Source organism: Alligator mississippiensis, chromosome 11 (genome assembly GCF_030867095.1).
Source record: "Alligator mississippiensis isolate rAllMis1 chromosome 11, rAllMis1, whole genome shotgun sequence".
Taxonomy (NCBI): Eukaryota; Metazoa; Chordata; order Crocodylia; family Alligatoridae; genus Alligator; species Alligator mississippiensis.
Window position 1 is genome coordinate 53,017,112 of NC_081834.1, and position 140,337 is coordinate 53,157,448.

Genomic DNA, 140,337 nt, shown 5'->3' on the forward strand with positions numbered 1-140,337 from the left:
ATCTAGGGAACCAGTCTCATGCTGGTGTACTGCAGCAACAGTTCACCCTTCATTCAGCCTTGCTAGGGCACTGCAAAACCCAAAGGACACAGAGGCTTGCCTCCCAGGTTTGATGTGGGTGAGATGTTAAAAGGAACCACCTCAGGCAGAAGCCAGCCCAGATACTGGGGGAACCTGTGAGAAGGTGGTCTTAGCATCAGTCTCGGAGCCTGTGCCATCTCAGTCATTCTCTAAAAGCAGCCAGTGCTCCCAGGAGGAGAAGAAGTGCCTTCACAATAGATGCCCTCTCCAAGACAGCTGGCTCCAAATGACACCTAGGGACTGTCTTTGGCTGACTCCCAGCTTCAACTTCTCTCCTGGGCCCAGGGCTCTTGAATGTGAGGCTCTAGAATTGCAGAAAGGAGGATATTTAGTGCTGGAGAAGCATTGCCTGATCTCCATCATGACCATGCCTTTCCTCCCCACCGCTTCAACCCTCTCCCAGGCCTGCACATGCCCGCTGTGGTCGTAAAAAATGGCTACTGCCACCCCATTAGCTCAGTTTGGCGGGCTTTGCTTCTCAGCCTCTTGTCAGAACTCTGCACCACCGGGTGCAAGCTGTCTCCCCCTCCTCCCCCCCCCCCCCCCACCCTCCTTCCCTTCATGCCATTCTCTATAACAGATTCCTTGGTAATCAACAGGGATCCAGGTTTTCTGTCTCCCACAGAAAAACGGAGAAAACACAAATTTTTCCTTTTAGCAGAGAAACCCATGGATTCCCTGCTTTTGCAAAGAGCTCTGCAGGTTGGCTGAGCCCCAGCCTGCAAGAGCTAACTGCAAAACAGGTGGGAAAACCCCAGCTCAGCTCAGGCTCACTCTTTCCTCCTGGAGCCTGTGTGGTAAGTGGGGCTTGCAGGGGGTTGGGGGCTGCCTCTGGCAGGGCTGGGGGTTTGTGGGTCATAGCTGGGGCATTGGCAGGGCTAGGCAGCTAGGGGGCCCCTCCAGCAGGGCTGTGGGTGGGGTCAAGAAGCACAAACAGGGTTGGGGGGGCTTTGGGGGTGAGTGAGGGGCACCAGGAAGGTGGGGGGGGGCTTTAATTTTAATCATGGATTTGGGGGGGGTTTATCAGAGAATTTGTGTTTTGGGGGGGGGGTTTGTTTTTTTTTAATCAGGGAAAACCAGGATCCCTGGTAATCAAACCCCACAGCTTAACGTGATACCCCTATGGTTGGTCTCTATGTCCTGTCCCAAGCTGTGAAATGGCAACAGACTGTGAAGAATCCCCCTCTGCCTCCCCTGAAGGGGGACAGCCCACCCCCTTCTGTTTGTTTGGCTGCATGGTTCAGGTCACCCTGGTCAGTGAGGCACCCAGGCCTGGTCACCAAGGTGACTGGGCTGTAAACATTCCTAAGAGATGGGGGAGCTCGCACTTCCTCTTCCTGCAGGAGGTATTTTGGGAAAGGGAAGCAGTTGTTTTGGAGACTTAAACAAGCATGGACGTCTCTAGAGAGGCTCTCTGGATGATTTCTGGGAGTAATAAACCTGCAAACTTGATAGGAGATTAGAAGTAAGTAAATTCAGATGTGTATTAAAAGGGCCACTGAGCCCGGTTTTTTGTACGACTATTACAACTTGCTCAAGGTGTTTTTCTAACTTCCTTTATTCTACACCCTCCCCCATTCTCTCCCTCTCTTATCAATAAAGCTATCTCTTATAGTGTGCTTGGCTGCAAATTCCTGAGGGGAGATGGAAGAGACAAGTCTCTATTGCTCCCTTTGCTCAGCTGGCTAAGGTGGGCTTGGCTATTTTCTTTCGTCCAGTATAGGAGGCTACCTTTGGATACTTCAGGCTGAAAGAAGCACCCCAAAATACCATGGTAGGCAAAGCACCCCCAAGGCTTGCAGGGTCTGTGTACCTCGGGCTACACAGAGTCATAAGAGACCAGTGCCCAGGTGGTAGTAGCATTATCCCAGGCTTTCCATGGAAGATCTCACTGTGATTTCTTAGCCCCTTCCTTTCCCAGGGATTCACCACAATTCAGAAGCTTTTGCTAAGCCTCAGAAGCAGGTGTTGGTCACATTTGTGACATCACACCCATGTCCTACTGTGCAGCCAAGTGCCCTGCTCAAGTGGTGACGTGTAGGGGGTGCACATGCACCCCCTGAGAGTACCTGTACACCCCGTGTCAGGCCGCACTCCCTGTTTAGGCAATGGGCAGGGGGGCAGCTGGGAACACCGGTGCGCCGCCCCCCCGCAAGCGCCGGCCAGGGAGCGGGGTCTCCAGCAAAAGCAGCCGTGCCACTTCTGGAAGTGGCTGCGGGACTTCTGCAGCCCATGCCCTGCCCTTTTGAAAGAACCTCTGGCCAGGGGGAAGTAGAGCTTCTTTTCTGGGTTAAATGTGATAGTAGAGGTAAAGGAGGTGCAGCTAGTGACAGAAGGTGCAGCCTCTTCTTTGGAAGGGCGGGGAAAGAATGAAGGCATCCTCTGGGTGAAATGCAGCATGTTGTAATCTCCCATTGGGAATACTGAGGTTTCCCTCCTACTGCCGAAGCCATTTGGCTCCATGAATGTCCCATAGGAGCTACTCCGAAAGGTTAATAACCCATCCTGCAGGAAAGGCCCTGGGGGTTACAGTGGACTATGAACTGACTGAGCCAACAGTGTGCCTTTGTTGCCAAGAAGGCTAGCAGCATCCTGGGCTGCATTGGTAGATGTGTTGCTAGTAGGTCAAGGGAAGTGATTATTACTCTCTAGTACTGGGGAGCCCAAATCTGGAGTATTGTGTCTAATTTTACCCTCCCCCCACCCCAAAAGGATGTGGACAAATTAGAGAAAATCCAGTGGAGGGCAACAGGAATGGTGAAGGGGCTGCAGGACATGACTTATCAGCATAGGCTGAGGAAACTGGGCTTATTTAGTCTAGAGAAGAGAAGACAGAGGGGGGATTTAACAGCAGCCTTCATCTACCTGAAGACTGATTCCAAAGAGAATGGAGCTAGACTGTTCTCAGTGATGGCGATTGAGAGAACCAAGGAGCAGCCATCTGACGTTGCTACAAGGGAAGTTTAGGTTAGATACTAGGATGATTTTTCTCACTTGGAGAGTAGTGAAGCGCTGGAACAGGTTCCCCAGAGAGGTGGTGGTACATCCATCCTTGGAGGTTTTTAAGACCTGGCTAGACAAAGTTTGCCTGGGATGATCTAGTTGGATCTGGTCTTGCTTTGAGCAGGAAGTTGGACTAGGTGGCCTCCTGAGGTCCCTTCCAACCCTCGTTTTCTATGATCCTGGAGCACACTCTCATCTCCATAATTGTCCTTTTGGCTGATACCACCCCCTACCCCCACCCCGGTGTATAAATCTGCCTCCTCCCTTTCCCTGTATTACAGCATTTAAGAAAAGAAGCTTGTGACTTACGAATGAGCCTCAGCTTTTTGGCAGGAGGGCTGGTTCATTTTGTTGGAGGCAGACACAGAAAGAAGCGGGGGAATGTGGGTTTTCAAGGTGCCCATTTCTTGTTGAATTTCTAAAGGGTGGTGGAGGTTGGAGGCAATGTGTGGAGGTAAGGGAGCGTGGGTCAAAGGAACTGAAATCCGAACCATCCCATTCCAAGGGGAGAGCATGAGTGCAGATCAGTTAAGGTCCCTTGATGTCTGTTCAGAAGGCCTGACTTCAAAGCCTGCTTCCCAAATGCAGTTCTCACTGTTTTCTTGTGACATAGTCCTATGGAGAAGAGTGGTGTGTTACTAAAAAAAAAAAAAAAAAAAAAAAAAAAAAAAAAAAAAAAAGTAGATACCTAAGCATTTGTTGTCCAGGCCCTGAGCAGGAGTGAATAAAAGCACAGGGGAGCACCAAAGTCCACTAAGGCCCCCACTATCCAAAATGGGCCATGCCCTACATGGGGATGCAGCCAGCCTTATTTGCTGCAAAGAGAAAGGCCAAATGAGGTCAGGCCTCCATTTACACCCATGGACCATGTTATACTCCAGTTCCTATTTGGTAGTAGCATTCCCCCCGGGGGGATAAAGCCATTAGATCTTCCCTTTTGATTTCTCTCTCCTTGGTTCAGATTTTAGAGGCCCAAAGGGCTGCTAAGCAAGGTGAAGTTGGAGGTGATGATTTAGAGCTCAGCTGCACTTTCCACATCTGGCAGACTCAGGTTTACTGCTGTCTATTACTAGCCCTCTCCCCACCTACTAAGTAAAAGTCTCCAGTTTTACTGGCCTCTGGAAGCCCAGTGCTCCTTTGAATATCTGAAAGGGTCCTTCACCCCTGCCCCTTTACTAGCTCATCCAGACCCAACCCTGTCGTTTGTGATAGAAATAGATGCATTCAACACTCTAATAGGTGTGGTGCTCTCATAATGGCAGGGCCTGAACCAAATCCTGCATCCATGAAAGATGTGTGACCCTGGCAGCTGGGGTGGGGGGAGAGTATGGCAGTGGTAAGCTGCGGAGCTCCTGCAGATGACGCCAGCGCTGTCGGCAGTGGGGGCGGGGGGGCAGGCGAGCACCGACCAAGGGTCAACGACCATTCGCAGCCACCGCCAACAGCCTTTTTGTAGGGGGTGCACACGCACATGCAACCACCCACTATGCGTTGCCCCTGCCTGCATCTTCTTTTCCTGTAAACTCAGCCCAGAAGAAAAGAAATCTTGAGATCCTGACCTGTCAACTCATGGGCATCAGAGTGGCTTTTGGGAAGTGGTAGCAATACTCTGAAGAGTCATGCCACAAAGTGCAGGTTCTTACAGATTGCAACCTAGTTGCCAACCTGTATCCCCAGAAACAGGCACAAAAAGCAAGGGGGAGTTCCCACTTGTACATAGAAAATCACAGGGGTTAAGGTCACAAATCAACTGGCCAAAGGTAAAGTAAAGGTAAAGAAACAGCAACATTGTGGTAATATACGCTCTGCCCTTTAATTACCTGTCACCCCCCAGACACCACCAGAAGCCTTCCCCAAACAAGCTTTTAGTCCCAAGAGCATTCAAACAGGTGCAGCTGCCCCCAAGTCTGAATCCAGCTCCTTCAGTCCACGGGTCTGACTGACGGAGCCAGTGAGATCTCCAGATACACTGCAGCTCCTCTGGGTAGGGCTGGTCAGGCTCCACGCCATACTGCTCCCTTTCCCCCTTACTCCAGCTTTCAATTTCCTCTTCTACTTTCCCTTCCCCACAGCCCCAGGGGATTCTGGGAGTTGCAGTCCAAACTCCCACCAAGCACAGCTCTGCAGACTGCTCCTGGTTCCTCCTACTGTTACACACATTACATTCACATTGGGGGTGTGCGAAGCGGGCCCTATTCAATTCAGATTCGGATTCAGCCCAAATCTCTTTCCCTTATTCGATTCATTGATTCAGATCACTGTCCCTGATTCGATGTGGCTGAGTCTAAGTCTGAAGATTCAATGCTGATTTGGAGAATCAGCGATTCAGGCAGACACAGCTTTAAAAGTTTGTTCTACATACCTTGAGGTAGCAGGCGTGGCTTGTGATTGCTGTGATGCTGGGGCACATGGAGCATCCCACAGGAGTGCGGGGCAGGGGCTCTAGTCTGCATTGGAGGGGTGTCTTGTTTAGAGGATGTAATCAGGGCAGTGAGGTAATGACTAGACTGGGTGATACTGGGTGTTTTGTCTGGAGGGTGGTGTCTCCAAGGTCAAGATCTATAGGGTTTGAGAGAAGAGCCTTGGCTACTTTTGGCTGTCAGGGTGAGGTCTGCCTGGGTTGGGAGCTGCCTAAGGATTCAGGATGGGTTCTGGATTGTTTAGTTAGGTTTGGAGGCTCAGGTTAGGGTGTGACTTGATTGGTTGGGTACCCACCTGGGGCTGGAGCCTTATTCTTATGTAATCTGGTGACCATGGAGCAGGGGCAGCTGAGATGTCTGTGTCCTGGGGCTTGGGTTAGGAATGCAGTCCTCACTCAGTTGGGTTCAAGTTTTGATCTTTAGGGAGACTTTTGGGGAGGAGGGGTCCTAGGAAAAGGGGACCTAGGTGTGGGTGGGAAGTGGCTGAATTAAGAATGCCTTGATTGGCTGGGTGCAGGTAGTGTGTTGGGTTCAGTGTTTGGGTTTGGGCAGGGGTGTTTGGGTTTGGGCAAATCTCTGATTTGAGTTTGGCCCTATCATGGTAGTAAGAGTGAAGGCTGGCTGGACTGGCTGGTGGTGTTGGGGACAGAGGTGTGGTGTGGCTGGGATGCAAGGATAGGTTGGCTGCATCCCAGAGCATCAATGACACTGCCAGGAATGAAACTGAACAGATCAAAAGTGACCATGACGCTCAAGGCAGGAGGATTAAGGAACTTGGAGCACAGTTGGGTTTTATTATCAATTTCTTCCCATAGAAGGCCAGGGTGCAGGCAGGGACTATCATATCTTGGAAGTGAATGTGTGGCTGAGATGATGTTGACATGAAGGCTTTGGCTTCTTTGACAGTGGGTGGATATTCTTGGGAGGAGGACTGGTGTCAAGAGATCCATCTGATAAGGCCTGGAAAGAGCATCTTCGGGCATTGTCTGACCAACCTAGTAAGGAAGACTTTAAGCTACGTTCCATGGGAGCAAGTTATCAAAACCCTCCAGCAAGAGCGTACAGAGTCCAGAGGTGAAAAAATGCAAAGATGCAACTGACTTCCAGGATTGCACCAAGGGGTACAAAAAAGAAGCAAATACAACAAAGTACAAAATACATCTGAATGCATACAAATGTGTGAAGTGTGGGGAATAAACAAGATGAGCCAAACAAAATGTCAAGCCAGTTCCCAGGATGTGTGGAGGACCACTTTGTGCTACAGAAGGGGGAGGATACCACTAGGGGATCGTCTACCTTGGAACTTGTCCTGACAAATAGGAAAGAACTGGTGGAGGACATGAAGGTGATGGGCATCTTGGGGGTAGCAATCATGATATGATAGAATCCCAGGTCCTGAGTCAGGGAAAGCATATGGTCAGCAAAATTAGGATGTCAGATGTCAAAAGAAGGTGGATTTCATCTGAGTCAAGGAGTTAATAGGCATGGTACCATGGGAGGATAAACTGAAGGATGAAGGTGCCAAGGAGAGCTGGAAGCTTCCAAGGGGCACAGTAGTGGGAGCCCAACAAGAAACTGTCTGGACACAATGGAAGCACAAGACAAAAGGCAAGAGACCAATATGACTGCTGCTGAAATGTCTCAAATACAAAAAGAAAGCTTACAGACAATGGAAGAATGGGCAGGCCACCAAGGATGTGTCCCAGGAAACAGCAAGGACCTGCAGGGACAAAATCAGAAGATAAAGATGAAGAAGGATCTACTTCTGGCCAGGGAGGCTGAAGACAAGAAGTAGTTCCATGAATGGGTTGGCCAGAAAAAAAAGAACAAGGAAGCTGGGCTCTTCTGTTAACTAGGCAAGGGGAACTCCTAACAAACGATGCTTAGAAGGTGGAGCTACTCAACAGCTACTTTGCCTCAGTCCTCACAAAGTATTAAGCTGCAGCCAAACACCTATTTGGATAAGGAAGAGGGCAAGCTGGGGGGTGGGATACCAGGAGACAGTCAGAGCTTTTGATAGGTCTGAATTAATTCACATCAGCAGCACCGTCCCAGGGTACTGAAGGAGCTGGCAGAGGCGATCTTGGAGCCCTTGGCAATGCTATTTGTGAAATCATGGAAGATGGGTCAGGTACCAGAGGACTGGAAAAGGGCCATTGTAGTTCCCCTTTTTAAAAGGGACAAGCAGGAAGAACCAGGGAGCAACAGACTGCTTAGCCTTACCTCAATAACTGACAAGTTACTGGAGGAAATCTTAAGGAAGGCTATCTGTAAAGATCAGCCTTTCCTCTTCCTGATGCTTACGTGTGACCAGCATGGATTTAGGAGGAACAAATAATGTCAAAGGACCTTGAACTTCTTTGACAAAGTAACTACTTGGGTGGAAGAAGGGAATGCTGTGGATACAGTGTATCTGGACTTCAGCAAGGCTTTTGTCAAGGTCCTGCATGGCCTTTTAAATAAATTGGAGAAATGTGGGCTGGACAAAACTAGTGTAAGGTGGATAGATAACTGTCTAAATAGCTGGAAGCAAAGGATACTTATTAACAGGTCCAAGTCAGAATGGCAGGAGGAGTCAAGTGCAGTCCCACAGGGGTCTGTCCTGGACCTGGTGCTGTTCAGTGTGTTTGTTAATGATTTGGGTGCTGGCATAGAAAGCTTCTTGAGCTAGTCTGCAGATGACACAAAATTCGGAAGGATTGTGAATGGGGAGAAGGGGAGGGCAATTCTTAATGATCGCAACAGTTTGAAAAGCTGAGTTTAAGCTAAGGGGATGAAGTTCAATGTTGACACATGTGAGGTGCTACACCCCGGGGGGGGAATAATCAAAAACACAGATAAAAAATGGATGAAGGCTGGCTGGCAGCACTACAGAGAAGGATCTGGTAGTCTTGGTAGATCACAGACTTGATATTAGGCTGCAGTGTGATGCGGAAAACATGTATGTGGTTTTTGGGTTGAATCCATAGCAGAACTAAGTGCAAGATTGGAGCAGTGATTGTGCCTCTACTCAGCTCTGGTTAGAGTACTGTGTACACTCTGAGCTCCATGCTTTATAAATGGACATAGAGAAGTTAAATAGGGTCTGGGCAACAGACATAAAAAATGGCATGTAAAGCAAGTACTATGGGGGGCTGAAGGAGAGCTAGGCATGTTCCTCTTGCAGAGGTGGTTAATGGGGGATGTGATAGCAGTCTTCATGTACTTAAAGGGGTGCCAGAGAGGAGAGGGAAAGCACCTTTTCTCTCTTGCTCCAGAGAGTAGGACACAGACCAGTAGCTTAAAGTTGCAGCCAAATAGGTTTAAGTTGGGTATCAGGAAAAAATCTTCTCATGGTTAGAATAATGAGGCAATGGAAATAGCCTGCCTAAGGAAGGTGTGGAGACTCCATCGCTGGAGGTGTTCAAGAAGAGGCTGGATAGCAACTGGATGTGGAAGATCTAGGCATAGCTATGCCTATGTTCTACTGTGGATATTTCCTATGTTGCTGGGCTTTGCTGGTTGTCCCCCCTCCACCCCTCCTTCCCTTTTTTCTGCTATACCCTTTGTCAGAACATTCAGAAATACATAAACCCCTGCGCAGCTTGTGCTCGCACCAAGGTCTCACATGCCAAGCCCCTAGGCCTCCTCCAACCACTACTGACACCAAGCCAGCCTTAGCACAAGGTGTTTGCTAACTTTATTATTGATTTGCCTCTTGTCCCAGGGCACTCAAGTATCCTGGTGGCAGTGGATCTCCTTGTGGCAGGCTAGTAGGGGGAGCTCCTGCATTGAGTCTCCCACCTTACTACACCCATCCACCTTCTGGACTCCACGTGTCTCTCCAGGGGTGCCTAAGCCCTGGCCCACCCCCTTTCAAGCCCCACCGCAGAGTCTGGGGGTAACGTGCTGCCACCACCCTGAGAAGGATGGTGTTTCCTCGGGGAAACACAGGCCTAATAGTCCTATGGGTACTCAACCCAATACAAGAACTTGGTGCACTTCCCCAAGTCGGGGGCCAAAAAGGATAGTCTCCCTTAGTCCGCAGATCCAAGGGCTCTTCTAGGCATAATTAAACCCACCCCTCAATAAGTCTCCTACACCAGTCACAAAGGAGAACTTTATTGGTTACAGAGGGTAGGATTAGAATAGGGTCCAGGGTAGAGCAATATCAGAGAAATCCCATAGAGCAAACTCCTGGCTGGGGTAGCCTTTGATCTCGCATCTGAGTTACTGCAAGCTATAGATCTAGTTGGATCTCAGTTAGCTAACTCACAAGTATCATCCAGAGGCAGTTGGAGAATCCCTCTGGAGGAAAGCAGTTCCTTGATCATGAGTCTTGAGAGAGAGAGCAAGTTTCAGATGGTCCAGCTCTTCTTTGTTCCTGAGTATCCCTCATGGCTGCTGCCCCCACCTCCCGGGCAGTCCTTAACATATATAGCCCTTGTGACCTCATTTACCTGGTCCAATGGAGGCCAGCACCTGTTGGCTGTGAGCCAACCAATTTGAAATACATCACTAGTTGCTAAGCAGACTCTAGCCCACCAGGTAGGAAGCCCCTCACCCAGGGATGTGATGCCAGTCACGTAGGCAGGGGGAGTAGGTTCCCCCCTCCCTCAGGAATGTATCCAGCTCAGGTTACCCAAAGAGATAGGGTAAGGTGTGTATCCTCTGCTGGGCCCATCCTTATCAAATTGTCACAGAGCAGAGTTTTTGGGGGAGAAACAAAGGTGGCTTTCTGCCACACTCCTCACCAGGACAGCCCATTTCGTCCCCTGTTCTCAGACCACCACAGACCCAGAGATGGCCCAACTATTCCTAGAAAATGTCTTTCAGCTGCATCATTGGCGATGTGTAGGGGGTGTGCGCAGGTTCATGTGCACCCCCTGAGATTGGCAGTACACCCCCTGACAGAAGTACTGCCAACACTGCCAGGGGCACCTGTGGGAAGTTGCCACTCATCCCACCCCCTTGCCACCAATAACCACCGGCGGTGTCTGTGAGCAGTTGCCAATCACTCCTGGCTGCTGCCGACTGCTGTTCGCCACCCTGCCACACTGCCACCACTGTAGTCATCTGCAGGAGCTCCCCACTCACCACTGCTATGCCCCTGCCACTGCCACCTGCAGGCGGCTGCCATGCCTCCCCCCTCCCCACCCCCAACTTCCAGTGGCATGTATATCATTCATGAGCTGCGTGGTCTTCCCAGGGGCATCATCTGGGTCTGTGGCCCTCAATTCATTTCCCACTTCTGGAAAGAGCCCTTAAAATGGATAGAAATCAACCCTCTTGCCACATCTGTCCATCGCCCATAAACAGACGAACAAACAGAACAGATCAATCAGATGCTCAAACAAGATCTCTGATGCTTTTGGAATTATCACCAGGACACTTGGGTCTCCCTCCTCCCACTTTCAGTATTCCCATATAATAACTCCCAATATACCTCCACCAAATAGTCTCCTTAATTTTGAACTATGGTTTCCACCCCTATGTTCATCTCTTGCCCTCCCAGTCCTCTCACACACCAGCTGCAGCTGATCTGGTGAATAGCATCCACCAGGCCCAACAAGAACTAAGGAACACGTGGAAGCTGCCAAGGAGACTTACAAGACATTTGCAGATAAGAATCATCGGGAAGCACCAACTTTCTCAGTGGGAGATAAGCTTGGTTACCCACCTGCTGTCTGTGTGTCTGCCCACCAGACTGGACTATCACTACTCGGGACCCTTCCCAATCACTGCAAAGGTCAACCAGTCACCTACAAATTAAGCCTCCCCAGGACCATGAAAATGCACCTGGTCTCTCATGCCTCCCTGGTGAAACCTCCTAAGGAGAACCTAAACCCTGCCCAGGTCGAGCACCCAACCTTGCACCTCCCACATAGATCCAAAGGCAAGAGGATGTCTTCGTTCACCAGATTCTGGCTCCAGGATGACTGGGGGGAAATAGCACTCTCTAGTGGACTGGGAGGGCTATGGCCCTTAAGAAGGCTTCTGGTACCAGCAAGCAATGTCCATGTGCCAGACTTCATAAACAACATCCATCAGTCTCCCTCTAATAAACCAGGCTCCAAGACATCTGGAAGACACCCATGAGAAGTTGGGGGATAGTATAAGGCTCCTGTGCTGCAGCCTCTGTAAGACTCAGGCAGGCTCCTACCCTGCAGCCCTTGGTAAGTGAATTTACCCAGAGTCAGGGGGAGAGGATACTTGCTGGTGGTAGCACCACATGGGCTTGAATGATTGAGATCTGCTCAGTAGAATTTGGAACGGATTTGGCCCAAGATGCTTCCTTTTTTTTCATTTTAATTTTATAAAGGAAATCCCAAAAGTGCCGCCTAGCACTGTGTTTATGGAGTCCCTGCGCTCAGGGAGAGTAGGGTCTGATAGTAAAGGGGGGAGAATGGGGTGCAGGGGGAGAAAGATGGGGGTGGGCAGAGGGGCTCTCACCTCCCCGCTCCCCCTCAATTTATTTTCCCAGATGTGGCAGTAGGTGGTAGGCAGATTGAAGGCAAACCTCCAATAATTAGATTCTATACCTGGAAAACTATATAACAATTTTTTTTCCATATATCCAATTTAATTATTGGGGGTTCATCTTATATTCAGGATCATCTTGTACTTGAGTAAATATGGCAGTAGCTCAGCTCAGATGCTGATGGGTCCAAGGACAAGAATTCTGACTCCCATGAGAGAAGGGTGGCTGCAACCTGGTGGAGGGAAAGCAGAAAACACTGGAGGCTGCTAACAAAATCAAGCCAGGCAGGCAGCATGTTACAGTAGAGAAGCAGAAACCTGAGGCCTGCCCACATCGGGGGAAGAGTCTGGGTTCAATCATCTGGCAGCAGCAGCACATAAAAAAGAGTGGCAACAGCCCACAGTCTAAGTTGTTGGCAGACCAAAATCCTATGAATTCATTGTAACTGCAAGTCAGTGGATAAAAAGAGACTGAAGAGGGCTGCAGAGCAGAAACCCAGAGCCCAGCACCCAACACAGAAGAGACCAGTGCCCAGATAACTCTCACCAAGTCTCCACCATCAGTTGACAAGAGGTCAGAGTCAGACACAAAAAAGCATAGAGGTGGCACCCTGAAAGCCATCACCAGCAGGAAGACTGAGGAGGCTAGAACAAATCCTGCTCCCTCAGCTGTGTCAAATAAGCAGTGGGAGACTGGCCCCCAAGCAGCGAACTGCAATGGCCATGAGACTTAGGAGACTTCATATGTACTGGGCTGAAGGAGGAGACCTGCCCCCTCTCCCTTCCCATTGTGAGCCATTGTGCTTGCAACCTTTGACCCCCCAAGTTGTGCATCCCTCTCCACCCCTACATTCCCACTCCTTTTCCTTTAGCTTGCTACATTTCCTTATACTAAAGGGCAACTGGGGCCTGGCACTCCCTGGTTTCCCACCAGACCTCTTCAGACAGGTGTGATCGGGTCGCAATCAGACATGTGGGAATGGTTCAGTTGTGTGTGTCCAGACCCACAGAAGCAGCCTCCCTGCTTCACTTTTTGGAAATAGAAGGATGTGATCACCCTGTGCTCCTCACACACCACGTCTCCTCTGGTCCCCATAGCTGACGGCACGCTCGGGTGCTTGCCTATTTCTGCAACATTTGTCAGCTGCCTGGGGAAAGGACTGTTTGCAGTGAGGGCACTTACTGGTCTCCCAGCCCCATCCTGCCACTGAGTGATGGAGGCTGGGCAGAAGTTGTGCCTACAGCCCACGGTCATCACCGGATCCTTGAAGAACTCCACAGATGGAGCAAGTCCCTTCAATGGGGCAGTTTTCCACAGCGCTCTCAGTGGCCATGGCTGTGAGACAGGAGGAGTCAAGGTTAGTCTCACTTTCCTGAGCTCAGAGCTGGGCTCAGACTTGAGCAAGAGCTAGATGTTTCCTTTCTTTAAATGGCTCTGGCTGTCTGTTAACCTCTGGGAATCCCTGAGTGAAACCCTTTGATTCCTGGTAAAAAAAGGCTGTTAATCCTTTGTGCGGAGCTGTTCAGGACAAATGCACTGGAAACAAAATTGGAAGCTTCTTGATAGACTACCCAATGACTGGGAACACAGCGTACTTCTGGTAAGCCTAATGTAATTCAAAAGCTTTCCAGCATAAAACTCTCCTGTTGGGCTAAGAATTGCCTAAAAACTGGTTTGAAGAAAATAAAAACAGCAAATGCTTTCACCCTTAGTCCTGATTTACCTCCAATCCCAGTTTGTGGGGTCAATAGGGCTGTGTGAAATTTCACCAGCTGTTTCGTTTCAATGCTGTTTCAAGCTTGAAAGAGCGAAATTGAAACAAAACAAAACAAAAGGCTTCAAAGCAGCCTCAAAACGAAACAAGGGCAGTCGAAATGTTTCAAAACATTTCGAGTTTCAAAGCTCAGCTTGCTTGTAGCTAGAGAGAAAACTAAGGAGAGGGAGGGGGAAAGGACTGCTCTGATATTGACTGTGTAGCTGGCCGGTGATGGTGATCCTGCCCTGAGGCCCCTTCCAATCCCAGTGTTCTGGGGGAGGGATGGAAAAACAGCATAAAAAGCACTGTTTGAACTGAAGACATACAAAAAACTAGAACTCTTGTTTGAACTGAGCTTTCTCTGTGCCTTCACACTTACAAGTGACACAAGTTTTGTTCTGAACAGTTTGAGGTGCAGTTTCCCAGAAACCCCTGCACCTATCTCCTTGAAATTTGGCAGACTTTGTGGCCTTAGAAGGGGCTACTACTCCTGCATGTTTCATCCAAATCAGGCAAGAAATGACAAAGTTATATGCAGTTTCATGCTTCCCCATTATAGCCTATGGGCGAAATGTTGAAACAGCGTCGAAACAGCAAAACAGTTTCGACAAAACGAAACAGAACAGTGCTTTGGAAGTGAAATAAAAATCAAAATGAAACACTTTCCCAGCAAAACGGAAGTTGAAATGAAACAGTGTTGTTTCACACAGTGGTCAATATCTAGAGGCGGAAAACACCTAACATGAAGGTTAGTGCAGTTGCTGCCCCACTCAGCGCCATGCGGCTTTCACAAGGGAGGGAGGAGGCTTTTGAGTAAATATAAGCTTGGCCCAGCTTGAGTGGCCTCCTGGTGAAGAAACCCAAGATCCAAGACCAGCCCAAAGAAAAGCAGTGTCCATCCCACAGGGGACGTCCTGCTGTATGAGCCCAAGCAAGAAGAACCAATACAGGGGAGACGTAGGGAGAGAAAAGGGGGAGTGAAGGCCCAAGAGACACAGCCATTGCAAACCCCAGTTGAGATGTTTATTGAGATCTCTGTGGATGTGAAGCCACGAGAGGCCCAGGGCCAGGCAGTACAAGGAAACTGTCCATGTCAGAGGGACGTGCCGGCCCTGAGTGAAACTTTTCCAGCTCTGGGAAGCCCCCAGCCCAGGGGCCTTTGCTGCACAGGAAAAAACAGCTCAAACACAGACCAGCTCAGCAGCTTCCCACAGGCAGCGCCTGGTAGGGCTCAGGCTCCAGCCCAAGCGGCCCCCCAGCCCCAGCCCCAGCAGGGCTCTGGGCAAAGGGCACTGAGAGGCACATGGCCCTGAGCCCCAGCCCTGGGCTGCTGGCACTGCAGGGGGTGGAGGCCCCAAAACTGGTGGTGTCCCCAAGGGTCCATTCTGGTGGCCATGCACAAGTCCTCCAGGGCTACCGAGTGCCAGGACAGACCGTCCTGGTGCCACCTGCTGCAATGGGATGGGCTTGTCGGTGCAGATGGCACCTTTCACCTGGGCAGCTTTCACCTGGGCAGCTTAAATACAAACTTAATTGCAGGGAGGTGCAATATGATACCAATTCCGATGTTTTTTTTATTATGTTATTTGCAATGTTATATTATCCTTTTGTGAGGCCTCTGTTGGGGGTCGTTTTGAGCCTTTTCTTATGGTCTGTTTTTTTAATAAAATGTTTTAAAGATTAAAAAAAAGTGCTCGCCACCACACTGTCTGGCTGTCATGTCCACATGTGCCTGTGCACATACACGTGGTGCCTCCGCATCACCCTCCTCCCACTCCCCCAGCCCCAAGCAGGCTGCAACTCTGCCAGCATGCAAGGGGGAGCCAGCTGTTTCCAATGTTTTCCTCCTTTAAAGGAGAAAATCCACATTTTTGCTTTACAAACAACAAACAGAAAACCCGGATCTCTGCTTATCACTGATGAGTGGGTTTACAAGGCCTGGACCTGCCACCACACACTCCAACACAGGTACGAAATGACACAGTCACTGATCCCAGAAATAACCAGAGTGGGAGACATCCCTTCCTTCCTCGCCCATGTCAGCCTGACCCCAGCTGCACCCACCTGGTATTCCTGGTGTTTCTGACTTTCACTCCCTCGCAGTGCTTCAAGTCCCTCCCTCTCTCGCCTTAGCAGCTGCAGCTGAGTCTGAATTTGTTCCTGAGGGAATGAAAACTCCTTGGGTCAGTTCTCCTTGGAGGGGAGAAGCTGGAGTCTCTTCCCCGCACCATAACCGAGAGGGCTGCTTGAGGGTGCGCTGTGAGCGTGACACCAGGGAAGTCCATGTGCTCAGGCTGGACCAGCAGCTCCCAGTACAGCGCATCCCTTGCCTGGAAGCAGAACTCAATAATGTGCGCTTAATACAGCTGGAGGAGCGAGCAGCACTTATTACAGAGACTTCCCCACCGTCATCGGCAAACACTGCTGACTTGGGAAGTCACTGCTAGTGGCCGATCCTGTGAGCAGGGCCTGCCTTCCACAGCATGCCACATGGGAAGGATCCAGCACTAAAAGGGAGGTGTATGTCCCACCAGATGCACAGCCAGACTGGGCCCATGCCCCCGTACCTTGCACTGCTGTGCAGCCTCCTGGATGGGAGCCGCAGGGTGAGCTTGGTGCGCCCGGGACTCCCAGCAGATCACGCACATCAGGACCTGGTCTGTCTCGCAGAAGAGATTCAGAGCCTCCCTGTGCTGCTCGCACACCGTCTTGCCCCCGGCTCCCCTCATGCTCAGGCCCTTGACTAGTTCTACAACATTTGCCAGCTGCCTGTTTGGGCCCAGGAGCCTCTGGGCAAAGGTCTGTCTGCATTGAGGGCAGGTGACGTCTGTCTCGGCCCCCTCCCAGCACTGGGCAATGCAGGCTTGGCAGAAGTTGTGCCCGCAGCCCATGATCATCACCGGGTCCCTGAAGAACTCCAGGCAGACGGAGCATGTCACCTCATCCTGGAGGCTTTGTACAGAGCTCTCAGTGGCCATGGCTGCAAGCAGGGAAGAGACAGAGCTAGTTTCACTTCCCTAAGCTCAGAGCTGGGCTCATCCTGGGGCAGCTCACCCTGGGGTGTTTCCTTCCTGCCAAATGACTCCAATTGTTCCTAGCCTAGCAGGAGCTCCAGGGTCAAGATCCAGCCCTTGGATTCCTGGGGAATCTGGTAACCCTTGTGGAGAGGCAGCTGAGCACAACTGCAATGGAAAGAACAGGAAAAATCCTTCAAGTCACAACCCAATAACTTAACACCGGCAACACTTCTCAGGACACCTTAGGAGAGAGTCAGTGCACCTGCTGGAGTAGCCAAGAGCATCTCAGGGCTGTTGGGACTTATTTGGTGCTGAACAGCCTAAAAACTCACTCAGATTCCCCTAACACGATCGGTTTTCCTTGGGAAAATAAAATTTAAAAATTCCTGCATTTGCCCCAACGAACCGTTTCATTTCCAAGGCTTTCAGTGGCACAGGCCCCCGTGGACCTGCCATTGCACCTGCTGGGACCCCTGGTGCCTCCCTGAAGGCAACAACAAGCTTCTCCCCTGGGGCAGGGCCAGCATCCCCTGAGGAGCCCTGCACAGGGGTCAGGGGGACCTGAGCCTCCACCTCTCACTGAGGGGACCCAGAAAGTTACACCCCGCCTTCAGTGCTGCAGGTTATTCAGTCTCTGCCCGGGACTCTGCCAGCTCCCAAAGCCCCTGCCCCTGCTCGTTTCCTTCCCCTGGCCAGGTCCTGCTCTGGAGCAGGGGCAGGCAACTTCGGAGTACCGCAGGGTCTACCTTGTACCGTGCCAAGTGCGGGGTATGCACTAGGACGCACAGCAAACGGAAGCAGTAAATCACCATAACTGCTTTGCCTTTTTCTCCCCAGGTTTTCTAAAGACTCTGCACCCGGCGATAATCAACAGACTCGGTACAGACCCCCTGCTCTGGTTTGTTTGCTCCGTGAAGCGAGGTGTGATGACGGGAGAAGAAAGGCGGAGGCAGGCGGGACGGCGGGGGAGGGAGGACGGGGCGCGGGGACTCAGCCGGCTGGAGCGGGCCCGGGCAGCAGGCGCTCGGGCCGGAGCCGGCCGGGCCCGGGCCGGGGCAGGGGCAGGGGCAGGGGCAGGGGCGGGCCCCCGCAGTGCCGCCCCCGCCCCGCGCTCCGAGCCGGGCCGCCGGGCTGCGCCCCGCCTGTGCTGGAGGCGCCGGGGCCAAGTGGGGGAGGGCTCCCCCCGCCCCGCCCGGGGCTGCCAGGTGAGCCCGGAGCAGCAGCGGAGCGGTATGTTTTTGGAAACCTTTTCCTCCCGCAGGGAGTCGTCTCCTCCTGCCCCGGGCTCGGGCGGCTTGTGGGGCAGCCCGTGCCGGCTGTGCCGCGGGTGCTGGGGCGGACGCGGCGCTGTGCCGGCTCTGCGGGGCTGGGGTGCACGTGGTTGGGCAGAGAGCTGGGGCCACGACTGCACCTCGCAGGCCATCGCTTTCTTTTTATATATTTCTCTATATAAATGATTAGGTAGATATACATCTACCGGCATAAACTTTCCATCACACATCCTTTAACCATCCGAAGAAACGGCACTCACGTTACAAAAGGCGCAGCCATCCCGCCGCGCCCGCACGCGCCACCCCTTCCCTGACCCCATCTCAGTCTCGTAGTCCTAGTCCCAGTTGGGGTTCACATTCCCAGTCCTCATCGCGTGGCTTTCCCTGCTGCCGATCCCACCGCTGTCTTCCTCGCTGCCTCCAGGGCTGGGTGCCTCGCTGTGGTCTGCGTTCCCCCTGCCCCCTCCCCTCCCTTGCACACCCTGTCCCTTTTCCAAGTGCAGTTGCCTGCATCTTCTCCCTCCTCTCCCACCGCTTTCCAGTCCTGGGACTGGCGTTCGCTCAGAAACATTGTAAAAAGGCCTGTTTCCCCCGAGCTCCCTGTGCCTGTATACCAGGAGGGTCCTGCGTTGCCACCGGGCGCTCCTCATGCAGGACACAGACTGGTCCAAGTGAGTTGTCAGGGAGCCCTGACGTTTGGTCAAGTGTCCGTACAGCGCCACCTCCCTTGTCATCAGCCTGACTTCTGTCGCTTCCTCCAGGAGCCGGCTTACCTTTTCCACACTCCTTTGGTATAAGGGCAGAGCCTTAGGAGGTGGTTGATGGTCTGTGTTTCATTTTGGCAAGTGTCCCTGGGGCAATTGGGTTGAATCTCTCATCCCTCCCTGGGCCTCTGCGCCCTCACTGGGAGTGCACAGTAAATCATAAATACATCAGAATAACAGGGTGCTTTGCACAGGAATGCAAGCTCCTGATTGGGACCATTCAAGGCAACAGAGAGCAGATTTAGATTGGACATTAGGAAGAACTTCTTCACAGTTCGAGTGGCCAAGGTCTGGAACGGGCTCCCAAGGGAGGTGGTGCTCTCCCCTACCCTGGGGGTCTTCAAGAGGAGGTTGGATAGGCATCTAGCTGGGGTCATCTAAACCCAGCACTCTTTCCTGCCTATGCAGGGGGTCGGACTCGATGATCTATTGAGGTCCCATCCGAACCTAACATCTATGAATCTATGGTAAATCCCATCTCCAGCTTCAAGTACTGGACACACCTGGTATCTAACAACCCCAGATCTATTATGACTAGGTTTCCCATTCAAAGTAATCGCCTCCCCCTTGTTACCACAGTCCTCACCAATCTGGGTGCCTAGGCTGGGTAACACATGTTTTGGGATCCCCCCTGCTGTAACAGTGACCTCTAGAGTGCCCCACAACTCATGGTCTGAGGTGCTTGATTCAAGTAACTGCCGTTACTAAAATGGTAAACCTCGGGTTTAAGGAGTGAATCTCAAGTAACCAAGCCCTGTTCTAGTGAAGTAAATACTAAACATCCCAGTAATCAAGTGCTTTGTTGCTGGTGAAAACAAACATGCACAACCAGGAATGGATCTGAAAAGTTTAACATCTACAATGCAATCAAAGAACATGGCTCTCTTCCTATTGGCTTGCCAGTCTGTCAAGAAGGAGTATAAGAGAAGAGCACAGCTGCCCGCATAGCTCACTCATCCCAGCTGATGACATTTGGTGATAGATCCAGGCCTGGTAAAAGCTGCAAGGATCAGAACTGCTTCCTTGCCCGTCATTGATGAGAAAACACTATTAGAGCTAGACTGGACCTGATTGTAGCTCACTTTATTTCCCCCGAAACATGGCAAGCTGTGATGGGCTGCAGAAGTGATCAGACCAGTGCCAGGGCTGCCTGGCTGAAAGCTGCCTGCTTCACCATGGCATGCCCAAATCCTCTGATATCTCTTCTCTCCATAATGGATGGGACTGTTGATCAGGAGGCAATTGAGACAGACCCTGGTGGATGAAGGACCAGTCTGCAAAATGCACAATATTCCTGCATGTCATGAAGGGTTCTTGGTACCCTACACTTTGAGGTGACCTATAAGATGGTTGCCCTGCCCAGGCTTCCCATTTAGGTCACTGATATACTCCGTTTGCATAGCATCTTTCAGGAACCTCTCCAGCCAAGTCCCAACCCAGAAGTGAGGGTGATGAGATTGGGGCTGGGAAAATGACCTCTACCCTCCAGGTCCTGCTTTTCCTTTGTGTCCTGTCCCAGCCATCTTAGACACCATTTCCAAGGCTCTATATGGTATAGTGGACTCAGGTCCACAGTAATGGAAAGTCCCCAGGATCTTGCCTGACCTCATTCTGCAGCATACCTCAGAGTTGGAAAACATCTTGAGCAAAGGTCAATGGACTTCCTGCCCCACCCTCAGCCCCACCTGGGTGCCAGTGTGAACAGAGGAGGTTTCTGGCTAAATAAGAGCTTCACCTTGTTTTGTTCCATGAGTTGCATCCTTTGAAGAAGGCCAATGCCCATGACCAGGCTCAGGAAAAGCAGTGTCCACCCCACAGGGGAGGTCCTGCTATATGAGACCAAGCAAGGAGAGCCAGCACAGGGGAGATGTAGGCAGAGAACAGGGGGTATGAAGGCCCAAGCAACAAAGGCATTGCAAACCCCAGTTGAGGTGTTTATTAAGATCTCTATGGATGCGCAGCCACCAGGGGCCCAGGGCCAGGCCATACAAGGGAATCATTGGTGTTGGAAGAGCTGGAGGAAGGGAGGTACTTGTCCCCAGTGAAACTCTTCCAGCTCTGGGAAGCCCCCAGCCCAGGGGCCTTTGCTACACAGGAAAAGCTTGCTCAAGCACAAACCAGTCCAGCAGCTTCCCACAGGCAGTGCCTGGCAGGGCTCAGGCTCCGAACCTAGTTGGCCTCCCACTCCCAGCCCCAGCAGGGCTCTGGGCAAAGGGCACCCAGAGGCACTTGGCCCTGAGCCCAGTTCTGGGCTGCTGGCACTGAAGGGGGTGGTGGCCCCAAAGCTGGCAGCATCCCCATGGGTCCATTCTGGTGGCTGCGCTCGAGTTCTCCAGGGCCACCAAGTGCCAGGACAGACCGCCCTGGTCTCACCTGCTGCAACAGGACAGGCTCGTCAGTGCAGACAGCCCCTTTCACCTGGGCAGCTCCCAGGGGCATAGTGGAGGGGACAGGGGTGGGTAGAGGGTCATAGAGAATGGGAAGCCAGAGTGGCCCGTTTCCCCATGGTGGGGTGCACTCCCCGGTTGTTCATCCCCCCATCAAATCACTCAACAGCACAGTCTGAGGTTGGATCCAACCCCCCACACCCAGAACCAGGGCCGGATTTTGTCCCCAGCAAACGAGGCTGGCGGGAAGGTGAAGATCGGGGCCTCAGTGTCAGCATCAAGAAACAACACCAGTCCCGCTGCACAGTCCAGACAGATCTGCACCCTCCTGGGCACCAGGTGCAGGGACAGATGGGTGGGAGCAGGGGCTGTGAGAGCCCAGAGCTGATTTCGACAGCGCTGCACAGCCCAGATCCCCTCCTCAGGGCTAAATCTGATCCCTCCCTTCCTCCTCACAGACTCTCTGGCAACCCCCACGGCCCAGCCCCTTGCCCCCACCTCCACCTCTCAGCAGCGTCTACCCAAGGTGAACCCCTCACGGCCCAGCACACACAGCTCAGAGTCAAATCTCTCAGGACTGTTGGGCAGATACCACTGTGTGATTGCCCATCTCAAACTTCTCCGATCCGTAGACACGACGAGGTCATGATTTGCTGTGTCTGGATCCAGAGTCACCACCACTGGCAGAGAGAATCACAGCGTTAGGGCAGAGCTCAGCCCGGGGCAGACGGGGCTGTTCCTTGCCCTCCCTAGCAGCCCCGTCCTGCCTCAGACCATCCTGGGCCCCCGGAGCTGCCTCTGCCCTGGGCCCGGGGACGGCCCCGCAGCTCCTCAGCCTAGCACGAGGGAGAGACCCTGGCCAGGGGGAAAGCGAGACAGTGGCTGCAAATCCATAGGCAAGGACCAGAAAAACCCAGCCCAGTGTCCCAGGACGGGGGGGTTTCGGTGCTGGGCTGGGAAAGGATTTGACTGTTGTGAGAGGGGCGGCCGTGGCTTCTATGGGATCGTTGTTAATGCCGGGACCAGCTCCCCAGCACTTACCCCTTGTGTATGATCCCTGTGGTCCCCCTTTGCCCTTCTCCAGGTCACACAGCAGAGTCTCTGCAGGGGAAAGGGGCACAGATGTTAGACATTGGGTGTCTGGTTCATGGGATGGGATGGGACCTGCCTCAGTCCTGAGCCCCTGAGACAGAGCAGAGACCCCGGGGCAGCTCCTGCCCTGCTGCTGGGACTGTGGCTGCAGAAGCTGCCTCCACATCTCCCTGCTCCCCTGCAGTGCGGCCTCCTCTCCCAGGACAGGGTGGGAGGGAGCGGCAGGCGCAGGCAGAGGTGGGGGACAAATGTAACAGTCACAGACCCGGGGGAGCTCAGTTCCCAGCCCATCATGCCCCCTTATGCACTGGGGAGGACCAGGAACCACTCAGTGACAGAAAGGGACAAACAACAGGGCTGGAGGGGAAGCCTGTGGGAAGGGGATAAGCTTTGCAAACCTCTTGTTCACTGGCCAAGAGGACAGGCAAGGGTCAGCACTGGGTGGGGAAGTCCAGAGGTCCAGACAGAGTCACCCTCTGCACCCCCACAGGGGCCGCTGGAGCAGGATACCACAGGTGCAGCTTTATACAAGCCACCCCCCCACCTGCCTGCTCTGCTCCCTTCCTGCTCCTGTCCTGGCCCTTCAGGAACCCTCACCCCCTGCACCTCTGGGGCCAAGCCAGCAGACTCCAAACTGTCAGGTGCTGCCTCAAGCCCGCCTCACGTTTAATTTCAGCTCTTATCTTTGGTGGCTTGACATGAGGCGTTGATGCCTGGCAGGTGCCCGTGTTGAGCAGTGCTGGAGCAGCAGGAGCCCTGCAGCTCTGCAGCTTGGACAAAGGGGTCCCTGGAGAAGCCCTGGTTCATCAGTGATTTGCCCGAAGGCAGAGACAGGCCCTTGCCTCATTTCTTCACCCCTGCAACCTGTGATATAAACTGAAAGAGCTAGGTTGTTCTCCCAATTGAAAAAGATGATAGCTCCAAATTCAAACAAACTGCTTGTCCCCTCCCTGTCAACAGGGAAGTGTCCTTTTCACAGCCCCCATCTCAGTACCTTGAAACTTCTTCTAAGTCTCCTGTAGAGCTACACTTTTTCAGGACAAGATGCTGAGTCTCATATCCAGCTCTGGGCATATCCCCTCTGGTGGTTGGAACTGGTCCTCCTTGCACCTGGAAAAAACTCATCCATGTTATTTGATTTTTCCTTTGGGAATTCGGCTGCATGTTAAAAAACCATTGGGTTGATGGAGGGACCTGGAGACTGACTCTGGCCATATGCCTCAGCCACAGGGGCAGAGGCAGCACACATTGTGGCAGTGGCAGCTACCCCAACAGGGACCGATAAGCTTTCTTCAGCTTTGAAATGTCCAGGACATTTACTGGGATCAGGACGGAGCTGAGACTTCATGGGCAGTTGGCTCATGCTCTGCTGGCCAGGACTATTTTCCAGGGTCAAGAGGGGGCAAGCCCAGATTACACCTTATAGTCTTCAGGCCGCTAGTGCCTAAAGCCATCACTTCCCTGAGGACACGAGGGGGATGTTCATCCTTCCTGTTACCAAATTTGCCCATTACTTTGGGGTGTGCTCATTTATTAGGGATAGTTTCTAGGGTCTTGGTGATTCTGTCAATGTGCTGCTTGTGTTACTATACGGAGCTGTATTTCTCCCTTCTGCAAGCCCTCACCCCCAGTGGAGCTATCTTGCAGGACTCAATCTCAATGGGACTGGGTTCCTCCAGTCACCAAATCAGTCACACACACAAACACACACAAATTAACGTGACACGCCTGACCTGGCCGGGCTGATCAGCATGGACAGGCTGACACCCTCATATGCCAAGAATCAGTTCATAAGAGCAACAATAAAATGCAGTCAGACACAAGCACACAGGTGAACAGAATCCCTCTGAATCCAGCTGGGTGTCCAGCTGACACCCTCATGGGCCAGCATTCAGTTCATAAGGGCACATCTGAGTCAAACTGGGTCAATCAGCCTGTACAAGCTGATCCCCTTATGTGTTTCAAACTCAGCACATCCCAATCTTTGGCCTCTTGATGAGCAGACCCCACAATAATTTAGGCTTCACAGGGATCTTTAGCATAGGTAAAAGAAGCGTTGCTGCAGAGCACGGGAGGAAAGAGAAGCAGAGAAGGAAAAATATACCCAATTACTACCAGTTTGACCATAAAAGTTATTTATTGCTAAGCGTATGAAATATATAATAGTACTAGTAGTAATAGACATGCAAAAGAAAAACAAACACAAACAATGACAATACTACCCTGGTTTCACTAAGTATTTGGGGAAACTTAGCTCAAGCTTAACTGATACAGTTCAGGTTCAGAAGTTTATGCCTAGAGAGAAGAGAAAGAACTCTGGGGTCTCACCTAGTCCACGGTACGCAGGCTGCAAAGCTGACAGGCACAGTCCGTAGCACAGTCCTTGAAGAGAGAGATGATCTGTTCTTCCAGCGTCCCAAGAATGACAGGGGATGGTGTCAGCACAGGAGTTTTCTTCTTCTTTCCTTTTCTCCCTCTTTCCTCCTGCTTCTTCTTTTTCTTTCTTTCTCTTCTTAAGCACACACACTTACAGATTTTTATACCCTCAGTTCAGCTGCTTTGAAGCACCCTCAGTAGTGTAAATCATTGTCTTTTCTATTGACAAGGGGTTATCTGGTTTGGACCATCTCAGGAAACTGATTGATAATCAGGAAACACTTAAGATTAGGGAGTAACCCAAATACTTGGGAGCCAGCTTGAGATTCCTATGGATGGCAGATATACTGATGGGATATCTCATGGTTTCTTCAGGAAGAATAGATAGCTTGCAGCATCAGGATTTTGGATTTTTACTTGTTGTGCACAAGCCTCAGCTTAGCATGACTTTTCCAGATTTAAAGCAATTATTGGGGTGCTCATAACCTTTTGTGGAGAGGACTTCCACCAGTCGTCTCGGGAAAGATACGACAACACCTGGGATTAGGGCTCCAGCAGGCTGGATGCTGTGATGAACCCTTAACCATTGTTCAAATGTTGCCCATACCCCCTCGGACTCAGTCTCTTGCCTCAGCATTCCCTAACCCGGCAACCGAGTTTTAGTCAATCAAGTTTAAATAGGCCTCCCATAGTGGGACCGGGGAATGTACGGCCCGAGATGCCTATTAAACTTAGAGCTGTGTGTGGGTGTCTGGGGGGGGGGGAGTCCTTAGCAAATCCAGATGAGAACTGGTCTGATAAATCCTGAGCTGGGTGTGTGTGAACATGGGTTGATTAACATTGGAAGCACAGATTCCCCATCATGCAGTGCTCTCCTGCTTCTCTGGTCCCAGAATTCACTGCAGTCTCTGCTTCAGGCTTTCTGTTTTCCATCTCTCATGTAAATGAATGGTCATCTGGTTCCATCTCAGATGCAAATGAGACCGAGGGCAGTTGTTCACTCTTATCACCCTTATCTGGAGAGTTTCAGGTGCATCTCTCACTGCATCTTAAGCAGTTTCGTTTAGGTAGAGGAGGGGAGGGGGGTGGGGAGGGGGGAGTCCTTGCGAGTCAGACAGACTGCATCCTGTGCCAGGGTTGCCCAAGAATACAGAGCTGAGGCGTAACATTACCACCTCAGAGACAGTCCCAGCTCTTGCTCTGCTGTGGTGCCCTGCAGAGATGTGCCCATTGCATTGTCCCCAAGACCCTTCCCTCTATGGGAAGTGGGGTAGAGCCACGTACCTGCTCAGCATGCTCCTCATGTCCTAAAGGGAGAGACAAAGATGCAAGAGTGAGCTCAGTGCCATGTGCCACAACCAGGGACCCCCTGCCCAAGGGGACACACTTGTCCTCAGACTTTGAGTGCCACACACAGAAGGATCTGGGAAAAGTTCAGCCCCTTTACAAGCCCCGATTCAGTGACCCCCAAGAGGTGTAAAATAGAGCAGTTGTGCAACCTGGGTAGTGGACGCACACACCGCAGCAGCAGCTGGGGCTGATATTCTGCATCTCCCATCACTGCCACCATGTGCCTGTCTGGGGCCCTTGACCTTGTCACCCCTCCTCAGTTACACACCTGGTCCTCACATACCCAAGATTTAGCCCTTTTCCTCCCCTGCACTTGGACTGGAGACATTTAATGTGCTTCACCTTCAGGAGGTCACTGGCTGCCTGCTGGCACTTCCCCTCCAGCTCTTTGATCAGGTTGTTGAGATGGGAAATCTCCTTGGAGAGTTGGGTGACAGTCTCCCCCCCGACTCTTCTCAATCCCCCTCTCCACCTCGGCCAGAACGAATCGCTCTTGTTCCTCCAGAAACCGGCGCAGTCGCTCAAACACAGCCACAATCTTCTGCCTCTCGGCTGCTGCCTTTTGCTGCCATGAAGAGAGAGAAAATAGGTCAGGGAGGGCAGCTGCTTTGGGGAGAGAGTCAGGGAATGGTTCATAAGGCCCCATGGTCCTGGCTGTCTGCACATCTGGGACCCCCGACCTCCTACCATCTGGAACAGAGCTGGGGGTAGCTCAGGTCATGGGTCCTGCCTGGGATCTCTTCACTCTATTCATTTTGCAAACTCTCCCCACATCGCCTATGCCCCCTCATAGTCTTACCCACAGGGAGCTGGGGCAGCTGCTCTTCACCACACTGCCTGGCTGCCAAGTGCATGTGTGCCTGTGTGCACATGCATGTGGTGCCCCCTGCCCCTGATTGTCCTCCTCCCACTCCTCCCAGCCCCAAGCAGGCTGCAACTCTGCCAGCCTGCAAGGGGGAACTGGCCATTTCCCATGTTTTTCTCTTTTAAAGGAGAAAATCCACATTTTTCTGCTGCAAACTGAAAACCCAGATCCCCACTCATCATGGGTGGGTTTGCAAGGCCTGGCTGCATGCACCTGCCACAACACCCTGCAACACACGGTCACAAAATGCCATGGTCACTGTCCCACCAAACGTGCAATGCAGACATTCCTTCCTTCCTCCCCCATGTCAGCCTGACCCCAGCTGCACCCACCTGGTATTCCTGGTGTTTCTGACTTTCACTCCCTCGCAGTGTTTCAAGCCTCTTCCTCTCTCCCCTTAGCAGCTGCAGCTGAGTCTGAATTTGTTGCTGAGGAAAGGAAAATTCCTTGGGTCAGTTTTCCTTGGAGGGGGGAAGCTGGAGTCTCTTCCCCGCACCAGAACCAAGAGGGCTGCTCGAGGGTGCGCTGTGAGCGCGACACCAGGGAAGTCCATGTGCTCAGGCTGAACCAGCAGCTATCAGTACAGCGCACCCTTGCCTGGAAGCTGCACTGAATACTGTGCGCTTATCACAGCTGGAGCAGCAAGCAGCCCGTTTCCAGCTGTGTTGCAGAGCCAGCTCCTGCCCAGTAGTAAGAGCAGATTGAAGAACACAAGCAGTACCTGGGGACGTGCCACAAGGCAACACTACAACCAACAGGGGAAGTGCAGACTGTCAGCGACATGCACTGAACAGAAAATAATATGGCCATGAACCCAGACAGTACAGAGTATGAGCCACTCTTAGGCAGCCAAGCAGGATAAGACACAACTCTAGTCTCTATGTACAGAAATGAAAAAACTCAGAAGCAAGGCACCAGTCCTTTAGTATCACAGCCCAGCAGTACAGCTACAATGGGATGCCTCAAAAACAGCAGCATTACTCCAGAACCAGCATAGCACAACATTTGGTAGCCAGGCCTGGACAGAGATGGGAAAAAGAGGTGCTCAGATACAAGAGGAGCTCCTGGCTGTGCTCTCTGGAATGGGGCCTTTTCCACCACTTCACCTCTGGACCAAGCATCAGCCCACAAAGCCATCCCTGAGGGCACCAAATTTGCACATATTACGGAGGCTTCTGCACTGTTGTCAGCATCCACTGCTGGCCTGGGAAGTTTCTGCTAGTGGCCAATCCTGTGAGCAGGGCCTGTCTTCCAGAGCATGCCACATGGGAAGGATCAAGTGCTTAAAGGGAGGTGTACATCCCACCCAGCTGCACAGCCAGACCGGGTCCGCACCCCCATACCAGGAGGCTGCGCAGCAGTGCAAGGATGGGAGCCGCGGGGTGAGCTCGGTGCCCCCGGGACTCCCGGCAGATCAGGCACATCAGGACCTGGTCTGTCTCGCAGAAGAGCTTCAGAGCCTCCCCGTGCTGCTCGCACACCATCTTGCCCTCGGCTCCCTCCGCTGACCCCGCGCTCAGGCCCTTGACCACTTTGACTAGATTCGCCAGCTGCCTGTTTGGGCCCAGGAGCCTCTGGGCAAAGGTCTGTCTGCACTGGGGGCAGGTGACGTCCGTCTCGGCCCCCTCCCAGCACTGGGCGATGCAGGCTCAGCAGAAGTTGTGCCCGCAGCCCAGGATCATCACCGGGTCCCTGAACAACTCCAGGCAGACGGAGCAGGTCGCCTCGTCCCGGAGGCTTTGTACAGCGCTCGCCGTGGCCATGGGACAAAAATTGCTTTGCCTTTTTTTCTCCCCAGTAAACCCCAGGTTTTCTAAGGACTCTGCACCTGGCGATAATCAACAGACTCGGTACAGACCCCCTGCTCTGGTTTGTTTGCTCCGTAAAGCGAGGTGTGATGACGAGAAAAGAAAGGCGAAGGCAGACGGGACGCGGGGGCAGCGCTGGCCCCGCGCAGCAGGCGCTCGGGCCCCTCCGCGGAGCAGGTCGGGCTGGAGGCGGCCGGGGCCGGGAGCGGGGGAGAAGAGGCCCCCAGCACAGTGCTGCCCCCCGGGCTGCGCTCGGCGCGGATTGGCCGCGGGCGCCGGCCCGCCTGTGCTGGAGGCTTCGGTGCCAACGGGGGGGGATGTTGTCCCGGCCGGGCTCCCCCCGCCCCGCCCCGCCCGGGGCTGCCAGGTGAGCCCTGGTGTCTAACAACCCCAGATCTATTATGACTAGGTTTCCCATTCAAAGTAATCGCCTCCCCCTTGTTACCACAGTCCTCACCAATCTGGGTGCCTAGGCTGGGTAACACGTTTTGGGATCCCCTCTGCTGTAACAGTGACCTCTAGAGTGCCCCACAACTCATGGTCTGAGGTGCTTGATTCAAGTAACTGCCATTACTAAAATGGTAAACCTCGGGTTTAAGGAGTGAATCTCAAGTAACCAAGCCCTGTTCTAGTGAAGTAAATACTAAACCTCCCAGTAATCAAGAGCTTTGTGCATGTTTGTTTTCACCAGCAACAACCAGGGGTGGATCTGAAAGGTTTAACATCTACAATGCAATCAAAGAACATGGCTCTCTTCCTATTGGCTTGCCAGTCTGTCAAGAAGAAGGCGTATAAGAGAAGAGCACAGCTGCCAGCACAGCTGGCTCCTTCCAAAAGAGCCCTGTAAGCTGTGCCCAGCTGATGACGTTTGGTGATAGATCCAGCCCCAGTGAAAGCTGCAAGGATCACAACCGCGTCCTTCCCCGTGATTGGTGAGAAAATACTATTAGGGCTAGACTGGACCTGATTGTAGCTCACTTTATTTCCCCCCAAAACATGGCAAGCTGTGATAGGCTGCAGAAGTGATCAGACTAGTGCCAAGGCTCCCTGGCTGAAAGCTGCTGGCCACATCAGGCATTGATTTTTTTTTTCTTCTTTTTTTTTTTTTAAGCGGGGGTGGTGATTTCTATTTGTAGTTATGTGTGTGTTGTGCTGGTCTGGGCAGGAAGATCAGTAAGGGGCAGGAGCTGGACTTGCTGTGTAGGTCAGGCCCTTGGGTGCTGAGCTTGGCCTGGGAAGGTAGGGCATTCAAGTTTAGGGTGTGGACCTTGGTATTGGCCTAGAAATGGGGCATGTGAAAATATTTTTTGCACCCCAAAAAACAGCAAGCTGTGATGGGCTGAAGAACTGATCGGACCAGCGCCAGGGCTGTCTGGTTGAAAGCTGCCTGCCTCGCCACAGCATGCCCAAACCCTCTGGTATCTCTTCTCTCCATAATGGATGGGTCTGTTGATCAGGAGGCAACTGAGACAGACCCTGGTGGGTGAAGGACCTGTCTGCAAAATGCATGATATTCCTGTGTGGCACGAAGAGGTTGCTGGTGTCTTACTTTGAGGTGACCTATAAGATGTTGCCCTCCCCAGGTTTTGCTTTTAGGTCACTGATCTACTCAGCTGGTACAGCCTAGGGGCCTCTGGTGCTGCACAGGAAAATCCAGCTCAAGCACAAACCAGCCCAGCAGCTTCCCACAGGCAGCGTCTGGCCGGGCTCCAGTTCCAAACCCAGGCGACTTCCCACCCCCAGGTCCCAACCGGGCTCTGAGCAAAGGACACCCAGAGGCACTTGGCCCTGAGCCCCAGTCCTGGGCTCCTCGCACTGCAGGGGGTGGTGGCCCCAAGGCTGGTGGCATCCACAAGGGTCTGTTCTGGTGGCTGCCCTCAACTCCTCCAGGGCTACTGAGTGCTGGGACAGACCAGCCTGGTGCTGGCTGCTGCAACGGGACAGGCTTGTCGGTGCAGATGGCATCTTTCACCTGGGTAGCATCCGGGGGCATAGAGGAAGGGACGGGGGCAAGTAGAGGGTATTCCTTTGGGGTCATAGAGAATGGGAAGCCAGAGCGGCCCTTTTCCCCATGTGGGGGGTCAATTCCCCAGCTGTTCCCCCTCAATAGCACAGTCTGAGCATGGCTCCAGTCCCATACACCCTGAACCAGGGCCGGATTCTGTCCCCAGCGAATAAGGCTGGTGGGAAGGTGAAGATCAGGGCCTCGGTGTCAGCATCAAGAAAAAACACCCACCCCCCTGCGCGGTCCAGACAGACCTGCACCCTCCTGGGCGCCTGGCACAGGGACAGGGGGGTGGCAGCAGGGGCCGTGAGAGCCCAGACCTGATTCCCCCAGCACTGCACCACCCAGATCCCCTCCTCGGGGCTAAATCTGATCTGTTCCTTCCTCCTCACAGACTCTCTGGCAACCCCCACGGCCCAGGCCCCCTGCCCCACCTCCACCTCCCAGCAGTGTCTCCCAGAGGTGAATCCCTCATGGCCCAGCACACACGAGTCCGTATAAAATCTCTCAGGATTGTTGGGCACAGGATGCTGTGTGTCTTCCCATCTCACACTTCTCCGATCCGCAGACAGGACGAGGTGGGGATTTGCCGTGTCTGGATCCAGAGTCACCGTCGCTGGCAGAGAGAATGGCAGCGTCAGGACAGAGCTCAGCCCGGGGCAGACGGGCCGTTCCTTCCCCTCCCCACCAGCCCCGTCCTTCTCCAACTGTCCTGGGCCCCCGCAGCTGCCTCTGCCCTGGGCCCCAGAGGCTGAACATGGATGGCCCTGCAGCTCTTCAGCCTGGCACAGGGGAGAGCCCCTGGCCTGGGGGAAAGGGAAGAGCCAATCCATAGACAAGGGCAGGAGAATCCCAGCCCAGCACCCCCGGTCCCAGCACAGGGGGTTTGGTGCTGGGCTGGGAGAGGGTTTGACTCTTGTTCAGGGGTTCTGTGGGATCATTGTTAATGCTGGGACCAGCTCCCCAGCACTTACCCTTTGTGTATAATCCTTGTGGTCCCCCTTTGTCCTTCTCCAGGACAGACGTCAGATTCTCTGCAGGGAAAAGGGGCACAGATATTAGACCTCTGGTGTCTGGTTCATGCTTCAAGCTGAGACCTGCCTTGGTCCTGAGCCCCTGAGACTGAGCAGAGACACTGGGGCAGCTCCTGCCCTGCTGCTGGGACTGTGGCTGCAGAAGCTGCTCCACATCTCCCTGCTCCCCTGCAGCGCAGCCTCCTCATCCAGGACAGGGCGGGAGGGAGCTGCAGGTACAGGCAGAGGAGTAGGGGGAGAAATGTAATAGCCATGGACCTGGGGAGCTCAGCGCACATCCCATCCTGCACCACTTAGGCCCTGGGGACGAGCCACACAGCGACAGAAAGGGACAAGCAGGGGGGTTGGAGGGGGAGCCCATGGCAACGGGATAAGATTTGCAGAATCCTCATTTATTGATTGGCTGAGGGGACAGGCAAGGGCTTGCACTGGGTGGGGAAGTCCAGGGGTCCAGACCGAGTCACCCTCTGTTCCAGTGGCCCCTGTGGGGGTGCAGGATACTAGAGGTGCAGCTTCACCCGGGCCGCCCCCCACCTGCCTGCTCATAGATTTCATAGACAATAGGGCTGGAAGAGACTTCAGAAGATCATCGAGTCCAGACCCCTGCCCAAAGGGCTGGAAGTCAGCTGGGGTTATAGAATCCCAGGAACATAAGTATCCAATTTACTCTTGAAGGTGTTCAGTGTAGGTGAATGAACCACCTCCGATGGCAGGCTGTTCCAGACCTTGGGGGCTTGGACAGGAAAGAAATTCTTCCTTATGTCCAGCCTGAAACAGTCTTGCAGAAGCATGTAACTGTTCGACCTCATCATCCCTTGGGGCGCTCTGGTGAACAAACGTTCCCCCAAATATTGGTAGTCACCCCTGGTAAACTTATAGGTGGCCATCAGATCACCCCAAGCCTGCGCTTTTCCAGGCTAAAGAGTCCCATGGCTCTCAGCCTGTCGTCATAAGGTCTGTTTTCCTGACCTCTGATCATGCACGTGGCTCTTCTCTGGTCTCTCTTTACTCCCTCCTTCTTCCTCTCCTGGCCCTTGGGAGACCTCCCCACTGCACACCTGGGGCCAAGTCAGCAGGCTCCAAACCTGACAGCCTGCCTCAAGTTTAATTTTGGCTCTTAACTTCAGTGGCCTGACAAGAGACACTGGGGGCTTACTCTGAGTGTGGCAGGGCCCTGCAGCTCCCACCACCCCAGTTGCAGGTGCCCATGCTGATCAGTGCTGGAGCAGCAGGAGCCCTGCAGCTCTGCATCCGGGACAAAGGGGTGCCCAGAGGAGCTCTGGTTCATCAGTGATTTGCCCAAAGGCAGAGAGAGGCCTTTGCCTTGTGTATTCATTCCTGTGGCCTGTGATATCAGTCCAGCACGTTCAGTTTATCTTGCAATTAAAAAAGATGCTGGCTTCAAATTCGAACCAACTGTTCGTCTTCTCCTCAACAAGGACCCTTCCCTCTTTTCTTTAACAGCCCCTATCTCAGTACCTTCAAACTTCATCAAAGTCTCCTGTAGAGCTAGTGTTTGTCCAGAAAATATGCCAAGTCTCATTTCCAGCTCTGGGCAAATCCCCTCTGGCAGCTGGAACTGCTCCTTCTTGCACCTGGGAACAAACTAGTCTGTGTTATTTGATTTTCCTTTGGGAACTCAGTGTCATGGTAAAATCATTGGGTGGATGGAGGTACCTGGAGACTGCCTCTGGCCATGTGCCTCACCCATAGGGGCAGGGGCAGCACAGACAGTGGCAGTGACAACTCCCCAGCAGGGACTGATAAGTTTTCTTCAGATCCGAAATGTTCAGGACATTTCCTGACATCAGAAAGGAGCTGAGACTTCACAGGCAGTTGACACAAGCTCTGGTGACCAGGACTATTCCCCGGGGACAAGCGGGGAAAGCCCAGATTACACCTTATAGTCTTCAGGCTGTCAGTGCCCAAAGCCATCGCTTCCCCCAGGAGAAGAGGGGGACGTTTATGCTTCCCACCTCAGGGACAGTCCCAGTGCTTGCTGTGCTGTGGTGCCCTGCAGAGATGTGCCCATTGCATTGTCTCCAGGACCCTTCCCTCTATGGGGAGTCAGGTGGAGCCACGTACCTGCTCAGCATGCTCCTCATGTCCTAAAGGGAGAGAAAAAGATGCAAGAGTGAGCTCAGTGCACTGTGTCCCAACCAGGGACCCCCTACCCAAGGGGACACACTTTGTCTTCAGACTCTGAGTGCTGCACACAGAAGGATCTGGGGAAAGTTCAGCCCCTTTACAAGCCCCCATTCAGTGACCCCCAAGAAGTGTAAAATAGAGCAGTTGTGCACCTTGGGTAGTAGATGCACACAGGGCAGCAGCAGCTGGGGCTCATATTCTGCACCTCTCATCACTGCCACCACATGCCTGTCAGGGTCTCTTGACCTTGTCCATCCTCAGTTATGCACCTGGTCCTGACAGACCCAAAACTTAAGCCATTCCCTCCCCAGCACTTGGGTCGGAGACATTTCATGTGCCTCACCTGCAGGAGGTCACTGGCGGCCTGCTGGCACTTCCCCTCCAGCTCCCTGATCAGGTTGTTGAGACATGAAATCTCCTCGGAGAGTTGGGTGACAGTCTCCCCCTGATTCTTCTCAATCCCGCTCTCCAGCTCTCCCAGCTCAGCCAGCACGAGTCGCTCTTGTTCCTCCAGAAACCGGCGCAGTCGCTCAAACGCAGCCACAACCTTCTGCCTCTCGGCTGCTGCCTCTTGCTGCCATGAAGAGAGAGAAATCATGTCAGGGAGAGCAGCCGCTTTGGGGAGAGTCGGGAAATCGTTTGTAAGGCCCCGTGGTCCTGACTGTCCACATGGCTGGGACCCCCGACCTCCCACCGTCTAGAACAGAGCTGGGGGTAGCTCAGGTCTGGGACCCCGCCTGGGATCTCTTCACTCTGTTCATTTTGCAAAGGTTTTTTCTGTTTCCCTGAGAGGTAGGTCCTGATGGAGGGGAGAAGTCCATGGCTCTCAGCAAGAAAAGCTTTCTTCTCATCATCAGTGATCCTGGTTTTCTCTGTTTAAAAATCCCGGATCCTCTGATTATGGTTGCCGTCAGCATCAGGATGCCTGCGTCAGGGAATTCAACCTGAGGTGCTGGAGTTGGTGCCATGATGAGGGTTTTGGCTTCTACAGCCACAACCCGCACTTCCCTGAGAGAGGCATCCTGGTACAAGATGGTCTTCATCACTCTTCTAAAGGTAAGAGTCTGTTCTCTTACAGGTTGGCTGATCTCTGAAGGGCTTTAAACTAGGTTCGTCAGGGGACAGGGAAGCAGAGGATAAGGAAAACCTTATCAGCGAGCCATGAGCATTGCACTGGATCAGCCCAGGTAAGTATTTAAGCACTATGGGGCCTGATAGACATCAGGACAGAGGGAGGTACCAAGGGCACCCATTAGGGGGCTTAAATGTCTCTACACTGATGCTGGGGGAACATAGGGAACAAGCAGGAGGAACTTGCACTCCTGCTTGCAAGCAACAACTTTGACCTGGTTGGACTAACTGAAACCTGGTGGGACCGTTCTCATGACCGGGCAGTAGGCATTGAGGGTTACAGGTTGTGCAGACAGGATAGAGTGGGGATAAAAGGTGGAGAGGGGTGTTGCTCTCTATGTTAAGGAACAATATACATCCTCTATAATCAAGATGGGATCAGAGAAGGGCCAAACTGAGGTACTGTGGGCCAGGATACAAGGGGGTTGGAGGAAAAGGGACTTGGTAGCGGGGGTCTACTATAGACTGCCACACCAGGAGGATGAGCTAGACCTGCAGTTCTCCAGACAGCTCTCAGAGGCCATACGGTCGACAGATATGGTTGTCATGGGTGACCTAAACTACCCTGGCATGTGCTGGGAGGAGCAGTCAGCCAAATCTAACCATTCACCTAGGCTCTTTACCTGCATACAGGATCTCCACCTAACACAGGAGGTATACGATCCCACTAAGGGAAATGTCTTGCTGGACTTGGTGTTAGCTACAGGGGATGACCTGGGGCAGGATCTGCAAGTATAAGGTAACTAGGGGATAGTGACCATTGATTGATTGAATTCACTGTCTGGCAAAGGGCGGGTAAACGAACTAGCAGGACTGAAGTGCTAGACTTCAGAAAGGCTAACTTCAGTGTGCTCAGGAGATTAGTTAGTGAGGTGTTGCATTGGAGAAATGGGGGTCCAGGAAGGGTGGTCATTCCTCAGGGGAGCGATCCTACAGACGCAGAAGGAGACAATCCCATTGCGCATAAAAGGGGACAAAGGGGCCAAGAAGCTCTCTTGGCTAAACAGGGAAGTCCAGGAAAGCCTAAGGGCAAAGAAAGAGGTATACAGGCTGTGGAAACAGGGGGTAGCTACCAAGGAGGAATATACAACAAGTCCTTCTTCAGGTATATAGGGAGCAAAAGGAAGGCACAGGGTAGCATAGGACCCCTGCAGGACAAACTAGGGCAGTTGGTGACAGAGGAGGGACAAAGCCGAGCTCTTCAATGAGTTCTTTGCATCTGTATTCCTAGACGTAGACCAAGACAAATCTCCCAATTGGATAATAGATAGACACAGGATGGACACCAGCCCATCAACTGTTAGTGCAGACTTAATGAAGGGGCACTTGGAGGGGAGGGGATGGATGTGTTTAAATCAGCAGCCCTGGATGAACTTCATCCAAGGGTACTGAAGGAATTGGCCAGTGTCATAGAAGAGCCGCTGGTACGGCTGTTCAAGCACTCATGGTGCTCAGGTCAGGTCCCAGAGAACTGGAAAACGGCCAATGTGGTCCCCATTTTCAAGAAGGGGAGAAGGAAGGAACTGGGAAACTATAGGCTAGTTAGTCTAACCTCTATCCTTGGGAAAACTCTGGTACAAATCATTAAGGATCACATTTGTGGGAGCCCAGCAGGGGAAATAATGCTGAAAGAAAATCAGCATGAATTCATTGCAGGTAGATCCTGCCTGACTAACCTTGTTTCTTTTTATGATCAGGTCACAAAATGCCTAGATGCAGGAGTCGAGGTCAATGTCATCTACCTAGACTTTAAGAAGCCCTTCAATATGGTATCTCATTCTGTTCTCATAAATAAAATGACAGACTGTGATGTAGATGATTACATGGTCAGGTGGGGGGCAAATTGGCTGAGGAGGTGCACCCAGAGAGTGGTGGTGCACAGGCCGGTATCAACCTGGAAAGAGGTGGGCAGTGGAGTCCCGCAAGTCTCGATCCTTGGACCGGTGCTATTCAATGTCTTCATCAGTGACTTGGACAAGGGCATAGAGAACTCCCTGTCCAAGTTCTCATGTTACCAAAATATGGGGCAAATTTAACACACCAGAGGGTAGGAAAGGGATCCAGGCAGATCTGGACATGTTGGAAAAATGGGCAGAACGAAGTAGGATGCAGTTCAACAAAGACAAGTGCAAAGTGCTGCACCTGGGCAAAAAGAACCACCAACACACTTCCAGGTTGGGGGACGACCTTCTCAGGAGCACAGCAGCAGAAAGGGATCTTGGAGCTACAGTTGACTCCACAATGAACATGAGTCGTCAATGTGACAAAGTGATGAACAAGGCTAACTGCACTTTATCATACATTTTTCCTGGAGACCCTACTCCTCAGCCAGCGCCCGCAGGGGGGCATCGGTGCTCCCGCCCTCCCCCCCGCACATCAACTAATTGGGGAGCACTGGCTGTGAGGGGGTGCACCAGCATGCTCAGGGGGTGCACGTGCACCCCCCATGCACGCCCTACGCATCGCCACTGCCCCTTCCTACCCTAACATCTATGAATCTAATAAAACTATGATATAAACCCAAAATCCTCATTTATCCACAATTAAAGTGAAACACTGCTATATATATAGGTATCAGCTGAACACAATGTTTTATTGATATATTTATAATTTTAAAGCAATTTGGAAGACTACAATTGCCTTAATCATTATAAAAAAATCATTTCTAAATACCTATATATTTTGGGATTTAATTTTGTTTTTTTAATCATAGAAAATCAGAGATCCCTCTGCCCCCTTCACTCACCAGGATGCAGGTCCAGCCTCAGCTGTTCCTCCCCTGGTGCTGAGTAGCCCTGATGTGTTGATGCCCTTCATTCATAAGCCACAGACATCCCCCAGCCCTGACGGTACCCCTCAATCTCAACCTGCAGCCCCCTGGCCCTGCTGATGCCACTCACTCCCGACCTGTAGCCCACCTCCCCAACTGATGCCCCTCGCTCCACAGCTCCCTTTTACCAGTGATGCGTAAGAGGGGGAATGGGGTGGGGCATATAACCCCCCCCCCCATATTTATGCACCCATGGCAGGGCACGGGGCTGTAGCCTGGCCACACTAGCATGGGCAGGATCCACCTCCACGACCCAGCAGGTAGGACCTGCCATGGGAAGGCAGAGTGGAGCGGTGAGACTCTGCTCCCGCCAATGCTCCTGTATTGCCAGCAGCACAAGGAGTAACAGAGCTGTGGTAGGCTGCACTGCCCTCACCTCCCACTGTGAGCTGCTTGCACGCTGGGCTCTGGTTGTACTCTGGAGGGGAGGTAGAGTTGGGGGCAGCGCAGGTGGCCTGAGGGGAGTGGCAGTGGCGGCCAGGCCATGGTGGCAGGGTAGAGCTGTGACCGAGTGTGCGAGCGGTTGGGACAGGAGGAAGTGAGGATAGCATGGTCACCCCCCAGGTCTGTTACTCTTTTGCACTGCTAGCAGCATGGCTGGTGCTGGGGCAGCGGCGGCAGTAGCGACAAGTCTCACTGCCCCACTTCTCCCTCCAATGCTGGGTCCTGCCTGCTGGGCTGTGGAGGTGGCTTCTGCCCATGCCGATCTGGCCAGCTGCAGTCCCGTGCCCCACTGTGGGCATAGAGATCTGGAAGGGCCACATGCCACTGTAGCACATTGTCAATGGTGCCAGATCCCTCCCCGGGAGCGTGTGAACCAGTGGGGAGCCAGCTCCGTGATATCCCCTGCACCATCCCACCAAGCCACTCGTACATCCATCCCCAGCTGGGCCCTGCAGTCTTGCATTACTACTCTGGCCCCAGGTCGCATACACCATCTCAGGTGGGCAGCGCCCTCAGTCCCAGCAGCGAACCCTGCCCCACTCTCTCCCTCATTGTGGGGGCTTGCGAGAACTGCTGCTGCCACATCTATCTTCCCCCTCCAACTCTCCCCGCATCACCTATGCCTCCACATAGTCTTATCCACAGGGAGCTGGGGCAGCTGCTCTCCACCACACTGCCTGGCTGCCAAGTTCATGTGTGCCTGTGTGCACATGCACGTGGTGCCCCCTGCCCCTGATTGTCCTCCTCCCAGCCCCAAGCAGGCTGCAACTCTGCCAGCCTGCAAGGGGGAACTGGCCATTTCCCATGTTTTTCTCTTTTAAAGGAGAAAATCCACATTTTTCTGCTGCAAACAGAAAACCCAGATCCCCACTCATCATGAGTGGGTTTGCAAGGCCTGGCTGCATGCACCTGCCACAACACCCTGCAACACACAGTCACAAAATGCCATGGTCACTGTCCCACCAAACGTGCAATGCAGAAGACATCCCTTCCTTCCTCCCCACATCAGCTGGACCCCAGCAGCACCCACCTGGTATTCCTGGTGTTTATGACTTTCACTCTCTCGCAGTGCTTCAAGCCTCTTCCTCTCTCCCTTTAGCAGCTGCAGCTGAGTCTGAATTCGTTCCTGAGGGAAGGGAAATTCCTTGGGTCAGTTTTCCTTGGAGGGGAGAAGCTGGAGTCTCTTCCCTGCACCAAAACTGAGAGGGCTGCCTGAGGGTACGCTGTGAGCATGACACCAGGGAAGTCCATGTGCTCAGGCTGGACCAGCAGCTCCCAGTACAGCGCACCCCTTGCCTGGACGCAGCATCGAATAGTGTGCGCTTAACAAAGGGAGCCAGCTCCTGCCCAGCAGGAAGAGCACATAGAAAAATGGAGCCAGTTCTAGGGAGGTGCCACAAGGCAACACTGCAACCAGTGGGAAGTGCAGGCTGTCAGGGACATGCACTGAACAGAAAATAACACAGCCTTCAATCCACCGCGGTCGATAGTCCAGAGTGCCAGCCAGTCTTAGGCAGCTGGGCAGGACAAGACACAGGTCTGGTCTCTGGGCACTGAAATGAAGAAACTCAGAAATGAGGCACCAGTCCTGGAGTACCACAGCCCAGCAGTACAGCTACAGCTACAGCTACAGTGAGATGCCTCAGAAAGAGCAGCATTAATCCAGGACCAGCGCAGCACGGCATTTGGTAGCCAAGCCTGGACAGAGACAGGGATGGAGGTGCTCAGATACAAAAGGAGGTCCCGGCCATATTCCCTGGACTGGGGCGGTGCCACCAAGTCCCCTCTGGACCCAGCATTAGCCCTGAAGGCCCCGGCACCAATGCAATGCGCATTACTGAGACTTGTGCAACGTGCCAGGAGCATCGGCTGGGGGAAGCGGCTGCTCGTGGCAGATCCCGTGAGCAAGGCCTGCCCTCCAGAGCATGCCACGTGGGCTCTGTCCGAGGCGAACAGAGTCTGTCCACGAGCTACAATTCCCCCATCCCCAAGGAGTCCCCAGGCAGCTCCCAGGGAGGGTTGTAACAACTGAAGGGAAACCAGTGCCGGACACCCCTGGTTTCAAGACACAGCCCCGCACACAACCGTGGGTCAGTGACATTGGAGGAGGTTCACTGCTCTGCGTGTCCAGGGCCAGGGGAGCGGCTTTCCTGCTCCATCTGGTTTCAAAAGAAGGATTTGATGACAAGGGCATTCTGGTCTTTCTCGCCTCCCCCCAGCAGGATGGCTTGCACAGAGGCTACCACAAACCAGCCTCCATGGGCAGCAATGCCATTGTGCCATGGCCACGGGGCAGAAAGACTCAGCACCGAAGGGAGGTGTACGTCCCCCCCAGCTGCACAGCTGGACCGGGCCCACACGCCCGTACCTTGCATTGCTGCACAGCCTCCTGGATGGGAGCTGCAGGGTGAGCTCGGTGCGCCCAGGACTCCCGGCAGATCATGCACATCAAGACCTGGTCTGTCTCGCAGAAGAGCTTCAGAGCCTCCCCGTGCTGCTTGCACAACATCTTGCCCCCGGCTCTCTCTGCTGACCCCACGCTCAGGCCCTTGACTAGTTCTACTAAGTTGTCCAGCTGCCTGTTTGGGCCCAGGAGCCTCTGGGCAAAGGTCTGTCTGCACTGGGGGCAGGTGACGTCCGTCTCAGCCCCCTCCCAGCACTGGGCGATGCAGGCTCGGCAGAAGTTGTGCCCGCAGCCCACGATCATCACTGGGTCCGTGAACAACTCCAGGCAGACGGAGCAGGTCACCTCATCCCGGAGGCTTTGTACAGTGTTCGCCGTGGCCATGGCTGTGAGACAGGAGGGCTAGGTTTCACTTTCCTGAGCTCAGGGCTGGGCTCACCCTGGGGCGTTTCCTTTCTGGGAAATCACTGGATTGTTGCTTACCTGGCAGGAGCTCAGGGTTAAAGATCCAGTCTTCGGACTGGGAGGCAATCTGGTTACCCTTTGTGGAGAGGCAGCTGGGCACAACTCCAATGAAAAGAACAGGGAAAGTATTTGAAGCCAGTACCCATTAATTCAGCATACCCAGCATTTCTCATTGCACCTGCTGTCAGCCAAGAGCTTTTCATAGTTTCATAGAAAGGACCTTCCAGATCATTGGGCCCAGGCCCACTGCATTGAGCAGAAAAGACTGCTGGAGCCAGATGACACCACCAGTCTTCACTGCCACAGGTTATTCAGTCTCTGCCCAGGGACTGTGCCAGACCCTCAAAGTCCCAGGTCTTGCTGAATATCCTCAACCCCAGGATTTCATCAGGTGGTTGCTGGCACCTGATGAAACATTTGTTTCTCATTCCCTTGTGGCATCCCTAATTCCGCACACTTGGTCAGGATTTCACTGACCTGCAGGTTTTGCCCTTCCTCAAACTTAAATATGTTGTTGGTGCTCAGAGCCTCCTGCCCAACAGCTTGTAGAAATACAGATGACTTCCCACTGTGGGGTTTGATCTCTGCCCTGCTAGCCCCTCAATACCGTTCAAATCACTGTTCAAGCATTTCCCATTCTCCCCATTTTCCCTGACAGAAGCAGACCAGGCGGAGGCTACTCACACCCAGTTTAGTTTCCTGGTCCCCCTTAGGCCACCCAGGGACTCTCCTATGGCTGGAGCTGTGACCGCAGATCTGTATTGCCCTGCGTTGCTGTGCATGGATGGGCCTTTCTTTCCCTCCCTGCATTGCTCTCAGCACAAGACTGAACAGCAACATGACGACCGCTGCTCCTTCACTGCACACTTCCCACCCCACGACCTTCTTGTGGGATCAGGGGACAGCTGAAGTCAGGAAGAAACAGCCTTGTATTGACTGTCGGGGAGAGCGGCTTCACCTGCAGCCCAGCTCTCAGCCTCACAACAGCCCCCTTTTTAGAGACCGTCTCCAATGATAATCTTTGGCTTCTGTGTCACTACAACCCTGGCAGTTCCCATACTCCCCCCCACACTCCCCTCCCCTCCCCGGCCCCAGACTTTGCCCCATTCCTCCTGGCTGCTCCCTGGGCTCCTGCACCTGGGGCTTTGCCCTCCTTCCCTGAGTTGCCATCGCTGGGATTTCCACCTCCCCTGTGTGGGTGGGTCTGTCTGTCCCCGCAATGGCACCTACCCTGCCTGTGTCACCCCCTCCCACACCCAGCCCAGCCTCTCCAACCCTTCCCGCAGCAACAGACACGTCCCCAGCTCCCATTTCTCACCCTGTAACTGCTGGTGCCAGAGGACTGTGAATAACAACCTCACCCCGCATGCCATGCAGGGACCTGCTCCCAGTGTCCTCCTGGCTCTCCCACAGCCTCATCACACCCCAGAACATCCTGAGTCATGCCCCCTTTAAGCTCAGACCTGCTCAGCTCTCACAGACCACCAGGTCCTTCCAGTCTCAGGGGCCTGGGCAGCCTCCTCCCTAGGAGAGACAGCGTGAGGCCGGGAGAGAAGACACAGTGGATTTCTAGCTGCACTGAGACCCCCGCCTGCCCCAGCTTTGCTCAGGATCCTAGACCTCAGCACATCCCCAGCAGCAGGGTGGCTGCGTGCTATGGGACGCTGTGCAAGGAGAGAGGTGTAAGCAGTTTCGTGGCGTGTGGGATCGCCAAGTACCTGAGCCCACAGGGGTTCAGATCTGCCACTGGGGCTGCGCCAAAGGGGCCCAAACCAGGCAGTCAGAGTCATGTGTCTAATCCCAGGTGCTGTCTGTGCTCGTGGTCCAGGTCAGGCTGAAGGGCAGTAGTCAGGGAGCCCCGATGCACAACAGGGTAGGCAGGGGCAAGATGCTGGGCTCAGGGGCTGGGGCAAGGCTGAGGCCTGGAGGGACACTGAGCACATGGGAATATCCCCAAAGGGAAGCACTTGAGTCTGTGTCTCCGTGACAGTGGCTGAGCCCTAGGACCGAGAGCAGGGCTGGGCCATGGGGGTAGAAAGCTGCAGAGGCAGGGAGGGAAACCTGGCCTGGGCAGAGCTGGAGGAAAGGGCTCCCTGTGGGGAGCAGAGAGCAGTGTGGGGGAGCTGGAGCCTGCCGTGGCTGTGCCGGCTGAGGGAGCTCCGCGCGCGGAGCAGGGAAGCAATGCGGGAGACTGGGCACTGCCAGCAGGCCTGGGCGGGCCCAGCTGGGAGCAGGCAGCAGAGCTGAGGAGAAGTCTGGGGTTGGAGGGAGCTTCGAGGAAAGCTCCCCAGCTGCACCTGAGTGCGTCTGTGCCTAGCACTGCCTCTGGATGCCGCAGGGGGACAGAGCAGGGTGGGAGCCCTCTCCAGGCTCCTCCCACCAGGAGCAAATCTGCTCTGAAATCTGTGCACGTGTAGATGCCTGCCCAGGGTGGGTCTACTAGTAAACCCATCTAGCAACAATTGCACGTGTAGATGCACCCAGTGAAATTTCCCTCCAAACAGCCTCCCTGTAGCTGTGGGACATAAACATCTACCTGGCCGACCCCTGTCCTCAGTCTGACCTATCTGTGCTTTTAACTTTGCTTAAAGGGAGCCCAACCATCCCCAAGCATCAGCACACCCTGAAACATCCCCCTCCCTTAACATAGCGTTGAGAAGGTTTTTGAGAGGGGCTGCCAGTACATCGGGGCGTAGGCTTCATTCTGCCTTGTGCATTTCCTGCAGCCGGAGAACATAGAGCTCGGGTCTGGGAAGGGTTTGGAGGCTCCTCAAGCAGGGCTTTGGCTTTGAGTTGGGAGGGGGGGCTCCCTCCTGGAGCTGGGTTTGGGACTTCTGTAAGAAGCTGAAGTGCTGGTGTTCAGGAGCAGGAAGGATTAGGCTGTTTGAGTGTTGGGAGCAGCCAGGTCTCCCCAAGTCAAGGGAAGGTAAGAGGTCTAAATTGGCCAGGTGGTTTCTTATGTCCCACACTGCTGGGAAGGTTTTGGCCAAACCTGCTGCCAGAGGGTAGGCCCAGGGCAAGGGTCAAGGGGTGGTTTCAAGATCCCTCAAGCTTGGCTTTGGGATAGGAGATTTGTCTACTTTGGGGCTGGTTTTGGGGCTTCTGCAGGAAGCTGAAGTGCTAGTGTTCAGCAGCAGGAAGGATCAGGCCATTTGTGTAGTGGGAACAGGCAGACCTATTTGCTGCAGAGGGACCTGGGCCAGTGCCCACAAGGGAATACTATAAGCCTCCCTTAGAAAAGGAGACCACTACATAGGCAATAACAGAATGCTTGAGGCAATAAAAAGAAAAAAAAACAGGGATGGGAGCAAGGCTCAGAGGTTTCAAACTAGTGTGCCAGGGGGTGACACCAAGCAGAGCACACTGGACAGTGCCCTGGTCCTCAAACGATTCCAGGGATCCAGTGGACACTGCTCAGTGATACTCTGCCCACAGACAGGATCTTACAAGTGAAAGGACAGTGGCCCCACAGTCCCCTGGGACCCCTCTGGCCAGAGCCTCCTTCCTGGGAAGATACACCACCACCTTGGCCAGGGCCAGGAGGAGGTTGACCAGGAAGTCCCAGAACTTGGCCAGGGAGTGCCTAAATGAACAGGCAAGGGGATAGTGCAGCCAGCACCTGAAAAAGAGGTTCTGGAGGAGGTGGTGCAGGGGCTGCAGCCTGGAGCACTCCAGGTGCACGTGTGCCAGGGTCTCTGTCTGCTCTCAAAAGAGGCACGTATTGGGGGTGTCTATAAACCAGGCTAGATACACACCTGTGGCAACAGCTGCATGGAGTAGCTGCCAACTGAGGTCCCTGGTGGCTCACAGGATCAAGGTGGAATGCAGACTTGTCCACTAGGGACCCTCGCCCTTGACTTGTTGTGAGGGTGGGATACAAGGATGGGATGATGGACAGTGTAGAGCAGGAGTATGTAGAGCTGGCGTGGGCAGATTGACAGTGGACTGGTTTGGTGTCCACCAGCCTGCTTAGATGGTGGGGTGAGGAGTGCTGTGGGGCCTGCTGAGGGAGGGGTCCCATAACAAGCTCCAGGGGGCTGGGGGATATTGGGGGGTGGGGACTGCCCTTGCACAGGATCTGGTCTTAGTTGCTGAGGGCAGTGTCTGGCAAGGCAACCTTGACCTCCAGGAGTAGGTGGCAGGGTGCACAGAGCGTGAGCAGCTCCATGCACTGGGCCAGCACAATGGGATCTACCCACCCCTGCTTGACATAGCCCAGGAGGTCCCTGATACAGGTGATGTGGGCCAGGACCATCCTCCAGTGCACCCAGGGCACCTCCACTGCCAGCATCACCAGCTGCTGTGGGAACAGGCAGGTCCCTAGGCCAAGTGGAGATGAGATGTGGCCAAGCCTCTTATTGTCCCAGTGGATGGTTATGTTCAACAGTGTTGGGAAGGTTTCTGGTGTGGTGTTGCCAGGGTGTCATTAAAGGCTGTTAAATATGTTAATTATTAAAGGCTGATAAATATGTAAAGAACCAGAGGAAGAGATACAAATGTTCTAATATAATTGTAGCAGCATTAAAAATGGACCCACCTGAAGGAATAGGAAGGGCTGCCCTGCAGAGGAACAGAGTGTGAAGAGACAGAGTTTGTCTCAGCAGGGACACCATTTGCCCTGATGGCGAGTGAAGCTGCTTTGGAGGTAGCCAACTCTGAAGTGGGAGGGGTGATGTAAACCCAGCAGGGTTTAGATGAGAGACCTGGGAAGAGTCCTGGCCTGGGATTAGCTGAAAGCATGGGTGTCTGGTGCGTCTTGAGTTGGGGGGGCATGTGCCCCCCCTGACACCAGTCAGCAACCAGGGGGAGGTCCCCTGGTGGCCAATCCCACTGGCTGGGGTGGGGTACGGGGGCCCTGAGGCTGATCTCACTCACTGTAAAAGCGACCGTGCCACTTCTGGAATTCCTGTGGCCACTTCTGGAAGCCGCTTGGCCACTTTTGCAAGCCTGCAAGCCCCTGTGTGGCTGGGTGAGCACAGCAGTGGAGGGAGGGATGCAGGACCAGGGGGAGAGGCTGGAGACTACCCTGGTGTTTCCCCCCCCCCATGAGTGAGCAGGCCCTGTGGGGGCAGGGAGGCAGGCTCAGGGGTGGTGATTGGCTGCAGGGGAGGATGCGGACAGGATGGGGGAAGCAGCCGCTGTTGCCACCACCACTTCCTCAGGTGGAAGGAAGCTCCGCTGCTCTGCAGAAGGAGGCAGAGGCAGACAGGGGAGAGGGAGGGAGCCCCATGCCCCCGCCCCTGGTTCGGGTCCAACCTCATTCCTCCCCTCCCCCTTGCTTCAGATCTGACCATGATCCCCCCTCCCCCTGGTTCAGACCCAACTCCTCTCCCTGCAGTTGGAGGTCCAACCCCATTCCCCGCTCTTCGCCTCCCGCTTCAGGTGCAACCCTGCCCCCCTCATCCCCACTTCAGGTCTGACCCTGCTTCTCCCCCTCCCCCCCCAGTTCAGGTCTGACCCTGCCCCCCCGGTTCGAGTATGAGCCCATTCCCCCCTCTTTCCCCCTGCTTCGGGTCTGAACCTGCCTCCCCTACCCCCTGCCCCCCCCGACTTTGGGTTGGACCCCACTTCACTTCTTCCCCCTGGTTCGCGTCTGACCCCACTCCCCCCCATGCCTCTGCTTTGGGTCTGACCCTGCCCCTGCTCCTCCCAGCTTTGAGTCCAACCCTGTTCCCACCCTGCCCCTGGTTCAGGTCCACCCCCACTCCCCCCGTCCCCTGTTCAGGTCCGAGCCTGCTCCTCCCTGCTCCACCCCACCTCCTGCCCCGCCTTTTGGGTCCAATCCCGCTCCCCCCCTCCCAGTTCAGGTCCGCCCCCACCCCCCACAGTTTGGATCTAACCCCACTACCCCTCCTCCCCCCACCCACTTCAGGTCCAACCCCACTGCAATGGAGGGGATCTCATGTTCTCAGCTGGTCCCACTGCTTTTAAAGTGCTCTACCCTTTTTTTTTTTTTTTGCCTCTGTGGAGCTGGGGTGAAGGGAGCCACCATACCGGAGGCTTCAGGAGGTGGCAGGATGTTGGAGGGGCTCCCATCTTTCCTCAGCTGGCTGCCACTTGTAAAGTACTTGTGTCAATTTATTTTTTTGCCACATGTGGAGGTGGGGCAGAGGGAGCTGCCGCACTGGAGGCTGCAGGAGGAGGTAATGCGGGTGGAGGGGCTCCCGTTTTTACTCAGCTGGCCCCATCCCCAGCCACTGGGCCTGCGCAGCCAATCCGTGCATGTGCAATTGGGCAAAAGAGTTAGGGACAGACAGACTAAGTCTTTTATTATATTAGAATACACACACACACACACACACACACACACACACACTTTAATTAGTCTATTGCAGATTTACCCTGCCTGCTACTTGACTTCAGACTAACACAGTTAACTACATCTACCTGTTTCTCTACCAGGTGGGCCCAACCTTTCACACTGTTGTTGGCATAGCATTGCCAGAGTCACCATTTATTGATAGAATTAACCAACAAACTTAGTTCATTTCTGAGCCTTTTTTAAATTTTAAATTTCATCAAGAAACCTCAAATCAATTTTAAACTTTCCCAGGTCTTAATAACTCTAATATTCTTTCTGCTACATTTTCAGCTCTAGACCACTTACTCAGCCTAATTCTTGAATTTCACTAATACTCTAGAAATATTTTATTTAAAGATATGAATTCTCATAACTTTCTTCTTTTTAAATTTTTTGATGGAAAATTGTTATGTCCAAGGTCAAATCGGCCAAATCAATTCCAAATCCGTGTGAGTCATTCAAGAATCATATGTGGCCCTCTTACCAGCAAGCATCCTGCACCCCAGCCTGGGGCTTCAGATACTTTCAATTTCTTTGGTGAGCATCCTGCATACAGGTTCCAAGACAGGAGGCTTGGGGTTCGGATGCCCCTGAGTTTTGCTTGCCCTCTGCTGTATGACCACAGGAACAAACTAGGACGGAGTCTCCCATTTCCATAAAGTTGGCATGTAGTCAAGATCCTCCCAATGGAGGGCAAAGTGGAAGGCTAACTATGAGGGTGTCATAGGGAGCCCTGTCCACAAGCAGACCAGGGTGCACCCTCCACTACACAGTGCCATTTTAATTGGGGTTTTCCCCTGCCAGTAGGAAAACCACCTTCATGGTCATGGTGTTTGCCCTGCTTAGTAAGTCTCATAACTTTCTTAAATCTTCTTGGACAACAGAAGCTATATGACTACATGAATTAATTATTTACCGTGTCTACACAAATGGCCAACTCCCTAGTTGTTACTGAGCAGTCATTTAGTACTTGCTTATGACTGCGCTGTAACCAGTGTTACTGCACAGTTCCTTCGCCATGTTATTTTTAGCTGTTACTGTGCAGTAGCTTGTTGCTACTGACAGTAGCATTTCTGTCACCATTCATGTAGCAAGAAGCTGTACCTCAGTAGCTCATTGCTACAGCAACATAGCATCTTGTGTAGATGCACCCACAGAGTGGTTGTGGATAATAGACAGTGTGTGATGCATGTGGGTGTGTAATTGTGAGATTGTGTCTGGTGGATATCAACAGTGTGGCAGGGGGACTATTTGTGTTAAGGTGAAATTGTTTGTCTTGGCTATTGCCCAATGCATGTTACTACAGTGCTTGGGGGAAGGCATTAATGGACATAATACATCCATTCTTACCTCTCCTATGAATACAAAGAGAATTGAGAGCAATTGAAGATGGGGAGCCTAAAAATGGGCGTCACAGGTAAGAGCCAATTAAGGCAAGGGCCTACGTTCAGGAGATCAGGATGTGGACTTGGTCAATGGGAGAGCTGGAGATTGGGAGATCTGTGTCTTCTTCCTGGCTATACTAGTATATGTGATTTATGGCTGACTATGTGTGTCACATAGCATGTAATGCATTAGTGCATGTATGTGAGACTAGTTGTGTCTGCTGGGTCTTTAACATTGCAGAAGCGGTACTGTGTGGGTCTTAGTGGAATTGTTTGTCTTTAGCAGTGTGCAGCGTGGGGAAGAGTGGGGGTATATGGGCATTATTGATTGTAACACTGCCCCCTACCCCATTTCTCTGAGGAATACAGAGAATTCCTGGAAATGGGGAATTTTCCCCCTCACCACAGTACTTTGATGAGCTGTGCAGTCTTGTCTCACTGCCAGCTTTCCTCTGTGCCATGAAAATATGTAGTGGGGAGGAAAAGTGGGGGTTGCCTTTGGCTCACGCTAGCCCCTATGCGGCAGAACTGGGAACCTCAGGAGAAGAACGGGGGCATGGGTGGATCAGTGAGTAGAGTTGGGACCTTCATTTTAACATTTCATAACTTTTGAGTTTTTGACTTCCAACCTATATGTGCTTTTAGCACTGTATTTGCTGTGGGTGGCAATGGGATCTGAATAGAGATTGAGGCTGCATTTTTGGGAATAGGTGAAAATCCAGGATGCAGATGGGTTACACAAAGGCAGACCCCTAAAGGTCCCCTGTCACCAGAATCTTTTCTTCTCTCTCCTTCCAGGTGTCACCTTCCTCCTGCCAGCTATAGCCAAGCAGCCCCCTGACCTCTAGGGTCTCAGCAATGCAAACCATGACTGGAGTAAGTGTCTATGTTCATTTACTCTTGCTAACATTCATACAGCCAATTCATACCCACAGTCTGGCTCTTTTGGAGTGGGGCAGGAGAAGCTCCTGGATCCGCAGTCTCTCAAGAGGGAGACTTCTCCTTGCCCTGGACATTGGTGTTGTGGCAGGCCTTTTGATGACCCATTCCAAAACATGGGCTGAAACCTGCCAAATATAGCTAGTACTCCACCTTGATGAGGGGGGCCACTAAGGGCACATACATCGCTGATCACTTCGGACAACAAAAAGACAGTACAAGGACGGGAGTGAAGGTCATACATTCAAAATGAGTGCACCAAAGGGGGGACACTGGACAGTGCCAAGGAGCTCTATTATGGCAAGATGTAGGTGACCAAACTGGTGGGAAAGGAGCTGTACAATTCCTGTATTTTGCTTTAAAAGTGATAGTTTTGGGCTTTCTTTCCTTGGTATTGCCACATCAACAGCTGAGTGGGGTGTTCTTCCTACAGGTGATCCTGAAATTGCAGTAAAAGCTTTCAGTGGAGGATGGCCAAATCCTCTCTGAGTGCCAGTGCACAGAACTGTGTCACAATGGTTGCACAAAGGGAGAGTGCAGCAGGAATGGGATGGGCAGAAGCTCACCCACAGTGACCTCCCCACTTCAGTCATTTTATTATCTCTTCCCAGGCATCACTTTGCTTCTGCCAACTGTGGCAGAGAAGCCCCTGGTCCAACTAGGATGCAGCAACACCACCACAGCAGTCAGTGTTAAGAGAGATTAATGTGAGGATCTAGAAAAGGCAGCCAGGGCCTTCCAGCGCACTTTGACTAGGAAGAGTGTCTCCTTTGGGGCAGGGTTGTGTCACCATCCCTGAGAGCCCTGAGGTGGAATTGGTTTGGTCTTGCCAAGAGCTATTTTCACTGCTCCTTTGTGATCACCTAGGAGACCAGCCAGGCCACACATGGTATAGATTCGCCCTCCAACGTTGGCTGCACACCCTTCAGTCAAGAGGGGTGAATATAAATAATCCCATCCAATTTACTGCCTCTAACCCACAGCTTATTTTTTTCAAAAGATGTAGCTTCTGCCCCCGGTCTCCCATAGCAACAGTCATTAATAAGTTTGCTTACTTCAATGGTTGTGAAATTCATTAGACTCAAGGCACTCAGGAAATGCAAGCCCTCAACCTTCAATCATTCTATGACGATGGGAAAACAAATAAAGCAATTCTTTTGTTACAGAGAACTCAGAAAGAGCACAACAGGCCAAAATGCTTTTGATACTATGCATTCCTGTTTGAAATCTCTGGGTTTATCTTGTGAATCATGTGTGGATGATTCCTGTCATTTATCACATGGATGGAAATCTCTTTAATATCAACCTGTTGTGTTCCAAATCCAAGATAACCAATATCTCCATTACTGATCTTCAACATGCTGATGATTGTGTCATGTATGCTCACTCAGCTGAAAAGTTCCAGGTCACTCTTAATTGCTTCTGTGATGCTTGGACTCACTGTCATCTTCAGGATCCCATACCAACCCACTCCAAACCATCCAACTGATCCTCCACACATTGCAATTAGAGGGCAATCCTTGGAGAATGTTCAGCGTTTCCCCTACCGAGGTAGCTACCAGTCCCAAAAAATAAACAGAAACAATGATATTCAACACTGGATAAAATATGCCAGTGCTGCCTTTGGATGTCTCTAAAATTGAGTCCTTGATAAACATGACATTCAGGATGCAATCCAAACTTCTTGTCTGCCAGGCTGTTGTCATCCTTACTCTGTTCCATGAGTATGAAACTTGGACAAGGTGAGGGTTCAGCCAGAACATAGGTGGCTGGGCCTGCAGACAGGCCCTGAAGGACAGTGGAGTGGAGAAAATGGGATCAGGGTCCAGGAGAGCAGAGAGGGAAATCTGGGAGAGACAGCCTGGGGCACAAGCTGAGGTCAGAAGCCAGGAGAATCAGAGAGCTGAGTACTATGTTCCAGGGAAGATCTGACAGCAGGGCCAGGAAAGCTGAAGCTGGGGCAGGAGCCAGGAGGATCAAAGACAGCAGTGACTGTGAGGTTTGCCAGAACAGACTCAGGCTGTGTTGAGGTGTGCCTGCAGCCTGAGACTGCAGGTATGCTCAGAAGGGCTGAGTGGCACGCTCAGCAGCCAAACCAGGTATAGAGAATGAGGGCAATCACATTAGTCAGGGGTCAAGGCCAAATGTGGAAGCTCAAGAGCTTGAGTCAGCCAGGCCCAACTTACCAGAGGCCTTGGCACAGTGTATTGGAAACACCAGAAAGTCTTGGAATATTAGCATCAGTGATGTCTCCAGAAAAGCACTGAACAGTCCCCAGTTGCACTATAATGACAAGGCATTGATCATTTTGAGAAAACTCACCGCACTATGGATGTGAATAGATACAACAAACAAAGGGAAAGAGCTGTGACTCAACATCACCAAGATCTACTCCTTCCTCCCAAAACTATTTGCTACATCTGCAGTAGAACACGTGGATCTCAGATTGGCCTCTTCAGTCATCTACAGACTCACCACTGACTTCCCCATTTACCCAAAAATTGTCATCCTTGTATCAAGGGACTGTAGATGACAATGATGTGCACTCAGGCTCAACTATAGCTACCACCCCCGCTCTCTCTAAGACAAAACGCAAAGTGTTTATCATGGGAAACTCCATCCTGAGGGGGATGGAGGAGGCAATCTGCTGCCCCGACCCCTTAGCCCGGGAAGTTTGCCGTTTCCCGGGAGCCTGTATCCAAGACATTGTGGAAACGATCCCTGAACTCCTCCGGCCCACTGACCACTAACTTATGCTCCTTATCCATGTGGGCACAAATGACACGACTCAGAGCAATCCCAGCTGGGTCATGAAGCGCTACAGAGATTTGGGAGTGGAGCTAAAGAGGTTGGGGGCGCAGGTGGTGTTTTCTTCAGTCCTCACAGTCATGGGCTACAGACTGAGGAGGGAGGGAAGGATTGAGGTAGTAAACCAAAGACTGCAGCGCTGGTGTCATCGGGAAGGCTTTGGCTTCCATGACCACAGCCCGCTCTTTGGCAAGAGTGGCAGTGAGCTGCTGGGAAGGGACGACCTGCACCTCTCTTCACTGGGGAGGAGGCTCTTCTCAGCCAGACTGGCTGACCTGCTCCACCGGGCTTTAAACTAAGCCCGCTGGGAGATGGGGGAAATACCGCCACTGCTGACTCACTGAGCAACACTTGCAAAGCCAGCAAGTCAAGGCACTTAAGGGAGCCCACCCCTGCCCCAGCCCTGGAATGAGCTGTGGGCAAGGCAAGGCTCCCTAAAGGGACACTTGTGTGCCTATACACGAATGCCAGGAGCTAGGAGAATAAACAGGAGGAACTTGTCCTCCTGCTAAACACACGTAATTACAACATCATAGAGATAACGGAGACCTGGTGGGACTCCACCCATGACTGGCCCACAGGTATAGATGGCTATACTTTGTACAGGAGAGATCAAGTGGACAAAAGGGATGGGGGTGTAGCTTTCTATGTCAAGAAAGCTACGTGTCCCTGCAAACTGACATTGGAGCCCAGGGGGGATGATTGGAGACCCTCTGGTTTAAAATTCATGGGGAACATGGCACAGGGGACACTATGGTGGGAGTCTACTACAGACCCCCTACCCCAGATCAAGACCTTGACCAGGAGTTTGCTAGGGAATTGCCTGAAGCTGAGTGCTCCTGGTGCATGGTTGTCATGGGAGGTTTCAACTACCCAGACATACCATGGGAAGGGCGCGCAGCCAAATCCAAGCGGTCACAAAGCTTTCTCTCATGCATGGATGAGCTCTATCTGACACAAGAAGTCTACAGGCCAATGAGAGGTAAAGCGCTGCTCAACCTGGTACTGGCAATGGGGGACGACCTAATCAGTGACCTAATGATTTAAGGGAAGCTGGGTGACAGCAACCACGAGCTGATCACCTTCACCATCCACAGTAAAGCTGGCAAGTCAGTCAGCAATACAGAAGTCCTTGACTTCAGGAAAGCTGACTTTGACAAGCTCAGGAGGCTTGTCAGTGAGGCCCTAAGGGACCATGACCCAAAGGGGAGGGGAGTTCAGGACGAGTGGTTGCTCTTCAAGGGAGCAATCCTGGATGTGCAAGCAAAGTCTGTCCCATCTCAGAGGAAAGGCAGCAAAAGGGCACAGCTGCCCCCTTGGCTCTGCAGGAAACTAGCGGACCTCCTGCATGTAAAAAGAGAGAGACCTACAAAGGATGGAGGACAGGATCCACCTCCAAGGAGGAGTATTCTGCTCTGGTCCGGACCTGCAGAGAGCAAGCCAGGAAAGCCAAGGCTGCGACTGAACTCCAACTAGATACAAGTATCAAGGACAATAAAAAGTCCTTTTTTAGATATGTGGGGAGCCGGAGAAAAAGTAAGGGCAACATTGAACCCCTGCTAAACTAGATGGGACAAGTGACAACTAATGCCCAGAAAAAAGCCAACTTGCTTAATGGGTACTTTATATCAGATTTTTACCAGTCCCAATGGGTGCACCTGCCCATTACAGGACAGGAACACCCGGGTGAGGATGATTCCTTGCCCTCCATCAATGCTGACCTTGTAAAAGAACACCTTGAGAGGCTGGACACCTTCAGGTCAGCCGGCCCTTGCAATCTACACCCCAGGGTCCTCAAGGAGGTGGCGAGCATCATGGCCCAGCCCCTAGCATGGATCTTTGAGTTCTCCTGGCGCTCTGGTGTAGTGCCCAAAGACTGGAAGAAGGCCAATGTGGTGCCTATCTTCAAGAAAGGGAGGAAAGTGGATCCAGCAAACTTCAGGCCCATCAGCCTGACTTCTATCCTGGGGAAGGTCTTAGAAAAGATTCTCAAAGAGGCCATTCTTAGCATCCTGAGGGATAGCCAGCATGGGTTTGTTGCAGGTAGGTCTTGCTTGACCAATCTTATTTCCTTTTACAACCAGGTGACCTATCACCAGGACAAGGGAGAAGAGATTGATGTCGTATATCTTGACTTTAAAAAAGCCTTCCATCTGGTATCCCACGATCACCTCTTGGCAAAATTGGCCAACTGTGGCCTCGGGTCCACCACGATCCACTGGCTGAGAAATTGGCTCTGTGGTCAGACCCAGAGGGTGGTGGTTGACTTCCATCAATCTTCCTGGTGCCCCGTGACCAGTGGGGTCCCTCAAGGCTCTGTCCTTGGGTCAACACTATTCAACGTCTTCATTAATGATGTGGACATTAGTATCAGAAGTGGACTCGCCAAGTTAACCGATGACACCAGACTTTGGAGTAAAGCGTCCACACCCAAGGACAGGAGGGCAATCCAGGCTGACCTTGTCAGGCTCAGGAAATGGGTGGACGAGAACCTGATGGTGTTTAACACCAAAAAATGCAAGGTTCTCCACCTTGGGAAGAAAAACCCACAGCATGCTTATAGGCTTGGCAGTGCTACATTTGCTAGCACTACAGACGAAAGGGACTTGGGGGTCATGACTGACCACACGATGAACATGAGCCTTCAATGTGATGCTGTGGCTAGTAAAGTGACCAAAACGCTGGCTTGCATCCATAGATGCTTCTCAAGCAAATCCCAGGACATCATTCTCCCATTGTACTCGGCCTTGGTGAGGCTGCAGCAGGAGTACTGCATCCAGTTTTGGGCTCCACAATTCAAAAAGGATGTGGAGAAGCTTGAGAGAGTCCAGAGAAGAGCCATGCACATGATCAGAGGTCAGGAAAACAGACCTTCTGATGAGACGTGAGAGTCATGGGACTCTTCAGCCTGGAAAAGTGCAGGCTCAGGGGTGATCTGGTGGCCACCTATAAGTTTATCGGGGTGCTCACCAGCATCTGGGGGAACATCTCTTCACCAGAGCACCCCAAGGGATGACAAGGTTAAACGGTCACAAACTCCTTCAGGATTCCTTCAGGCTGGGTGTAAGGAAGAATTTCTTTACAGTCCAAGCCCCCAAGGTCTGGAATAGATTCTAGATTCATAGATTCATAGATGTTAGGGTCGGAAGGGACCTCAATAGATCATCGAGTCCGACCCCCTGCATAGGCAGGAAAGAGTGCTGGGTCTAGATGACCCCAGCTAGATACTCATCTAACCTCCTCTTGAAGACCCCCAGGGTAGGGGAGAGCACCACCTCCCTTGGGATCCCATTCCAGACCTTGGCCACTTGAACTGTGAAGAAGTTCTTCCTAATGTCCAGTCTAAATCTGCTCTCTGCTAGCTTGTGGCCATTGTTTCTTGTAACCCCTGGGGGTGCCTTGGTGAATAAATACTCACCAATTCCCTTCTGTGCCCCCGTGATGAACTTATAGGCAGCCACAAGGTCGCCTCTCAACCTCTTCTTGCGGAGGCTGAAAAGATCCAGTTTCTCTAGTCTCTCCTCGTAGGGCTTGGTCTGCAGGTCCTTAACCATATGAGTGGCCCTTCTCTGGACCCTCTCCAGGTTATCCGCATCCTTCTTGAAGTGCGGTGCTCAGAATTGCACGCAGTACTCCAACTGCGGTCTGACCAGCGCCCGATAGAGGGGAAGTATCACCTCCTTGGATCTGTTCGTCATGCATCTGCTGATGCACGATAAAGTGCCATTGGCTTTTTTGATGGCTTCGTCACACTGCCGACTCATGTTCATCTTGGAGTCCACTAGGACTCCAAGATCCCTTTCTGCTTCCGTTTCACCCAGCAGGTCATTTCCTAGGCAGTTTGGTGTGCTGGACATTTTTCCTCCCTAGGTGCAGCACTTTGCATTTCTCCTTGTTGAACTGCATTCTGTTTTTTTCTGCCCACTTGTCCAACCTATCCAGATCTGCTTGCAGCTGTTTCCTGCCCTCCGGCATGTCCACATCTCCCCATAGCTTTGTCATCTGCAAACTTGGACAGAGTACATTTCACTCCCTCGTCCAAGTCACTGATGAAGACATTAAAGAGTATCGGTCCAAGGACCTAGCCCTGCGGGACCCCACTGCCCACACCCTTCCAGGTCGAGACCGACCCATCTACCACGACTCTCTGGGTGCGACCCTCCAGCCACTTTGCCACCCACCGGACTGTGTAGTCATCCAAATCAAAGCCTCTTAACTTGTTCACCATTATGGGGTGGGATACCGTATCGAAGGCCTTCCTGAAGTCTAAGTATACGACATCCACCATAGTCTGCCGCTGGAGGTGGTTCAAGCACCTACTTTGAATACTTTCAAGAGACATTTGGATGTTTATCTTGCTGGGATCCTATTACCCCAGCTGACTGCCTGCCCCTGGGGAACGGGACTGGACTCGATGATCTTCCGAGGTCCCTTCCAGCCTTAATGTCTCTGAAATCTATGAAAACCATGGTAATACTGTGCAGCATCCTGGTTGAGAATTGTTGGTTTAATTGCACCCTTATCGCCTCACATGGAGCTTCTTCCCACAGTGTGCAATTAATTTTAACAGCTGAATGATTGGTAACAATCATTTGTTGGGTAGAGGAGTACCATGTCTTGTACTTTGTTAATGTATATAATATGAAAGAATCACATGGGTCAAATCATGCAGTTGATTGACTATATCAAAATTCAGGGTCTAAGCAGCTGCACACACTGGTATTTAGGCAGGGTTCTGGAGAACTGGAAAGCAGAACATGGTGAGCACCAGTAGAAGACTCAAAACTTTAAAGGCATACCACAAGTTCCTTTACACTAATAGTCGTTTCTTAAACATTTCAGAAGCTCATTTCTGAATGAACTTTCACTCAAAGTAATTAACTCATTTTAGTCTGGGGGACTGCTATTTTTCTCAGAGACATGGAGCGCACACATTCTATTCTTTAATAATAAATAGGTTCTCTCCCTGATTTCATTCACAATAGGGGAGAAATTTTAGAATCACAAAAAGTGGTTGAAGGACAGACAAAGTTATAGTGATTCATTATCATTTGCATAACAGGTTAAAAATATGTGACCACAGAGAATAAAAGGGGAACGGAGTCGTCTCACCACTGAGGCCATGTCGATGCTGAAGGCAGTAGACATACCTGGGTTGGCTTTAAGCCACAAGTCTGGGCTCCAAAAACAGAATAACCACAACATGTCGGAACTCAGCATGTGATGTTTTAATCTATTTTTCTGCTGGGTCACTTAGTCATTGCAGAGCCCTGGGTTACCATGGCTAGACTGTTTCTGGGATCCACCCCAATGGATTTAGAGCCAGCTCAGCGGTCTCTACCTGACACTCCAGTCTATCTTGTAGACATTCCCTAGCAGAGGGTGGTATAGACCTGTGAGAAGGTGGCCTCTTCCTGGGCTTGTCTGGGCACCTGCATGGAGCCACCTCGGCAAGAATGTATATGGTGTGCTTCATGGACATCCCTGACACCTGCCCCTTTTGTCAGCAGAGGGAGTCCCTGGCACATGTGTGCCTTGAGTGTGCCAGGCTGCAACCCCTACACCACCTCCTCAGGAGCCTCTTCCCCCTGCACTTCCCCCTGTACCTCTTTTTTTACACACTCTCCATCCACAGCCCCACCAAGTCCTGGGACCTCCTGGTCAGCTTCTTCCTGGCCCTGGCCAAACTCAGCATCTACCAGACCAGGAAGTAGGGTCTGGCCTGGTGAAACCCTGAAGACTGTGGATCAGTCTTCCTGTCGCTCCTCTGTGCATGCCTCTGGGCAGAATTTCACTGGGGAGCATTCACAGGCTCCTTGGACATGTTTGAGAAGTCGGTGCTGCCCAGTGTTGTATGCTCAGTGTCCTTGCTTGGACCATTTTTGTTAACTTGTGACCACCTCTCCCATCCCTGTTTTTCACTGGAAGTTTACTTGCAATTGGACAGAGGTGATCCTGCCTTGAGCAGGACTCATGACAAGATGCCATCCGGAGGGCCCTTTTTGCCTTACTTTTCTATGATTCTGAGAGAATAACCAGCCTATCTCTTTGAGGTGGAGGTGGGAAAATGCTGTCTTCTGCCAACACTGGAAGGGGAGACCTTCCCTTATATGCACATACACAGGCACACACACAGAATGTGTGTACATAGGCTCTATGTCAGTCTGAAGTCCCATTAAAAATATGCTTTGCCCATCCACTCATCATACTCTAATGGCAGAAGTGCAGCAATCAGAAGACACCAGCATCTCGCTCGCACCATCACCCTCTATCGGGCACTGGTCAGACCAGAGTACTGCATGCAATTCTGGGCGGCGCACTTCAAGAAGGATGCGGATAACCTGGAGAGGATCCAGAGAAGGGCCACTCGTATGGTTAAAGGCCTGCAGACCAAGCCCTACGAGGAGAGACTAGAGAACCTGGACCTTTTCAGCCTCCACAAGAGAAGGTTGAGAGGCGACCTTGTGGCTGCCTATAAGTTCATCACGGGGGCACAGAAGGGAATTGGTGAGGTTTTATTCACCAAGGCGCCCCCGGGGGTTACAAGAAATAATGGCCACAAGCTAGCAGAGAGCAGATTTAAACTGGACATTAGGAAGAACTTCTTCACAGTTTGAGTGGCCAAGGTCTGGAACGGGCTCCCAAGGGAGGTGGTGCTCTCCCCTGCCCTGGGGGTCTTCAAGAGGAGGTTAGATATGCATCTAGCTGGGGTCATCTAAACCCAGCACTCTTTCCTGCTTATGCAGGGGGTCGGACTCGATAATCTATTGAGGTCCCTTCCGACCCTAACATCTATGAATCTATGAATCATGTTTAAGTGTTTGAAGCAGAGATCCTGGGATCTCTAGAGATTTGCTGTTCCATTAGGGATAAATTGGACAGTCACAGAAGACAGAGGGCCAGCCTTTTCAGACTACCAAGTCCAGTTTTCAAAGCTGACACAAGCAAATCAGAGTGCGTTTCACTTTGAGGTTTACATTGAAAGCCAAAGCTATCATGCACCTGCAGCATTGCATAGGCATGAGCAGCACAGCCAATACTGACAATATGACCTTTTCTAAAGAACCTTATCTGCCTTCACTCTGTTTTGCATTTTTATGAATAGAGATTACTAGGTGCTGTTTTTGGAGCAGAGCAGTTTCTTTCTGGCACTACCATTGCAGAGCTGAGAACAAGTCTGCCTTCTCTTCATCTCTGCAGTCATTCTCTCCAGCAGATGCCCATATTTGGAAAACACAGACTAATGAAGAAAGTCTCCGAGTTAGATCAGTGATGCTTAACCTCTGGCCCGCGGGCCAGATTTCGCTCAGGGGGCCATGTCATTCAGCCTACAGGGCTCCACACAGGTCCAGAAATTTGATGGCAGGGGAGCAATGGCGGTGCTAATTGCTGTGGCTCTAAAAGGTTACGCATCATTGAGCCAGGCACATCCTCTGCCATGACATAGATAATGAAAAAAATGACAAGCCTGAAAGGAGGTTCACACTTACTCCAACAAGCATGCAAGTAAATATATGAACAACTTGCGTTAAAAATCCCTTCGCCTCCTAAACCTGAAAGTATCCAGCTAAGATCTCTATTACTGCCATATAATAACTGTCTATGATTTAGTTTTTACTTTTCACTCAGCCTTTGCTTGATTGTTGAATGCATCAGTCTAATCGCTGCGAATCTCACATGCATGTTGTTTGTAAAGCAATGTGGTTTTCCAAAAGCAAGTGTCAGATGCACACAAGATTCTGTAATACTGCAGCTCAGGTATCAGAGTGAATAATTGGGCACAGATAAACAGTGTTAAGTATGCTTTAGTCTTGCAGAATGGCTCATCACGAAACAACACCTACATTGTGTAAGCCACAAAACAAGCTAATACTAAGCAAGAGTCTCAAGCACAGAGATCCACACACATGTGCTGGGTGCATTCACATCACCGCAGCAGTGTGACCCTGGCCAGGACGTTCCCAATATTTGCCCAGCCCAACTCTCCAAATTTAGACATGCCACTCCAGGACTGTCCACAACAGACTATCTGCAGCAGCCTGGAGGCAGAGGACCTGAGATGGGCTGCAGAGGGAAAAGCCTGCAGTAGCCTCTATATGGCACGCTTCTGAGGTTGGCACGTATGAGAAGGACTGGGGCAGCCTTGAGAGCATCCTGGCCAGGGTGTAGATGTATCCACGGCCATGGACCCAACTATTGATTTAGAGAAGGGGGCACCCATGTTCTGGTACCCTTTTTATCCAAAGGATTGTGTAAAATCTGGGCCCTTGGTGAGTTTTCTGCTAAAGGGTATCAAAAAATAAGTATATTTTTTTTCCAGAACAAAACGTCTAAACCATTAAATAAAGGAAATCTTTTAGAAACATCATGGGTGTTGGCAGCTTTTTTCAGAACATTTTGAATGGATGGTGTGGTTGGCATTTCTCTTCAAACGTGCAGTTCAACAAGTTTTCAACCAGAAGCAGCAGGGGAAGCCCCTCAGTGTGAGGAACTCAAGACATGTACTTCAAAGCATCACTTTTCTTTGCTGTGGGTGGGAACAAAGGTGAATTCTGTTTCACCTGCAGAAATGGACACAGCTGGATGCACCATGATCACATGGATGAGACATCCCATGTTCTGGACCTTTCACAACATTAACTACCCACAGGTTCTCTAGATACACCGGTCCCGTGGCTCATTCTTTGGGTGGCTCTGATTAGAGAAGGAGTGAGGGACTCATGTTCAGAGATTCATTGCTGCTCGGAAAAGGAGAGTTGAGCCCCTATATTCTAGTCTCAGCCTGACTCTGTGTAACCCTGGATAAACCATTTCCCTACTCTATGCCTCTTCACATAACTGATCTGCACCCATAAGGTATTAATGAAGCAGAGCTTTGTGCCCCCTTCTGTCAGTGGAAAATGGCTTTTCAGCTCATTCCAAAAATTGCACTGAATGTTTTCAATTCTGCTGATACTGTTCCTTTTTAAGCTTCTGGTTTCTTTTTGAAAAATACATTGTTCACTTTATCCCTGTGATTGAAACCTGAGAATGACACCAGGCCAGTGTTGCTTCTCCTTTTTTCAGCCCCTCTCCCAGCCTTCTTTTCTCTCTTTTTCTCTATCCATCCTCCTGGTTTGTTTCTTTCCCCAACTTGAAGAATAAGGGAAAGTAAAAACAAAATTAAAATGGAGTTCAAGCAGTGTGCGCGCTCTTTAATACCATGTTGCGGCCTGCCAGCCACATTGATGGAGCTTTTCTATCTAATACCAGAAACCTCAATCATGAATCACAAGTGTTTGTTTCTCCCTCTGCTCAACTTGAAATGGCAATGTTCACTTTCCCACTTGAGGTTTCTGTTGTTTGGAAACCCCCAGGCTCATGCTGCTGCTATTTCTCACACTGATATAATTTAAATCTGGCGTAGAATTACCCTGGGATAAATCAGGAACTAGGGGGACGAGAGAGACTCTATTGAAGATATACTAATATAACTGGTGTGTCTCTGGCTCTTCGGGGCCAGTTTTTTTTGCTGTAAGCAGACAGGTTGTTACCACATCCGATGTTGTCTAGAGGGAAGGTGCTATAACACCATTAATTGCAGACAGCTATTCCGGGATAGTCGCACGTCTGTCTGTTCCAAGCCCTGATATAATTTACACTGGTATACAAAACAGATGCAAGTTACACTGATATAAATGATCTGTGTTTCCAGGCAGAGGGTATGTTTTCAGCAAAGAAAGGTAGGGTGGTGGTGGTGGATATAGAGAGAGGATCAGCACCCAGGTGGGAACCCCATGCTTACCTTTAAATTAGCTTAGCACAGGTTACCACAGGAGGGAAGATGCAGTGCCAGAGACTTGTGGCCAGACTAAGCCAGCTCCTAGAAACCTTGCTACTCCATTAAACCCAGGATGGTTTTGCCTTCATGTATCGGAGTCAAATTGTCAGTTGACACGTGGACTTGTACAGGCCAAGTTGTGCAGGGAGTCAAAACCAAGTGTGTTAGAGCCCCAGGGTCTGTCTTCTCCAGAAAGTGATACCTTTCTCCCCTCCCTCTCTGAGCTCTGCCAAATAAGGGGGTGGAGTTTCCAGTCTGTGGCTCTAAAGCCTTCAGCTCTACTTTCTTTTTGGAGCACAGGACCTTGGTGAGTTTGCTTCTCTGGGGGGTGTGGAAAGGTGGGGGTTGATGTGGATTAACTGGGGGAAAGGAGGGAGGGAGATTTCAATGAGGGCCAAGTGTTCAGAGCCCCTGGGCATGGAGAAGGGCTCAGAGAAAGAGTTTCTTAAACCAGCTTTATCCCATCAAGGAGTTCAAGAACAGGAATAAACTGGGTCCTTCCTCCCAAACTAAGCTAACTTTTGGCATTGTAGCTTGTGTGAGACAGAAAGAGAGATGGATTCTCGGGCAGGAGGGGGACGAGTGGCAGGGGCCAGACCCCGAGTAAGGAGAGCTTAACTAGGATGGAACAGCTACTAAACTAGGACCCAGCCTGACTCATCTCAGGACCTAACTTTGCTCCAGACACTTTCAGGCTCCTCTGCCAGGAACAGACCACCCCTTTCTATTTCCCATCCCTCTAAAAATGCCTCATCTCCTCACCCTCCCATCACAGCCTTCTCATCCTCACTGTGCTGTTCCCTTTATTGATTTCCCACCTGGCAGGCTGGGTTTCAGACCAGCCCTTCCAGTTCTACTGATTTGGACTTGACAGTTTGTCCTCACAGCTCCTTGGTGGTTTATCATTCAAATGCAGGACGGGGGGAAATGAAATTTTCAGGCACCATCAGCCTGAAGTGTCAGTAAATGAGTTAGAAGCAGCTGCAGGATATGTGTTTCACCCACACACTCCCTGCCAGGTTTTTTTTGTTTTTAAAACATCTGCCTGGGTTTTTTTTAGAAGTTTTTCTCTTTCCATCGTTGCTGAATAAAAGCCCCCTATGAGACAGCTAGGGGATTTAAATGCATACAGAAGAGAAACAGCAAAAATCGTAGTAATTTCCAGGCACTGCAGACTCATCTGCCTGGCATGTTCACTGGAAGCCTCTTGTCTGATACGTAGGTCTTGATCCTGGAGAGATGCATGTGCATGAACATTGATGACCGGGGACTGGATCACAGTGTGCAAAGCAAAATATGTGCTTCATTCTGTCCATGGTTGGGGCCTCCAGGTGCGAGCCGTGTGGGTCAAGAATATCTTTCTGTTCTGTACGTGCAGCACCTAGCACAATAAGGTCCTGAGCATGGACAGGGGCTTTTAGACACTCCTGTAATACAGAAAATAAACAATCACACCACAGACTGCTGCCAGAGACACCAAGCAAAAAACCAGAGGCTTTTCTCTCTTTCAGTTACAGTCATCCTGAGTATTCCTGGTAGACGCAGTAGATTAAAAAAGAGATTCAAGCAGAATTGTTGGTTTTTCCCCTTTCCCAGCTTGTCATGGAGGGAGAAGCCACAAGGAGTGGATTGTGTCCCTTGGAAGCGAAACATCACAAGGTGCCGTCCCTCCACCACCCAGGAAGGCAAGAGCAAAGAGAGGAACCAGGTATCTGTCCTCTTCTTCCCCTTCCTGGGGGATGTTGGAGAAAAATATGGAGAAAGCTATGTCTGGCACTTGAGATACAGTGCAAACTTTTGGCCAGAAAAGTAGTGGGGACCCCATTACACTCACAGCTTCTTGTAGGAATGGATCCTGGTTTTGTGTCTACAGTTGCTATTTTCTGTATGGGCCTGTAACATCCCAATTATGTTGTGGGGTGCAGGATATTTTGTAGGGCTGCCTCTGATACCCTCACTCGCTCTCTCCAGAGCACCAGCAGGACCGCGTATCCCAGCTAGTTTGTGTGAGGTACGTGGGAATTCAGAGCTCCAGGTTTACACACATGTATGCACACACCAGAACAGCTGTGCAAGGAGCAGCTGGCCTATTCATGTGGCTCTTTGCTCTGGGCTCCCTTCAATCTCCCACTCAGCTGCCTCAGGCACCAGCTGGAGAAGTCAGCTCAGGGAAGGCCTGGAAGAGCCCCATACACTGACCAGCCCAGGTGTGAGTTACTTGCCTTTTGCTGAGGGCAGGGAGGTTCTTCTGATGCCCTGAATTCAGGATGTACCAGCAATCCCTTGTCCTTGCACTGACCCATAATTCAAAGATAAATAATTCTGGGCTCCACTTCCATTGCATGTTCACACCTGAGCCTCTTTCAGGTTACAAGTTCAGGAAGACAGCAGCACGAAGAACCCTCATAGCAGCTGCAGCTGCTGGCTTCACAACAGGCCTTGTAGTTGCTGCAGTGGTGCTGGCAGGTGAGTGCAAGGCTCTCTGACTCTTGGCCTTTTCTGTTTAGCTCTGGGGTGGTTATAGATGCCACCGCTGGGAGAAGCCAGCCTGGGGCTACAGGCCCTGGAGTTGAGTGCTGACCCCCCATATAGGAGATGCTGCTGGGGCGATACTTGCGGTGAAAGTGTTGTGGCCGCCACGTTTGCCTTCCCATAGTTATGCTATTGGTGTTCAAAGTGGCTTATTCTTACTCATTTCTTTTGGTTTCCTCTTGAAAGACTTCCCTGCACATATTTAAATGCCTTCAAGTTGAGGGGGGTTGCTTTGTCCCTTTACTGCTCTGCGACTTTTCCCCCATGGCAGAAGTTTTGAAAAGTTGCAGAGCAGTAAAGGTGAAAAATAATGATGGGGCAGGAGGAAGGGAAACAGAACAATGAAGAGCAAACCCCAGAGACTCTGCTCTGTTTGGTGCACTCAGGAGCAACAAGACAAGAGAGGAGAGTGCCAAAAAACAGGTCTTTAAATTTCAGAATTAAACGAGTTTTGAAAGATCTGTTTCAATGACAAGGAAAAATGAAAACATTTTGGGGGGAAAAAAAGAAAACCCATGAGCAAAGTTTTTCTGACTGTTTCTGGTTATGGGAGGAAAATGAAAGAGTTTGAATGAAAATGTTGACTGGTTCTGCTATGGAAGAGGAGAAGACAGGTAAGTTCGCCACCTTCTTTCATCCAGCAGCCAACTAGGACAGGCTGGAAAAAGACAAGGGGGCCAAACTGCCTCTCACCCCTCACCAAAGCTTCAGCCTCTACTAGCCTCCTTCCCCCTTCCCCCTGGCAATTGCCATAGTCCGTCAAGGGGATTCTCTGTGACCTGGAGCCAAGGGGATTATTTGTAACCCTTCTGCTAGGGATTGGACAGCCATAACAAGAGCCAAATTCAACTGGGGGGTGGGGGGAAGGGATTACACAAATTTTCTATCTTGATTCGAGCCCCCACTAAGAAACCTGGGAAAATAAAAGCTACCTGGGTGTTCCAATATGAACAAACTTCCCCGCTCGCCAACAATATCAAACCTGCACCAGGGTTTTTAAAGAGGGAAAGAAAATGGGGCAAACAGGCAGTCTTGGGAAACCTTTAATAATCAGTAGCGTGCCTCAACCGACTATTATCAGCTTATCACAGTCAGGATGATCAGAGCTAGCTCTCAGTTTCACGCAGGGTGAATTTGGTAGCCAGTAGAGCCAATGTAGCTTCTAGCCCCAACATTTCCCTTCACCCCACTGCTACTGCAGTCATGGCTCCAGTGCCACCACCACTCCTCACTGCCCCCGTGGGGCACTGCCCCATTGCTGCTGCCAAAGTTTCTTGCCGCCGCTTGGGGTGCTGCTCTGTTGCTGCTGTCTCTGTGCCTCACATGGTGACAAATGCTGACCTTAGCCCCTTTTTTCCCCAACACTGGGGGTGTTACTCCACAGCTGCCTTTGCCTCCCCTCAAGGCTACTGGTGGCCCTGTTTTACCAGAGCCACTGTACCACACCGCTGTCAGAGGGTGCTGCTTTGCACCACCTTTGGGGGCACTACTTTGCTGGTGCTGCTCCACATCAACAGAGGAGGCTGCTCTACTTCCAGTTGCCAATGCAACCCAGCTCTTTGGATCTTGAACAGGATCAAGGGTTTTGGCCCTTTTAGGATCCAGTGGGTAGAGACCTCTAGGCTGGCCACTGTAAGAAAATGCACCTGCAAGTACTACAGAGCTTTCCACTATTTAGCAACAAGCAAATAGCAGGTCTTAACCTGGACCCAGTACAGGGCTTAGTAAATTATAAATACTCTTTCCGGTGAGGTTTGATACTTATCTGGCAGGTCCCCCTGCAGCGATCATGTGCCTTGTAATCTGGTTCCTCTGTAGGGACCTTTATTATTGTCCCACTAGTACTGCCTTTTAGTTGTCTCTTTGGAGATACCATGATGATGGTTTCAGCCCAGGGAGATTCCCATGATGATGGTTTTACTGACCTGGCTGGGGAGATCCCCATCTTCCCAGCCTTGAGTGACTCGGTGTAGCAGAGGGCGGAGACCTGTCCATTGCACTGCGGGCAGGCCCTGCAGCCAGAGTCTACTATAACCTCCCAATGGGAAGATCCCGGCTACATAATCTATGGTGATGGGGGATTGGTCTCAGGCTTTCCCTCTAGCTAGCTCCTTCGGCCTTCTGGCCAGGGCCAAGCAAGACCAGGGGGCATCTGGACTCCAAGGCTTCTGGGCTTGGGGATTGCACATAGGAAGCCTGCCAAGGATTTGAGAATATCTGAAGTCCCAGGCTGGAGAGTCTGGGAGGGAGGATACTTGGTGGTAGCACCACACACACTTGAATGATGGACCTCTGCTCAGTGGACAGACTTTAGAACTGATTAGGCTGATTTGGCCTGGGATGTGACATCCAAAAATAAGTAAATAAATAGCATTTCAGTGGCGTTCCCAAAGGTAAATTCTGTTTGTTTTGTCCCATAAGCCTCCTGGTCACTCAGGATCTGAAGGTCCCTCCACTTAGAATTCCACACAAATGTGACAAATGCTGACCTTAGCCCCTTTTTTCCCCGATTTTCTCTTACCCTTCCAATGCTTTACCATTTTGCAAGGGAAGGTCCCCCACACAACACCTAACTCACCAAGCCCATTACATTTAACCAGTTAAAATTGAGTTAAAACAAGCCCAAAGACTTCTCAGTCCTTTAACATGCATACCAACATAGATCTGCAGATCTGAGATACGGAACAGGAGAGCAGCTTTTTATCTCATGTTATGTCATCATTTTCAGCCATGAATGCAAAGCTCTGTTTGGACCGTGCAGATTTCCCTGCTGCAGCCACTTGCCCAGATGACTGGCTCGGGTACCAAGGGAAATGCTACTTCTTCTCAAAGAATGAAACGACCTGGAACAACAGCCAGAGCCTCTGTGCCTCACAAGGTGCCACCTTGGCTGGGATTGACACTGAGCATGAGAAGGTGAGAGCCCTGGGTGCTCCATGTCTGTAGTAGACTGTGCAGGATATGAACAGGCTATGTGTGGACAGACAGGGCTTGGACCCCATCCCTGACGGGTGAAAAAGAGTCTAGCTTTGTCCTGTGCTGGGAGGCCAAAGTGAGTGAGGCTTCAACAGCTGAACCCATGGGCAACTAGTGTCTCCTGAGTCTGGGCGGGCACCTGCAGAAACCAGAGGCAGTGGCAGGGACGGGGCTGGTGAGCACACACAGAAGCCGCCGGCAGAAGTGGCAGGGACGGGGCTGGCGAGCACCCGCAGAAGCTGTCAGTGGTGGGGGATGGCTCTGTCAGGGCGGGGCACATACCCCCCCACTGTCTCCCCTACCAGTCGCCTATGACTGAACCCTACTCCAAGCGGGATGATGTCTCTGTGACCAGCGTGTGATTGCCACACTCTTGCTCAAATTTTGTGTGGGAGGAATCCTTCTGCATAGGGCTGGGGCAGCTGAGTAGAAACAGTGCCCCAGGCCCACTCACCTCCTGGAAAAGGAGGCTCCTCCCCAGCTCAGTATGGGGTTCCAGGAACACCACGTGGGCAGGTGCCTGGGTTCATTGTTTCAGGGGGTGTCTTCACAGCAAAGTTTGCTCAGGCTTTTACTTGAGTATTGACTGTACTGAGCTCTCATCCACACACATTATTTGTCAGATCTGTAGGGCTAACAAAGCAGCTCTGCATTTGATGTGGCTGGGCTACACACTTTGCAGCAGGACTGCAAGCTACAGTTACTCACTGCTGGTGGTCCTCCAAGGACTTTTACAGTCCCCACAACCATACACTGAGAAGCATAGGCAGTCCTCCGGTGCTTTTCTACAATTGTAACCCCATACATTCAGAAGGACAGAGTTTTTTTTACAAGGTACTTATTCCAGATATCACATTCATGTGTGCACAGGGCAGCACCAGTGACTCACAGTGGCTCAGTTACAGCTCTTAGACTGGTTTTCAGATAGTGCTGAAATGGCACAGGAAATTCGGAGTATCTGCTGCAGTGCAGGGGAAGAGAAGCGGGCCTTGCAGAGGAAGGAGGAAACTTACCCTGCCTCTGCGGAAAATGGGGCGGGGGGAGGAGGCATGGAGGAGAGGGCACCCTGATCTGGAGAAAAAAAAAAAAACAGTGCATGAGCTGGAAGGAAAGTGAGAGCATGGGGGAGGGGAGCTAAATATCCATGTCTTGAATATATTAAGAAAAACCCCGTAATTAGAAATCTGACCAGCTGGCTACACTCATAGTTCACAAGAAGTCCCCAACCAGCTGTATAATAGTAGTTAAACAAAAGCCTTGGAATATGTAAATGTTGTCCATCTCACTTGTGTTGGGGTTTTGTTCAGCACCTGTTTCTGCAGCCTCTCACCACAGCACCCAAAAAGACTTTGGTACAATGGAGGGGGCAGGGTTCTTCCTGCCCAGAGGCACAGCGGTCCCTGCTCAGCAAGAGCACCGAAGCCTGTGCATGTGGTGTGTGTGCTGCCCAGCGTCAAATCATGAAATCATAAGAAACAGAGCTGGAAGGGACTTCATGAGGTCACATCAAGTCCAACCCCCTACTCAGGGCAGGATCTTCCTTGTCTAAACCATCCTAGACAGGTGCTTAAATGTGTTCTTAAAACTTCAGGGACAGCTGTCACATTTACCTACCAGAAACTGGGTTAAATTAAACCAAACCATGGCACTCTTAAATAGGAATGGACAAGCACCTTTAAAGTCCACACAGGAGTTTGCCTGAAATATCCGAAACACATTTTAACTTGGCATAGGTAAAGTAGGAGGATGAGGGCCCTGTCACCCCCCTCCCACTGGAATGACAGGAAGTTTTGTTAAAACACGCTCTAGTGAACCAAGGAAGAGGGCCATGCCCCATCCTACAGAGGAAAGCGATCTGTGGGGTGAAAGTCCTTCTTGATCCCAAATGTAGCAATGGTTACATAGGGACGTGGGAGTGAAAAGGGCCTCCTACACCATCAAATACAGTCCTCTGCATTTACAAGCAAACATTTTCTTAAGGAATCGCCAAAATCACCACTTCAAACCTTCACCCAGGCATACACGGCTCAGAAACAGGAACACCAGCCACAGCCCATAGCATGCTGTAGGCCAAGGGCAGCAGCCAACCTGCGGCATGGATGCCACCAGTGGCCTGGGCAGCCTCGGTAGGTGGTGTCCAGCTGGTTGGGGAGTGGCAGGTAGGGCAGGAAGCAGAAAGCAGAGCAGCAGATTGGGCAGGGAAAGGGAATCGGATTGGCACTTGGGGAGGGTGCAGAGCTAATTTGTGGCACAGCTCTTAAAGTGTTGGCCCCCCACTAAAAAGTTGGCCCCCACAGCCATAAGTAGAAGCAGGGGAGATGAGGGCACTGCCACTGCCCAGCCACTGCAGTAGACAGCTAAGTCTAGGATCCAGAGGTCAGAGACTATTGGCTTATGTAGAATCATAGAACATCTTAGCTGGCCATTGAGTCCCACCTGCTGCACAAAGTGGGATCATCCCCGTCTAAACCATCCCAGGCAAGTGTCTGTCGTACCTGCACTTAGATGCTTCCAACGCCAGCCGCTCCCCAGGGAGTTGGCTCTGCCCTTCCTGCAGGGCGAAGAAAGTCCTCCCTAATATCCAACCTAAACCTCCCTTGTGGCACCATGAGCCCATTGCTCTTGTCCTGCACTGCATCCTGAGGTTGCAGCACAGGAGTGATGAGCTCCCTGGTTTTGCTTCTGAATGTTCAGAAAAGAGACAGGCTTTTCCCTTTGTCCATTCAGAGCTTCCTGATTCATCACAAAGGCACCCTCTACCACTGGATCGGCCTCTGGAGGGAGCCGGGCCAGGCCTGGACCTGGGCCAATGGCAGCATGTTTGACAACAAGTGAGTCACTTTTCCTTCCCTAAAACCTCTCAGTATCAAGTCACTGGTGCTGAACACACCGAGCCCAGACTGATCAACAGCTCGGGTGAACTCAGCCCATCTGCTCATGTCAAGGTGTGTGTTATCCTCAATACTCCACCCAGACTTAGGTTGTTAACTCCTATTGATACCACAACATGATTCTGGGCAGGGGGAAAGCATTGCATAGCTAATGGTTGTGTATCATGGAAGAGATATTAACTTGAGCTCCCTTCTGCCTCCTCCAGCCAGGGCAGGAAAATACAACCCTAATGTCCCAGTGGAGACCTTCCCCACCCCCATCAAGAAAGCAAGACAGTCATGATGTCTCACTAGAGCAGCCAGCTACAGCCATGCTGCACTGGCTGTGTATCACCAGGGGATTCGCCCTGCCTAGGGACCTGGGGACCTTGTGTTGAACATTGGGTGGCCAGTCAGTTTTATGTAGTTCAGTTGATTTTATGTAGTTCTGGTTTGACAATGGCTGTCAAGATGGCCCAGCTGAATAATAGAGTGTGTCACGGTACACTTCCAATATAAAGATAAGCTATTTTAACTTTCAGGAAATTGGCTCACGGGAAATATTTTACTCTATGTCCTGTGTAGCTACATCTTTCATCATCAGTCTTTGAGCTCCTGGCAGCCATGAACAAATTTCGCCTCCACTGGTCAATTCTGCTAAGCTCATGTTATGAATGGAGAAATGGAGACGTGGAGTGACTGGCCCAAGGTCACGCAGAGCCTCTGGCCAAGTCAGAGACTGAGCCCATATACCCAGAGTCCAGAGGCAATAGTTCAGTCACAAGGCCAGCCCTCCTCTGGACTCAAGTGTCCCTGCCCTTTGCTGTGAAAGCTTTGCCCTTAGTGCTGGTACTGGCAAAGAGGTGCAACCTCTTGTCTCACTGCCATTACACAGAAACAGGAGGGTGGGCAGGCAAAGGCAAACAGCAGGAAGGAAGAATTCAGATAAAATATGTCCACTGAGAGGAAAGGCCAAGGTGGAAACAGGTATCCCCTGCTTCTCACTGGCCTGCTATGAGCACAGGCTGCTCTCTGGAGGGCATGGGTGATCCAGGTTCAAGTTCAAGGTGATCCACAGGCCCCTTGGAGGTGGACTCACTCCAGCCCAGAACCCTGAAGGAACTGATATCCCCACTCCGACCCATTTCAAAGGGGGCCTGGCTACTTCCAAAGAGCCCTGGATGTAACATGGCGGGTCATAACCCTACCCCTCCAACAGGGTGTTGTGAAGACAAGGCCCAGGACCATGGGTAAGGTGGTTCAATGTTAGTCACGCTGATGGGGAGCATCCCTGATAATGTATGAGGGAACATCCACATCCACATGAGCTCTGCAATCTGTTCGAGACTGTTTCCTACCCACTTCTTCTTTTCACATGCCAAACACAGATCTGTGGTGGCGAGGATGCCCCTAGACATGCCCCAAACCACTGCTCTTAAGCACACCAGAAAGCGGGGTCTGTCGAGTGACTCTACTCAGCCGTTCTGTACTGCTGCAGCCATTATCTGATTGATTAGATTTATATCCTGCCCTAGCCAAAAGGCTCAGGGTGGTTTACAGTAAATGAATAACCCGCAGAGAGAATTCCCCAATAGCACCACAAAACGCAAGAATGCCAACTCTTCCCAGCTACCCCCTCCCTGCCCAAACCCCAACATAAGCAAATCCTCCCACCAATCCCAACCATGCCTCCCAACTGTCACTTACATCCAGTTACAAAAAACCTCTTTCCATCCCTGCCTCACCCTCCACTCACCCACTTCCACTGTTAGGTTGCTCTAATCCAGGGGTGGGCAAAATGCGGCCTGCGAGGTGGAAGTGGCCCTCCAGGCCATTCTATCTGGCCCACAAGGCCCCTAAAATTTAGAAAATTAATATTTATCTGCCCCTGGCTGCCTGTCATGTGGCCCTCGATGGCTTGCCAGAACTCAGTAAGTGGCCCTCCACCTGAAATAATTGCCCGCCCCTGCAGTCTAATCCCTGGCTAGGGCTGAGTTGAGCCTTGGCAGATCCAGGATACAGGAATTAAAACCCGCTTTTCCAGAGTGTATGCCACTGCAGAGAATCCCACTGTCTCCTTCTAGGTTTGTTGGCATATATAGAGTAGTTCTGGCTTAACTAAAGGTGTGAATTTAAAGTGATGTGGCTAAACCAGTGTAGATGCCAGTGTGGATGCTCTTATTTCAGTTTAAAAAGGGCTTGTTTCGATTTACCTTAAGTTGTTTAGAAATTGGTAAACTAAACCCAAGTAAGCCACTTTTACCCAGAAGAGGTCCACATGAGGATTTTCACAGATTTAACCAAGTTGGTGCTTGAGACAGGTGCCTGCCTGTATTTGTCAACCCAAAAATTCTCAGGAAAATTAATCTGTTTTAATTTCTAAAGTGGATTAGTTAAACAGATTTGAATCTCTATGTGGATGCTCTTATTCAGAATGAAAGTTGCCTTTGTACCAAAAAAGAAAGAAGCAAGCTAAACTAAATGAAGGCCACTCCAATTCTGGATAGCCTGTCCACACAATGGTTGCATCTACACAGGACACTGACTGTGCAGTTGTTACAGTAACTAGAGTTACTGCGCAGTAGTGTTGCCAAATGGCTTTAGGTGATGCTGAGTGTGCAGTAGCTTGTTACTACTGCGCAGAAGTATTGTGTCATGCTTCATGCCATGCAGTGCTAGTGCTCGGTAGTAATGAGCTACTGCACAATCAGCATCTTGCGTAAACACAGCCTGTGTCTCATGCAATTTCACTAATCCACTTTAGAAGTGAATACAGATTAAATTTCTTGATCATCCCAATGGAAACAATCACTCTGGAACTGGGTTAAACTATCCCAAACCATGCTAAACTTAAACTGAAGTAAGAGTATCCATAAAGGGGTTTGCTCTGGTGGCATCAAATCATTGTAAGCTTTTGAGCTCTTGTGCGTGTGCATGTGTGTTTGCATGTGCATGTGTGTGCACGTAAATTCCTTGGCAACTGACTGTTTCTTGTTTCATGGCTACTTTGCACAGGCTTGAAGTGAGAGGTGGGGGAAACTGTGCCTATCTGAATGATGAAGGAATTGGCTCATCAAGCTGTACCACCAAAAAGAACTGGATCTGCGCCAGAGCTAGGGTGTGAGAAGAAAGCAGAATCCCAGAGGAAGGAAGGAAAAAGAGGTCTTAAAAGAATGTGAAATATTTTTTATATACGTTTTTTTAGCTGGTTAAAAAAAGCTGTCTGTCCATGCAATTGAGCTATTTCTACAAAATGAAAGAAAAGCAAATAAACTGTTTCTTTTGTATTTGCTGGGTGTATTACCTTGTTCTCATGTGTAATTTGGAGAGTAGATCAAAACGCAACTTTAGAGCGGGAAAAAATAAAATTAAAAAGTCACTGTATTTAAAGCACCTGCAAGGAAGCACTTGTTGACCTGGTGCCTAAGTAGCCAGTGGGAGCCAAGGCCACAAGATCTCACTGGGCTAGTTTATGCGATGATCGTAGCATATCCTGGACAGGATGGGTCTCAGCACAGCCTCTACTCTGCGCTGGTGAGACCACAGCTGGAGTAGTGTGTCCAGTTCTGGGTGCCATGCTTCAAAAAAGACATGGAGAATCTTGAACAGGTGCAGAGAAGAGCCACAAGAATGATTAAGGGCCTGGAGGACAAACCTTATGAGGAAAGACTAAGGGATCTGTTACTGTTCAGCCTGGGGAATCGAAGACTGAGAGAGGACTTGATGGCCATCTATCAGTATGTAAGGGGTGAACATCAGGAGCTAGGAGAAAAACTGTTCACAAGGGCACTCCAGGGGAGGACAAGAAGCAATGGCTATAAACTGTTAGAGGATGTTTTCAGGTTGTATGTAAGGAAGAACTTCTTGCCAGTAAGGGTGACCTGAATCTGGAATAAACTTCCCAGGAAGGTGGTGCAGTCCCCAACCTTGGAAGTCTTCAAGAGGAGACTAAGCAGACATGTTGCTGGGATCATTTGATCTCAGCAGTATTCCTGCCTAGAGCAGGGAGTTGGACTCAATGATCTTTCAAGGTCCCTTCCAGCCCTTGTATTCTCCGATTCTTTCCACTGGCATGTTCCAAGCTGGTGAGGATGCTCTTGAGACCTCAGTCACTGGCAGACTTGGGACAAACCAGGAGTGGTCTTACTGGCCTATTTCTGGCTGTGGAAAGTGCCTGCTGACCCGGGTGGGAAGGAAGTGCTGAGTCCCATTCTGGCAAGGATGTACAGCTGCTGCAGTGCAGACAAGCCCACTGGAGCCACTTGTATGGGGCTGAGGTACCTAAGACAGGCCAGTTTCTGTAGCAGACAGCGTCCAGAGAGTGGTGTGGCTAGTGTCACATCTGGCCACCTTTGACTCCCCAGCTTGAATGACCAGGGGCCTGTTCACAGCTGTACTGACAGGGGCCAATCTTGGGCATGAGCCTGGACTAGCCTCAAGTTCACACCTCTGGAGCTGTAGCAAGATGCACGAACCTTTCTGCCACCATGCCCCACATCACTGGGATCAGTGGCACGCAGACTGTGACTACTTCTAAGATGGAGCTCGATATAAACGGGAACCAACAACGTCAACTTACTTCAAAGGCCCCATTCTCACAGCCCCTATGCGGTTGATAGCAAATGGATTAGGCTCTACCTTGTCACTGTCTGCATACATCCTGATGCTGGAGGGCTGGGGTGAGCTTCTCACATGGCTCCAGAGGGGGTTTCTACTAGGTTGTCAGTGTCCTGCTCCTCAGTGCAGTCCCACCACACTGTTCTCATTCTCCCACACCAGAAAGAATGGGGAGTCTGCAACAGTCAGGAGGGATTATCTGACATAGCTGCCTGAGATTATGAGGGTCCTAGATTCAATGACACAGGAAGTCCTTCCCAGTCCTGGTCTCCTAGGACAGTGGTTGGTGATGGATGTCTCCATGTGAGTACTCTCTGAATGCTGGTGCCTTCTGGCTCTCAGAAGTTGCTGCTGAAATGACCCCTAGAACATGGCACAAAATATCTGCAAGAGTTCAGAAAGTCTGGCCACAAGCATGAGCAGCTTGTAGTGTTAGATCTGCCTGAAGCAATCAGGAGTAAGGAGCAGGCAGTTATGAGTACCTTAACTACATGTATTGTGGAGATTAGGGGTATTAAACCCCTTCCAATGCACAGATAAGTTCTCCAAGTATCTCCCAAGAGTCAATTCCTAGTGCAGTACAAATCTCTAAGAACCTTGGGATGGGCCCTGATGGATTGTAATTTCAAATCCACATACAATTTTGGATGCAGCCAGGTGGGTCTGGGTTGTATGTGCAGCTGTGAAGCGTGGCGGCTTGGAGATGGGCTCAGGCAGCACTTACATGCAAGTGTAAGTCAGGACACAGGTATACTCTGCAGTGTAGATATGGCTAAATGGCAGCTGACTAGAGCTGGTACTACAATGCAGGCCTCATTAAAAGAGCACAAGTTTGTAGAAAGAGCAGATCATGAGAAGGACCTACAGCCAGAGCAATGCATTAACCAGTGGGCCAGTTTCCCAAAGAACGTGCTGGAGTTCCTGGCACTCGGGTCAAGATTGGATCAGTCTTTCTAAAAGGCACCCTGCATGCACCTGGAAGTTATCTGCTTTAGTACAGTATCAAAGAGTGTGGCTTTTGCTATCATGGGAGGACAATCTGGATGCTCTCAGTCTTCCCAGGCCTAAAAACCTTGACATCTGTGGCAAGGTGGTCCTAAATCTTCAGCATGGACCCCAAGCATGGAGTCTTTGCTACAGTTTCCAGAAATGTTGGCAAGTGTTTAACTGAAACTATCCAGAACTTATACTAATAAACTGGTCTTTGGCCTCATCTCTTACCTGTTTTGTAATTTTTGGTGTGGACCGTGGAAAGACTGGGCTGGGGTAGGGACCAGAGGCTTTGTTTTTCTTCTTGTTTATTCTTTCGAGTTTCTGAGATAGCCAATAGTGATTAGTCCCTGTATCACACAGCAAGGCTATTAAAGAAAAATCATATTTAGGATCTTACCAATTTTGAAATGAGGAATAAAAAAAATTCAGGGAAATGGTTGAAAAAGTAAAGGTGATGCTGAAGCCTTTGATGGTCCAGGGAAAATGGGAGAGGCAAGGATTTTTGTGCATGTCTTTTATTGGACCAACTTGAGAGATGGGAAAGATATAGACAAGCATCTAGGTACCAAATAACCTTCCTCCAATGTCTGAGAAAAAAAGCTGACACAGCTTAGGTTACGCATCAGATAGAATCTGCGGAAACTATATGTGGGTAAAACTAGATAAACATGACATAGCAAAATGAATAACCACAGGAAAAAGGTAAAGCACAGAAACACTAGAACACAGATAAGAGACCATTTGTCCCAGAAAAAATACTCCCCTCTGACCTCACAGCCCTTGTGCTCAGAGGAAATATACAAAACATTTACAAAAGATGGACCTGGGAATAAAAAATCATTAGCTTATAGCATAGTAAAAACCAGGGATTTAATACGGACATTGATTTCATGGTGCATTATAACCTACTTGATCCCTGCTAAACTCTCTGTACACCACAGTTATAATAACCCTCTTAAATAGTCTTGCTTTTCCACTTATTAAGTTATCCTTTCTACTTATTTCTCCTACCTGTCAGCTAGCTGGCGATGTCTCTTATATCCTGTTTTTATTTATACATGGGGTTTTGCATAGACCAATCTGCTGTAGAACCTGTACCTGCTTTCAATGTCAAGGTAATCAAACTCACATCTGGTGTAAATCAGCAGAGGTCCATTGACTTTTGTGGAGCTCGTCCATTTTACACCCTCTAAGGAGATGTGCCAGACTCCAGAATGAGAGAGATACACATCAACCTTAGAATATGCTTGATGCAGCAGAGGAAGCTAGAGGGCTTTTGTGTACGCTGCTGGTCAGACAAGAGCATCACTGCTTACACCAGGAGAGCAGCTTTCTGGCAGATCCATCTCAGCTCAGTGCTGCAGGTCTCAGAGTCTGTCTGGTCTCTTTTCAACACACCACAGTTCCTGTCACCACCTTGCTGCATGGGGAACCTGTGGGGAGAAAGAGAAAGTTATAGCTGGCTTGTTCGGACCCCCCTGCCCACATCATTCTGCCCCAGCCTTATGGGACCTGCAGCTGTGGTTTCTTTTTTGCATGTTCAATAGGAAGGGGAGGCTCTGGGGTTAAGTGACTGGCGAGGCCCCAGGAGACACAAGTTCAATTCCAAGGCCCCTGTTTAGAAAAAAGTGACCACCCAAAGGAGAAGCCAGAGAAAGAGAAAGAAAAGTAAAGCAGCCGGTTAAAGGAAGGTGCATTCCTCCCTGCCTTCCTTGTTCTCCCAAATGGAATAAAAAATGCTTACGCTTCTGTCTGCCCTGTGGACAATGCAGAACAAGCTATGTGCAGCTACCTACAGCTGTGCAAACAGTAGTGGGAACCATCAGTCACCACTGTCCTTCTGTGTGTCAGCTGTCCCGGGAGCCCAACCGTGGCTTTACCTCACTGGATTATATTTAAGTGGCTCTTCTCAGTCAAGATGTAGCTTCCTGATTGACTTGGAAGTTGACAGACAGTCAATGAATGTGGAAAGCAATTGAAATGATCATGCATTGATAAGAATGGGAAAGAAACAATATCTAGCTGTGTGCATGCACATGTTGGTCTGTGGTTAGATGGTTCAAAGAAAAAGGTATGTATAAAGATGTATGTTTTCCAAAAAGCTTTGGATTTGTGCATCCTGGCATCTATGACTACCTTGAAAGAGCCAACAGAGAGCGAATAAAGGATATTTGGTTTCGATTTGGTTTTTGCTCACTTGTAAGCCTGCAACAATGGGACTAAAAGTTTCCCTGAAATTTGCAACTTATAAACTATGATTATAACCACCCTAGTTTATCATGACACAAGCATATCAGTAAAAAAGTCACACCCCCAATCAACACATACATATTTCAAGGGTAGACCAGAGCTTACTTGCATACTGTGCTCCACAAGTTGAGAAGCCACATCTTGAAGTAAACCCTAGTTTTAGTTTAAGTTCCTAGAGTGTGAAATTATAGCACAGACCACACAATCCAGTTTCAGAAGAGATCTCTGAACCCAAATAACCCATTACACTGAAACTTGGTGCTCTGGTCTTCATAACTTCTGAAATATATGCTATCCCACAAGCCTTTCTTACGATACATTGCGGACTTCAACATTTCCCTTGTGAGCTCTTCCAGCTTTATTGAAAGTCTCATGAGAGTCTCTGCTTTTAAGTCCCAGCTCCTGGAAACATTATTACATGAGAAAAACTTCCATTTAAAAGGAGAAAAACAAAAAGTTTCTAGCTCTCCAGGTTGGGAAAAAGACCTTGAAAACATGAACCTCCAAATGCTCAAGTTCTGCAATATGAAACAAAAGAACCCAGGGATTTTTTTTTAAACTACCTCATGATTTTTAAATCAGTCTCTTGGCTTCTGGGGCCTGACAAGGGGAATGCAGAAGTGGATGCAATGGTGCAGTCACACCCCTGCCATTAGACATGTCATAGGTCAGCTTTTGGTGCAGGGTCTGGCCACAGCCTCTACTTTTGCAGTTTTCGAGCCCAGGGGATGAGTACTACTACTGCTTGCTGAATTCAGTACGGAAGAGGAGGCTGAGGAAGAGTGAATAGAGCCAGACCCCTGTGAAAGTATGGCCAGAGCCCACCTCAATCATCTGATGAGTTCAGAGCTCACTGCTCATGCAGAGCTCCAGGAAGAGTCCACACTGACCAGGCAGCAAGCTCAACATTCACCGCACACACGTGACAGCCAAAGTCAGGGAACTGCACTCCTTTGGCCTGCTCCTAGATCTGCTAGTGGGTCCTGACTTGTGGTTTTGGAAGGCTTAGGTTTTTCATTTCTGAAATACAGAGGTATCAAACCATGAACACCACGTGCCCCAAGAGGCTCGAGGGAGCATGGCGAGCTCCTGCAGGTGGCGGTGGCGGCGGTGGGAGCGTGGCAGTGGTAAGCAGGAAACTTCTGCAGGCAGCCGTGGCGCTGTCAGCAGCAGGGGGGGAGGTTGGTGAGTGCCGACCAGTGGTCGGCAACCACCCGCAGATGCCACCGGTAGCGTCAGCAGTGGCCAGTGGCAATTGCAGACTGCACGCAGATGCCTCCAGCAGTGTCAGTGGGAGGGGGGGGGGGGGAAGGGAATGGAAAGTGGCAACCACCCACAGGCACTGCCGGCAGTGCCTTTTCGCAGGGGGTGCACCGCCACACTCAGGGGAGGCACGTGCACCCGCATGCACCCCCTATGGGCCGCCAATGTATCAAACTCACCTGGACCCCCTGGGCAGGATCCAGACCATGAGGCTACTTGTGGGACAGACCCAGACCCACCTCCCATGACAAAGAGTGACAGCTGCAGAATGAGCTGAATTAGGGAGATGCTGGGGTTAATATAGGCATTGCTTCTACCCTCTCCTACCAACAAGTGTCCCCAGTATATGTACCTCAAATTGTGACAGCAGGCACCACCCTCACTTGCCTTACCCTTGAATTCCCCGTCTCTCTAGGAGCCCCATGGGCCACATGTTTGACTGTGGGCTCCACAGGCCATATGGTTGACACCCCTGTTGCAATAGCTTCAGAGGAAACGAAGTGTTGTGCGGCTCAGTTGCTTCTGTGGTGAGCTGGGGACAAGGCGGTTGAGAATTCAAGCTTTGGTGTGGGCCTGAGCTTCTCAGGCAGAAAAGGCAGCCCTTGTGGGTTTGAGAAGTTGTTGCTTCCCATGCAACCCTGCAAGCTGGGGACTGGCTAGCTAAGCAGCAGCTCTGCAGAAAAGGACCTGGGGGTGACAGTAGACAATGAACTGAATATGCACCAACAGCATGCTCTTGTTGCAATGAAGGCTAATGGCATACTAGGCTGTATTAGTAGGAGCATTGCCAGCAGATCAAGGGAAGAGATTCTTCCCCTCTGTTTGGCGCTGCTGAGGTCACATCTGGAGTCCTATGTTCAGTTTTAGGCCCACTACGACAAAAAGGATGTGGACAAATTGGAGAGAGACCAGCGATGGGGACAACGAAAATGGTTTGGTGGGCTAGAGGACATGACATCTGAGGAGAGGCTGAGGGAAGTGTGCTTATTTAGTCTGGAGAAGAGAAGGCTGAGGGAAAATTTAGTAACAGCCTTCATCTACCTGAAGGGGGTCCAAAGAAGATGGAGTTGAACTGTTCTCAGTGGTGGTAGATGACAGAACAAGGAGCAAAGGTCTCAAGCTGCAGCAAGGAAAGTTTAGGTTAGATATTAGGAAAAAACTCTCTCGTTCGCAGGGTAGTAAAGCACTGGAACAGGTTACCTAGAGAAGTGCTGGACTCTTCATCTTTGGAGGTTTTTAAGACCCGGCTAGACAAAGCCTTGGCTGGAAGATCTAGTTGGGGCTGGTCCTGCTTTGAGCAGGGGGTTGGACTAGATGTGACCTCCTGAGGTCTCTTCCAACCCTACCTTTCTATGAGTCTATGAAATATGAACTTTTGTATCTCCTGAATGAGCAAATTGTGCTTAATGTTTTTCAAATGTTACATAGGTAAAAAGCAATCAAACAAAAAGAATAAACTCAATATAGAGAAATCACTCTCCCCCCCCACACCCCTGTCCCCTCTCATAAAAAAACATGCATTAGAAAAGACTCACAATTTTTCATCTAACAGGGAGCCATTCATCCAAATCCACTTCCTCTCAGGAGATTTAAAGTGAAGTCCAATCCAAATAGGATTTATCACCTGTGTGATTGTCTGTATATAGCCCTGTAAAATACAAAGAGGCACCTAGGTGAATAAATTGGGCTACAATTCTCTGACATCTTTGTCAGTACTGCTAGTACTCATCTGATTCAGTTGACAAAGGCACAAGCACCAACATATGCATGTACTTACAGCATATTGTCACTGAGATGTTGGCACCTGAAGCACCTGATCTTTAAACAAAAGTTTTGATAACTTGTTGCTAGGGGTGACATTTCATTTTTCTCATCTTAGGGCTTACTTACTCAGAGCTGTATAAGAATAGGTATTCTGGAATAGTAATTCTGAAATACCTATTTGGAAGCAACATCAGATTAATTCTACCGACTGTTCTCGAACAGATAATCCCACCTCCCCCCGCATAGCTCCACGTGTTTCTTGAACACATCCCCAGCAATTTCATGCGTGGATACTCTTATCCCAAAATGAATGTGTCCACACACAGAATTACTGAGGGCTTGTCTAATGGAGATTCTAGAAGAGAACTCAGATCACTTTTTCCTAAGTGGACAATGAATTAAACTCCTATGTGGATACTGCTATTCAGAGTTAAAAGAGCCTTAATTCAGTCTAGTTTACTGCACTTCCACAGCAAATACAGCTACAGCCTTGATTTATGCAGTACATGTGTTCCTGGAGAATGGCATGTACATTGAATTTGCATAAAGCGAACCAACTTTACAATGTAACAAATAGGGACAGGTTCCCATGGCAGTGAGGGAGGGAGTAAGGCTGGGACTAGGGAAGGGGTGGAGGGAGAGGTGCTGCTCCCAGGGCTGCACAAGGCAGCAAAGCAGAGGGAACAGAGCAACACTCACCCCAGCCCCAGAGGCCCCAGGAGTGGCCAGCGCCAGCAGCCTGTAGCTGCTGGGCTACACTGTGCTCTGCCTGTCCCCTGTACCTGGGCTCTACCTGTCTGCACTCACCTCTGCTCCTGGACTGCGCCATGCCCTGGTGCAGGCAGCTGGTGTCAGCTGCTCCTGGGGCTGCCCCAGCATGGGCTGGGGCGAGTGTGGACAAGCAGAGCCACAGGCAGCACGGGGTGCAACACTCACCCCAGCCCTGGCTGCAGTGGCTCTGGGAGCGGCCAATGCCAGCTGCCTGTAGCTGCTGGGCTGTACTGTGCCCTGGTGCAGGCAGCTAGTGTCGGCTGCTCCTGGGACCGCTGCAGCCAGGGCTGGGGTAAGTGGGGCCACGGCCCTTTCCCCTCCCTTCACAGACTTACCTGCTGGGGGGGGGGGGGGGCAGCACCTATGCTGATTGCATAAGAGCAAATTTACTTTGCATATAATGAATTATGGGTCTAAATATGCTCATTGCATAAGAGCAAATTTGCATATACAGAACCTGCATAAATTAAGGGAAACCTGTAATTTGAAGGAAGGCCACCGTAATTCTGAAGAGTAGTGTCCATACTGGCATTCATTGTGGTTTCAATAATCCACTTTAAAGTGCATGCCTTTACCCAATGTGGATTAATTTCCCTGTATATTCTTGTGTAGATAAACCCTGAGGAATAAACGATGCACTCTAATTCCACGCACTGTGTGAATCCAATTCATTTTCCAATGTCAGCAACCTCTGTTAATTCTGGACTGCTGCCCCTACTACCCCAAAGCAACATGAACGGTACCATCTCCTTCTGGTTCTGGATCACTAGTAATGAAGATCTCCTCCTCGTGCAGTCGTCACTGCTGCTGTTCCACATTTTGTTTTCTTTGGACACCCAGTAACATTTCCCCTTGTGCAGCAGCCATTCCCGGGGACAGAAGATGCATTGGGAGCTCTCTGCAGGAGGAAATTGGAGAGAAGGAGGTCCCTCAGATGAGTCTGGAGATGCTGAGCATGGATTACTCTTTAATTTCTTCCCCATCAATAGTGGACTGGGACTGAGTAGGAGGTTGGTAGGTCTGTGGGAGAAGTCGCAGGCTCAAGATAGTGGTAGACAGGGGAATTAGGGGCTGGGGTCAGGAACAGTGGCAGAGCTAAAGGGAGGCAAGGGAGACCAGGTTGGGTATAGCGAAGGGGTTGTGTATCAGGATTAAAGGTCACTGGCAGAGCTGGGGATGGGCTATGGCCAGGGGATAAGGGGCTAGAGACTGGGACTAAGGAGCACTGGCAGAGCTGGCACTGAAAGGGGAGGGACTGGACCGTAAATCCTACCACATCCCTTTAATCTTATTTGTTTTGCATGTGAGGCAGGCAACAGCCCTCTCCTCCCCACCACCCTCAACTCCTTGTTTTCATCTTCATTAGTTTTGTTTTAGTTTTCATCATAATAAAAAAGGCTACAGAAAAAGTGCATTTTATTATCATGCCATTTGTAGCGCATCAGATTTAGGAGTTTATGGAAATAGAATAAAAAAAATAAAAGTAATGAAAAACAAGTTATGAAGTGAAGATGTTTTTGTGCTGTTGAAAACAAAGCCATTTGCATGGTCTCAAACTGGATTTTATTATTTTTTTTTTTTTTTCAAATTTCCATTCCACACAAAATTCTAAAGTTCAGGCCTTTTTTTGTTTCAAATTCAGAATGAAGGGAAAGAGGATTGGACATGCTGCTGTTACCCCTGAAATAGCCATGGTGGTTATTCCAGGTACCAGGTCATGTCATAAACCTGCATGGCAGGCCTGGATGGGAGAGAAAGCATAGAAGTCAGGTTTAACACCCACAGGTTGTGAATCCTGACCCCTAAGGATTCAGTTGCCTCACATGGACAGAGGCTCCCAGATGCATGGAGATATGTTTACCTGCTGAGCTGCCCTGGCCTGGCTCACACAGCACCCGTCTCAGGTCAGACACCAGGTTCTCCAGCTGGCTGGCATTGCATATGCTTTGGGAACCCCTCTGCATGAGCCCATAGCCTGCACAGGCCTGTGAGGCTGCTCCAGCTGCTGAGGGCTCCTGCAAGACTGCAAAACAACATCTCCTGTGAACGAGTGTCACTGCACGTGGCTTATGAATGCTAGCAGGCAAGTGAGGGACATGTCACCTAGTGGAGTTTTGGGGCCACATGAAGGACCAGGAGGAAAAATGTCTACACATGCAATTAATGCTATTTGGCTATACTAAGCAGTAAATTTACTACCTGCATATGAAAGTAGTAAATTTACTGCTCAGTAGACTAGTTTACTGTGCACTAAGTGCCTGCATGTATAGACGGTGACACTTTACTGCACAGTAGATTAGTCTACTGTACAGTAAAGTGTCTCATATAGACACAGCCACTGACACATGACACTCGGTTTCATCTTTCTCTTCTATGACCCTCACCCAGAGGCCAAGCATCCTTGAAGAGGTTACATTGTAGCAAAACCCCTAGTTTTTCTTGTATTTATTTATTTTAAAAAGCATTCCCTCCCCTTCCCCAACCATTTCTGACTTTCTCTCCCTCTCTATTCCCTATAGATAAGTACAAGTGAGCTCAGAATTAGGATAAGCTTTAACATTTTTATTTTGGTAGCAAGTTTTTGGTTTTGGATATCCACTGTTTTATATTGTATTATTATTAGGTATGTATTTATTCTTACTGTTGTATATTGTATTATCATTTTTGTATTGATTTTTATTGTTTTATATGGATATTGTATGGTTTAGGCCTGTGTTTGAAAGTGAACCAAAGTCATGTCAAGTTTCCATTTTATATGTCAAGCCTCCATCTTCTGTCCTCTGCCTGGGCATCTCAAGTTGCAACTGTATGAGTCACATACCCCTCCCATGTAAATTGGTTCCCTGATGAATAAGAATGATTGGGAATGATTGAAATACAATGGTAGCAGGCCTCTACTGGATGGCCTGTAATGACTGAGCCATCACCTCACATTGATTCATCCAGGAACCATGGACTTCACAGGAAGAGAGACAAGACCAGCATTTGAAAGACAAAAGACCCTGCAGAACCAGCAACTCTAACCATTACAGACACCCGAAAATGCACATCCCTGCATGGAGCACACATGCTCAGTACGCCAGGGGCTGACCCTTGCCTGGGCATGCCTCCTGTCACTAGGGTCACACAAGGTCTGCCCCTATAAAAAGGGGCAGTGAAGACAGACCCAGTGGGATGCACTCTGCATCTGGACCAGCACCATGCTACACCACCTATCCACCCAGAGGCCCTGCCGGTGACCCCACTCTGGACAACACTTACTGGACAAGGACCCCTTCCAGCCTGTATAGGTAGATATTACCTGCACACCTTCTCCTACAATTTGGACTCTCTCTCTGTCCGTCTCTCTCCTCCTGGACTTCAGTGGACTTCAGCCCCTGCACCAAGCCGCTCTAACCCCTGCTCCCATTGTGTGTGTGGGTGTGGGTGCAAGGGAACCAATAAGGCATTGTGTCACCATCTCCTCTGCTCAATAAAACCACTGTCATTTGCAACCCCGAGTTGGGTCATGTTTTACTGAATCCCAGTCCCTTCCTTATCTTAAATTCCAGCCTCATTCTGTCTCATTTCCAGCCCCCACCCCTCTCCACTAGTGTCCCAATCTCCTCTCAATTCCTACTGCCTTTTCACTGTGACTTTGTGGCCTTTCTCTGCTCTCCCGCTGCCCCTGCCACCTTTCAGTCTCTCCTGTCGCTTTTCCTGTGATTTTCTGCTGTCCCCCTGCTCCCCATGCTCCTACTGCATTTTCCCTTTGACTTTCTGCTGCCTTTCTCTGCTTTCCCACTGCCCTGCCACCTTTCAGTCTCTCCTGCTGCTTTTTCTGTGATTTTCTTCTGTCTGTCTCTCTGTTTTCAGGCTTCCCCTGCACTTTCTGTAGTCATTCCGCCCCCCCATCCCTGCAGCTTCCCAGCTCCTTGTGGCTGTCCCGCACTTCTCTCTAGCAGCTGGAGCCTTTCTCCAGCTCCCAGTACCTACTGCCGCTCCCTGCAACTTTTCTAGCTTCCCCGGAGCCACCCTCTGGCTCCCCACACCCAGAGTCCCTCTTTAACACTGTCACGGCGGGGTCCTCGCGGAGGGCCGTGATCTCCTTGAGGCCCTCTCACCGAGCTACTTCGGCCTGAGGGCACCCTCCATTCTCGCCCACCACGTCTTGATGGAATATGTAATAGGGAGGCTGCCTTGTGTTTCCTCGGGCACGTAAGCTCATGGACCCCTCGTGGGTCTCCCCATACGATGGGCGCTACCCAAGCACCCCAGCCTTATGGGCTATGCGTGGCTCCTACCAGCCCCTAATACCACGCCCCAAGCCTCGCAGATGTAATGGACGTTGTTGGGTCTGTACACCCGCTTCCTGGGCCTCCTCTAAAGTGTAGCCCACGCTGGGCTCTCTCTCTCGCACCCAGCCTCTCACTGGGACTCTCCTGATGGTGCGGTCCCGCTCAGGGACTCCCTAGCGGGCCCCGGCCTTTCCGGCCAACCGCACAGATACCCTCTCTGACCCCGGCTCACCGCGCTGCTACTCCCTGTCTTCTCGGGGCAACCGCAGCGCCCTGCCTCGGTCTGAGGGGTGTTGCCGCACTAGCCTGCGGCCAGGCTCGCTATGCCCGTCTCGGGCTCCTCGATATGGCCCCTCTAGGGCTCGCCGTGCCCCCACGGGGCTTCTCAATCATATACAATGGCACTCCCCCTCTTTGGGGCTCGCCGTGCCCGCATGGGGCTTCTCAATCAGATCGCCCCTCTCCCTGGGGCTGGGGTCTATGTACCCCGCACGCAATCCGGGGTCTCAGTCCCTCGTCTGCAACCTACTGGTTGCGCCCGCGACCCACTGGCCGCGCTCCTCACCACCAGTTGCTCACGCACTGGCAGGCGAGCTGCGCCTTCCCTGGTGCTATGAAAATAATGCGCCCTCTTGGCGCTAGGGCACCCCACACTCTCTGGGGTCCCTATAATTGAGGCCTCCAACCCCTACAGCCTCCCCCAAGCCTCCGGGTGTAATAACAAAGTCAAACAAGCTCAAGCCTCCTGGCTGTAACACAAACCTAAAGCCCCCCTGGCTAAACCCTAGTGCCCATCCTCTCAGGGCTATCATGAGCTGTACTTGCCTGTCGGGCTTCTCCCCCATATCTTGGCTGAGAGAGCTCCTGCCTCTCCCGCTGCTGACAGGGAACTGCGAGCCTGGCTTCAGCCCTGGGCTTTACAAAGGCCAGGCCCTGCCCCCTTCTGGCCAGCTGCTTCTGATTAGTTGCCCTGGCAACTTGCAGCTGTGCTCATTAGGCACTGCCAGGGCTCTCTCCCTGGCAGTTTCTCCTCTCCAGGAGCAGAGCACCGAGGTGCCCTGCGACAAACACCCACACTTTCCCTTAGTTCCATTTTCCCTCTCCCCACCTACCTTTTCAGCTCCCAGGTAGCTCTGCTCCAGTCCCAGCCTCAGCCTCTATGCTGGCATCCTTTCCTATTCTGCAGGCTTTGGGAGTTGCCTTTTAATCAATTAAGATCAATTAACCTAAAGTTACCCCCAGCCTCAGTTCTTCGGCCCAGGCCCCTCTAGTCTACCAGTTCTAATCCAGGTCCCAGTGACTTTCACTCCCAGCAACTTTCACTCCCTATACTTCTACTGTCTTACCTTAACCTTTCCCCAGATATCCCAAGTACATCAAGCACATACATACATACATACATATCACAACACCCAACTTAGGAACTCACCTGTGTGTATGCTGTATGTGTAGGTGGGTTGTGTGTGTGTGAACTGGTGAGTGTGTGTATGTATGTATGTATGGCATTGTGTGCATGATATATGAATTAGTGATCTGTCTAACTTTTGGGGTGTATAGTGTATGTGCTTGAATTGGTGATAGGTATGCATGTGCCTAGGCTGGTTTGGATGTGTACGTGCCTGAGCTGGTAATGTGCATGTGTATGCACCTAATTGATTTGTGTGTTTGTATATGTGCAATTGTGTCACACCCTCCTGTCTAACAGCGCAATATTGAGATCTTGAGAGTTGGCCTGACCCCACAGGGCAACAACATGATGTCCAACACCAACCTCAATTGACTTCCCAATCCCTCTTTTTCAGCGGCTTCCCCCTCTCTCATCTTACTTGGAGCATTTTGTGACCACATTTCCTGCCCTCACTACCCCATTCCTTTCTTCCCATGGTATCAGGGGCTCTATATGCACCCTTTCCCACAGGGTCCCTCCCATGAGGATCTTGCATGCTCCCATCTCTCATATCACTGCCTCCCACCATGCTTGGGGCCTGGATGCCAACTTTCCAACATATCAGAATTGCCCCAAATTCCCCTTCAGGTGTTCTCTCCATGCCCCCATACCTCCTCCTTCTCATTCTTGGGTTCTCCCATGGTAGGAGTGCAGCATGTCTCTATGCCTTTTCTCTAGCCCTCACTACCTTTCCCCTTGCCTCCTCCAGGGTCCTGATTACAGTCTCACTGCCAGGGGCTCTGTCTGCCTACTCTTCCTGATTGACCCTTTCTCCCACCAGGGTTCTGCTCACCCTATTTTCCCCCCTCTCCCAAAGCATTTATCCCCACACCTCCATTTTCCTCTTTCATGTACAGAGAAAGGAGTGCATTTTTCCCTCCCCTCTCTCCTCCCCGCTTATTTTTTTGTCTGGGGTGGATAAGTCATCCAGTGTCAACATGTTCCATCATCTGGCACATGGGCAAGGATGACACAAGGATGTTTTGTTTGAAAGCTGTTAACTGGTGTCACCCGTGGTTCTTTGATCTATGCACAACTGCACAGGTGCTGGGAGCTATGTGTGACACAGACAGTTTGTAAGTGTCAAACTGATTCATTGCATCATCAGAATAAAGAAAGGCTTAAAAGAAAAAACAAGAAGATGAAGCGGGGGCAGGGAGCACTACTTAGAGCAGCGGCTGTTTTAATCATTTTCTAATGTATATTATTTATTTTTAACCAGTCAAACGAAAAGACACAAAGTATAAAATAAAACTAAACAAATAGTACTGGGGGGTTCATTCTGTGTGAAGAAAATCATTTGGAAGAAATGTACAATGACTGTGATGGAAAACTCCCAAACAACTCCACTGCTAAGCAGGCACTGCTGTAGAAAGAAAGGTCACTGACTGTTTCCCCTTTAATGAAAAAAAAATCTCCTTCCTCTCCATTTTCTTCACACTTGAAAATATCTGAGCCACTTTTACCCAATTTATGAAAAATTGTTAGAACCCAGATGGCAATACTTAATGTGAAGGGGGCAACTTGGGGGATTGATAAGCAATAAAAGGCTCCTTATTGTGAGAATGCCTTCACCATAAGTAACACTGTGTTACATATAGCTGAATTAAGTGGCCTCAATCTACTCACCCTGAAGAGTCAGCACTACAATTATTCCCAGCAGGGTAACATACCCAGCTACTCCAATTTTCCAGAAGAGCTGATGCCAGCGTGGACACTCAGGAGAAGCTGGAAAATTCAATGTTTGGTAAAATGAGAGTTAGTGGCTGAGGTAGGAACAGAACTCTTTTGCATCACAGTTCAGAAGCTTAACCCAGAGACCGTCCTTCCTTGACTCTTCTGGCTTATCCAGTTGTTCGTAAATATCAATAGACTATCAGGGCTACCAAAAACCAGCATGAAGGAAAGCAGCTATTTTATGAATACTCCTTTCAGTCTTTTGCCTGCCCCCCAAGAGTACTATTAAGTTTTAAAATGTAAGCGATGGCTTAGCAGTCTGCAGGGAAACTCTTTCTGCTCCTGAGCCTTGGTGGGACCCTTTGTCCAGCTGACATTACGTTTGGATGATGACCTTCTAGCTGGTCCTCTGTTTTGGGGCTGAGTGCTATATAGAAACGGAAGAGTGGGTAATGCATGGGATGAAGTGTTAACTAGTAAAGGGGCAGGTGTTTCCTGCAGCAGAAGAGGAGTAGGTAGAAAGGCAGGGAAGGACAGCTCCAGGAGGATCATGGGAAGGCAATAGAGAGACCATCAGAACCTGAGCTGTGTCCTGCCTCTACACTGCTAAGCGGGTGGTTTAGAGCCTATATTGACTCTGACCTGTATCCCCATGCCTGGTGAGCAGAATCAAGGACAAAGCACTTATAAACCCAGATTCTGGAAGCCTGTGTTTGTGTGGATGGTAGGAGACTTTGATCTACAATCCAGATAGGTTGTGTCTTCACTGCTTGCTCCCAGGACTGTGTGAATAAAATTAATTCCCTCTGGACTGACAGGCTGAACTCTGCACCCATAGAAACACTGGAAAATATCAAGAACTATTTCATGACTGATTTTCTTGAAAGAAAGTAAATGATAAAACAACCATGTATCTTCTTGGAAAGCTTGGCCAGGAGTCCAATGAAGATAACAGTTAGATGCTTCAAATGGAGTGGTATGTAAAAAACACATCATGTTGGGCCAGATCTTAGCTGTGTGACAGTATGTAATTTCCTATCTAGGTATTTTTTCCATGCTACTTAGTGGTCATGGTCTCTGGTTAGAGTCAGGGAGCCATGTCTAGATTCAGGCTGCAGGAAATAGATAACGATTTGGTCCACAGAAAGTAAGATAAGATTTCTCCTGTAAGCTGCCTGCCACAGTCTGTGACATTCTTCTTTCAAAGCTCACCATCCCAGTCATCCAGAATTCCCTGCTTACAGGACAAAGAAGGTATATTGGGTCCATGTCATGGCTACACTGTAAGGTACCAAAGGCACCAAGACTCAGACCTTCTTACAGTGAAAGGGTGAGCGCAGAACCCACCTTTGCACCCAACCATGGGAGGAGCTGATGCCCTTCTGCAGTGCCAAGGAGCTGGGTTCAGAAGGCTAACTCAGAACCAGAAGGTGAGACTATCTGGCTCAGTGAAACTATGCAGAGCTCACATGATGTCCTAGTCTCAAATCCAGGTGTTGAGTACAAAAGGTGTGCCATACAAGTTGGAATTTAGCTGTAGCCTGCAAGATCAGCCCTTGGAGGAAGATAGAGGTAGAAAAGCTGTTTCTTTGAAACTGTTTCTTTGAAAAGCTGTTTCTTTGAAACTCTGTAAGTCCGTTATGGAATGGCATAGACAATTTAGTCACAGATAATGCACAGAAGGCTGAAGTATTTCATGCCTTTTTTTACTACAGTTTTCACAAACAGAGGCAGTTACCAGATGATAAATGCAGTGGGCAGTAGAGCTAGGGAAGGAGACAAACAGCCTAGAGTAATGGGAGAACAGGTGAGGAATTAGAGAAGCTAGATGCTTTCAAGTCAACAAGGAATTGACAGCAAGGGTACTGAAGGAATTGGCTAAGGTAATTTCAGAGCCTTTGGCTCTCCTTTTTGATAACTTGTGGAGGTTGGGCGAGGAGCTGGATGAATAGACAAGAGAAAATATAGTGCCCATCTTTAAGAATGGGAAGTAGGAGAATCTAGGGAACTACGGACCAATCAGCTTGACCTCCATACCCAGAAAAATCATGGAGTGGATTCTCAAGAAAGCCATTGTGAAGAACCTAGAGAAGAAAGTTATCAAGAACAATCAGCATAGACTTGCCAAGAGCAAAATGCCTAACTAATCTGATTTCTTTCTATGATAAAGTAACAATCTCTGTGGATGAGAAGAAAGCACTGAATGTGGCATACCCTGATTCTAGCAAGGCTTTTGGCACTGTCTCCCATGCTGCCTTCATTAACAACCTAAGGAAATACAGGCTAGATGAAAATAAGGTGGATATATAACCAGCTGGATCATCATATTCAGTGAGTAGTCTTCAATGGCTCAATGTCTAGCTTGGAGGAGGTATCAAGAGGGGTTCCCCAGGGGTCTGCCCTGGGTCTGGTATTATTCATTGATTTGGATGATGGGATCAAGTGCACATTTAGCAAATTTGTGGACGGCACCAAGTTGGGTGGAATTGTGGATACTCTGGAGTGAAGGGCTAGGACCCAAAATGACCTGGATAGACTGGAGAAATGGCCCACAATCAACCAGATGAGATTCAGCAAGAACAAATGCAAAGCCCTGCACGTGGAATGGAATAACTGCACTCACAAATACAGACTGGAGAATGACTGGTTTGGCTGCAGTATAACAGAGAAAGACCTTGGGGTTACAATAGGTCATAAGCTGAATATAAGTCTGCACTATGTTCTTGCGGCAAAAAAGCCAACAGCATCCTAAGTGTTATTAACAGGAGTGGCACTTGCAAATCAAGGGAAGTGATTCTTTCACTCTATTCAGCACTGGTGAGGCCTCACCTGGGAGTAGTCTATCCAGTTTTGGGCCCCACACTTCAAGGAAGATGCGGACAATTTGGAAAAAGTCAAGGGCAGGACAATAAAAATGATTATGGAACTAGGAGGCAAGGCTTATGAGGAAAGGTTGAAAGAATTAAGGTTTCCGCGTGCTTGGAAATTTTCAAAAGCAGGTTAAACATACACTTGGCTTTGATGGTTTAGTCAGGGATGAACTTGCCTTGAGCAGAGGGCTGAATTAGGTGGCCTTGTGAGATCCCTTTCAGTCCTACTTTCCTATGATTGCTATGAAACCACCCTCATTCTGTATCATTGGTTTATCATCCATATTAGAAATGGACCTGGAAGTCTTAGAATCTAGCTATTTCTTGGCTAAAGGCAACATTAGATTGTATTTAAGGCCAAAGAAAATGAGAGAGAGTAAATAGAGTCTTCAAAAGAGGGACTTTACAGGGTTTGTCTTCTGATTTTTTAAACCCCCCCACAAGACATTTTTCAGCGCAGATAGAGTTCTTGCCCAGAAGACAAAGATGGGCTGCATGGCTAAAGACCCTGTGCAAACTGAAACCTGAGTAGCTCCCTCTGTCCCTGCTGCGTGGTATGGGTGACACCAAAACCAGATGAGGAACAGAATGGATCACAGTCCTGAAGTGAATTTCAGACCTAATTAGCAGAGCCTCAGTTCAGGAAATCAAGTGCCCAGGGACAAAACACAAAGGAGGAAGACATAATGTTAAAGTAAGTTGGCTTTCATCTTGTTTTATTACTTCAGACCCAATATTAATTGATTCATGTAACCGAGTGAGAAGGGGCTGGGCTGGGAACAGAAAAGATCTGGTTCAAAAAAAAAAATAAAAGGACCCTCAAGAGGAAGATGTGGGAGACGCTGTGCTACGCTGCCTGTCGCTTATTCTAATCCTATGATGGCCTGTTCGAACTATTGTCCCAGTCTTGTTTCCAGTGCCATAGCAAAGAAGTTTGGCGCCCAGGGCAAAGCCCGCAGCAGCAGCCTGCCCTTGCCTCGCATGGAGGTCTGGGGGGCACTTGCTCTGCCATGCTTGCCCAGGAGTGCACACAGCAGCAGGAGCCACCCTCCCCCTGTCCCCATGCCTCTCCCCAAACGAGCCACTCGTGGCTTCGTCCTGCGTCCCGCATCGGCTGGGCAGCACCTGTTGGCACTCCTTCATTTTGGCACCTGGGACGGTTGCTTGATTTGCCCCCCCTCCCCGCCCCCCGCCCCTACCTTGCTACTGCACTGCTTCTTTCTCAGTAAAGATAAAAATGGCCCAGTTGCAAATATACCATTTTCCAGGAAGAAAGGAGCATTAAGCCATATCAGTCAATATAATCAGCCTCGGGTATATGCAGGGGTGGGGGGCTGATCTGGTTTGGAGATGTGGTCCCCATTTTTCTCTGCTAGACTCCCCAGGCTACATTCCTTTCCATTCCCATTCTTGTTTTGCCCTACAGCCAACACTGAAGTCAGAGACCAGATCTGTGCCTCCTTCTCTGTGCCCTGCTGCAGTTGCTATTGCCTCCCATGATGACTTTCCACACCCTAAATAATCCTCTACCCAAATTCATAGTTTCATAGTAGGTAGGGCCGGAAGGGTCCTGAGCAGATCATCAAGTCCGACCCCCTGCCATGGCAGGAAAGAGTACTGGGGTCAAATGACCCCAGCAAGGTGATCATCCAGCCTCCTCTTAAAGACCCCCAGGGTAGGAGCCAGCATCACTTCTCTTGGAAGTTGGTTCCAGGTCCTAGCCGCCCTGACAGTGAAGTAGCACCTCCTGATGTCTAGTCTGAATCTACCCTCTGCCACCTTGTGAGCGTTATTTCTAGTCGCTCCTGGGAGTGCTCGGGGGAGTTGGGGCTGGGCTCTGACCATGGAGAACCCCATGTGAATCTGGAGAGACTCCACTGATTCTAATAGGCATCACATGCACATTGATACCTGTTTAAGTGAGCTCAGGATCTTTGTTTTCTCAAACAAGATATGTACACCCCAGTCTCTGAAGATCCCGTTTTCTAGGCCTGGCATCTCTCATTCTTTCCCCAATTTAGTTGTTGTCACCTCAGCCATTTTTTCCAAAGAGAATAGTAAAACCTAGCACATTAACCTGCTTTCACACCAAATCTGTTAAAAAAATTAAGCCTGGATTTGTTAAAAAAGAAATTAAGCCTGGATAGGTTGTCCTGGTGTGGCTGTACAAGGGCTCTCACTGGTTGGGAGGGATCCTGTGAGCCTTTGGTATTGATGCTGTACAATGTTTCATAGGATCAGAGAGAAACAGGGCTGGAAGGGACCTATCAGCTATCTCCCACCTATCATTTTGCAGCCTAGATCCTGACAAGAGGTCTTCATTAGCCACAGACCAGTGTCTCAGTTCTGGAAAGTCTTGCTCTGCTCTTTCACCTGGAGAGTTGACAGAAAGTATAGAAAACAGGAGCACACTTACCATGGGGACGAGAGGGACATGGCAGTGTTGCTCCCGGAAGGTTTAAATCAGCATAGACTATGTCCTCAGCCATGGTATGTACTGCTCAAGATGAAAATGCCTGATAAATAGATCCTTCAGTGGGGAGATCTGCAGATTACTAGAAACCAAAGCAAGCCACGTGTCCTAGGTCAGCAAGTACCTCCTCTTTGAGCAGTTGAGCTCCTTTCCTATTGCAATGCTGTGGGTTTCCTTCATCCTTTTAAGGCTCAGGAGTGAAGAGCTCTCATTAATCAAAGGGACTGCATCACAGAGCCAGGATGCATTTGGCAACTGGTGTTACACACAGTGCCCTCCCCTCTCCATCAGCTCCTAGCTTCTCTGCACTTTGAGTAAGTCAGCCCCCCAGTCTGCTGCAAACGGCGGCTCTGAGAGCTCAGGGGAGGTTTCTTGTCATACAAAGAGTGGGGAAATCTTGATAAGTTAAATCATACAGGGCATTTTTCTACTGAAGCTGCCTGGAGCAGTTGGGTGAGTGATTCAAACCCGGCCCCTTTCTTGTCCAACAGTTACACCCTTGCACTGATGGTCCCTCTGAAGACAGCTGGTGCTGGGTATCTGGAAGATCATGCTTGGCTGACCCCTGCCATGTCCTGTGCCAGTGCTGCTCTAGGGCAGAAGGCTCGTGGTGGCTTTAATCTGAGAGCTAGGAGTCATGAACAAGCCCCATGGAGCTCCTGGAACATACAGTCCTGGAAAATTTGCAGAGAGTTGGGAGTTAGGAGACACATGCAGACTCTGCAAACCTCACCAAAGATGCTCTTTTTCTGGCTAAGGAACACCTACGAGACCATTCCACTCCCAGCTCTATGCTAGACCCCAAGGGACTTTGAGCAGTTAACCAAATCTCTGGACCTTATATGTTATATGTGAAAACGGGGAAAATAATCTTCATTTCATCTACCTATTGTCCATTTGCATCATCCGCTCTCTGTAAGACAAGGGCTGGGTCTTTGCCGTAGCCTAGGCAAAGCTGGTGGGTGGAATCACTACCCTCCTCCCCCACTTTCAAACAGCTCTTCAGCTCCATTACAAAACCAGTAACTGTTTCCAAAGCATAACATAGGTATGTGTCACCACCCAAGTCAAAAGCACACGAGAGTTCACTACAGGTTCTGAACTAGGTGGGTGGAGGGGCTTCTCTGTGTAAACGTGAAAGGGAAGAAAAAACCCAGTTGAGGCACTGCCTGGATGAACACAATGTATGGCCCTAAGAGAAAAGGTATTGGGTCAAGTGCTTCCTTCCAGAGGCTTGGGGTTGTGAGCAAAGAGTTGCCTCCTGTCCTATGGCTCCTCCTTGACTGAAGAAATCAAGATTTTGGACATACAGTTTTGGCAAATCAACAGGGTTGCATCCAAGATCTTTGCCTCCTTCATCAGTTTTTTTCCTTAATCGTGAAAACTTGCAACCCCCAAATCTTGGGCTAGCACCTTTAGACCCAAGGGACAGCAAAAGCTATTTGTATGATGCCCAGAGCAACGGAAACGCAACTTCAGTTGTGGTCTCTCAGTGCAAAACATAATGCAAATAATTTCAAGCAGTTGGTTTTAAAGATACGAACTGTAGAAGCAAAATTTCTGTTCCATTGCAGCTACTCAGCCACATCTCTGTTTAGCTAAATACCCACATACTTGTGGTTTTAAACCAGACTGTGTACCAGGACTCAAGCTGTTTTTGCGGTGGTCAAATACAAAACTAGATTATATAACTTTTTCTGTAAAAGTACATTTCCACCCTCAAATGTTTGATTTTGCCCATAGCAGTTGTGGTTTAGTTATCAGCATTTGCGCCAAGATGCATTTTTATGCACCAAGATGCATTTGTTTTCTCTCAAGCATTCAAAGCTACTACAACACGGGGAAGTAGTTTTTGGGAACAAAGCAATCATTTCACAGTATAATTTTACAGGTGTTTTGATGTGAGATCAAATAGGATCGTCCAAGGATACAACTGATCTTTGAAAGCACAGAAACCAAAATCTCACCATTGGAAGTAACATGAAGAGGAGAGGAGAAGGTAGGAGGGATAGGCAAAGTCAGAGACATGCCTGACTGCAGCTGAAAGCCACTTACAAGCTACCCCCATGCTGAAACAGTCAGCCAAAACACTGCTTCCCCATCACTAAGAAGACCTTCTCTGTGCACCTTGACTGCAATCTCCATTGAGTTGCAACTCTAAATGTTGCTTCTAACACAAGTCCCAGTGTTGCATAAAAACAAAAAACTTAACTCTAGAGTGCTGATGACTTTACCTTAGCTTTGCTTGACCTGAGAGGAGGCATTTGCTAACAACTGCATGAGTACAACTCATCCAGTACTGAAGGCTGCGTAGAAATGCATTTTTATAACATGATTGGTTCACAGGACAGGCATGAGCTATAGCTGCCATTTGCTCTCCAATACCTTCTGAGTTCTTGATCTAATTGCAAAAGACTTCTAAAAGACTTGAAGAAAGGACACATCTACATGAGCTGCTTAAGGCCCATTGGACTTTACTGAGCATTAGTGTGGCTGGCAAAAACCATGCTAATTCACTACTGCCCAGTAGATTAGTCCCATGGGCATTAAGAATCTCATGTAGATGAGCACCAGAGTTTATTCAGGCACATTTATAGTATGTGTAGATGCACTCACTATTTGCACAGTCATACTTTCCCAGCATGTCATTTTTTTATTGCTGTGTAGTGATTTGACAGAACAAGGAGCAACAGTCTAGTTGCAGCAAGGGAAGTTTAGGTTAGATATTAGGAAGAATTTTCTCACTAGGAGGGTAGTAAAACACTGGAACAGGTTACCTAGAGAGGTGGTAGACTCTCCATCCTTGGAGGTTTTCAAGACCTGGTTAGACAAAGCTTTGGCTGGGATGATCTAGTTGGAGCTGGTCCTGCTTTGAGCAGGGAGTTGGACTAGATGACCTCCCGAGGTCTCTTCCAACCCTAATTTTCTGTGGTTCTATGAACTGTATTAGATCTCTAGAAATGAGGACACAGATGTGGCCCATCCCTCTTAACCCTCAAAAGGACAACCCTAAAGATAAGTATTTAGCAGTCAAGGGTCCTTCCATTTACAAGGCATATACAGCTACTACTTGTGCCTTTACCCTGAACATTTCAGCACAGGGAGACCTAAAACTTAGGATAGGATCCTTTGGAAAAATGGGGGGAAACATACCTTAAGAAAACTGGCTAATCTCATTTCAAGCCTGATTGTCAGGGTGTGGCAGGCCAGTAGGGGGAGCTCCTACATTGAGCCTCCCACCTCACTATGCCCGTCCACCTTCCGGACTCCGCGTCTCTCTCCAGGGGCACCTAAGCCCTGGCAGACCCCCTTTCAAGCCCCACCACAGAGTCCGGGGGTAACGTGTGCTGCCACCACCCCAAGAAGGGACTGTCTGGGGCCTGTGTCCTTGGGGAAACACAGGCCTAATAGTCCTACAGATACTCAACCCAATACAAGAACTTGGGGCACTTCCCCAAGTCAAGGGCCAAAAAGAATAGTCTCCCTTAGTCCGCAGACCCAAGGGGCCTCCTGGGCATAATTAAACCCACCCCTCAATAAGTCTCCTACACCAGGCACAAAGGAGAACTTTATTAGTTACAGAGGGTAGGGTTAGAATAGGGTCCAGGGTAGCGCAATATCAGAGAAATCCCATAGAGCAAACTCCTGTGGCTGGGGTAGCCTTTGATCTCGCAGCTGAGTTACTGCGAGCTATAGATCTAGTTGGATCTCAGTTAGCTTACTCACAAGTATCATCCAGAGGCAGGTGGAGACTGCCTCTGGAGGCAGGTGGTTCCTTGATCATGAGTTTTGAGAGAGAGAGCAAGTTTCAGATGGTACAGCTCTTCTTTGTCTCTGAGTATCCCTCATGGCTGCTGCCCCCCACCTCCTAGGCAGTCCTTAACTTATATAGCCCTTGTGACCTTATTTACCTGGTCCAATGGAGGCCAGCACCTGTTGACTGTCAGCCAACCAATTTGAAATACGTCACTAGTTGCCGGTCAGACTGGCAGTTCCCAGCTCCCCAGGGAGGAAGCCCTTGACCCAGGTATGTGATACCAGTCACATAGGCAGAGGGAACAGGTTTCACCCCTCCCTCAGGAATGTATCCAGCTCAGGTTACCCAAAGAGATAGGGTAAGCATGTGTCTCTCTGCTGGACCCATCCTTATCAAATTGTCACAGAGCAGAGTTTTTTGAGGAAGAAACAAAGGTGGCTTCCTGCCATACAGGGTCTTCAGCATTTTCACTTCCCCATGTCTACAGATGTACTCATGGGGCTCCTTCAAATTTGCAAGACAGTTTCATTTACTTGCTGGCCTGAGACAGTCTATAGCAACTGGTTCCAAAAGGTCCAAGGTTATGATCTCAAACACAAACCAACCTAAAAGTTCCACTGGATTGATTAAAGGAAATACTTTTCCATTATTAGCTCATGGTACTGTTTGCCCCACGAAATCCAAAGCCATGAGCTTGAAGATTAAAAATCTATATAGATAGTTAGAGATGTTAGGCAGAAGATAGCAATGATCATCATGCTTACTGAACATACTTTGCCCCTTAACCTGGGAATCTTCATTAATATAAAATCACCACAGGGATGTGGGGTACCTGCAGCATCACTATGGTGTTTTGGTCATTTGGGGTGTATCCATGGACTGTGCAGTACAGCTGGCCAGGAATTCTCCAAATACATTTTTCTGGTGAAATATGCAGAGTTCTCAAAACTGGGACTTTTTGCACTGAAGGGTCAGTCTTGTCAAGTTTCTCTGCTAGAGGAATTTTTTTTTAAGTTATAACATTTTTTAAACACCCTGTGTTCACATTTGTAAAAGGAAAAGCAAATTTACTGTTGCCCAAAATGACTTTGTTTAGGCAAAAATAATTTTAAACATATGTAACCTGGGTGGCCGCCCAATAGTTGCCAGCCCTGCCCAATATCAGGGATGGTGTGGTGAGAGTGGGGCAGGGCTTCCGGCCAGCACCAATTTACTTCCCAGCCGGCCCCTGCCCCCCCACAGGGCAGCCAGTGGTCCCAAGAAGGTGTAACACTTAACTGATTTAACTACTTACACTTTATTTACAAAACAAGAATAATAGGAAAGATTATTTACAAGTGAACTTAAATGGCATAACCAGAATCACAAAACAAACCAAAATGCATTAGTCAACCCTTGACTCAAGAACCACAGGTAAGGTAACTGGGACCTTTCAGCCACTGCTGAGATGCTACCACAAGGAAGCAGGGTGCTCACTCCCAGCAGCTCCAACAGGCTTCCCAATAAGTGACAGGCTGCAACAGGTTAAGCTCTTCTGGTCTGCAGCAATCAAATTGTATCAAACCCCCACCACACAAAGAGGCTGAAGGGTGACCCTCGGTGGCCACCAAAAAGGCAAGCAACAAGCAACAGAGTAGGCTCCTGCAGCAATCAGCATGACCCAAGCACAAAGCTCAGGGACTCCATCCGCTGACAATCAGCGGCAGAAAAAGGGACAGGACTGAGTCCCGTCTGGGGCAGTCAGTGGCAGAGGGTCAGCAACACAGGCAGCTCCCAGGGGTTGCTGCTCTAGACCCCTGCTCCAGATGACTATCCAGGCACCCCACATGCCTTGCAGCTCGCCAATCCCGCTCCGAGCGCTGGCCTGCATCCCGAGCTCCTGGGGACCCTTGTCCTGGTGCTCTGCTGCTCCTCAGGATCCCAGTGCCCTGCCTGCTGCTATCCTGCTTCTCCAGGGGGGGTGAGGGGTTTCCTCAACTCACCGGTCCAGCTCCCTGCTCCAGATAAGGATGCTGCCTGCGCTCCTGGCCACTGCTTCTTCTCCGCAGTGGAGTGGGGGGCCGACTGCCACCTTTAGCCTCTGGGACACCCGGCACATCCAGCACACTGCAATGGGGCCCTGGGGTGCCAGCTGTCTACCCCAAGCCATGGCCACAGCTCCCTCCCTGCTGCAGGGCTGGAGGCACGGCCGACTGCTGCTGCCTTCTTCTCCCAGGGCCTTCACGGCTCTTCAGAGGGGTCTCTCTGCTGTCTACGCTGGGTCAGCTCTCCCCAGCTCTTCTTAGGCCTCCTACGTCGTTCCCCGGAGTCACCGTCAGCAGTCCCCACATGCCAATTCAGCTGCTGCTTTTATCCCCTCCAGCAGCCCCCCCTGGCTTGCAAACTGGCCCACCAGTGCTCAGGGTGGCAGGCCCCCAACCCCAGCCATCCCCCTTCCCAGCGAATGAGGGGATTGAAAACCCCTTCTTTTGATCGCCTTCTCCTTCTCCACAGGGCAGGGCTGCTCCACCCTTGGGGTCGCTCCCACTTCACCGGCACTGTTTCTAGCCCAGGGTAAGTATCTCAAGCCAATCTGGTGAGCCCACACTGGCAGCCTGTTACACGTACAAAATAGAAAATGTTGTATTGGTGAAACCAAGGGCACAGACAAAAGTACAGCTCCCCTCTGTAACTGAGAACGCTTTGTAGGAAGTGTTCTGAGTTCCAACAATCCCCTGACCAAACAGAAGTTTACCGCTGGGTCCAGAGGGGAGGGAAATCTAGCTGCTGGCAATAAGGGTTCAAATTTTCACACAATCAGCCATTTTTAAGCAATCTGCAGCCCTACACTTGTGTTTGGTCATGGCTATAGACCTCTCCCTGTGGCCAGATCAGGTGAAAATTGTTACTTCTGTCTCTGTTGATCTGTTTCAACGTGAAATGTAACTATTCTGCACAGTTGCAGCCGGAGGAGCATTACCCATGGGCTGTGCAGATCACAGCATTCACCTGCAGGGGAAGATGAAACAGTGTCAGTGCAGCCCACACAGCCCTGAGCACTGCGAAGTTAACTCAGCTCTTCTCTCTCTAGTCTGTCATACTCCTAGACCCCAAAGCTACTCACCTCTTGTATTTCTTGGTCTATCATAGCTACAACAACACTCCAACACTACATCAATTGACATGATTCTTGTTAGGTTCACTGCACTTACCACTGACTAGCAGTGGTTAAGCTGACTAGGCTGACTCCCTTCCCTCCTGACTTCCACTTTGTTGCATTACCATGATCTGAGGTAGTGCCATTACATCTGTTTGGAAAAGGCTAAAGCTTGGACACAAAGACAATTATGTTTGGATTATGTTTTGAGCTGGGCCTGCCTCCATCATCTCTACATGGTGCATCTCTTTGTATCGCAATAACATCAGTGTGCTCATCTGCCCTATTCTGTGTTCAGGTAGTTACATGATTTTAACCTACGGTAACTGTGGCAATGCTGGCTTGTTACCACTGCTCAAAGGAACGGCTGACTAGCCTATTAAAAATAAAGTCACACTACCTGCATTCCATTTTGCTCCAAGTAATTTACTGCTGTTGTAACTGGAATATTTTTTTTTCTCTTTTTATGAAACTACATGATAGGGGCCTTGGGATAAAAATTATGGTAAGCGTTATGGTGTGATTGCTTGGGAACATGGTCTAACTTTAAATACAGCATGGAAATGCTTACTATGATCTCAGGTAAAATGTGCTAAGCAGGGTTTGAATTATACTTTGACTGGGGGGGGGGGGGGGGGAAGTCTTGGCAGGGGGGTTAACACTACATGTTAACCCAAGGTCTGGAACAGCCTGCCACCGAAACACCTTCAAGATGAAACTGGATGCTTATCTTGCTGGGATCCTACGACCCCAGCTGACTTCCTGCCCTTTGGGCAGGGGGCTGGACTCGATGATCTTCCGAGGTCCCTTCCAGCCCTAATGTCTATGACATCTATGAAATCTATGAAACCAGTTCATTGATTAACAAGTCCACTTGTAGACCCCCCACCCCGGGGTTATGATTTTCAAATCTTACAGGGAGGCTCTTGTCTCTTATGGAAGAGGCTCAGCTCCCCTCAAGCTCCCCCTCTAATTCAGACCGTGGTGGTAAGCATTCAGTGTAACAAGACCATCAGCTTTGGTTCTAATGATGGAAGACCCCTTATCCCATGCCCTGTGCTCCAGTTTGTGGATGACTTGTTATTTGTCCTACGTACTTTGTTTCAACTACCTGAACCCATATCCCTGTAAAACCTGTTCAGAGCTGCTCTTTCATTCCAGGACAGTAAAAATGTTCCCTTTCAGCCTTTGATCTGTGCATTCCTTGAGTGTATTTTTAGATAAAAATTAAGTGTTCCAAAGCACAGCAGGACCTGAGCCAATATTCATCACAGAGGGTAGTTTGGTACATCAGATTAAAGGACAGCTCTATTATAATTTATAATTATAATAGACAGATCACAGCCAGGTAGGCTAAAGAATGAGTGGATAGCTAGGCAAACTGGCTACATAGTAAGGGGCCAGTTTGGATAGGTTACCTGTGTGGCAGAAGGCCACTTTTGTCTCTCCCCAAAGTCCCTGCTCTGTGACAATTTGATAAGGATGGGCCCAGCAGAGAGACACATCCTTACCCTATCTCTTTGGGTAACCTGAGCTGGATACATTCCTGAGGGAGGGGGAAAACCTGTTCCCCCTGCCTATGTGACTGGCATCACATACCTGGGTGAGGGGCTTCCTTCCTGGTGGGCTAGAGTCTGCCCGGCAACTAGTGATGTATTTCAAATTGGTTGGCTGACAGCCAACAGGTGCTGGCCTCCATTGGACCAGGTACATGAGGTCACAAGGGCTATATAAGTTAAGGACTGCCCAGGCAGAGAAAGGCAGCAGCCGTGAGGGATACTCAGGAACAAAGAAGAGCTGTACCATCTGAAACTTGCTTTCTCTCTCAAAACTCATGATCAAGGAACTGCTTTCCTCCAGAGGGAATCTCCTACAGCCTCTGGATGATACTTGTGAGTAAGCTAACTGAGATCCAAATAGATATATAGCTTGGTCACGGTCACCCAGCTTCCCTTCGATAGTTAGGTCACTGATTAGGTCGTCCCCAGTTGCCAGTACCAAGTCAAGCAGCGATTTACCTCTCGTCATTCCATAGACTTCCTGCTTCAGATAGAGCTTGTCCACGCATGAGAGAAAGCTTTGCGACCGCTCAGATTTGGCTGAGCGCTCTTCCCAGGAGATGTCTGGGTAGTTAAAGTCTCCCATGACAACATGCACTGGGAACGTGTGGCTTCAGCCAACTCCCTGGCGAACTCCTGGTCAAGGTCTTGATCCTGGGCAGGGGGTCTATAGTAGACTCCCACCGTTGTGTCCCCTGTGCTGTGTTCCCCACAGATTTTAACCCAGAGGGTCTCAAGCCATCCACCCTGGGTGCCGATGTTGGCAGGGGTCAGATCCCTTAAGTGCCTTGGCCTGCTGGCTCCTCAAGGGTTGCTCAGCAGCCAGCAGTGGCGGTAGTACCCCCATCTCCTGGTGGGCTTAGTTTAAAGCCTGGTGGAGCAGGTCAGCCAGTGTGGCTGAGAAGAGCCTCCTCCCCAGTGGGGAGAGGTGAAGCCCACCCCTTCCCAGCAGCTCACTGCCTTTTTCTCCAAAGAGCAGGCTGTGGTCATGGAAGCCAAAGCCTTCTCAATGACACCAGTGCTGCAGTCTTTGGTTGACTATCTGTATCCTCCTCTCCTTCCTCAGCCCGTAGCCTGAAACTGGGAGGATCAAAGAAAACACCACTTGCATCCCCAACCCCTTACGTCCCGCTCCCAAATCCTGCTTCATGACCCGGCTGGGAGCGCTACTAGCCGTGTCATTGGTGCCCACATGGATAAGGAGCATACAGTAGTGGTCTGTGGGCTGGACGAGTTCAGGGATCTTCTCTGCAATGCCTCGAATGCAGGCACCTGGGAAGCAGCAGACTTCCCAGGCCGAGGGGTCAGGGTGGCAGATTGCCCCCTCCATCCCCCTCAGGATGGAGTCTCCCATGACAAACACTTTGCATTTTGTCTTAGGGAGAGCGGGGATGGTAGCTGCAGTTGAGCCCGTGTTGCCTGTGGGAGCTGGAACTGCAAGAGGTTCGTACCTGTTGCAAAGCTCTAGCAGTGGGGGACCTTGGTGTGGTGGGCTTTGGGGCCCGTGATCACCTTGGTCCAACCCCTGGACTGGACAGCATGGGAGGTCCTCAAGTCCTCCCCTGTCCTGGAAGGCGACTGTGGTCTACTGTCCACCTCCCTGGGGAGAAGGGCCTGGCAGTAGGAGTCGATCTCCTGCTTGCAGTCCCTGATGGCGCGCAATCTCTGGACTGCAGCCTGGAGCTCCTCCAGCTGGTGCGCCGGAGACCCCAGCAGGCAACAGACCTCACAAGGGGAGGTGGCCATGCTCCTGGACCCCAGAGCCTGAAAAAGGGACAGGCAGCCTCCGCAGCTGAGAGCCAGGGGTTCTGTCTGCGTGGAGCCTGGAACCGTGGGCTCTGTCTGGGTGGAGGACTCTGAGGAGCTGGGGGGAGGGGGGGGGGGTCGCAGACCCCAAGGGGACCCTTGGGTTGCTGCACGTGCCCATCCATAGCATGCCACTAGTAGCCAGCTACGGCTGGGAATGTCTGCCTAAGGGGCTCATAGGCAGGGCCTCGGGCCCTCCCGCTCACCCTTCTGTGCAAACTCCTGCACTAACTCACACACTGGGCCCAGGAGTGTGCCTGTTTGTGTGGCTCCCTGGGGGACTGGGCCAAGTAGGACCAGGGGGGGCATGACCCTCCTCAGCCCACTCAGCCCACTCCCTGCTGTCTAGGTCCCTCTCTCTATGGGCCCCTACTTACCTGCGGGCAGGCCAGGGCTCATCGGGGCCCTGGTGGTCTCTCCTGGGGTCTCTGGGCTCACAGGGGTGCAGCTGGCTTACACCCACGCATCTCGCACCAGAGCTAGGACAGGAGTAAGGCTTCTGCCATTGCCGGGCCCTTTTTAAACTGCATGCATGTGCAGAAGGGCCAGCTGGTGCCTTGCTGCTCTTGGGAGGTGAAGTGGGGTCCCTCCCCTCCACCAAAGCTAGCACTGTTCAAATCAGGAATGTGATACTGAGGCCCCATCTGGGTACTCAGACTGCCTGCACTGAGTCTGGCTGAGTCAGGAAGAGCCTGGGCATACCTGAACGTAAAAAAAACATAGGCACAATATGGTTCATGTGGTTGTGTGTAATGTGGGGAAAGGAAACCCCCTGTGCTGACAGCAGGTGCTAATCTGGGTGGGTGACTCATAACCTGAGCAGAGAAATCACCGCTCAGCCCAATCCTTCACCATAGCCCAGACTCTGCATCACCCCCTCCCCGCCCTGCCACACACTGGGACATCAGCTCCCACCTACTGTACATTAGCCCCCTGCAGCTGTCCCCAAAACCCCTATGGACATATCCCTATCCCCTATCTGACCCCTACTCCTGGTTAGATAAAGACCCACATTTGAGCTCCCCACCCCACCAACCTGAGGACACCTCCCTTTACACCCTGCACCCACCACCCAGGGAAATTCCTTTTTTCTGAACCGTACACAGAGCCATTCCACTAGTAAGACTCTCAGCTCCTTTGCAAGATAGAGCAGTGTTATATCTATTGTTGAAAGAAGAAGCTAAATGCTAACATGTCAGACATGAGAGTGCATGCCTCACTTGGACCTGAAAGCAGCATCAGTTCTGACTCCCTGGCCCACCTGCTCAAACTCTTCTGACTTCACTTTGTAAGCAAACCTTGTAATAAAAAAAAACTCAAAAACCTTTGCAATAAATTTACTCCTGTCATGGGGAGCAAATGCTGCACTAGCTCTCGCGCGTTGGTAACCTAAGTAGCTGCTATTACAGTCTAGCCACTAGTGGGCAGAGCTTGTTTGCATTGAGCAAGTAGCTATGTTAGAGTGAAACCACAGGACTAAATTTATTCCTGACTTCCTCAGACATAACTACACTGAAGAGCCACATTTTACCCAAACTAAAAGCTGTATATCATGTGTCCACTTCACTTTTATTCTAGACCTAGCCAAGTGCCTGTTCGTGACTGGGAGCAGAGTGGGGGGCAGGAGGGAGGGGGGTGGTATGGATCGCCACCACCTGCTGCCCTGCACTGCCATTGCTCTGCCTCCGCTGTGCACCCCCAATCTGGCTTCCTGCGCCCCCCCCCACTGCCACCTGTGGCTCCAACCCCCCGGCGCCACCACCTCCCAGGCACGGAGGAGGCAGGGAAGCTTTCATGCAGTTGCCACAACCACCACCCAGTGCCCTGTGCAGCTGCCGCTGTATGTCCAGCCGCATACAACCCCCTCCCAGCTGTCCTCAGGGCCCAGTGATGACGGTGGCTGGGCACTACCACTGTACACCCCCCTCCCCTTCCTGCTTCCCTCCCCCCGTCCTCCCCCTCCCTGCCAGCTTTTGTCGGGGTGCAGCGGTGGCGGCAGTGAGGCCAGACTGTGGGCGGGGTGGGGTGGGCAAGGCCAGTGCTGTGCTGCCAGCACCCCGCACCACCACCACTGCCACCGCCTCCAAGGAGCAGAGCCGGGGGGGTGGGGGGTGTGCAGGCCAGCACCACTGGCCTCACCCGCCGCTCCAGCCCCTCAGTCCCCACCTTCATGGTGGCGCTTCACTGTGTGTGTCTGTCTGTGCAGAGCACTTAGTTTCATAGTAGCTGGGGTCAGGAGGGACCTGAACAGATCATCTAGCCTGACCCTCTGCCACAGGCAGGAATGAATGCTGGGTTCACAAGACCCCAGACAGGTGATTGTCCAACCTCCTCTTGAATTTGCCCAAGGTAGGGGCAAGGACCACTTCCCTGGGAAGTTGGTTCCAGATTTTGGCCACCCTATCTGTAAAATATTGCCTTCTGATCTCTAACCTAAACCTAATCTCCATCAGCTTATGACCATTGTTCCTCGTCACCCCAGGCGGTGCTGGGGAGAAAAGAGCTCTGCCTGTTTGCTGTTGATCTCCCCTGATGAGCTTGTAGGCAGCCACCAGGTCCCCCCTCAGCCTCCTCTTGCTGAGACTGAACAGGTTCAGATCCTTCAGTCTCTCCTCATAGGGCCTGTCCTGCTGCCCTCTCATCAAGCAGGTGGCCCTCCTCTGAACCCTCTCCAGGCTGGCCACATCCCTTTTGAAGTGTGACCCCCAGTACTGGACGCAGTACTCCAACTGCGGCCTGACCAAGGTATCAGAGGGGGAGTATCACCTCTCTGGACCGGCTTGAGATGCACCTTTGGATTCATGACAAGGTATAGCTGGCCTTGCTGGCTGCGGTCTGGCATTGGCAGCTCATGTTCATCTTGGAGTCAATAATGACTCCGAGATCCCTTTCCACCTCTGTGCTTTCAAGAAGGGAACTCCCCAGCCTGTATGTATGCTGTGGATTCCTTCTCCCAAGGTGCAGCACCCTGCATTCGTCTACCTTGAACTCCATCCTATTCTCATCTGCCCACTTTTGTAGTCTGTCTAAATCTAGTTGCAACCTCTCTCTCCCTTTAAGTGTGTCCACCTTGCCCCACATCTTAGTGTCATCAGCAAACTTGGACAGCGTGCTTTCCACCCCCTCGTCCAAGTCGCTGATGAAGATGTTAAACAGTGCGGGCCCGAGGACCGAGCCCTGGGGTACCCCACTGCTCACATCTCGCCAGGTTGACTACAACCCGTCCACCACTACTCTCTGGGTACGCCCCATCAGCCAATTTTTTACCCATCCAACTGACAGGCATCAATGCTGCAGTCACTTAATTTATTGATGAGGATGGGGTGACAGACAGTGTCAAAGGCCTTCTTAAAGTCTAGAAAGACTATGTCCACAGTGATACCATCATCTAAGGATTTAGTTACTTGGTCGTAAAAGGCAATCAGGGTGGTCTGGCAGGACCTGCCTTTGGTGAAGCCATGCTGATTGCCCCTGAGCATGATCTCCCCTGCTGGCCCCCCACAGATATGCTCCTTGATGATCCTCTCCAGCCGGGCCAAGGGCCCCACGATGACCCCTGCCAGCTCCCTCAACACCCTTGGGTGGAGGGCATCTGGACCTGCAGATTTAAAAATCTCTAGCCCTTCCAGAAGATCCCTAACTACATCTGCACTGACTGAAGGCTTAATAGAGCTATCCCCAAGATTGTCCCTACCTCCGGTAGGTAGGATATCCCGGTCCCTGTTCAGGAAAACAGAGGCAAAGAAACTGTTAAAAATATCAGCTTTCATGTCTGGCGTGGCCACAAGATTACCGTTTGCATCTTGCAGGGGCCCTACATTGCCTTGTGCCTTCTTCTTGCTCCCAATGTACTTGAAAAAGGACTTTTTGTTGTCCTTAATTCTGGACGCTAGCCTGAGCTCCATCTCTGCCTTGGCCTTCCTAATAGCCCTCCTACACTCCCAGGCCGAGGAGGAGTACTCCTCCTTGGTGATAGCTCCTCCCTTCCACTGGTTGTACGCCCCGCTTTTAGCCCTCATGCATTTCTGAATGCCCTTGCTGAGCCAAGGGGGTCTCTGAGCACTCTTACCCCCCTTGCTTCTCTCAGGGACTGTTATCCTTTGGGCCTGGAGGATCGCCCCCTTAAGGTACAACCATCCCTTATGGGCTCCCATCTCCTCGACCTTCTGGGCCCTTTTTGCCTCCCCCACTAATCTCCTAAGCTCATTGAAGTTGGCCCTTCTGAAGTCAAGGGCGTTAGCCTTGGTGTAAGCCCTAGACGCCCTGCGTTGGATAATGAAATCCAGCAGGTGATGATCGCTATTGCCCAGGTGGTCAAGGACCTGCAGTCCCCTCACCAGGTCATCCCCCGTGGCCAGGACCAGGTCCAGCAAGGTGTTACCCCTAGTGGGGCTGTGCACTTCCTGGATAAGGTGAAGGTCCTGTAATACAGCCAGGAACCTACGCTGGCTGTCTGCTCCTCCCAGCTAATGTCCGGGTAGTTTACGTCACCCATGACAATAACATCCCTCGACCTAACCGCCTCCATAAGCTGACTGGAGAAGTCCTGGTCTAGCTCTTCCCCCTGGTTGAGTGGTCTGTAGTAGACACCCACCATAAGGTCCGTTTCGCCATGCCCCCCTTGTAGTTTGACCCATAGTGTCTCTGCCCAACCCTCCTCTAACACAAAGCTAATCCTTGATGTTGTGAGGTGCTCTTTGACATAGAGCACAACCCCCCACCTTTCCTCTCTGTCCTGTCTCTTCTATATAGGGTGTACCCTCGAATGCCCACCGCCCAGTCGTAGGTAGGGTCCCACCAGGTTTTTGTGAGCCCTGCTAAGTCTGGGTTCTTACTTGCAATCAGGAGGCACAGTTCCTCCTGCTTACTCCCCATACTACGAGCATTAGTGTAGAGGCACCTGAGGCCTCCTGAGGGTGCTTGTGCCTTCCTCCCACTCCCAGGACAGTTGTGGCCCCCTGCTCCTCTGATGTTGATACTTACCTGTGCTTCCCTACCTCTTGTCACCCTGCGTGCTGGTGAAGCATCCTCTCCACTTGAAGCCGCCCCTTCCCCCGGTGAAGCTACTTTAAAGCCCGCCATACGAGATCAGTCAACCTAGAGGAAAAGATATGTCTGCCATTAGGGGAGAGGTGAAGCCCATCCCACCGCAGCATGCCCTCCTTACAAAAACATGAGTCATTGTCAAAAAACCCAAAGCCTGCCTCATGGCACCAGCTCTGAAGCCACCGGTTAACCACATCAATGCAGGCCTCATGACACCTACCCCGTCCACTTACCGGGAGAATGAAGAAAAATACCACCTGCGCTCCTGTCCTCTTCAGTTGGTGTCCCAAGGCCTTATAGTCCTCCATGATGTTATCCGGTTTGCCCTTGAATGCATCATTTGTACCCACATGGACTACAACCAGTGGGTAGTAGTCAGAGGGCTTAATGATTTTAGGAACGGTCTCTGTGATGTTGCGAATCCTCGCTCCAGGCATGCAGCAGACCTGCTGTGACCAGGGCTCTGGGCAACAGATTGGACCACTCTGATTGCTTGTTTCAGTCAGCATTGTGATTGGCTGCCGAGACAACCAGTCAGAGTGCAAATAAAGCATTATGGACAGACAGACAGACAAAGGCTTCTATAATATTAGAATGAATAGAAATACTCAAAAGTAAATGCATCCATGTGTCTTCGCCCCCCCTCACCCTATTCCAAGCACTAGACACCCTCCCCCGACTCTCATAGCTATGTGTAGAACCTAAAAGTCCTGGCTCTCTGGGTCACCTGCTCAAACCCACTAGATATCACCTCTTATCCCGCATCAGGAGTGCACTGTGGAAGTCCAGGAACCTCCTGGTATGCAGGCACATAAACCTAGAGGTGGTAGACTGTGTTAAAATGACTTTGAGTGAATTCCAGGCCTACTACCAGAAATCAGTAGCAGAGGACTGTGAAGATGCAGCCAAAACTGCCTGGCAGAGGGACATTTGGCACCGGATTTTGAAAGATCCCCCCCCCCCCCCCCCCACAGGCGAAGAAACAGACAGTGATGGCAAAGAGGGCATTGAGACAACTGGATCGGAAGGCAGCAATGAGGACAGCAGCAGCGACAACAGCAGTGGGTCCTCCAGCGAAAGCAACATCTAATGAACTGAGTTTTAACTCTGTATTCAGGGACAGGACCCATTCTGTGGGTGCGTATATTGTAACGGGTATGCGGGTTCCTCTGGTCAGTTAAATAGGTAATGAACATTGACTAGAAGGTGTCTATATATATCTATATCTATAAAACCATGGACAACTGGTGCCAATTTAGTCAGTGACCAGTCAGCAACTGGGGGGAGGACCCCTGCCACCAATCTCACTGACGGGAGGGGCAGGGGGAGTCCCTCTACAGCAAAACTCACCGACTGCTCTGGTTCCCACCTACCCCCCCTGCCCATTGCCTAAGCAAGGAGCACAGCCAGTCAGGGGGTGCACCAGTGCTCTCGGGGGGGGTGCATGCACCTGCAGGCACCCACTACGTGTCACCACTGTATATAATCTCTATATAATGACATCACCTCCTAACCAGGAGCAAGTATAGTAAAATGCTGTTATTCCTCCTGGGTGGTAAATGGAGAAGAGGTTTGCATTATATGTACCTGGAGCAAGGAGGTCACCCTGATCTCTGCTGCAGTTTCAAGAAATGAGCCAGGAGTCCACATTGCCCAGGCAAGATGGCAGTGAGGAGAAAGTCTCTCGGGAAATGAGTTGTCATTGTATAGGCAAATTACTAAGGTTTTCACATGTTACCATGGCCCAACTGCAAAGAGTTGTGATGTTGTAGGGTCAGCTTTGAGATGGCAAATGAATTAAGACAGTGAAGAGGCACCTGGGAGGGAGGGAACAGACCTGACCTCAGCAGAGGGGCAGTTTTGTCGTGTGAGCACAGCTTTGAGGGAGGGAGATTCAAAGAGCTGTAGGGAGCACAGCACAGTTATAGAAACATAGAGTCATAAAAATACAGGGCTGGAATGGACCTCCAGAGGTCATCTAGTCCAAACCCCTACCTGAGGCAGGATCATCCTTATCCAAACCATCCTCATATAATCCATAATCTAAACTCTACATAAGACTATCATCAGACCTGACAACACAGGCGTAGCACCCTAACTTGTCACAGGCAAAGTAGGGGAACCATGGTAGCCAGTGTCCTACTTCTATTGTTGTCAATATATGCTCAAGAGGCCTGGGCAGAGGGCCATGCTCCCTGCTACAGAAAAAGGCAAAATCATCCCAATCCATACCAGTTTTAGGAGAGAAATTCCTTCTTGTCCCCAAATACAGTGATCGATCTGATCCTGAATGGAAGTGCAAGACCCTAGTCAGGAACCTCCATTTCTGGTCCCAGCAGCAGCATTGGCACACCTCAGCCAATTCTTGGTGGCAGCCAACACCTAATTCCTGTGAGGAAGGCTTAAAAACACCCTGACACATGTAGCAGAAAGTCGGGGTTGAGGCAACCAGTAAAGCCCAATAGTAGAACATAAGCATGGCTACACCTAGGTCATCCCTGACCAGTGGCTGTCCAACCTCTTCTTGAACACCTCCAGTGATGGAGAGTCCATAACTTCCCTAAGCAGTCTATTCCACTGACTCGCTATTTTAACAGTGAAGAAGTTGTTTTGGATAGCCAATCTAAACTTACTTTTCTGTAACTTAAAGCCTTGGTCCATGCCCTCCCCTCTGCAGCAAGACAAAAAAGGTGCTCTCCCTCTTTTTTATGGCAGCCCATGAAGTATTTGAAGACTGCTATCCACAAGCTGAACATGCCCAGCTCCTTATTCTGTGGGCCTAAGGTGGAGTAGGGGAAGGTGCGCTGCAAGCAGTCCTGGGCCTAAGGTTATTTCCAAAACACTCACAAGGGCTAAATCTCTCTTGGTATTATTGGCTTAATAATCTGATTTTCCCTAAGAATATTCAATAGTCCTCTTCCCCCTTCCCTCCTGCCCCTCTCTCAGCCAATACAATTGTTTATTTTAAGCCCTTGGACTCATTGCTTCTGAATATTGCTCAGCAAAGGCACTCAGGTGACATAGTTCAATTGCTGCATTTCTGGCTCACCTTGGGGTTTTTTTTAGACAGGCTGCTACTTAATTATACCTGGGTGTCTCTGCTGCCAACAGCTCCTAGCTGAAGAATGATGTACATGTCAGTGTAAATCTATATTTTTTAATCCCTGGCATTCATACACATGACACGTGTTAGTTATATACCTGCTTTCTACTCAATCCCTGACCAACATCATTTTAGATATGTAGCACATCCATTTTAATGCTTCATCTCTATTTAATAACATTCAGCAATTTACATACTTAAGACTCATTTATTTTAATGCTCAGTCCCTCATTTTAATATCCAGAGTAGTTAGATAGGAGCACAGGTCTGGATGAGGCCTCCTAGGTCATTGAGTCCAGGCCCCTGTGTTCATTTACAGAAAGATTCCTAAAAGTCAACCCATTCCAGCCCTCATGCTCACAAAGCACATCCTAGACACAAAACCAAGATCCCCTAGAGCCCCCCGCCAATAGCCTACCCGGCAATGGCAAGGAAGATACTAGCTTAGGCCCAGAATGCCCATTCCTCTTAACCCACACCCCTGTCAGTGATAGAGACCCTGGTGACTCCCCCCACCCTTGTATTTTGAGGCAGCTTTGAAATTATCAGCTTGTAACTGGAACAATACAGTTGTTGTGGACCAATCAAAGGAGACTGACTGCTCGTACAGGACTATGTCAAGCAGGTTTTCTTGGCCCTCCTTGCTCACAGCCCATGTTATCCCCCTTTTGCCCTCTCTCCTTGTCCCATCACTCCTCCTGGCACACTCCAGCTCTGTGGCAGAGCCAATCTCCCCTCTCCGTCCGTCCGTCCGTCCGTCCGTCCGTCCGTCCGTCCGTCCGTCCGTCCGTCCTGGAGGCTCCTTCCCCTTTGGCTGCTGGTAGGGAACCAACTGCCTGGTCCCAGCCCTGGGGTTTATATGGGCCTAGGGACCTGCCTCCTCCGGCCAGCTGACCAGGTGCAGGTGTGGCCAATTCCCTCATTAACCGGTTGTCACGGCAACCTGCACCTGGGTTCTTATCTGGCTCTTTGTGCTCTCTCCCCGGGCAATCTCTGCTCTAAGAGGAGCAGGCGCCTTAGTGCCCTGCGACACTGTCATGGGGGTAGGCAATGAAGTATATGAAGTAGGAGCTTCAGTCATGGAGGTTGCTGGACCAGATGTGGTAGGAACTTCAACTGTGCTCACTGCAGATTTGGAGGTGGTGGGATCTTTAATCATGGGGTCTGTTGGTCTGGATGTAGTGCCAGCTGAGTGATGTTTGCCACTGTTATGTTGGTTGCTGATGTGGAAATAACCCATGTTGCAGTGGAGGTGGTTTCAAGTGCAGTTGATGTATCCACAAGTGTGGGCACACTGGGAACAACAGTTGTGGTGTCTGTGGGACTAGAAGTCATTGTAGTTCCATATGTGGTGACTGCTGGGATTGATGTGGCACCACCTGTACTTGTAGTGGCTGCTGGTATAGAGATGGTGGCAGTTTCAGTTGTGGTAGGTGTAGATGATTTGGTAGTACCAGCTGCAGTTAAGTTTGTCACTAATGTGAAGGTGGTGTGAACTTTGGTCATTTTGGCTCCTCTTGTGGAGTGGATAGCTGCTTCAGTTGTGTTGGTTGCTAGTTTGGGGTCTGCGACTACTAGAGATAACAGTTTGCCAGTTGCCATTGGGGATGGTGCTGGAGTGGATGTGGTGGCAACTTCATTCATTGCTGGTCCTGAGCTGGTGGAAACTTCTGTGGTACCTGCTGGAGTGGTGATGGTCATTAGGGGGGCGGAGGGGGTTCTGACTGCAGTAATGGAAGCTACTGGTTTAGACACTGCAACAGCTGCACTTATGGTAGCTGTGGGAGTGGAGGTCATTGTAGCATTTGTTGTGGTGAATGCTAAGAGAGATGTTGTGGTGTGTTGTAACCTAGTGGTTGCTGTTATGGAGCTGGCAGAAATCTCAGTTGTAGTGGCTGTAGATGAGGAGGTGGTACCAGCTGCTGTTGCATTTTTTTAGCGGCATTGATGAGGCACGTGCTTCCATTGTGGAGGCTTCTGGTATGGAGGTTGTGATAGTTTCAGTCATTCTTGATTCCAGCATCGAGACTGTGACACCTTTAGTCATAGTGGCTGCTCTTCTGGAGCTGGTGACAATTACTTTTGTGGTCCCTGTTACTGAAAATGAAATGTCAGTTCCACGTGAGAGTGGCCTCTGCCATGGAGCTGCTTCTGGCTTCCATCATCATCCTCGACTTCAGGAAAGCTGTCTTTGACAAGCTCAGGCGGCTTGTCAGCGAGGTCCTAAAGGGCCTCAGCCCAAAGGGGAGGGGAGTTCAGGATGAGTGGTTGCTCCTCAAGGGAGTGATCCTTGATGTACAAGAAAAGTCTATCCCATTTCAGAGGAAAGGCAGCAAAAGGGCACAGCAGCCCCCTTGGCTCTAGGAACTAGCAGACCTCCTGCGTCTAAAAAGAAAAGCCTACAAAGGATGGCGGCTGGGATCCACCTCCAAGGAGGAATATTCTACACTGGTCCGGACCTGCAGAGACCAAACCAGGAAAGCCAAGGCTGAAACTGAACTCCACTGGCTACAAGTATCAAGGACAATAAAAAGTCCTTTTTTAGATATGTGGGGAACCAGAGGAAAAGCAAGGGCAACATTGGACCCCTGCTAAACCAGATGGGACATCTGACAACTGACGCCCAGGAAAAAGCCAACTTGCTAAATGTGTACTTTACATCGGTTTTTCACCAGTCCCAAGGGATGCCCCTGCCCATTACGGGACAGGAAGGCCTGGGTGAGGGAGATTCCTTACCCTCCATCAATGCTGACCTTGTGAAGGAACAGCTTGAGAGGCTGGACACCTTCAAGTCAGCTGGCCCTGACAATCTACACCTCAGGGTCCTCAAGGAGCTGGCGAGCATCACAGCCCCAGCCCCTGGCACAGATCTTCAAGAACTCCTGGTGCTCTGGTGAAGTGCCCGAAGATTGGAAGAAGGCCAATGTGGTGCCTATCTTCAAGAAGGGGAGGAAAATGGATCCAGCAAACTACAGGCCCATTAGCCTGACCTCTATCCCAGGGAAGGTCCTAGAAAAGATTATCAAAGTGGCCATTCTCAACAGACTGGCCGATGGCAAAATCCTGAGGGATAGCCAGCACAGGTTTGTTGCGGGTAGGTCTTGCTTGACCAATCTTATTTCCTTTTACAACCAGGTGATCTATCACCTGGACAAGGGGGAAGAAATTGATATTATATATCTTGACTTTAAAAAAGCCTTCGACCTGGTATCCCATGATCACCTCTTGGCAAAACTGGCCAACTGTGGCCTCGACTTCTCCATGATCCACTGGCTGGGGAATTGGCTCCGTGGTCGGACCCAGGGGGTGGTGGTTGATGGAAGTCAATTGTTGTGGTGCCCTGTGACCAGTGAGGTCCCTCAAGGCTCTGTGCTTGGGCCTATATTGTTTAACATCTTCATTAATTATGTGGACATTGGTATCAGAAGTGGACTGGCAAAGTTCACTGACGACACCAAACTCTGGGGTAAAGCGTCCACACCTGAGGACAGGAGAGCAATCCAGGCTTACCTCGACAGGCTCAAGAAATGGGCAGATGAGAACCTGATGGCATTTAACACAGAAAAATGCAAGGTCCTCCACCTTGGGAGGAAAAACCTGCAGTATCCTGTTAGGTTTGGCAGTGCTACACTGGCTAGCACTTCGGAAGAAAGGAACTTGGGGGTCATGAATGACCACGGAATTAACATGAGCCTTCAATGTGATGCTGCAGCTAGTAATGCAAGCAAAATGCTGGCTTGCATCCATAGATGCTTCTCGAGCAAATCCCAGGACGTCTTTCTCCCGTCATACTCAGCCCTGGTGAGGCCGCAGCTGAAGTACTGAGTCCAGTTTTGGGCTCCACAATTCAAAAAGGATGTGGAGAAGCTTGAGAGAGTCCAGAGGAGAACCATGCGCATGATCAGAGGTCAGGAAAGCAGACCTTACGATGAGAGGCTGAGAGCTATGGGACTCTTCAGCCTGGAAAAGCGCAGGCTCAGGGGTGATCTGGTAGCCACCTATAAGTTTATCAGGTGTGCTCATCAGGATCTGGGGGAACGTCTGTTCACCAGAATGCCCCAAGGGATGACAAGGTCAAATGGTCACAAACTCCTCTGTGACTGTTTCAGGCTGGATATAAGGGAGAACTTCTTTACTGTCCGAGCCCCCAAGGTCTGGAATAGACTGCCGTCAGAGGTGATTCAAGCACCTACCTTGAACACCTTCAAGAGACATTTGGATGTCTATCTTGCTGGGATCCTATGCCTCTGCTGACTTCCTGCCCTTTGGGCAAGGGGCTGGACTCGATGATCTTCCAAGGTCCCTTCCAGCCCTAATGTCTATGAAATCTATGAAATCTATGAAATCATGGTGAATGCTAGCATGGAGGTGGTGTCAGCTGCAGCTGAGCTAAGCACAGCAGTGGATAAGTTGGCAACTTCAGTCATGGCAGTTCCTGGCCTAGAGGGGACAGGAATAGTTGTTGTAGCTACTGATTACGGCACTGGTCATTAGTCGGACGGTTCTGGTTCCAACTTCAGTAGTGGAGGCCACAGGTTTAGACATGGTTGTCACTCCTGTTGTGGCTGTGGAAGTTATTGCGGCTGCAGTGGCTGTGACTGGAGGGATTGATGCGGTGGCAGCTTTGGTTTCGGTGGTGGTTGGCAAGGAGGCCATGGCAGCTTCACTGGTGGTGACTAGAAGTGATGAAGTGGTGCCAGGTGTGTGGAGTGTTTGCTGGTGTGGAGATAATCCTTGCAGCCACAGAGGTGGTTCCAACTCTAGTTGTCGTCTTCGTGAGTGTAGACATACTGGGAACTGCAGTCGTGGTGGCTCTGGGAATGGAGGTATTGGCAGCTTCAGTAGTGGTAGTTGCTGTTGTGGAGCTGGGATCTTCTGTTTTGGAGACAGCTGTAGCTGCTGTGGAGGTGGTTCCAACTGCAGTAATGGAGGCCAATGTTCTGGACATGGTGGTTGCTGCTATCGTGGCAACTGTGTCTGTGGAGGTCATTGTGGCTGCAGCTGATGTGATGGCAGCTTTGGTCCTAGTGGTAGTTGGTATGGAGGTAGTAGCAATGTTGGTGGTTCTGGGAGTGGAGGTATTGCTAGCTTCAGTTGTGATAGGTGCTCTTGTGGAGGTGAAGGCTGTTGTTCTGGAGATGGCTATTGCTACTTTGGAGGTTGTTTTCCTAGGAGTTGTGGAGGCCACTGGTGTGGATGTGCTGGGAGCTGCTGTTGCAGTATCTGTGGCCATAACGATCATTGGCGTTTCAGCTGTAGTGACTACTGGGCCTGATGTGGCACTGCCTGTACTCAGAGTGGCTGCTGGTATGGAAGTGGCACCAGCTTTCATTATGGTGGCTGCCAGGTTAGATGTTGAGGCAGGTTCAGTGGTGGTGGCTCCTAGTGTGGAGGTGGAGGCAGGTTCAGACGTCCTGGCTGCCAGCATCAAAGTTGTGGCTATTTCAGTTTTAGTGGACAGTGGTGCAGAGATGTTGATAGCTTCATTTGTGGTAGATTCTGACATGAACTTGGGGGTTGCTGTTGTGGAGATGTTTGTTGCTACTCTAAAGTCGGTTTCATCTTCAGTGGTCAGAGCCACTGCCATGGGCATGGTAGCACCTACAGTCACAGTGGCTGTGGGTGTGCAGGTCACCGAAGCTATAGTCATGATAGTTGTGGGTGTGTAGATTGGAGCTGCTGGTGCTGAGGTAGGGGCAGCTGCAGCAGGTTGGGTAGCTGCTGGTGTGGATGAGGAGTCAGGTTCAGTCATGGTGGCCACTTACAGTGAGGTAGTTGTGACAAGTTTCTTCCTGTTCACTGCTGGTGTTACCATGGTTCCAGCTTCAGTCATGATGGATCCATATGTGGAGTTGTGGTCAGCTAGTTTGGAGATGGTGGAGGCTGTGGCAGCTTCATTCATGGTGGCCACAGATCTGGAGTGGTTTTCTTCTGGTGGTGAGGTTGTGCCTGATGCTGTCATGGTAGACAATGGATGGGATAAGGTGGCAGCTAGTTACAGTCATGGTGGCTGCTGGCCTGAACATGGGGGTAAGTTCATTCTTGCTCGATGCAGGCCTTGAGTTGGTGGCAGATTCAGTCATGTGCAATGCCATCATGACATCGGTGCCAGCTTCAGTTGTGCTGGTTGCTGACAAGGATTTGGTAGTGGCATCAACTGAGTTACTTCCTGGATTGGAAGAGCTGGCAGCTCCAGTTGTGGAAGTCGTCGCAATGATGGTGGTGTCTGCTCCCATGGAAGTAGCTCCTGGAGTGGAGGACCATCTCACCGGCCTCTCATGGTCTGACTGCCTATGGATTCATAACAGGGTTTCAGAGCAAAAGAGATGGATACCAGCTCTCTGATATGTGTGATGGCTGCACCATCTTGGAGTAAATGTGTGCAGATGGCATTGCAGCAAAACTGGCTTAAGTGGGTAGCATTGTGGAGCATGGGAGATATAGATGAGATAAGTGCCTCCCTACTTTTTACAGGGAAACCAGCTCTGGGTGCAACCTTCAGGGGGGCAGATTCAGTCAATCCCAGAAGCTCAAATGTATATAGGGCAGCCCAATGAGAGCAGATGTCCCCCAATCAACGGGCAACAAATGCAAGCAAACACTGTGCTAGGTGGGTAACATCAATCTCTGTTGTCCCCACAACCCCAATTTTAACTCTGTCATTGCCTGTGGCTAGCAGCAGTGCCAAAAGGTGTGGTGATCAACATGTCACTGCTGAGCCATGGGGTTGGGAGGGACCCCCACCACACCTGAGAATGTTTCATGGCTCTTCCTGGCCTTGAAAGGCATGAATCGGCCACTAGATGTCATTGTGCCTGTTCTGCCAAGGCAGGAGTGAGGAGGTGCTGAGCGATGCTGGTGGAGGCAAACTGCTGTGGGCAACTGGCAGCTGGGAGTGCGATCCCAGGAATTGCAGGGATAGCACCAAAGGCCTGTCTAAGTCTAACAGGCTGGCATGGGCTTGGGCAAGGCAAAGCCACTCCTATAGTCAGCAGCTCACAAGGAATCGATGCAGCTAGTGTCATCTCTGGGCACCTTGGACTCCCCAGCCTCAAGGATCAGATGCCAAGTGGAGAAGGCCTGCAACACATGTCCAGAGCAAGGCTCTAGTGCACTCCTCTGGAAGTAAAGCCAGGCACCTAAATGGCTCTGCTACTCTGCCCCACTCCCCGTTCCCCCACTAAAGCACTGGAAAGAAAAGCAGAAGTTGTGCCTAGTCACCTAATCAGTAACACAGAATGGCTATGGACTGGTGTTGGCCTTGAATAGGGACAAGCCACTGGACAAGTCACACAAACTGGCTCCGGGAATACTACTCTTCCTCCCCTTGTACACCTGGACAGCCCCCAACCTTTGCATTTCATCCCATTTCTGCCTGCCTATGAGCACCTAAAATCTGCTCAGTAGCAACACCCCACTGGGGACAGGTTCTGGGCTGATCTTTACAGATAAGCAAATCAAATCTGTTTCCACAAGTTAGGTTTTTCCTCGTCAAAAAACCTGCCTGCAGCAAACTTTATGTTTCCTGCGTCTGGTAGCAGGCTTGAAGGTGGGGCAGGGGATCATATCTTGCTCCTATTGCAGGGCTCTGACAGCTGCTTGAACTACCCAGCGCTTAAGGAGCCCAACCAGTCTTTAAAACCTGCAGCAGAAAGAGAGCTGGAGCAGAGGGGATCCCCCACCCCCCTGCCCCCACCCCAGGGCAGATGTCTTGACCCCCTTGGGAGCAGAGGCAGCAGGGGGATGGGGAGAGGTTGTGACTCAGCTGAAACCAGAGGCTTAGTTGCAACAGGGAGTGGGTGCTCAGAAAGTGGTCCCTCTATAAATAGTTTGTGACCCAGCTGCCTGGAGGAGAATGTGTGACAGCTGGGGCAGGGGAAGGGGAGGGAAACACAGGAACTTAGAGTAAGGAGCTCCCTCCTGTGCCAGTGCCTGGAGCCCTGACTAGGCTAGCAACCAAGATTTTCCCTGCAATGGGAATCCTTGCTACACAACAGAGCTGATACCCTGGAGGGGGCAAAGCTGGGAAAGCTCCTGAGACTCCAAAGGCCAGGGAGACTGGAGCCCACGTCCACCTCACTAGCCGAGCTGCCTGACGGTGAGCCGTGATATGGCTTGGCTCCTGAGTGCTCCAGTATTTGTTTACACACTCCCCAGAATCAGACTGCAAGGAAAATCCCCGAGTACAAGATTCAAGAGCATTTTTCCTAGCTGAGATGCATTGCAGGGAAACCCTGGACACAACCTCAGGGTCCTGCTGGGAGCTGGGGCAGCATCGCCACCCTGAATACACAGGTGGGGAAACTGAGGCACTGAGCAGGGAAGTGGCTTGACTGGGATCCACAAGCAATTCAGAAGTAAAGCCAGGGCTCCCTGCCCTTCCTGGATGGTGCCAGGCTTCTACTGTCAGCACTATTTACACTTGCAAAGTGGTACCCATTTGTCTGATGGAGCAGGGCAGAGTTAAGTCTGGTTCCCTGGACCAATGTAAACTCCTTCCTCAAGGCAAAGCCTGGTTTAACCCAGATTGGCTTTCCCCAGTGCACAGACAGGGGCAAGATGAGCCAGGTGTCACCCTGCAGATGAACAGGCATGCTGCAACCCGTCCTCTGCTCTCTGTCACAAGGGTGACACCAGCTCCCCCACTCCCGTTCTCCCCGGACTTGGCTGTGTTCGGCTGTTGAGCTGTGTGTACTCTCTGGCTGCCTGTCCTTCTCCAAGGGGTCTCCTCCGCCACTCTCCCCCTGCTGCGAGGGGAGAGTCTGCTCCCCGGTGACTCAGGATCCCCTTGGCTGTGTGTGCTGGGGCACAGTAGCAGGGTTGGTCTGGTGTACCTCCAGACACACCAGGTTAAGCCTTGCTTCTGGACAGGTCAAAGGCAGTGCCCTTCTGGGAACAGGCACACGGTCATTCAGGGTGGGGAGGTGGGTGAATGTAACACGGCCGCATCACCAGGGATCATGGTTTTCTCCATTTAAAAATCACAACTTCTCTGATTAAAAAATGCAAACTCCACACTTAAAATGAAACACTGCTATATAGAGAGGTATCAATTGAACACAATGTTTTATTGATATATTTACAATTCTAAAGAAGTTTCAAAGCCTAACAGTGCCTCAATCACAATCTAATATAATAAAAGGTGTGGTGGTGCCGTCACTCCCCACCCACAACTCCTCAGACCTGCTGGAGCTCCTCACTCCTCACCCACAGCCCCCCCCGCAGATGCCCCCGTGGCAGCAGCAAGGGGCACAACTCTGTGCTGCCACCCCCGCTGCAGCTGGGAGGGCAGGGGGCACTTCGCCAGGGTGGTATAGGGCTTGCAGCAGCAAGGGGTTTCCCTGCTCGGCCCCACTCTGTGCTGTCATGCCAGGCCCTACCCGCCAGGCTGCGGAGACCCTGGCGGGAAGGCAGCAGGGAGCCCAACCTCCACCCCTGCCCCATGCACAAATCTGAGGGGCATGGGTCCCCCTACCTCCCCCCACCCCAGGAGTGCATGCAGCGGCAAGGAGCCGGCCCCAGCCCCCACCCCATACACAAGCCACCCGCGACCCCGTCCCACTCCCTGCTGGGGCCCTGCAGCTGCACATTGGAGGCCCAGCCCCAAGCCCCCATGAACCACCCTGGCTGAGCAGCAGCCCCAGTCCCAGCGCTGCCCAACTCCTTCTCTCCCAATGGGGGCCTCAATACCCACTTCCCCTGCCAGACTTACCTGTGGGAGCTGCTCTCCAGGGTGCCTGGCAGCCCTGTGCATGTGTAAGTGTACATGCACATGGTGCCCCTTGCCTGACCACCCTCCTCCTTCTCCCCCCAGCCCCTGGCAGGCTGCAACTCTGCCAGCCTGCGGAGAGCTCTTTGCAAACATGGAAAAGCTGAATTCTTTTTGGTGAAAGGGAAAATCTGCATTTTTCTTGGTTAAAAGGGAAAACCCAGAGCCCTGCTCATCACTCCCCAGTGTGCCACTGCCCACAGAAGCCAACCTGTCCTCACCACACTGGCCCAGAGGACCATTGGGCTCAGGGGAACTCAGGAGTCATGTCCCCCTGCAGGGAGTGGGGAATGTCCCCCTTGCTCCGAGTCTATTCACATCGTACCTGCCCAAGGGCCCTGCTGCCAGCACTGGTCTCTGACTAGCCTGTCTTGGCACCTGCAGCTGTCTGAGGTGGAGGAAGAGGCAAACAAGTGGCTCTTCCCACCCCATTCTTGTGCCTCTGCCCAGATTCCTCCCTATACAATCCTGGCCCTGTCCGTCGGGCACTTGATCCCTGTGTTGACTCAGTGATCACATCTCCGCCTGTGTGAGAAGCCAGCCCATAAATAGCCCCCTGCCTCCCCACCCCACACACAGACCCTGTCGGCAGCTCGCTTCGATCTCAGTCCGTCTCAGGGACCAGCGGCCCTGTTGCAGGTGAGTGAGTGTGACTGCCACTGCACAGCTAGCAGAGCAGGTAGGTGGGCATGGGACCCATTCCCCACTACCTGTGAGCAGGGCTGGGGTGTGGGCACGCAGAGGGATATGGTAGAATAGCAGACAGCCCTCTACCACCTGCTTTTCAATGCCTGCTCATCAGTTCAGGGCCTTGGGCCATATTTACATCAGTGTAAATAAGAAGTAGACAGACAGCGTACAGCCCTACACCAGTGTACCTCAATGAAATCCTAGGCAGCAAAAAATACATATCTGTAGACCTTGCATCCACTCTTTCCTGGGACAGTGGTAAGGCAGTGTATAGCTACCCCAAAGACTTGCTCATGCATCTGCTCCAGATTCTGCTGTAATTTGCTTTGATGTACAAAACTGACAAAACATTGCCATCAACATGTTTGTCCTTTGTCTTCAAATGAGGACCCAAAGATATCCCGCCATTCCTGGCAGCTCCCTCCCCTCCCCACCGAGTATGGGGTGCTGGAGCAAGCTCTCTTATGACTTTTTTCCAGCCCACAGCAGCGTATCTAGACAGACATGGCTTTGTACCAGTCCAGAGGTGAGTGGAGAGAATAGGCCAGCCCCTAGGGGTTAACAGATGCGGGCAGAAGTTTCCCCATGTTCCCCCCACTGAGGCCTACTCCTGCCCAAGGGAAAATGAACCTGTCCCACAATATGTGGGTGAATAATCAAAAACCATGGGCTAATACATATTCATATGGGCAAAGGGGTAATTTAACAATTGCCATGAATTCAAGTCAAAAGAGGCTGCACAAACAAAGTCCCCCCATCTGTTTGTCCATCTATCTGCCTCTGTGGCCTGTAGTTTTACATTTAGAGTGCAACCACTTTGCGGCTGGGACAGTCTCTTCATTGAGTGCCATTGACTGCCCAGCACAGTGAGGCCTTGATCCAGCTGAGTGCAACAAGGAGAAGGGAATAGCAGCTGAGGATCAGAAGTTTACTTCTCATCGTACAACAAGCCAGGGACTCTGGGGCCACATGTATGCTCCAGGTGCCCCCCAGACCGAGCTTGTGCTTGTAGGGCTTTGCCTTCCACGCTGCTGCTGCTATGAGGAATGCCCACGGGGAGGAAAGCACCGTACAGCTGCTCATCTTTCACAGGGACACCCCAACACACTTTTGCTACTTTCCAAGCATAGTCCTGTTGCACATAGACACTTCTCTTGGCTCAAAGGATAAGCCCAAAGTGTAGATCTCACAGGTTATTCCAGAAAAGAGCAGAACTAGGTGTGGAATCAGAGACTTGTGATGGAGGGCTGGAAGGGACCTCAGGGATCATCCTGTCAAACACCTTGTGCTGATGCAGTCTGCACTATTCCTAAACTACCCTAGGCTGATGCTTGCCCAATTTCTTCTTGAAACCCTCTAGTAAAAGGGATCCCACAGCTTTCCTGGGCAGCTTGTCTTGGTGCCCTGCTGTTCTGACAGTCTGGGAGTTGAGTTTAGGAGACATTTCCTGAGATTCATCTTGTTTATGAGGAACATACAAAGTCCTCTTTCCTGAACACATAAGAAGTCAAATCAAGAGACACCTCCCTGACTCACAGCTCTAAGTAGAAAGAAGGCCTAGAGGTTCCTGTTTAAATGGCCCCAGGCTGTACTCCTTGCCAGAAACCAGGGCAATTAAATTACATGATGTGAGTTCCCTGGATATGCAAAATTTCCAAGAGCTGAAAATGAACAGAACCACCTGGCAGCATTGACAGGAGGAGGGTGGAGAAGGGGAAGGACACGGCAGAAACTTGGAAGAAGCAAATCAATGACAAAACTTAGGTAAGAGTCCTGCCATTCAGGGTGCCTTGGCAATAGCCTGAAACTCAGTCCTCCTCTCATTGGCGCTGTAAATAGCTAATGAGGTATTCAGTCCCATCTTTTGATGGTAGTCAGTCGCCCCAACAACTGCTCATTGTCTAGGAATTCATATTTTGGGCACAACCATCATGCAAGGATCAGTGCTCTCAGCTGGAGTTCCCGCAGCTTTGGGGCTGGGGCGTGAGGCCTGGGCAAGCGGAGGCTCTCTGCAGTACCAGACTCAGGCAGCTGGAGCTTTGCTTAGTACTTCAGAGATGCCTCCGTCCCAAACCAGCTTGACCCAAAGCCACCTATGCAACACCTCTCTCCACAAACCAGTCAGCCACACATGGAACACCCCAAAAATATTGTCTACAAGTGTGGCAGAAGTTCTCCTTTTCTACCCTACTGCACTCCCGGCTCCTTCACCCCATCACTCCTTTACCCCATCACTGCCCTGGCACAAACCCTCCCACCAGAGGAGTCTGGATCCCAAGTGGTGGGGAGCTTCGCTGCCTTGTCTGCAGAGAAGAACTTCTTTGGCATAAGGCTGGTGGCTGGGATGAAGGATCTACTTGCTGGCTCCTCTAAGTAACCTCCTCACTTGTTTCGGGCTTGGTGCCAGCCCACAAAAGTGCCCCCCACCATCCCAGTCCAGTCCAGTTGCTGGAATTCAAGAGCACTTCATTGCTCACATTAGATTTTGCTCCCTCCAGAAAACTGGTTACGCTTCCTCCTGTGTGACAGCCCAACTATGGGGCAGAACCTACAGCCAGAGGGGCCTGGAGATGGCAGTGGTAAGAGACATGGTGCAGATGCCTGTGGTCCTGGGTGACACCTTCCTTGCAGCCCAAAGTGGAGCCCTCAGGATCAAATGAATCCAGGGCCTTTCTCACCATAACTAGCTCAGCACACTCAGCCTCCGCCACTCCCCATCAGGCACTCTGCACCCCCCACTCCACCTTACCCATACTGCTCCCTCACTTATCACCCACCCCACACCCATTTTCCATCACCCCCCTGCACCTTTCACCCTCTCCTGTTGCTACACCACTCAGTCATATCTGTCATTACCTGCCTTGATAGCTCAGCTTCACCCCTTGCCCACCACTGTGTGCTCCTGCATCCATCCTACAACTCATGACCTTACATATCACCCACTGCCCTCCCTGCTCCCTTACCCATCAACCTCTCCCCTTACCTATTCCTCTCACCCTCTCCCTTCCGTCAGCCAGTCTGGGTGACAGATCCCTTGGCTGGCCAAGCTGATTTGGTGGGTGAAGTTCCTTCTGCATCTCATCTCCAGGTTGTACACCTGCCCCCTAATGAGGGTTATCTTCATTGCACAAAAAAAACCCCCATCACATCACTGGAGCATGATTTGCTATTCACAGGAGACACTAGAGATGCTCCTTCTTTTGAATCCAGAAGTAACTTTACCTGGATCCAGGGGCACTGCAGCTCTGTCAGGGGTGCTCTCATCTTTATAACCTGTGCTGCCCCCAGGGCCCCAGTTATATGCTAAGGGATGCTGAACTGCAAGGGAAGGGGGTGGAGGCTCCCCCTTCACAGTCAGTGCTGCCCCCCCAGGATCCTTGGGCTCCCTTCACTGCAAAGAGTGAGCACAGTCACTCTGAAAAATGCTCTAAGATGGGTATCACTGGGAAGTGCCTGCACCACCATGGCTGGGCCGGCAGCTGCAGAGTCAGTCTGGAAGGTGCATCTGTAGTGTGGGTGAGGTGGGCTTGAGGCCTTGAGCTTATACCATCCTAGAGCTACAGGGCCTGGCTGTGGCTCAGGGTCATACAACATAGATCATTGAGTCCTGGGTGGGTTTGTTGTGCCAGGAGGAGCTGACACTCTCTGTTGAGGAGCTCCAGGCTGGGCCATGCATCCCTTTTGGTCATCCACAGGGCTTTTTTTGAAACTCTGTTCCTGAATGTTGTGCACTGTTCATGTGGATGACCATGTACATCTGCAGACTGAGCACGCATACAGCCTATGTGCACATGCTATGGACTTATACGCCTGACAGTGGAGATGCCCAGAATGCGTAGCTACCGAACCTAGCCTCAAGAACAGAAAATAACCATGGCTGGGGCCTTGCTCCAAGTAAAACAGAAATTTCCCCCCATGCAAATCCCTCCATCCATTTTTTCCAAGGATTATATTAATGATTCAGCTTTAGAAAGAGGGGCAGAGAAGGAGTAAGTAATGCCTAACCTGTGGTGGGGCAGCTAAGATTGCTGTGCTCTGGATGGCCCTCATCTGGCCTGCAGTTAGAGCACTGTGCTGGGAAGTGGAAGAGGCCCTGAGTCAAACCCCCTCTGGGTGAGGGGGACTGAGAACCCAGGACCTCCAGCATCCCAGATGAGTGCCCTAGACATCGAGCTACCCACAGAGAAAAAGCAAGTTGCCTTTCACCCATTCATGTTTTGTTACTGCCAGTCTGCACACATGCATAAGTCATCCATGTGGGATATATGTCCAGGAATAGGATTCTCCTGGCACGTAAGTACTTTGTAGACATCCAAAAAATGGCTGCTTAGATGACAAGGACAGAGCAGAATGCCACCCAGGGTGAGGGATGGAGCAGGCAGGATCCCAGCTGCAATCAGAGAGACCTGGATAACACTTCATGGGAACTATTTCAGGTGTTTGTCCACTTAGCTCAGTGTGATCACTGCCCTTATTAGTGTAGTCTACTCAGCCTTCATGGTCACAGGAACATGCATGTGACAGCAGGAAGACATGGAAAGGAGGCTGAGGAGTGCGAGGGTCAAGGACCTGCCATGCAGCTAGTGGAGAAGCACCAGCCTGACGCCACAGGGCCCCGTTCTGTTCAGAAAGGAAATGCCGCTGCATTTCTTGGCTGTCAAGGGTATAAGCTCAGCCACCCACCATGTCCTGGAACAAATGGGCAACTGCAGCTCCATGCCAGCAACACTACACGCCAGGTGGCCTTATTTCAAACAATGACTTCCCTGCGTCCCCATGTCCTTCAGCTCAGCCCTTGCCACCGCTGACTTTGATGCCTGGGATGGGACAGCAGGCTGCCCTGGCTGCAGGCAGGCCCCTTCACTGCCCCTGCAGCTCCTCTTCAACTCCTGCATCTCTGTCTATCCAGCAGTAGCATAACTAAGGCAGGGCACAGCAACCGCAGATGACAGCTTAGGGGTGGGGTGAAAAAACAGCAGCTGCTGCCACAGTGGTATAGTCATACCAGTGGCACAATGGCAGCCAAAAATCACAGCTGCCACCATGTGTGGCAACTGCCTGGGTGTCCAGCTGTCGTCTTAGGCCTCTGCATGGCCTTGTCCTGCCTTTTGTTCCTGGTAAAGAGGCAGCTGTCACCATGCTACATACAGGCCGCATCCCTGAGGAGGAGGAGGAGGAGGAGGAGGAGGAGGACTGGTGGTGGGAGCAGCATGGTGTCAGTGGGACATCTTTTCAGGGGAAGAACAGATGAGAGGGGTGTCCAGGTGAACAGAAAAGAAAGTTCCCCCAACCCCCAATTACAAAGCCAAGTCCTTTCTTTCCACCTTGCCCCTCATGGTACTCCTCCTGACCCTGCTGTTTCAATCCCCCCTGGTCCCATCAATGTCTTACAGACCCCCAGCTGTTTGGATCCCCTCCCACAAGACAGATGCTCTGAGCTCCTCTGCAGAGCTCACTGCAAGGCCCATAGGGAGGAGGGGATGAAGGCGGTGAGGCTATGAGAAGGTCATGGACCAGCTGGAAGGAGACAACAGATGCATATTTGGACCTTGGCTTATCCAGTCCTACACCGTTTTACTGGCAAAACCATGTCAGTTAGGACACGTAGAATGGCCTCACCCCCTCATCAGTATTGCTAGGCCAGCAAAGCCCCTGACTGATGTCTCTTCTCTGGCCCTTTGGGACCATAATGCCAGGGTCTGTTGTTGCCTTACAGGTGGCCAAAAGCATTCAGAGAGGTCTGCGGAGGACTCAGCACTAGAAAAAGGCATCTATGCAATTGTGGACAGCTTCTACAAGTACGCCAAGGGCCAGGCTGAGGCAAAGGCCTTAGACCAAGAGGCTTTCCAAAGCCTGCTCAGCAATGAGTTAAGCCATCAGCTCACGGTGAGACCCAACTACCCCCAGCCTCCCTGAGGCAGCCACTCATTGATAGTCAGGGGTTTCTGTGCCAGTGCCTCTCAGGCCTAAACTCCTACCTTTGTCTATCCCAGCCCTGGGCTCACTCCACATACCACCTCTTTGTCAATGCTCCTTAGTCCTAACCTGTGCTCCTGCCACCCAAGCCCTGGGCTGCTCCCCACCCTCAAAGCTCTGCCAGTTTGTCTGTCCTGAACTGTATCTCAGCACCCCTTGATTCACTCCTATCTAGATTGTACACGTAGATGAGCAACATACATACACATGCACGTGCATGTGCACATACACGCACTTAACAGGTCTTGCTCCTGCAGTCAGTATTGGGCAGAAGAGATCAATCTGCCAGTTTGTTCTGCCAACCTGAACACTGCCAGTGCAGGGTGAGCAATTACTCCTTCCAACCCATTGCAACCCCTGTCAGTGCGGGGCAGTTCGCAGCCCTAAAACAAAGTAGTTCTGTTAATGTTGCTCTGAGGAACTGAGTTTAACCATCATGAATGAGGTATGAGCAGCTGGCCCCCAAGGAGCTGGTGTAAGCAATGCCTTTGCTACTGAAATCAGGGCTGCTGCCATTTGCACAATATAAACCTCATCAGCAGGCTTCCAACCAGGTTTGTGTTGTATCATGTACAGAATACACATACTAACACAGAGAGCAGGCCTGGTTTCTCCAGCAGTGGCCAGTATCATGAACACATACACATGCATGCATGCACATACACACACATATGCACACTCCCTTCATGCCGTGAGCCAGGAAAGGCCCCACAGTGAACGCCCATTTCTTTGTTGTGTTCCAGAACACGGAGATCAAGGAGGCCGTGAAAGGCATGTTTGACATGTTAGATGCCAACAAAGACCAGAAGATCTCCTTTGATGAGTACTGGCAACTCATCACATGGATTTGCCAAGTGATCAGGCACCGTGACTACAGCGCCTAGTGATGGGGGAGATTGTTTGAGGCATATGACTGGCCAGGAACCTCCCCAGTCCTGTATCCTTTGCCCTAAAAAGTGTCAAAGCAAACCAGTACCTCCCATCCCAGAACATCCCACCTGCTAATCCATACAGCCTCTCTCCTAGAGACTCCTAGAGCTCTGCCTGCCAGCTGGGATGCATCCATGATTTCCCTCCCAGCCTGGGATCATCATGCTGAGGAGACTTCTCAAATCACCCTCCACTGCCTGCATTCCTTGTGCCTCCCTCTCTGCCAGAATCCTTCCAATTATTGCCCTCCTCCCTGCCACAGGACTTCCTCTCTGACCCCCCTCCTCCTCTGTATCTTGGTAATGTTGCTAGAATAAAGGAACTGGTCTGAGCTCCTCCTGAATCTCTTCCCTTACTGCGGGCCAAACCTGACACACAGGATGAGGCGTCTGATGAGCCAGGGAGGAAAGGGCACAGTGCCACTTGCACAGAGCAGAGGGCAACAACCTGCTCATAGCCTAGCTAGCTCCTCTGGATGATGTAGGAGAGACTTGGATGGTCCCAGTCTGGCTCCATAGAGCATCACCTTCCCACCTGCTCCTCATCCCTTTCTAGGAAGGCTGGCAGCACCCAAAAAGAAACTATTCAAGAAGCCTGTCTCCTCTCCAAAGAGGTGTCTCTTACATAGGAACCTTCCCCACTCATCCATTCCAGTTCAACTTTCCTTCTGTTCCTTTCCATTCACTGCATCCACTTTCATCTCTCCCTCCATCTTCCTATCCACACCTCTACTTCATGCACATCTGCCGATCCATATACTTTATCCATTCACATCTTTGTATGTACCTTCCACCTAACCACCCACCCATCCACTCCTTATTCACAGCCCTCGTATATATGCAGCCCATCAATCTGTCTGTCCATCCATCCCCCCACAAACATCCCTAACCACCCATCCTTTATCCCCCATCATCCTTTCACCCTACATTCACTTCCCTATCTATACATAGATTCATACCTCTCTCTTAATGCCAATCTGTCCATTCACTCTGTCGTGGAAAACACACACAGCAAACTTTTGGGTTAGGTCAGCAGAAGTTTTATTTGGCTAGAGCTACAGCTGTAGGAGGGGCCCAAAGTGACATGGATTCACCATGCACTTGGAGGGGGCTCCCTCCCTAAACGTTAAAGCAAAAGGCTTATATACCTTTTAACAGCCACCTACAATTCACGTGAACATATAGTGAAATTTTTAGAAACCTAGCTGTGGTAACAGTTACAAAAACATTATTTTCATTTCTTTATTACAAAACACTCTTTTCTTGCTATTTCAGTAAGCACTGATTACCACAAGGCCAGACATTCTTCCTCTTTTCCTAGCCCACACTTTTACACAATGCCTTTTGTTTGATCTTTACAACCTTTTTCCGATCAAACTTTAAGGCCTCTGCTTTTTTTTTTATACCACAGTACCCGCTTTTGAGACTATGAGTCTCATTTTAGCCTTAAACTTCCAATTTCATAAGTCCCTCAATTTCATTCTGCAGCCGTTCGTTTCTACTTTTGATCTGCTCACACCTTTGCAACACCATTATTTTAGTTTCCTTTGAGATACTAGAAATGCTCTGCTTAGTTCTTCGGACGTTCATGCGGACACAACACAAAATTAGTCGTATAGATATATATATACTTAAGCCTAAAACTAAAATCAGGCACAAAACAGACATTATTTTTTCGAGCAAGGCTTTGAATAGTCCCCAAGGGTCCAGCCAACTGAACCAGTCGGCTGAAGTATCTTTTGGAATGAAGGCAACCTCAGCTCCTTTTGCAGCATGTGCTAACGTACCATTTACTTGCTCTTCTACTAACTGGAAAGTACTATTTACATACGTGCAAAATTTTTGCCCTATTACTGCACAGGCACCCCCTTCGGAAGCTAAAACATAATCAAGAGCCAATTGGTTTTGCATAACCATTTTTCGTAATTCATCTTGGTTTTGGGCTAAGGTTTTTATAGCGTTTCCCAGACTGGTTAGAGCAGTTTCAGTTTCTAAGGCCAATCTTTCAACTACTGCTTGTAGTCACAGGGTATATTTTCCCAAACAGGAGATAGCTGTGCCGGTAACTAGTGGAATTATTCCTGCTACAGAACACCCTATTAATTTTCCCAAAGTTAAAGGATTTTTATAAGCTTCAAGGGTAGCTACCGCATTTTGTTTTTGGTCTGCTAAATCGGGGCTCTCTCTTTTATTTCGGTGACGCCCTTGAGGCAAGACTTTTGTTATCCTGACAGTCGGAGTTAGCCAGGCAAGATAGCAGGATCCAAACCAATTTGGCAGTAGTTGATGGTAGGCTTAGTCCCGCATACCTAATAGGTTCCTCGCAGAGTCTGGTTATTACTAAAGGAGCCGTCATACTAGTCTCGGGCAAACCAACCTCCAATAGGAGAAGGCCTCCCTAAAACATTAGGAGATGCTGACTTTTTTGTGCCATATCTATAGCAATGCCCTCCTAAATTAGAACATTCCCATATGGTAATATTTGACCACTTCATTGGTTTGCAGGATATCGAGCCAGCTCTGCTAGTCTGGTTATATGGGTTATACCATCCATTAAAACTTTGGCACCATGTTCTCTCTTTGGTATGATTGTTCATCCACACCCCTTTTCCCATATCATAATGTTTGCAACTACTATTTCCCACTGAATAATTTTTTTGCTGGGAGTAGTTGCGTACCCAACACATTTCTCCCTGTAGAGGTATCACCTTAAGGTACCCTGCATCAGTCCGGGCGGCATTGTTTGGGTCTGCCCACCACACAGTTAAATTTATAAGGGTTAAAGGCCACGGTATCATTGGAAATCTTTCATCATTGGTTCTGGGGATGAGTCCACAGACCCAACAATCAGATGTATTTAAGGCTTCAGTAACCTTTTGCAAGAATTTTAAGTATACATTTGAAGCACTTAAAGCAATTAAGCTAAACAAGATAGCAGTTATGACAAGTTTTTTAAACGTGTTGGCAAGTATTGTTTGGCTTGCCTCTGCAGGAAATTCTTCAGGTTTTCGTTGTCTATTTGTTCGCCTTGATGTTAATAGCACTGATCTGGTCGAGGTGACAATCTTTTAAATGGAAACGTTTACGTCTTCCAAGGACGCAAATGATACCTTGGCTCTCCAACTGATGGAGTCAGTTGGATCAGGGTGTTAGGTTCATCAATGAGATCACTACCACTTGCACCTTGATACTCCTCACTTGCTTGAGTGAGGTCCTAAGGATCTTTGTCCTTGGCCTCAGGGAAAGGTTTCAACCTTGGTTGGAACTCAGCGGCCTCGGGATTCAATGGTGGTGATACTTTCTTGCAGTGCAAGGCGTGAGTCCATGTCTGGTGACCTTGACAACGAACAGCAGTGTTAGTGATCAGAAGCACTTGAAAGGGTCCTTTCCATCTGGGTTGAAGTGTGTTTTTCCGTTGATGAACCTTTACATAGACCCAATCTCCTGGCTCAAGGTTGTGACAAGGAACATCCGGTGGTTGAGGTAAAGCTTCTTGGACTTGTGAATGAACAGACCTAGCATACTTCATTAATGCTTTGCAATAATTTAGCACAGTTTCATCACTTAATTGTAGGTCTGCTTGGTGTGGGGCTACAGGTGGTGTAGCCGGCATTCTCATGGGTCGTGCCATGAGTATTTCATAAGGGGTTAATTCATTTTTTCTGTTGACAGTGTTTCTAAAGTGCATAAGAGCAATGGGCAGTGCATCAGGCCACTTGAGACCTGTTTCAGTGTAGATCTTTGAAATGCATGTTTTCAAATCTGAGTTTTTACGTTCTACAGCACCACTTGACTGTGGATGATAACTGTAGTGTAGGTGTTGCTGTATGTTGAGTGCTTGGCACATGTTTTTTACTATCTGTCCTGTGAAATGGGTGCCTCTGTTGCTATCTATTGCAAGTGGCAACCCGAACGTAGGGATAAATTATTTGAGCAATTTCTTTGCTACAGTGATGGAATCAGCATGTACACATGGGTAGGCTTCTACCCATCCAGAGAACACGTCAATAATAACAAGAATGTACTCATAAGAGCAGCACTTAGGTAGCTGCACGAAATCAATTTGCAAGTTTACAAACGTTCCCCATGGAGGGGGATGGGCTGCGGGTGTCATTTTTACCCATTGCCCAATGTTGTGAGCTAAACAGATGGGACAGGAGCTGTAGTACTGTTGTGCCATGGAAGGAAAATATGGGGCAAACCAATCTTTTTGTACTGCAGCAATTATGCCTCCCTTGCTGGTTTGGGCTTCTGAATGAGTCAGACAAGCAAGGTATGGCAAAAGCTCTCTAGGTGCTACCAGGCGGCCATCTGGGGAGCGCCATAGAGAGTCAGGGTGGAGTGAACACCCTGCACGTAGCCAGTCATCTCTTTCCTTTTTTGTGGCCTGATCTTGAAGAAAGGCTAGGTTTGAGAGGCTAGCCAGAGGAGACTGGTTTGCTGAAAAACAAACAAAAACAGAGTTAGGAGCCCGCAGGCCAGAAAGGACCGCATTTCTGGCAGAACGGTCTGCCAGATCATTTCTTTGTGTGACATCATCAAAGGGTCTTTCATGAGCTTTACATTTAACAAACGCAATAGCAGAGGGCAATTGAACAGCTTTCAAGAGCTCTTTAACATAACAACCATGACTGATTTGGGCTCCTGATGAAGTAAGGAATCCTCTTTGTTTCCAGATTTGTCCAAAATCATGAACAACACCAAAAGCATACTTAGAGTCAGTATAAATGGTTGTGATTTGATTTTTTGTAAGGATGTAGTCATGTGTTAAAGCAATGAGTTCAGCAACTTGAGCAGAACGAGCTTGAGGTAAGGAATAGGCTTTTTAAACAGCATCCTGTGTGCATACTGCATATCCCGCAACCAATTTGCCTGCATCATTTCTAAGACAGGAACCATCTACAAGCAGAACAAGGTCAGAGTTCAGGATAGGAATGTCCTTGAGGTCAGTTCGAGGGGTTAACAATTGAGTTGTGACAGACAGGCAATCATGAGGTTCACCATCAGAGGCAATTGGCAGAAGTGACACTGGATTCAGAATTGAACAGCGATTTAAGGTTACATTTGCAGCTGACAGTAAAAGTTTCTCATATTTAGTAAGACGGGAATTGGAAATATGCTGAGTCTTGCCCTTCAGAAGAAGAGCCATTACAGCATGGGGAACTGCAACGGTTAAAGGGTGTCCTAGAACTAGAGTATCGGTCTTTTCAACCAATAAAGCGGCAGTGGCCACTGAACGAAGGCAAAGGGGAAATCCTGCAGCCACGGGATCAAGGGCAGAACTATAATACACAATTGGGCGATGCTTCTCACCATGCAGTTGAGTAAGTACTCCTAAAGCGACTCCTTCCCGTTCATGACAAAACAAAGTAAAAGGTTTCCTGTAATTAGGGAGTCCAAGAGCGGGAGCAATAGTGAGGGCTTGTTTAAGGGCCACAAATGCTTGCTCAGCTTCAGGAGTCCAAGGGAGGGGTTCCGGAGTGGTATCACGGGTAAATGCTTGCAAGGGTTTTGTAAAAGCAGCATAACCCGGGATCCACTGTCTACAATAACCCGTTGCACCTAGGAATCCCCTCAACTGTTTTCTAGTCATAGGTTTGGGAATGCCAAGGATAGCTTCAATTTTACTAGAGGAAAGGTGGCGTTCTCCTGCTGAAATATCATGCCCCAAATAGTGTACCTTGGGCTTACAGAGCTGTAGTTTAGATTTTGAGGCCTTGTGGCCCTTCTGAGCTAAGGCCGTAAGGAGTATCAAAGTATCTTGTTTACAAGCCTCCAAAGTGGGTGAGGCTAACAACAGATCATCAACATACTGAACAAGGGTGGACCCCGCTTTGAATGTGATAGGATTCAAATCCTTTTTCAGGATCTGGGAAAACAGGGTGGGGGATTCTGTATATCCCTGAGGGAGTCTTGTCCAGGTATATTGGAGTCCTTGATAAGTAAATGCAAACAGATACTGGCTATCCTCATGAACCGGGATAGAGAAAAAAGCAGAACAAAGGTCTACTACTGTAAAATAAGCAGCATCAGAAGGGATACAGGAAAGAATAGTGGCAGGGTTAGGGACCACAGGGAAAGTGGGTAAAACAGCAGCATTTACAGCTCGGAGGTCTTGTACAAAACAATACGTATATTTACCAGGTTTTTTAACAGGTAGGATAGGTGTGTTGCAAGAGGAGCGTATTGGGACAATAATCCCTTGCTCAAGGAGTGAGGAAATGACAGGCTTAATTCCCTCCTCAGCCTCTTTTGAGATGGGGTACTGTGGGACTTGAGGAAGTGGCTTGGCAGGGTTTAAAGTAATATGCGCTGGTTCAGCACTCAGCATGTGCCCCACTTCATTTTCATGGGTGGACCACAGCTGTGGAGGTACTCATGCCAACAGTTCCTCTTGCAAGTAGGAAGTGTCAGGATCAGAGTACTCCTGGGTTAGCAAAGCCACAAGCTCGGTTTCCCTCTGTTCCGGTACCTCAAGGTAAACACCATCTGGGCTACAATAAATCACACATCCCAGTTTACACAGCAAATCCTTACCAAGAAGGTTGAGAGGAGCACAGGGACAAAGAAGAAAGGCATGATTCTCAGACAAAGGGCCAATAGAGATGGAGGCAGGTTCAGAGACGGGATGTGGGATAGGTCATCTGCCTATACCGACAGCATTTACAGTTTCAGGAGAATGAGGTAGGAAAGGAAATTCAGCAGCCTTTAGCGTGGAGCGGGAAGCTCTGATATCAACAAGACGGGAGACAGGTTTACCAGAAATAAGGCATTTAACAAACAGACCAGATTGGTCAGTAGCAAGCAAAGGAGCGATGATGTCACTGTCCCTCAGGCTGTCCTATTCAGCACTGGGAAAATTGACAGGCAGAGGAGTTGGGGGCTGGGGGCTGGGTCCTTGGCTGGGGCGGTTGGGACGTTCTGATTTCCAATGTCCTTCTTGCTTACAATAATGACACTGGTTTCCATAGCCTCTCCCATATCCACCCGGGCCTCCCCTTCCTCGGCCACATCCCCGTTCTCTTCCTCTGCCTGGACCTTGCAATTGAGAAATCTGTAAGGCCATTAACTTGAACTCGGCATTGTCTTTGGACCGTTCCAATTTGTTATAAAAATGGTTAGCTGCAGCAAGGACTTCAGTTAAATCTTTAGTTTCCCAGCCGATAATTACTGTTTGAATTTTTTCAGCAATTTTAGGGTTAAGTCCTTGAATAAATGCAGCTATGATAGCTTACTTAGCATTTTTAATTGGATTATCCATTCCTGAATATAATTCAAATGCCTGTTTGAGGCATTCTAAATAGTCACTAGGGTGTTCGTGTTTATTTTGCTTACAAGTATTTATTTTGGTCTAGTCTGCCCTCTTTGGGCAGATTATAAGAATTGCCTGAACTAAAGCCTTTCTTTTGTCAATAAAGTCTTGGACAGTTCCCGGGTCTTCGATTGGCCATGAACAGGAAGCGTAGAGTCACTTTTTAGTTTCTTTGGGCAAAATGGCTTGTAAAAGTTGGTCTATATCCACCCATGTCAGATTATAACAGGTTATAACAGTTTGTAATTCTTCTTGAAATTTTTCTGGATCCTCCCTGATTTTAGGGAATTTCTGGTTTAGATTGTAAAGATCACCTGGCGTCCAGGGTGCATGCACAGTTATTATGTTTGTTCCATTCGTGCCAATGCCTGGCATTTGTCTTAATGGATAAACCTGTGCACTACTAGATCTAAGATTAAGAGGGGATCTCTCCAGGCTCCAATTCTTCTTTTTGAGTGTAGGAGCAGCAGGAGCGGTAGTTGAGTTTGGACTAACAGACTCTGTGGGTATTAGAGTCTCAGCTGATGAGTCACTAGCCTGGGCTGCAGCCTGATGTTGAACCGGTTGTTGCTGATGTGGGAGTCCCAAAAGAGCAGGATATGAACAGAAATCAAGGATGTCTTCTGCTGGTTCTGGTGGGGGCACCCCAGGCAAAGCTGGATACAACGGAGCGGTGGCTGGCGTATAATTTGGGGGAACAGCCAATTTCTCCCAAACAGCTTTTAACTGCTGTTTCAATTTTTCCTGAGAATCTTTTAGACTTCTAGTTTGAGATTCTGTCCGCCTCTTGGACATCTCATCATACCAATAAAAGAATGCGTCCCACTGATTTTGTGACGTCTTAGATCTCCGGGACTCTAAAGCCCTCCGTAAGTGCACTACTTTATCTTGATCAAATGTTCTTTCCTGTGGAAATTGCTTCATGGGATCATCCCTAGTATACCGGTTCCACTTATCCAGATACTTGCAAGTCTCGGGAGAATAGTGTGTATACATAAAGTATGCCGGAGTCCCCTTAGGGGGGACTAAAACTGGTTTCAACTGACTTATCCCCATTTTCAATCACACAGGAAGATGCAGGAAAGGCTTATTCAGGACGTCCGGGCTGCTCAGTGCCTAGCCCTGTGATTTTTTACCACCCAGACAAAAGGCTTCTGACCCAACACCGGCTCATACAATGGAGACAGGGAGGGAAACACAAAAGGGATATTTTCACTCCTGCTCTCAGCAGAAGCTACTGGGACAACGGGTTTGGAAAAGACAAAATCACTCAGACGCCCTGTCCACTGGGTCACAAGGTTTCAGCTGGGCCCCCTTGCTTTCAACGCTACCTTATTAGGCAGAATTGGGGCGGCCAGACCCAGCCTTAGTCCCAGACCTGGTCAGTGGCTCATTTTTCTAAATACACACACACACACACACATTCAGTCAGCCAGACCTCCTCCCCCACACCACCTTAGTTAATTAACTACAAGCCCGATGAGCTGTTGGATGAAGGTGCTTCAAACAGTTTCTCCCCGAATACAACGTACATTACCAGACACAAAATTGGATCCTTTACCAGGCAGAAAATTCTAGCCGGCAGTAAGGTTCTAAACTGACCTGTATTCAATAAGGTTCGGATCCAGTCACCACATTCAAGTCAGGAGCCTACACGCAGCCTTCCTTTGAAACCCCATTAGAGATTTTAAATTAGGTCTCTTACCTCTTAAGTTTGGCGCTACAGGGTTCGGGGGAAGCAGTCTGCGGTCCTCCTTCCTCAATCCGTGTCATGGATCCGAGTCACGGCACCAGGAATTGTCGTGGAAAACACATGCAGCAAACTTTTGGGTCAGGTCAGCAGAAGCTTTATTTGGCTAGAGCTACAGCTGTAGGAGGGGGCCCAAAGTGACATGGATTCACCATGCACTTGGAGGGGTCTCCCTCCCTAAACGTTAAAGCAAAAGGCTTATATACCTTTTAACAGCCACCTACAATTCACATGAACATATAGTGAAATTTTTAGAAACCTAGCTGTGGTAACAGTTACAAAAACATTATTTCCATTTCTTTATTACAAAACACTCTTTTCTTGCTGTCTCAGTAACCGCTGATTACCACAAGGCCAGAC

At 50.5% G+C, this 140,337-nt stretch overlaps 5 protein-coding genes and 2 long non-coding RNA genes across 9 annotated transcripts; 3 read left to right on the forward strand and 4 right to left on the reverse strand.

Annotated features, from left to right (window-relative positions):
* Nucleotides 1-14,734: 14,734 nt before the first annotated feature.
* LOC109280982 (zinc finger protein RFP-like) lies at nucleotides 14,735-17,691 on the reverse strand. The gene is made up of 2 exons (XM_019478808.2): nucleotides 16,288-17,691; nucleotides 14,735-15,880 (listed from the first exon to the last, which is right to left on the reverse strand). The coding sequence occupies exons 1-2, from the start codon at nucleotides 16,696-16,698 to the stop codon at nucleotides 15,650-15,652; spliced, it is 642 nt and encodes a 213-aa protein (XP_019334353.1). The 5' UTR covers nucleotides 16,699-17,691; the 3' UTR covers nucleotides 14,735-15,649.
* A 140-nt stretch (nucleotides 17,692-17,831) lies between these two features.
* On the forward strand, nucleotides 17,832-37,599 carry LOC109280989 (uncharacterized). 2 transcript variants are annotated; one of them, XR_009455683.1, is made up of 3 exons: nucleotides 17,832-17,967; nucleotides 34,916-35,707; nucleotides 36,666-37,599. It is a non-coding gene; the product is annotated as an uncharacterized LOC109280989 (long non-coding RNA). The 2 variants fall into 2 exon arrangements; XR_002087493.2 differs by lacking the exon at nucleotides 17,832-17,967 and having other exon boundaries at nucleotides 34,405-35,024; nucleotides 35,602-35,707.
* Nucleotides 21,629-27,501, reverse strand: LOC132244089 (uncharacterized). Its single transcript, XR_009455684.1, has 6 exons — nucleotides 27,175-27,501; nucleotides 26,320-26,542; nucleotides 24,580-25,934; nucleotides 23,246-23,361; nucleotides 22,201-22,260; nucleotides 21,629-21,839 (listed from the first exon to the last, which is right to left on the reverse strand). It is a non-coding gene; the product is annotated as an uncharacterized LOC132244089 (long non-coding RNA).
* LOC102574889 (E3 ubiquitin-protein ligase TRIM7) lies at nucleotides 29,016-39,466 on the reverse strand. 2 transcript variants are annotated; one of them, XM_019478773.2, is made up of 6 exons: nucleotides 39,273-39,466; nucleotides 34,181-34,411; nucleotides 33,775-33,797; nucleotides 33,169-33,284; nucleotides 31,630-31,689; nucleotides 29,016-31,271 (listed from the first exon to the last, which is right to left on the reverse strand). In XM_019478773.2, the coding sequence occupies exons 3-6, from the start codon at nucleotides 33,792-33,794 to the stop codon at nucleotides 30,754-30,756; spliced, it is 714 nt and encodes a 237-aa protein (XP_019334318.2). In that variant the 5' UTR covers nucleotides 33,795-33,797; nucleotides 34,181-34,411; nucleotides 39,273-39,466; the 3' UTR covers nucleotides 29,016-30,753. The 2 variants fall into 2 exon arrangements, with proteins under 2 accessions (XP_019334318.2, XP_059571051.1); XM_059715068.1 differs by lacking the exons at nucleotides 34,181-34,411; nucleotides 39,273-39,466 and having other exon boundaries at nucleotides 33,775-33,804.
* Nucleotides 39,467-62,373: 22,907 nt separating this feature from the next.
* Nucleotides 62,374-74,032, forward strand: LOC102575125 (C-type lectin domain family 2 member B). The gene is made up of 6 exons (XM_014608260.3): nucleotides 62,374-62,671; nucleotides 63,961-64,072; nucleotides 64,732-64,830; nucleotides 67,625-67,812; nucleotides 70,600-70,703; nucleotides 73,758-74,032. The coding sequence occupies exons 2-6, from the start codon at nucleotides 63,967-63,969 to the stop codon at nucleotides 73,864-73,866; spliced, it is 606 nt and encodes a 201-aa protein (XP_014463746.1). The 5' UTR covers nucleotides 62,374-62,671; nucleotides 63,961-63,966; the 3' UTR covers nucleotides 73,867-74,032.
* A 3,171-nt stretch (nucleotides 74,033-77,203) lies between these two features.
* On the reverse strand, nucleotides 77,204-87,581 carry LOC109280981 (killer cell lectin-like receptor subfamily F member 1). Its single transcript, XM_059715069.1, has 5 exons — nucleotides 87,503-87,581; nucleotides 84,262-84,423; nucleotides 83,144-83,298; nucleotides 81,401-81,513; nucleotides 77,204-77,785 (listed from the first exon to the last, which is right to left on the reverse strand). Exons 2-5 carry the CDS (start codon nucleotides 84,362-84,364, stop codon nucleotides 77,665-77,667), a joined length of 492 nt encoding a protein of 163 aa, XP_059571052.1. The 5' UTR covers nucleotides 84,365-84,423; nucleotides 87,503-87,581; the 3' UTR covers nucleotides 77,204-77,664.
* Nucleotides 87,582-123,902: 36,321 nt separating this feature from the next.
* LOC102573945 (protein S100-A16) lies at nucleotides 123,903-131,247 on the forward strand. Its single transcript, XM_006260273.2, has 4 exons — nucleotides 123,903-123,959; nucleotides 126,509-126,589; nucleotides 129,727-129,896; nucleotides 130,730-131,247. Exons 2-4 carry the CDS (start codon nucleotides 126,547-126,549, stop codon nucleotides 130,868-130,870), a joined length of 354 nt encoding a protein of 117 aa, XP_006260335.1. The 5' UTR covers nucleotides 123,903-123,959; nucleotides 126,509-126,546; the 3' UTR covers nucleotides 130,871-131,247.
* The last annotated feature ends 9,090 nt before the right edge of the window (nucleotides 131,248-140,337 follow it).

Excerpts from the sequence above, each read along its gene's own strand:
- LOC109280982 (XM_019478808.2), bottom strand. The coding sequence starts at position 16,698 with ATGGCCACTGAGAGCTCTGTACAAAGCCTCCAGGATGAGGTGACATGC. Across the intron at positions 15,881-16,287 it reads AGGCTGCACAGCAGTGCAAG|GAACAAATTCAGACTCAGCT; the intron begins GTACGGGGGCAT and ends TCATTCCCTCAG.
- LOC102574889 (XM_019478773.2), bottom strand. The coding sequence starts at position 33,794 with ATGAGGAGCATGCTGAGCAG. Across the intron at positions 33,285-33,774 it reads ATGAGGAGCATGCTGAGCAG|GTGCAAGAAGGAGCAGTTCC; the intron begins GTACGTGGCTCC and ends GTTTGTTCCCAG. Across the intron at positions 31,272-31,629 it reads ACAAGGATTATACACAAAGG|CGACGGTGACTCTGGATCCA; the intron begins GTAAGTGCTGGG and ends TCTCTCTGCCAG.
- LOC102575125 (XM_014608260.3), top strand. The coding sequence starts at position 63,967 with ATGGAGGGAGAAGCCACAAGGAGTGGATTGTGTCCCTTGGAAGCGAAA. Across the intron at positions 64,831-67,624 it reads TGCTGCAGTGGTGCTGGCAG|CCATGAATGCAAAGCTCTGT; the intron begins GTGAGTGCAAGG and ends CATCATTTTCAG. Across the intron at positions 67,813-70,599 it reads TTGACACTGAGCATGAGAAG|AGCTTCCTGATTCATCACAA; the intron begins GTGAGAGCCCTG and ends TTGTCCATTCAG.
- LOC109280981 (XM_059715069.1), bottom strand. The coding sequence starts at position 84,364 with ATGCAGAGGGGTTCCCAAAGCATATGCAATGCCAGCCAGCTGGAGAAC. Across the intron at positions 83,299-84,261 it reads AGGCCAGGGCAGCTCAGCAG|AGAGCTCCCAATGCATCTTC; the intron begins GTAAACATATCT and ends TTCCTCCTGCAG. Across the intron at positions 77,786-81,400 it reads TCCCTGTTAGATGAAAAATT|GTTCCCCATGCAGCAAGGTG; the intron begins GTGAGTCTTTTC and ends TTCTCCCCACAG.
- LOC102573945 (XM_006260273.2), top strand. The coding sequence starts at position 126,547 with ATGGGGCAGAACCTACAGCCAGAGGGGCCTGGAGATGGCAGTG. Across the intron at positions 126,590-129,726 it reads GGGGCCTGGAGATGGCAGTG|GTGGCCAAAAGCATTCAGAG; the intron begins GTAAGAGACATG and ends GTTGCCTTACAG. Across the intron at positions 129,897-130,729 it reads AGTTAAGCCATCAGCTCACG|AACACGGAGATCAAGGAGGC; the intron begins GTGAGACCCAAC and ends GTTGTGTTCCAG.